General features: G+C 42.5%; 2 protein-coding genes across 8 annotated transcripts; both read left to right on the forward strand.

Annotated features, from left to right (window-relative positions):
- Nucleotides 1–6,727: 6,727 nt before the first annotated feature.
- On the forward strand, nucleotides 6,728–78,386 carry DHRS11 (dehydrogenase/reductase 11). Its single transcript, XM_038376320.2, has 7 exons — nucleotides 6,728–6,981; nucleotides 57,791–58,000; nucleotides 67,256–67,350; nucleotides 68,907–69,036; nucleotides 70,348–70,440; nucleotides 72,706–72,771; nucleotides 74,648–78,386. Exons 1-7 carry the CDS (start codon nucleotides 6,850–6,852, stop codon nucleotides 74,687–74,689), a joined length of 768 nt encoding a protein of 255 aa, XP_038232248.1. The 5' UTR covers nucleotides 6,728–6,849; the 3' UTR covers nucleotides 74,690–78,386.
- A 13,505-nt stretch (nucleotides 78,387–91,891) lies between these two features.
- On the forward strand, nucleotides 91,892–110,136 carry MRM1 (mitochondrial rRNA methyltransferase 1). Of its 7 annotated transcripts, none has more exons than XM_038375838.2 (6): nucleotides 91,892–92,022; nucleotides 94,345–95,228; nucleotides 98,691–98,784; nucleotides 103,185–103,305; nucleotides 109,107–109,226; nucleotides 109,332–110,136. In XM_038375838.2, exons 2-6 carry the CDS (start codon nucleotides 94,381–94,383, stop codon nucleotides 109,370–109,372), a joined length of 1,224 nt encoding a protein of 407 aa, XP_038231766.1. In that variant the 5' UTR covers nucleotides 91,892–92,022; nucleotides 94,345–94,380; the 3' UTR covers nucleotides 109,373–110,136. The 7 variants fall into 7 exon arrangements, 6 of the variants coding, with proteins under 6 accessions (XP_038231766.1, XP_038231770.1, XP_038231769.1 ...); XM_038375842.2 differs by having other exon boundaries at nucleotides 92,001–92,096; XM_038375841.2 differs by lacking the exon at nucleotides 91,892–92,022 and adding an exon at nucleotides 92,323–92,630.
- Nucleotides 110,137–144,179: the final 34,043 nt, after the last annotated feature.

Below are 144,179 nucleotides of genomic sequence, written 5' to 3' on the forward strand. Positions count from 1 at the left end.
CCATGTAATTATGTGGTTTAAAACAAAAAAATTGTGGAAAAATGTTTACTTCTCTGCTGTAGTGAAGTGTTTGCTTTTGTAACTTCAAAATCACTGAAATCCCCATAATTTTTTTTAAATCCTATCCTCCATGCCCCAGTGCACCAAAAAAGAATGGAAAGGTCATCTTGAAAACTCTGATTACATTTGGGCTATATTCATTCCTTTTGTAACTCATCTGCTTTCATTAGAATTACACCTCAAATTTAGCCCGGTGGTTGTTTTTGTTTGTCTACTGCAAAAACAGTCACATGATTTCTTTTTAATTGTGTACATTTTTTTTTCAAGCAGAGTTTGTATGTGAAGTTCCAGTCCAGTGTGACTGTTTAAATCCCATAAAGCTGAACTTAAAATGGAAACACGGGCACAGTTCTAATTACAGCACACAGGAGACTGCTGCTATAATTATCCCGCAACCCCAGGTGCACCATCAACTTGTATCTTATTTATCATACTCCAGGTCATTTCCTGGTACTAAGTAAAATATAGTTTCTGATTTTGCTGGTTGTCAACCAAATTAAGGTCCAGATCTTGATCCCAGTTAAGTGAATGATGAAATGTCCATTGATTTCAATGGAAGCATGATTGAGAAGTAAGACAGTGATATTAATCACTCTGCAGCTATTATTCCTGCAAATATCGGCATGTAAGTGAAATCATACTCGGTTTACTGTATTTTACAGAACTCCCTTATCTTCACAGCAAAAGCTTTCTGACTTTTGGGGGGAAGTTGCCCTTGAAGTCGCTGATGGTTCCTGTACTTTACTTTTGTTTTGTTTAGAACTATATTATCTGAATTCAAAAGCACCAGCCATAGTGGTTAGCTTGTAAATGAACTTCCTTAAAAACACTACCACTTTCACCATGCAACAAATCCATTCCTGGTGCCATTCCATGGGGATGAATTTGGCCCAGTCGAGGATCCACTGACAAACTTCCATTGATAGCAGGAGGATCAGGCCCATTATTGTCAATCTCCTGGGTATTGTTGGTTGCCTTGTGTCCTACTGGGTTTTTTCTTTGTTAAGGTATACACAGCCTGATAAATTTGTATTCTAGTCAGTGTCTGAAACTAAGTAAGGCTTAGCTAGTCCCAATGACAACGTGCTGTTTCTGTTTTGCATGAGTGTTACTGACAGAGGCCCCTTTTCCAGCCTAGTGAATTGTAAGCTGTTTTCTTTAAAGATTTCATATCCCTTGCAGATATTCCCTTCACACAGCTTGCATTGCTCAGATTATTTATTTAGGACCTCATCCTGGGAAGTGCTGGGCAACTCTTGCAAGCTGTTGAGTGCCCTCAACACTCAAATGAGCTCAAAGAGTACTAAGGATTGACCTACATCTTTTGGGATTGGGTCCTTAACTTTAAAGGTCCTTGGGGCATGACCTTTGTTTTCTTATGTGTTCAAAGGGGTGTAGAAATAGTAACAAGTAGTCACTGGAGGCTTGACAGCTCCGCTCAGAAGTTGAATTAACCATATCACTGCAAAATGACATCATCTGTGACATCAGTTGTCTGGTACAAATACATTCCTTCTAAAGAAAAGGAGTACTTGTGGCACCTTAGAGACTAACAAATTTATTAGAGCATAAGCTTTTGTGAGCTACAGCTCGAAAGCTTATGCTCAAATAAATTTGTTAGTCTCTAAGGTGCCACAAGCACTCCTTTGCTTTTTGCGAATACAGGATTCTCTCTCTCAGAAATACTTAATTAGAAGAAAATTTAAATGCCAACCTCACCTAGTTTTTCCTCAGGTTTTCTATACATTTCAAGCCTTATAGATACTGCACATTCAAAATTATAGGGATAAACCAAGCATGATCAAGTGGATAGGGCACTGGACCTGGAACTAAGAATACCTAGGTTTTATTCCTGACTCTCACTGAGTGGCTGTGTGACCTTGGGCTAGTCATTCCACCTTTCTGTACCTTTGTTTTTCCTCACATCTTTTATCTGTCTTGCCTGTTTAGATTGTAATCTCTTTGGGGCAGGGGTTGTCTCTCTCATTGTGTGTGTGTGTGTGTGTGTGTGTGTACACACTAACTAGCAGAATGGGGCCTTGATGTCCCTGGGACCACTATGTTCCTGCAGTACAAATAAGCAGCATGGTAATTGTTCAGCACCTCTGAGAATTCAGCCCTAACATTGAGAGTCTCAATTTCTAAGGACTAACTTATTTAAGAACCTCTCAACCTGCTCACCTTGGGAGGCTGCCAAGGCTCACTCGAAAGCCATAATTACACTGTTTTTCCTTTGACTCTCCAGATTTTTCTTATTCATAACGTGACTTTTGAGCACTTTGCAGGAATAAATCAAACTTGTTCCATTTAATAGACACTTGATTTGTTTCAGATTTTAGGACCTGCGCTCCAGAGACTTATCACCATTTGAGGTGGAGAAGCCAATAATTGCCTACCTAAGCCAGAAAAAAATGTGTACTTACTCTCAAGTTAAAACAAGAAGTCAAAGTGAAGGAAGGATGGCTTTGCGGTTAAGGCATTGGACTGGATCTGGATTCAGTTGGCACTGCGGGCAAGTCACAATCTCTCTGTATCTCAGTTCCCTGTGTGTAAACTAGTGATGATGATCCCTTTTTTATTCCCTCCCATCCTGTGTCTGTTTAGCCGTTAAGCTCCTTGGACAGGGACTTACTATGTGCACATACATAGACTACCACAATGATCTTGGTTGGGGGCTCAAGGCAGTACTATAAGGCAAATAAATAATGCAAGGAAACAAGGTAGCCATGTCTTCATCTATTTGCCCATCAAAGCTGTTGGGTGAATTTTCAGTTCAATTTGACTGGACTGAGTGATCTTTTTGCCAAACAAATAGAAGGTTTGATTTGAAAAGTTCCATGTAAGGCTGAGGTGGCAAACTCTGTAGAAGAGAAGCTAAAATGTTATGTAGTCTAACCTGTCTGTCCAACCCATGCTCATCACTGGTAGCAATAGACTTGGTCTTTTGAGAGAGATTGGGGCAGTTGGCTTCCTTAAGGCATTGATAGACATACAGTCCTCAGTCTAGTGGCAGCAGCACTGGGAGTCAAAACAGGGAAGAATTGGGTAGAAGAGGAGTGAAACAAATATAAAACTCTTTCTTTAAAAAAAAAACAAAACAAAACAAACAAAACCTACTTGACATCACCTTTAACTGTCCCCAGATACATAGTACACAGTCATTCTGGATGAAATACTCTGTCCTACACACAGACTTGATTTATTCCCATTTATTGTTGCTATAATTGGCCTTTACCAAACCCTCCAGTTTAAAGTAGTAGTTTTTTTCTAAACTGTAAATATACTGGCTCTTGCTGGTTCCTCTCAATGGCCTACAGTTGTGTTAAAAAGATAATGGTATTCCCATTGTTTTTTCTATCTGAAATTAGTCTGGTTGGTAATCTATATAAATATCACATTTTATAGCCCCTTTGAGCTCAAAGATCACAAAGCACTTCGCAAATTTATATAAATATGCAACATGGAAATGCAATCATGAGTGGCATTGAAGGTGGCAACCAACTAATCCAGCAATGATGGAGAGGGGGAAATGTCGATTAAGAACCGAAGTGAATCTCTGCACCTACAAGAGATGCCAAGGGATCTTTGCTATCCATGCAAAGAAGATCAAATCTTCCCTCTACACTGCCTGGTACATGGTTAATCTATCTTCTAAGTAATGATGGGCTGAGTCCACCCTGATGGAATTTAAACTTTCAGTCCCTGAGAAAATTAGGTATTTCAATCCTGATGTTTAGTCCTAAGGGGGTAAGTTCCTATCTCCCCATCCCTGCCAGACCCAATTCACTTCTCCAAGTCTTTATGAAACTCCCCCATGCCATCATGAGGGTCTCATTGCCCCTACTACCCGCTTCTCATGAAAGCATCTTATTCTATTGCAAGAGAATGTTACTACATTGTTACAAATGTTGCCTTCCTCTGCCTCCTGTCAATGGTCTGAGCTTTTTCCTTCCCTTTGTGCTTTTTCCTGAGCAGTGTCAGCCTGATGGAGAAGGGGATACTATGGATAGAATAGACCCATGGTTGACTGCATGTTCCTGATGACCCTTGGCCTGGCTCTGACTAAGCCATCCTCACTTCCTTCCATTTCTTTCAACAAAGGCAAGGTTTATCTATTTGCTCAAGCATTAGCTTAAAAGTTGTTTTAAAAGTAGGAAAGGGCTGTTTTCCAAAGGACAAAAGGTGGGTAGCAAGTTGACTGGTTATTATTGCCACCTGGATGATCTGTTGTTTTTCTTCTGTGTAAAGGGCCCCAGACTCTGAAGACTTGTATCTATTTGTTACATAATATCTTGTTAAATATGCACCTCTCCTAATCTTTAGCTGCATGTACAAAGCACTGCAAGTGACAAAAAAGACCTCTCAGAAATTCCCTTCAGCTCACAAACAAAACTCCAACCAGTCTAGCCTCCTGAGAAACCTCAGTGCATAAGTAAACCCACGGGGCCTGCTGCAGGAAGAACACAGTCAGGCGTTGTCAGACTCTTGGAGGAAGTAGGTTACAGAACCTGGGTACAAAGATCATCTCCTTATCCAGGTCTTTGGGTGAAATGTTGCACTACTGAAGCCAACAGTAGTTAAGAATCAGGCTCTTTCTTTGAACTAGGTAATCTCAGAGCCCAATGTTGCTTCCATTGATATAAAAGCTCCTCGGGTGTAGAGTCAGGCCCTCCGTTCTGTAGGTCGCAGGTTTTGAGCAGTGACAGTGAGACACTAGTATATTCTGTTTTTTAAATAGATTTTTTTTTCATGGATGTAGATTTTTGTAATAGGAGCATTGTACAAATTAAAATAAATAGCAGCATATATACAGGTGTCTATCCCTTTTTATTTAGAGTCATTTCTAAGATGCCTGTAATGTCGAGCTCTTCACAAATATTAGTGAATTTATCCTGATAACCCCCTTTCCCCTGTGAGGCAGGGAAGTGTTATCCCTATTTTACAGGTGTGGATTCTGAGGCACAGAGAGGTTAAAGGAGTTGCACAGGGTCACACAGCCAGTCTGAGGCAGAGCTGAGACTTGCAGCCCAGCTGTCCTGACTCTGTCCTGTCTTAACCATAAAACCATCCTTATTCTATTAGGGTAGCCCTGGAAGCCCCCTCCAAGATTGGGGACTTATTGTAATTTTTGCTGTACATGTATATGAGAGCATCCCTGCTCTGAAGAGGTTACAGTCTAGAATAGGCAAGGTGAGAGAAAAGAAGTATTTTATTACCCCAGGTTGACAGATGGAGAGCTGAGGCAGATTTTTCACCTTCCTCTGTAGCATGGGGCATGGTTGACTTGAGGGAGGCTTCTCTGCTCCTTGAAGTCTTTAAACCACGATTTGAGGACTTCAGTAGCTCAGACATAGGTGAGGTTTTTCGTAGGAGTGGGTGGGTGAGATTCTGTGGCCTGCGCTGTGCAGGAGGTCAGACTAGATGATCAGAATGGTCCCTTCTGAACTTAGTATCTATGCATCTATGAAATGAAGGCTGGGATTATCAAATGAGCCGGCAGTCTAACTCCCTTTGGCTCTTTAAGTGACGAGCTCAGGGTCACACAGGCAGTCCTTAGCAAAGCTAGGACCAGAACCATGAATTCTAGACTCTCAGTGGGGTGCCGAAACCACCCCTCCCCCTTTTCCGTTTAACCTACCGCTAGTAGAACCTCAGAGTTACGAACGCCTCGGGAATGGAGTTTGTTCGTCAGTCTGAACAAAACATGGTTCTTTCAAAAGTTTACAACTGAACGTTCACTTTGTACAGTTTTGAAACTTTACTAGGTAGAAGCAAAATGCTGCTTTCCCTTTATTTAATTTTTTTAGTAGTTTGTTAAACAGAGTAGTGTACTGTATTTGCTTTTATTTTTTGTCTTTGCTGCTACCTGATTGCCTCCTTCCAGTTCCAAATGAGGCCTGTGGTTGATGGGTCAGTTCATAACTCTGAGGTTCTACTGTATCTTATTACTGATTATACTTTATTATCTGCACCCTGGTAGCATGGAAGTGCATGGACCAGGACCCCACGGTTTGCGTTAGGCATTGTACAAATGCCACAAAAAGAAAAAAAGTCTCTGCCCCCAAAGAGTTTAATGGCTTTGTCTCATCTGCTTTGCATTCCCTCATTTTTATCTGATTAGTGTGCTGACTGGGGGAGTGCCTTACCCCTTAATAAATAAATACAATCCTAAAATAGAAAGCAGTGCAAAGGAGACATGTAGGCTATGCTCCCGTGGCCATGGAGCCCCTCAATTTCCACCAGATGAAGTGAGCTGTAGCGCAGGAAAGCTTACGCTCAAATAAATGTGTTAGTCTCCAAGGTGCCACAAGTCCTCCTTTTCTTTTTGCGGATGCAGACTAACAGGGCTGCTCCTCTGAAACCTGCCCATTTCTTCTGGGTGGGTACAGCACCTTGGGCTCCCGCTTTGTGACTGGGGCTCCTCAAAGCTCCTGCACGACAAATAATCCAGTTCCCCGGCGGGTCCTGGGATCGCCGCCGCCTCCCCGTCCCTGCAGGCTGTGCACCGAGCCTGGAAGTGCTCAGCCGGCTCTGGGCGGCCTCCTCTCTCCCCCGCGGGAAGCGGCAGGGCGGAGGGCGAAGAAACCCAGGGCAGGGCAGGGGCGCGGCCAGCGCCGGGCTGCTGAACGTTGACCAGGACGGGGAGAGGCTGGGCTTGGAGAAGGGGCGGGCGGAGAGAGGCAGGAGGGGCGGGGAAGGATTCACCCTCCGCGGGCCGGAGCTTGGCTGGTCTCCCGCGCCGGCCGGGGGAAGGCGGCTCGGCCGGGTGCGGGGAGCGAGCCCGGGGCCATGGAGCGCTGGAAGGGCAGAGTGGCGCTGGTGACCGGCGCCTCGGTGGGCATCGGGGCGGCGGTGGCCCGGGCTCTGGTGCAGCAGGGCATGAAGGTGGTGGGCTGCGCCCGGAGCGTGGACAAGATAGAGGTAGGGGGGGCGGGAGGGGATGGGAATGGGGGGGGGAAGAAGGGAAGGAGCAATGGGAAGGCGTCTCTGGGGGATCCCCCCACCCCTCAATTTTGGGACCCGGGAGGGGGGAATCCCATGACACTTGTGGGGGGGGGGACACACACACACAGACTCATCCCCTTCCCCACTGGGGCGCAGCCTCTCCTCCCGCCCCTTTATTGTTAGCGCTCCCGGTGCGGGCTGCGGACAATGCCGGATTCCCCCCCCCCCTTCCCCGCACGTGGGGGAGCCGCGGTGCCTGGGGAGGGGGCAGCTCGGAGCCGGGGGTCTAGGGCCAGGTTGACGGGTCCCTCTCAGCAGCTGTGAAGGGGGGGAAAAAAACCTTCCAAGGGGGGGCGGCCCAGAGACACCCCCCCGCCCCGAGCGGGGATGGGGGGGGAGGTGAAAGAGATCTGGGGACTCAGTGCAAGCAGCCCCTGTCCCCATTATTCTTCCAGTGCATTTTGGGGGCAGGGAAGGTGTTGGGAAGTTGGGGGGAGGCCCTCAGTTAAACTCTTATTTCCCCATCTGAAATTGACAAGAGCTCTTCCCTTCCCACCTCTCAGGTCACCGGTTAAAGTTGCAGATCCCCTGATTTATAGTCGGCCCCCCCTCCCCCCCCCAGCCTTACACTCTCTATTGAGCTGTCAGGTTAAAATTCAAGGCCAAGATTTTTCCAAAGTGACTGGTAATTATGGTTGGCTCCATTATGGGGGGAGAGGGGGTCTCATTTGTGGTGCCTTGAAAGGGACCTGGTTTCCAGAAGGTGGGTTCTTAGCACTTTTTCAGCTTCAGATCCTTTGAAGGGATCTCAGGCTGGGCACCCAAAACCACTAGCTGTTTTTGAAAATCATGGCCCATATTTTTTTGAAAGTATCTCCTGTGTGTATTAGAAATAATGTATCTAGCTTAAATTTTAAAACTCAACTGAGTTCTCCTAATTTTTGCTGTTTGTTTACTTTCCACACTTTTCACCTTGGAAAATAGTCCTGTCAATTTCACTTCTGTTTATGAGCCCAGTTTATAGTCAGTTTTACTCTCTGGTTCTAGCACAATGCTGCAGTGTATGGGTTGCAGACATTTCAGGGAAATGAGCTGTAGCTCACAAAAGCTTATGCTCAAATAAATTTGTTAGTCTCTAAGGTGCCACAAGTACTCCTGTTCTTTTTGCGAATACAGACTAACAGGGCTGCTACTCTGAAACCTGTCATTACAAATACTGTTGCCATTGGAATTAAATTGTAAAAATTCCTGGAAATATTTCTATTGGTGTTAGGATTTCTAAAGACGAGTTTTTACAAAACCTAAATTCAGGGAAAAAATTGACCTGAGTGTCCCTCTAGTTAAATAATACTAATAAAACACTTTGTCTTCAGTAGATGAAAAGATGTATAGAAGTGCAAAGTATTACATTATGTAGCTGACTGTATATTAAAATAGAGCAGAAAAGAGGTTTGGATAGTAAAGGGTGTGTTGGTTAAGGAGGACCACAGGGAAAAAAGATCAGATAGTGTTATGAGGGTAGGGTGACCGGACAGCAAATGTGAAAAATCAGGACAGCGGATGGTGGGGTAATAGGAGCCTATATAAGAAAAAGACCCCAAAATTGGGACTGTCCCTATAAAATCGGGACATCTGGTCACCCTACATGAGGGAGATTGTGCAGGGTAGTTGGGTAAGGAGGCATTTTGCTTTACAAGGGCTTACCTCCATTGCAGAATTGTATAGTGTTTGAAAATGATTGTGAACAAATAAGTTAGCTGACATGATTCTGACCACATCTAAGTGGACAAATTGTATTCAGAATCATCATCAGGTCAGCTAAGTGTGATTCATGATCAGTCAACTGATATGAAGCTAAACACCATTTGTCCTGGTCTAGACAGACGACTCAGATGTGGTCAGCAGCATCATGTCAGCTAATTCAACTGTTAAAAATTATGTTCCAGCACAATACAGTTTTGCAGTGTAGAAAATCCGTAAGGGATAATAGAGGGATGGTGGTGAGATTACAGAGGGAGTTTAGTGCATAATGGTGAACATAACTTGTAACAAGATGTCCTTAACAACTAAGTGACCTCATGACTATATTTCTGTAAAAACCTCATGTGCTCATCCTCCTCTTTCTCTCATCTGTTATGGCTTTCACTTGTTGCGTCACGGCTACCAATATAACCTAAACTCTTTGGGGCAGAAACTGCAACGTGCTCTGTTAGAAAGGTTTCTGGTACACTTTGACTGTTACCCACATTAAAATAATAAATACCATAGTATAAATACTTACGAGTGTGTAAATTTCATAAAATGTAGCTGGAGAGGTGAAGAATGGTTTAGTATTCTACATAACTGTTCATGCCAGTTTGAAACCTAGTATTTATGAATGTGTATTATTTCCGGAAAGGGTCGTGAGTGAAGTTCACTAAAGATACCCAAGTCACCTGTGATTGTAAGGGTGAAATACATTCATGTATACACTTTTTTGGGGTAAGACTACACTTTGCTCATATCTGGTGGTTGCTGTTATAATGGTCAAAGGCACATTTAATTGACTCACCTAGCAATAAATGTAAAATATATTCTCTCCTTTGTCAGCTTGATTACACTTTGTACAGTAATTCAGTTTTATTACAAATCTTTTAGGCCCCCAACTCATCAAAACAGTTAAACACATGTTTAACTTTAAGTTCAATCTTGAATTCACTGGGTCCTACGTACATGCTTAAATGCTCAGATGAACTGGGGCTTCAGTGCGTAAGTTGGAAAATCCAGTTTTGGAGTCGAGGTATACCACTAGCCAACTATAATTATATTCCTCTCAGAAATCACTGGCTAGCAATTACTTATTATATTTTTATTAGGTTACATCTAAAACGTGTGTGTGTGTGTGTTCTATTTTGATTGTTAAATTTGTTGCCTAGCAATTTAGGTTTAAATCCTTTGAGGGGAAGTAGCTTGTTAATCTAGTTGGGAAAATTTAGGTTTTGCTAGAGAGTAAGGCATGCTTTTTTTTTCCTTTTTATATGGAAAGATTCCCAAAAGCTTGATTTATCCTTTGTCCAGACAGATCTTTCTGTGCAATATTGGCTCTACAGAGCTAGTTAAAAGCTAAGCAGTAGCATGGTTTATGTAAATATTGACAGCTTCTAATGATCTCCAGCAATGTATTTGGAAATTTGAGGTACTAAAAATGCTGGCTTTATTGTTATGCCCCTACAGAGAGAGGGAAAAATACTTCCCAACAAGCCTGAATTTGGAAATTTGGAGGCTAGAGCTTGGGGGATGGGGTGGCAAGATTCTGAAGACAGAAAATACATGTAAATAAAATATGGTGGAGCTTTGGGAGAGTGGCTGTGGTAATAGAGAAGAATACCTGAGACATCTAGGGAACATGGGAAGGAGGATGTAAATATCATGGCCAATAAGGCTTTGGGAAGACTTCTTTCTCAGAAGGATTTGATACCCCAGCTGCTTGTTTATTTTATTCAGGTCAGTTTCTTGGCTCTATTACCAATAGGGCTGCTGCAGATACATGTTTAATAGTCTCTGTTTGCCTTGTATAGTCTAGCCATGCAAACGAATTTCAACTTTTTCTTTCATCAGCTCTTCCCCTGAGATTTCTGCCCTGTTTCTAATCAGATTTTTCACAAAGCTCTTTGTTCAAAGAGAAGAATTGGAGGTTGTACTGTTAAGTTTTAAACATAACTCAATCAAAATCCACCTTTATTTACCACCTACTGCCTGTATTTAAGATATCATTTTATTGTTTTTTAGCTTCTGTGTTGTAGGAAAGTATTACTTTAAAATTGTCTGAAAAACAGAATTGGTTTATGTTCTGAACTGACCGGGGGCTACACAGCATTTTAAGGCACTTATATTTTACGTGTGGTTTAATACATTTTATCTAGGCCTTGTAAATCCATCTGAACATTGGAGAAATGCTGGTCTTCCCATAATTGAGGTTAAAATAGCTTTTCATTTTAAACACAGTTTTGTTCCTACAGCAAACTTCCCCAGAACTAAACAAAATTAGCTGAAATGTTATAGATGTGATTTTTTTTGTAATGCCAGTGTAGGAAATTTTTTGGGCAAGCCTAAGGTGTATGAAACAAGTTATTTGGGACCATATTCATATATATATTTTGGGGACACTAAAACTCCAAAATGGTTTGGCCTAAAACCTCCAAATGGGTTTTAATCTGTTGGTGTTGGCAAGAACTGGTACCTTGGAGTAGTTTTGTGGATGGAATTGTGCAGTTATTTGAAGCAGTTTTTGCACAGCTTGACAACTCTGTGGAGTTTATATAGGGGAGAGAGAAGTGGGCTGGTATTCAGGGGAGCAGAACAGAGAGATGAGAGTTACACCTAACCAGTCAGGAAGCAAAAACAATGTCATGTGAGCCATCTTGCCAATCAAAATTAACTAATATATTTTGAGTTTAAAATATTAGATAACCACAATTACCTTCTTCTAAGCAAGTTATGATAGTAGTATTTGCCAAATAAGACAAGGTAAGAAGTATTTGCCAGATAACTCTGAACAATGAATGAATCTGAAAAATGTATAAGCTGGGTGTGGACGATTTGCAAATAGAGAATGGTCATGAGGGCAGATTCTCAGCTGAACAGATCAACGTCACTCCAGTGAAAGCAAGAAGCTAAGCTGATTTACCAACTAGAATCAGGCCTTCAATTCATTAAGTATATTGTTCCCTATGAGTTATTCATTTTGCTTTAGTTTAAAACCAAAGCCAAGTACTCCAGTCTTGACTCCATAGGTAAACCCTGCAAAGAAGGGGAATTTAAAATGTCTGTAGTCATAGGCTACAAACTTTTTAAAATCTTCATCAGGTCCTACTTCATTTAAAAGTCCTCCATCAGATATCTCCATCTTAGATGCTAAAGGTAAAATCCTGACTCCACTTAAGTCAATGGAAGTTTTGCCACTGACTTCCCTGGGCAAAGATTTTACCCAGAGTCCAAGCCAAAGCCTATTGAAGTCAGTGGAAAGATTCTTATTTACTTCAGAAAGCTTGGGATCGGTTCCTGTGAGCACAGGGCAGAATTAAGGAAATTGGAATGGCCTCAAAATCAGTATTGTCAGCCCCAAGCATTCAAAACTCACAAGTCAACATTTTTTGGGGACTGATCTTTGTCTTCTGTTTTTTCAGCTATTGGTGTGTTTGTGGGTAATATTTTCAAACTTTTCTCCACAACCATGAGAGCTAGTAGCTTTCTTTAAAAAAAAAAAAAAAAAAAAAAAAAAAAAAAAGCTGTGTCTCATGTAATCACGTGACTCTAGGGGCTAGGGCTTTAAGAAGAACATCTCATATCTTGAGAGTCTCAATAAATGTGTGACAGTAGCAACACTGCATTTCCATACATTCTAATATTTTGAGGGTCAGGAGGTGCTGTGTTTTATTTTTAAAGATATAACTTAAAGGTCACCTATACAGGACAAAACAAACAAAACATCTTTATGAAATGTAACAAAGGCGTGAAAGGTGTTTTTTCTTTTCCTTTTTTTGTGTGTACACTAGAAATTCAGGTTTTGTCTAATTGGATACTTCATGAAAACTACGAGGATGATGAGATCATAACGGACAAAGAGCTGAGCAATTTGTCATGAGGGAAACAGGTTTATTGTCAGATTATTTAAAACTCTATTGTCTTTTGGCTATTTAACATTTCCTTTTTCTTTGTAATATCTTGTAAATGATGCCATTGTATGAGTTTTCCTTTAAAAAAGAAGCCATTTCCAGTATCGCCTTGGTCACAAGTCCTTCTAAACTAGCTTTATAATAGCTTTCATATGGGGTGATTGGTTAGCATCAGATCCTCCTAAAACTTGCTGTTTGCTATGGAGGCATAGCGGAACTTGTCAATAAGATTGTGATCTGTGGAGGGTCAGGTTAGTCCATTATGATAATGAAGCGCTCTAATCTGAAGTTGGATAACATTATACATATGCCAGAGTAATGTTTTGTCATAATCTGTCAACGATTGTTTACCCCAAATTTTTTATAAGGTCAGAACTCCTGGGTTCTGTTCCCATCTTTGTTTGATTCTCTGTGCCTCAATTTATTGATCTGTAAAAGGGAGATGCTCTTGCTTACTTAACTCACCAAGTGTATTAGGAGGTGTAATTATTTAGGGGTTGATCCAAAAGCCCATAGAAATCAGTGGGAGTTTTACCAATTATTTTATAAGGCTTTGGATCAGGCCCTTAATGTTTGTAAAGCAGTTTGTGGTTCTTAGGTGAAAGGAGTTATACAGATGAAAATTATTATTGACATTCCATGGCAGGCTTTGGTAAAGTGGCCTTTTATCTTGCTATTTCCTTTTCATTTAATCTTCATTATCATATCTTTAGACAGGCATTAAATCTGCACAGTTCCTAATCCGCCTTTTGCTCTTTTAGGTATCCATAAGCACTGGCATATGGTAATGCTTACATCTGAACCTTTTTGAAAAATTGCAGATAATATCCTGCAAGTGGGTTGCGTAGTTTACTTGGAGCTAGAGTTTTTGTATATTTAGTTAATCTAGTTGGACTGGTCTTTGTGAAACTGTACTCCTCACTCCACCCAGTTACATTATCCATCCATTCACAAAGGAGTTCTGCCCTGCTTGTATGAAACACAAACATGAATGAATGTTCACTCTGAAACTTGAAACACAGATGATCATCTTTCACAACATTTACTATCCGGTGAAGCAACATAAGCACCATTGTAACATGTATACAGACTTGCATTTAAAGTGGTGTTTTACTGAATATTGGACTTCTGCTGTGCATCTGTGGTACAGAAGTACTGGTTAGTTTACTGAGCTGTGGAAATGCATCCGATGAAGTGAGCTGTAGCTCACGAAAGCTTATGCTCTAATAAATTTGTTAGTCTCTAAGGTGCCACAAGTACTCCTTTTCTTTTTGCGAATACAGACTAACACGGCTGCTACTCTGAAACCTTTACTGAGCTGTGTAACTGATGTTGGTAATTGCACAAAACTTTTAAGGAGAGACTTTCCAAAGCATCTGAAAGATTTAGGACAGGAAAGTCAATGAGGCTTGTGCTCTCTAAATCTCATAAGTGCTTTTGAAAATATCAGCTTAATGGTCTTTGTTACTCAAACTTTTCTGGCAAAAGTACATTATGTATAATGTGGACCTCAGAAATGCTATCTTTTAAAATCTTTGCTTTTTATTAAAACCAGCACAAAATGCACATTTTTATACTGGTAATTTATTTGTATATAGATTGGGTTGCAGAGTACCCAAGTGTCCCAGATAAGACCAAGTTCCATATTCTAATTCTGTTTAGTTTCTTATATCACTGTAGAATCTGAGCATCTTCCAGTTGTGCATGAAGTAATGCACTAACATCTGTTTTGTGTGGGCCATTCTTTCTCTCAACCTGTCCCCAGGGCGGAATTGGATGTGCAGTGTAGTGATTTGTTTTGCTAGGGTTTTGGTTGATTGGTTGGTGGTCATAGTTAAGTGTCCACATTGCTCTGTTTTTGTGTTAGAGGAGACAAGGTTAAAGAAATGCAGCTTGCACTTGGAACAGAGGGTGGGAGGTTTCTGGTGGTCCTTAGCTCCCAGGGAAGGTCATTCTGCCGTCTCAGACTGGCCCCCAAGAAAGCTGTTTCCTGCACTGACAAGCTTTAACCCTATGTTATAGAAAGTTCCATTTTGGAATGGAGTTGTCAACCATAGTCCTCATCTTGGAGATGTAGGTGATCTTTTAGATATCCTGGGTGCAGGCCCTTCAGCATCTTGAGGGTAAAGGCCTTGAACTTGACTATGAGAAACCAGTGTAAAGAGTGGAGGTCAGATTTGTTTGCTAGGCATTATACAAACTCATAGGAAGACATGAACTCTGCCCCAAAGAACTTAGAATCTAATTTGAAAGTTGCGAAAAGGCACAACACAATTCCCATTGAAGTCAATGGAAAGTCTCCTGTTGACTTCAGTGGGAACTGGATTGGGTCCCAAGTGAGTGAAACCTGTGGTACTGGAACATTATTTATAGTGGGGGTGCTGAGAGCCATTGAACTAAACTGTAAATCCTCTATATGATGGGAACCACTTGAAGCCAGAGGGTGCAGCAGCACCCCCAGCACCTGTAGTTCCAGCACCTATGAGTGTAACAAATATTAGCTAGGAAGTAGGGAGAGGACAAAGGGAAGATTAAAAAGAACATGTGGTTACATAGATTAATTTATAACTTGGTGATTTCAAATAAGTCAGACTGCTATTCCTGACTGCTGCTCCTCTGCGCCATCACTCTAAGGCTGGTTTCTTGTAAGCATCACAGGGGCAGTGGGTCTTGAGTAGGGATATGAAAGATGAGTGGACCTATGGATTAGTTCAGGGAGAGCATTTCATGTGTAAAGGGCAGTGTGGAAGGAAGTCTGGGGATGTTTGGGAGAGAAGCAGGCAAATGGAGTGTTTACGGCTGGCATCAGTGGGAGCGATGGGAGCAATGCAGTGAGAGACAGGAGCAGATGAGCCCGGAAGGGAATTAAAGGGGAAGAGAAGCAACCTGCATCTGATGCAGTGGAAATGGAAAGGCAGTGGAGGGGTCAAAAAGAGCCATGATGACATGGACTATTTGAATGGATTGGAGAGAGGTAGTGTGGGTACTGAAGAAGCAAGAATGAGGGAGGAGGCAAGAGTAGGCAAGATGGGTTGGTACAGTACGTATCTCACTGATGAATTAAAATCGAATACATTGATATATAAACCATCGTAACTCTTGTATATAGAAAATAAATCCAAGCCATCTTTAACTGGGGGAGCATAAATGGTACGGTTTAAAAACAAAACCAGATAATCATATTCATAATCTCTAATCCTTCTAAGGTAAACTGGCTGGAACCCCTGTGTGTAGATGTTTTATAACCTACTGCAAATTGGTGACTGAGAGAATATGTAATCTTGTGGGGAATTTATCTAGGGCAATAAATACTATGTCAAGATTTCTTAATCTCTCGGAAAATCAGATAAGAGCAAGAGGCAAGATTATAAAGGAGTTGCCAAATTGTGGTTTGGGGTTTTAAGCAGTGGTGGGAGTGGTACGCTCTTTACTTGACTTTGAATAAAAGTAAAATGTTAGAGCTGGTCAAAAATGTTGTGAAAAATGAAAAATTTTGGATCAGCTCTATGAAATAGAGCATGGGCCATTATTATTTAGTTAGAGCATCATTTGATTTCAGTGAGTACAGTACTTACCGTGTGGTTTGATTTGGATCGATAGTTATTTTATCTGTGTGGCACAATAAAGAGCTAATTTAGTCATTTGGATTTATCCTATATAATAATGTCCCGTAGTGATGGTCTAAAATAAAATACTGTACAGGCCCAATCCAGTAACTGTGACTCACATAAAAGTTCATTACTCAATTAAGTCAGTTTCTCACCAGCGAAAGTCTTTAAATCTTAATCATGGCACTACGCTTGTGAGTAAGGGTTACTTGTGTCAGTTGTACAATTGTGGTGGTCTTCTATAATTAAAGTTTGGAGGAATAAGATAACTCTGCAGGAATAAGATAACCCTGTTTTTTCTGTGCAAGTCTGCTAAATTAATTTGGCTAAAGACTTGTTTTTAAGTGGGAATCCTTGAGGCATTTAAGCAGTAATACAGTTCTTGGTGGGTACGGAAACCCAATATTTCCAGGTTTTCCAAGGTTTAAGTACAGATGTATTCAATGGTTTCAGAGTAGCAGCCGTGTTAGTCTGTATTCACAAAAAGAAAAGGAGTACTTGTGGCACCTTAGAGACTAACAAATTTATTTGAGCATAAGCTTTCATGAGCTGCATCCGATGAAGTGAGCTGTAGCTCACGAAAGCTTATACTCAAATAAATTTGTTAGTCGCTAAGGTGCCACAAGTACTCCTTTTCTTTTTGAGATGTATTCAATGTTCTTGAAGGGTATGCACTGCTGGTCAACCTTGATTCCACATTACTAAAGTTTTTGGGCAATGCATGTATTAAAGTAAAGCATGTACTTAAGTGTTTTGCTGGATTGGCCCAGAGCATTTAGTACTTTGCATTAAGCGACTCACTTGTGTGGTTTCTCTTATCTTCTGTGTGGGAGAAGAATTGTGTGTACAAGCAATGTTTTGTTCTGGGTGTTGGACTCTGTGATCTGCAAGGCTTTTTCCATCTTGAATTTCTGACTTCCGTTTCATAAAACCATTTTGTAGTCTGAAACCTGCGTGTGTGAATATAGCATTTTTCTTTGGGTGTTGAGAAGGGCACCCTGACAAATTTGTGAGTGTTGTAACTGAGAAGACTTGGTAACACAGCTGAAAGTTTAAAAACTCGTATGTTTCTAAAGTAGCAAGAAAATTCAAGCAATATTTGAGATCTGTTCATGTCACTGAGAATAAAATATCCCATCTCCTGGCTGATGCAACATTCTCTGCTCCTCTTACTTAAAAATGTAATGCATCAGTTACATTTTGCAACACTTCTACACCTGAGATAAAATTTGAGTATTTATTGGTAAGCGTAGGGTCTATATGGCTTGGAGGCATAATAAAGGCAGCTGAACATCCTGTCACTTGTAACACATGTGCTTTTTTTTTTTATTAGAATGCAGGAACATATTAAATGTTTTCCTCTCTAAGAAGAGGTTTAGAGTAGAGAGAAAGAGAACAAAGCTGCTCCTATGGGATATGAAAATGAATTCCATGTGTAAGAATGAAACCAGATAGCAAGTCACTCTGCTACTCCTTCTTTCTATCAGCCAGCAGAACGTTACTCTGTGTAATTTTCAGGGAACATATTTATGCTAATTTAACCCGTACAATTATAAGAAGGCTTTCAACGTTAAATCATGTATTATTAACACAGTACAGTAGGTGGTAGAATGCTGCACAATAAGACAAGTGGGCTAAGCATAGAGTCCCTCTGCCTAGAGAATTTACAGTCAAAATTCTATAGCATCCTGTTCTCTTTCAGGTCCATTCAGACTGTATTGTATCCCCGTAGCTGGTGATTTTCTCTTTTCCCTACTTACCTTAGTCGTCAATGTATGGGTTGTATATTTATGTGATAAAAGTGCTCAGCTGGGCTGGAAGAAATCTGCTCTCCTCAACCCCTTGGCTGTGGAACTATACCTAAAACTACTATTTAAAACTCTGGGGCTAGATTAACCCCCCTCTCTTGTCCTTATGCACATCCCAACCAATCCAAATAGACAAGGAAAACAAAGGGTAAGAGAGAATACAGGCACAGAGAGGCGAGGTGACTTATCCATGAACAGTGTCAGGAGTAGAATCCAGGCCCCCTCTGTCCTGGTCCAGTGCCCTATCCACTGGACCACGCTGCCTCTTGCACAGCTCTCTAGTTTTCTATTTAACCAGATGGGTTTGGAGTACAGAGGTCGATTTTTTTTTTGTTTCTTTTTGTCTAAATGTAATAGACTTCAGAAGCGTATTCACCTCACCCATGTTAATTCTGTCCATGTTTTATTTATGTGTATTCTTCCTTTTAACGGTGAGATGCTAGTCGCTAAAGAGGACGTTGTGGTTCATGTCGCAGCATTAAGCGTGGGACACAACATTACAAGAATGAGACAGGGTTAAAGTATTTCCTTGGCTCCCTGCCACTCCACCACAAGAGGGGAACATCAGAGACGCGTGTTGTCTCATAGTCTGTGTGCTGCACACACAACACAATCCAGACACAACAGGGGGAGGTGGACGCGTTACGCTGACGCCCAGGGGACACAGCTGCAGCAAAAAAATAGCAGATGGAGCACAGTTCTGACTGTAGCAAAAGGATGAGTTCAGTGGGATCCTTGCTTAGACTTGATGCAGCTGTGTTAACCACTGCTCAGGGGGCTACCTAGTATTTCATTACATTTAGCGGCTGCTTAGGGGGATTGAAAACTGTTTCTAAACTAGCTGCTGGTATGCACAGGGCTAAACTGCATTCACATGTGCTTTGCCAGGGTCAGGATGAGTTGTGAAATGCTTTTTAAACACCTTTCTTTCTAGTTTATATAGGGATCATCCTCCCATCCTAGCTGTATTCATTTGGGGCCAGATCCTCAGCTGGTGTAAATTGGTTTAGCCCATGGAACTGTCAGTTTAGACAGGCTGAGGATCTGTTCGCATTTCAGAAAAGTTGATAGTTCATTAGGCTGTTTGTTTCCCTATAGGAAAAAAGTTTCAAGGGTAGTGAAATTTTTGGTGGTTTTATTCTTCTCATTGCTCCTTACTTCCTCTGCCACTCTTTCTTTTTCTCTAAGATTTGCAAATACATGTTCTTTATTTGCCAGCACTGATCGTGGTTGCAATGTACCTTGGAGATAGGTGGCAAGGTGGAGTGAGTCTTAACTATGTTCTAATTCCAGTATGCATTATGAAATTGTGCTCATGGCTGCCAAGAAATCTAACTGTAGATAATTTGACAGGTATCCAAAGGTACTTGTGCTCTTTTCGTCTGTAGATCTCAAAATGCTGTAGAAAGATGGGTATCGTTCTCCCCATTTTACAGATGAGAAAACCAAGGCACAGATTGATAACGTAACTGGCTTAAAGTCACATATCAGGTCAATGGCAGGGCAGGGGGTAGCACTATCTCCCAGCCCATGACTCTTTCCACTGGACCATACTACCTCTTTCTATGATTTGTATTTCTCTTGGGGAATAATTTTTCCATCTTAAATTCCCCTTTAAGTCCTGCATTGAGGCAACTTTCTAGCTGAGGAGGCCTAGATGTGGTTTCCTCTGGAAACAGATAGTGTAACCCCCGGGAACATTTGAGCAGTGTGAGGTGCTTCCTTTCTTCTCCTCTTGGTTTTAACACACATCCTTGAACAGTCAGAGATCATACACCTCTTCCCTTTGACAATTTGCATTAAGATCACCCATGGCAGCTGTCACTTATTTCATTAACCTATAGACTTTTTAAAAATGTTGTGAATTCAATGCTTGTGAATGTTCCTGGATTGACAGCCCAGGAAACTGAGGTCTTCTATGTACAAAACATGCACAGCTTACCCACACAGCCCCACCTGTGTTCTTTACCCTGACTCAGGTGGCTCAGCCTAAGGATGAGAGGGAGCTCAACTGTCTCTTTCAATCTTAGCCTCTCTGCTAAAAAAAAAAATAACAAAATGGGAACTTTTTTCCATTTCTCTCTCCACACATCTTGATATTAGGAATTGGACTACTTATATTGGAAGCTCTTTGAGGCAGGGACCATCTTTTTGTTTTGTGTTTGTACAGCGCCCAGCACCATGGGGTCCCAGTCCACAACTGGGGCTCCTACGTGCTACTACAATAAAAAATGGATGAATGAGTTAGTATCTTATTATTATTTATTATCACACAGGCCACCTAACGTCCACCAAATGCAACAACTTTCAGCCACTACTAATTTAGGTTGGATTAGAATCAGGGACTGAAAAGTAAGAGGTTCAGGATCCCATTACCTAGTTCCCTTAGCCAGCCATTTCCCCCATGTTCTTAATAAACAGGACAAAACAGGAGGACCAGAGAGACCCAAACTAGCAAAGGGGATTGTTAGAAGATCAGACGGGATATAACTGGTTTCACAAGCGTGTTTTGATTTTTCCTTGGATTGCTTTTATAATTGATATTGTGTCCTACAAAACACTTTTTTTGGTAGGGTGTACACAGCGTGATACAATGCGGCTCCAATTACAAGCTTTAACAGGTTAATTTTAATGCATTTGTGACAGTTATTGATCAAAGGTAACATTTATAACCAAGGCCTACTTTGTCAAGGTTAGATGTTGCTCAAGAAACAGTCTTTGATAACATGAACTATTGACTGTAAATTCTAGACGCCCAGCTTCTTAACAGATTAGTGCTTTCCTTTTCAAGCAAGCTGCAAGTAGGAGGTGGGGGAAGAGAAATGCCGAGCCTCAGTCTCCCTGCTATATGCACATATATAAACATTCATTCTTTAAAACCCCCCGATATATCCCACTTGTATATTTATTATTTTTAATAATTGGTAGTACAGCAAGGCCAAGAGAGAGCCCAATGGAGATCAGGGCCCCAGTGTGCCTGCAGTGAAGTCCTTCCTGAAGAGTTTACATTCTAAACAGACAGACAGAAAAGGGGAAACACAGGCCAGAGAAGAAATGATTTGTCCATGATTATTGCCAGAGCCAAGAATTCAAATCAGTACCAGTCAAACGCCCTATTCATATACAGCTCATAGAGTAAATGCAAGCAACCTGCATAAGAGCTGTAGCCATATCCGGTGCTATTGTATTCCCCTCTTGCAAGGAAAGCCCCATTGGGTTGGGCTAGTACTTGGATCAGAAACCGCCAAGGAAAAGCTAGGTTGTTTGCGATTCAGTAGCCAGCACTCTTTCCTCCTAGTCAGTATTGAACCAAGGTACTAGGATGTGTTGCACTGTTTTTGACATGTGACCTTCAGTCAGGATCTTGCAGACATTAACAATCCAATGGCATTTTCCACAAGAACAGGAATGCTGGCCCAATTCCAGCTCATTACATTCTGTCTCCTTAATAAATTCCCCCTCCAGCTTCAGGTAAACATGGCAAATTTACTTTGTCCTAAACAGTTGTGTAGATTTTAGGGTTGCCAGACATCCAGTTTTGGACCAGAACACCTAGTTGAAAAGGGATCCCGGTGGCTCTGGTCAGCAGTGTCAACTGGGCTATTAAAAGTCCGGTCGGTGGCACAGCGGGGGTCTGGGGCTAAGGCAGGCTCCCTTAGCAGCTACCAGAAGCGACTGCCAGGTCCCTACAGCCCCTAGGCGCTAGGGCGGCCAGGGACCAGGAGACTCCACGCGCTTCCCTGCCCCCAGCACCGGCTCCGCAGTTCCTGTTGGCCAGGAACCGCGACCAATGGGAGCTACGGGGGGGCAGTGCTTCCATGCGTGAAGGCAGCACACACCACGCAGAGCCACCTGCCCGTCCATGCACCTAGAGGCTGCAGGGACCTGGCAGCTGCTTCCTTGGCACCGCAGTAAGTGCCGTCGGGACCCTGCCCCAGCCCGGAGTCCCCTTCCCCATCCCAAACCCCTCATCCCTGGCCCCACCCCAGATGGAGCCCTCACCTCCCCCAAACCCCTGCCCCCCCCCGGAGTCCCCTCCCAAACCCCATCCCTGGGTGGGATTTATTTTATGGCAGTGTAAACTGCTTCAGTAATTGTGGGTCTTTAAGCTTAATTGGTTCATATTTTTATCAAATTATCCTTTCAGTTCTTTTGAGTCCAACCCGAACTGCAAATCTGCTTCCCAGCATTTGGTACCTCTGGTTCAGTTTGGTATATGGGTTGTGTTCAAAATCTTTCTCAGTCCTGAGTTTAAAGTTCCCAGAACACTAGACCACTAAGACTTGGGTAGCCTTAATTTTCTGAATACCACTAAATGCTAATCACTTTAAACCACAGTAATTGGTGCCAGAATTATAAAATATAAAGCAAGAGGAAAGCTTTAGATCCTATATGTACTTTGTACAGTATTTTGGTCAGTTAACTAAATGCTAAATTCTCTCTCAGTGTATGCACATGGGAGTAAATTAGGTTCTATGAAAATGGCAAAGACGACTCTCAAAGCTACCCTTCTACTCCAGACTTATTTCTTTCTGTCCAGTCTAAAATCTTGATCCATCTCTCTGATATCTAGCCATCATCTGAAGTTCAGCATGGCTAAAACAGAGCTCTTCGTCGTTCCTCCCCCAATCCCTCCTCACTACTTCCTTTCTTGATCACTGGGGACAACATTAGTTTCTCACCAGTGAAAGTCTTTAAATCTTAATCAGGGCACTACGCTTGTGAGTAAGGGTTACTTGTGTCAGTTGTACAATTGTGGTGGTCTTCTATAATTAAAGTTTGGAGGTAAATTAGATTTACCTAGTCACTCAGGCCTGTAAACAGGGCGTCATCTTCGACTCGGAACTCTTTCTAGGTCCTCACATCCAGGCTCTGTCTAAGGGTTTGTCTATGCCAACAGTTAGACCCGGGTAAGCTGGGGTGTGACTCTACTCCACACTAGCCTGCTGTGGTCTAAGTGTCCTTGTGCACACTACTGCTGCATGTTCACAGTTTGTGAGAATGTTTTGATCTAGTCCTCCTTCAAACAGGACAAGATCAAAGTGCTCAAAAGAACTGTTAACTTACATCAGCAGCATGCATCCAGGTAGTGAGGCAGGTCAGTGCTGAGTAGATTTACAGCCCAGTTTACTGAAGTCTTCTTCATGTAGATAAGCCCTAAATCTTGCTGATTTTTTCTGCATAACATCTCTCACATATGACCTTTCCTTTCCAGCCACACAGCTAAAGGCTTTCATCAGCTTGCCTCCTGATAACTGCAGCATTCTTCTCTCTCACTTTGTGAAGTGCAGTCTTGTCTTGCTCATGTCCATTCAGAATGCTGCTTCAAAGGTCATTTTCCAAACCCATTGCTTTTATCATGCTGCCTTGCTCTCTGACTCACTTCACCAATGGTCCCTTCTCTATCTCAAGAAACATCAGCTGCTTGTATCAGAGGGGGTAGCCGTGTTAGTCAGTATCCACAAAAACAACGAGGAGTCCGCTGTCACCTTAAAGACTAACAGGTTTATTTGGGCATAAGCTTTTGTGGGTAAAAACCCCACTTCTTCAGATGCATGGAGATTTGTTTTCACCTTTAAGGCTCTACATGTCTTATTCCCACCATATCTGCCATCTATAGTTCACTATTGAAATGTCAATGCCCACCTCCAACTGGCCATGACGTTAGCCCCAAGGACCTGCTTGTTAAATTTTCAAACAAGCTCCATCGTGCTTTCTCCTTACGCTGCCTCTCACACTTGGGAGAAGCTCCCCATAAACATCTGCAAAGCTACCTCATTCTCCTCTTCAGTCCCTCCTAAAATCTCTCCTTTACTACGATTCCTAAAAAAAAATTGACAGCAGCTACGCTGGTGTACCGAGATCACGGTCTGTCATGCTGGCCAATATTGTCTCATTGGTTCTTTGTACTTCCCCATCAGTCTGTCTCTCTGCCCCCTGTTGATCTCTTGTGTTATACTTAGATTGTAAACTCTTTGGGGCAGGGAGAGACCGTCTTTTTGTTCTGTATTTGTACAGTGCCTAGAACCATGGGGTCCTTGTCTATGAATGGGGGTCCTAGGTGCAATGGTAAAAATAAATTTTCTTTCTTGTTGAGGGTAAGTGGTACGTTTTTTGCTACTGATGTTTTAGCCTGCCCTTAGGTTAATTAGCCTTGGGACAGAACTGGACAGAACAGCACGCAGCTTGAGAACAGTTAACAAGAAATGTACTGGATTCCAAAATGATTAGCCTGCTGCATCAACCTCAGAAATTGCCTTGGAATTTTCTAGGCTAAATAATAATTAGGCATTTTAATAGCTTATTCGTAATATATTAGTTTATAGTGTCTCTCTAAAATAACTCCGTTTTACAGGTGACAAGATGGGTGAGGTAATATCTTTTATTGGATCAACTTCTGTTGTCTCTGCATGTCTCAAAAGCTTCTCTCTCTCGCCAACTAAAGTTGGTCCAATAAAAGATATTACCTCACCCATCTAGTCTCTCTCATATCCTGGGAATGCCACAGCTTCAACTACGCTGCAAATGTCAGTTTTAAGGAAGACAGTCCCGGAAAGTAATATGAGAACTTTATCCACTGTGATTTTTAATCCTGTGTCTTTAAGAAATAAACTGAAACCAGGACTATTTCTCTTGCAGGTAGAAGACACAACACGAGTAGGTAGTGGCTCGCTCCTTCATTAACAGCCCTTTGATTTATTTGACGTCAACCAGACTATTCATGTGTGCTAAGTGACTCGTGTTTGCAGGATCAGGCTCATGTGCAGTAACTTGAAAGGATAAAGAAAAGGAGTACTTGTTGCACCTTAGAGACGAACAAATTTATTTGAGCATAAGCTTTTGTGAGCTACAGCTCACTTCGTCAGATGCCGTAGCTCACAAAAGCTTATGCTCTAATAAACTTGTTCGTCTCTAAGGTGCCACAGGTCCTCCTTTTCTTTTTGCAAATACAGACTATCATGGCTGCTACTCTGAAACTTGAAAGGATAAGGCCAGGTCAGCGTGCAGGGCTATCTCCATTGTCTCCTCTGCTTAGTAATGGTGGTGTAGTAGGGAGCTGTTGTGGTCTGAGGATAAAGTCACTGCCGGTAGGCAGTTTAACAGGGTGTTGATTCAGGAAGTGGCAGAATGTCGATAGGGAGCGCAGGAAGGCGTGTGTGTGTGTGTGTGTGTGTGTGCATGCGTGTGCCCAGCTGGCTGAGGAGAATATAAATGCTGGGTGGTCTAATAAAGACAAGGTGAACCTTGCTGGCCTGTGTTGCAGTCTTTGTTGTTACCTGTCTCATGTTCAGAAAACTGTAACAACCCCTCAAGCCGCTGTCTCCTGAGTGAACAAGGCGCTGAGCATCCACCGTGTTTAGTGACTTCAGTGGGAGAAATCAGGCTCTGAGTGCTTCCTTGTTGTGTTGCCATTGTGGTCTTGGAAAATGCTGCTACTTGCTCTTCTTGTCTTCCCGGGGGGGTTAGAACCTGCCCACTGCTTCCCCCAAATGCTGACCACTGTTATCGAGGAGTAAAAATTGGTCTCATAAAAGGCAGGGATTTTGTTTGGGTTGGATTTTCCCTTATTTACAGGAAAGGATTGCAGAGGCTGTGTTAGAGAAAGCACCCATCAGGAGCATGCAGCTCAGAAAGCTTCTGTGCCATGGGTGAGCCCCATTAATTTGACACTAAAGTGGGATCCAGACACAGCTTGCCAGAGGCTTTTTTATTACCTTTAAAAAATTTTAATGACCTTCAAAATTTCCTGGCCTCCTTCAAAGGCTTGTTTTTATTTAGTGGAAGCAAGGGCTGAGAGACATTGAATACTAACTGCCTCTAAGAAACCGCCCTTTATTGCCCCTTGACCAGATTCCTTTCCTGATCAATGTGAAAGAGATCCTGTCATTGTGTTTTGTGAGCAGCTGGAACAAATACTTCACTGCACTAAACAGTTTCTCAAGCCTTGAATCGAGTGAATTGAACACATTTTAAAAAACAAATTAAAAAAATAACCCTTGGGTATTTATATTTTTCAAACGTGCTTTGAAAATCTCCCATCTCTTCCCCAGTTCTTTTTTATTATTATTTCTTAATGAGGTTAAAAAAGAACAGCCTCCGATTCAGTACAATCCAATATATTTTGCCATCCAAGCGCGTTATTGTGCCTCAGTGGCTGAAATAGAATAAACATTTATGGAGGAAGAATTAGATAAATCAGGTTTCAGAGTAGTAGCCGAATCAGACCATCTGCCTAGTCCCACACCTTCCGAATTCATCTTCTGACCACAGTGCTCTGGATCTGTAGCACTGAAGAGGTGGACACTTTTGAGGGTTGGCTATGATTTATATACAGTGCTCTCTGCTTTCTAACCAAAAATAATCTTGCTTTTTACAGCACAGTTAGAGGTGGACAGAACTGTAGCCAGCAGTAAGAAGGGTGATTAGATTGAATGGAAGGATGGGACAGTGGTTAGGGGATGTACCCATGGGCGAATTAAGAAATATTGGAGCCCCGGACACAAAGAACATTTGGGACCCCCTGACCTGGCCTGAAGCCGGGTCATGGTAAAAGCTGCCCAGGGGCCACTGTGAGAAGCTTTGGACCCTTCACTTGCCCTGGGGGACAGGGATATGGGCTGGGGGCTGCTCAGATGCAGGGTCCTGGGCTTCCCACAGCAGCCTGGGCTCACTGGACAGCTCTTACCACAGCCTAGGGCAGTGGTCCCCAAACTGTGGGGCCCACCCCCCTGGGGGGCACAGAGGAGTGTTTGGGGGGGTGCAGTGAGGCCCTGCCCTGTCCCCAGTCCCAGCTGTGGCTCTGCTCCCCCACTCACAGCCCCCAGCCCTGCTCCCGGCCCTGGCTCCCGGGAGAGGCGCAGACTGGGTAAGAGGAGGGTGCATGACCGAAAAAGCGTGGGGACTCCTTGCCTAGGGTGACCATACTTCCCATTTTGGCTCCAGACGTCCCAACTTTTTGTGTGTGGCAAAACTGGGCACTAATCATGGTGATTAGCTGGCAAGAGCAAATGGGACAAATGCTCAGTTTTGCCAAAAAGGAGCTGGGGGCAGTGTGACCGGGGGAAGAGGTGAACTTCGGTGCACTCGGGCCAGCCCTGCCCAGGGGAGGGGAGAGGGACGCAGATGAGCTCCACGACACTGGGGGGGGGGGAGTGGGCTGAGACCATCTCCATGCTGGGGAGGGAAGGGAGAGGGGCTTGTGAGTGAGCACCATGCCATGGGGGGGGAATGAGGGGGAAGAGGGGCTTGGTTCAGTCCCTCACAGGATGGGATGGGGGTGCCTCATTCTAGCGCAGTGTATAGGGGGTGCACCTCTGTCCAGCCCTGTGCTGTGTGGAGTGGGAGGGACCCCTAGGTCCAGTGCTGTAAGGGGGGCACCCCTCGGTCCAGCCCTGCACCACACAGGATGTGTGGGAGGGTACCTCGTTCCAGTGTTGTGTGTGGGAGGATGCACCTCGTTCCAGCCCTGCGCCACACAGGATAGGGGGGTGCCTCATTCCAGCCTTGTGTGTGTGGGGGGGTGCATCTTGTTCCAGCCCTGCGCCACACAGGGCAGAGTGGGGGCCCTTGCTCTTGCGCCATGCAGGGTGGGGGTGGGGGGGCCTTGGTCCAGCTGCACGCTGCGTGGGGATAGGGGGGCCTCTCTGTCGGGGGGGGGGTTTGGGCCAATTCAGTGTGGCACTGGGGCGAGTCGGCACCTCAGCCAGCTCTGCCTGGAGGCGGGGGGGGAATATTACTCACCTGGCACTTCCACAGGCTTCCAGCTTGGCTGGAGGTGAGCCTCGGGGGGAAGAGGAGGAGCAGGGGGTGTGGCCAGAGTTCTGGCTGCTCCTGTGCGGGCCCCCAAATTGGTGGAGGCCCCCTAGGCATGGGCCCCATTGGCCCATGCGCTAATCTGCTATTGGATGTACCTAGGACTCAGGAGACCTAAGTTCAAGCTTGAGGGCTAACACTAACTTCCACACATGACCTAGGGTAAGTAATTTAACCTTTCTGTGCCTTAGATCCCCGTTTACAAAATGCAGAGAGATACAGTGGTAACCCAGGGCCATATAAGTACAAAGACATATAGTAAAACTTTCTTTAAAAAAAAAAATGGGGTGGACTCTTACTGGCAGTACTTACCGTTTCAAGGGAATTACATCAGTAACAAAGTATTGAGTCAAGATCAAAGACTCGTATCATACAATTATATATTTATTCATTTATTTGTTTATTATTATTATTATTATTTATTTCATTTATATATATAAAGCAGCTCCAGTATAGAGAAGAAAACAGCAGGTGCACATTCTTTATCCATTGTTTATTTGCATTTCCACAATGCCTAGGAGTTCAACTCATAGTCCAGGACCCTTATTAATACCTTGTCAGAGCAACAAAGAAAAAGAGTCCAAATTACTTTAGGGATGAATAGAAAAGGAAAGTAAACTGATGAATTTTTTAAAATTTTTTTTTAAAGCTGAACTTATTGAAAATTGAAATGTAACCTATGTATCTGTTAGGAACATAAACGAAACAAACACCGATGTAAATTCGGTCTGAACTTGGCCCATTGTGGCTGGTTGCCTAAAGTAGTGTTTGTATTTGTGCAGATATTTAATTACAATATGTCAAATCTGCAGCTGTGTGTTTCCGCTCAGAAGTTGGAATGTCTATCTCTATTGTATGTGTCTTTGACTCTGAGTATTACTATACCACTCTATGCTGAATCCTTCACTTCACCTGGCTGTAGGTCATAAATCCAAAACGTATTAAAATTCAGTAACCATCATCTATATTTTGCTAGTGGGGAATATCAGAGCCCTGTGAGAGAAGCCTGCTCCTTTCCAAACATATGTTCATCTTCCTTTTCAGAAGAGAATTCATTCAGGATTATAGTGGTATGTAGTAGTAGCCAATGAAATGGAGATAAATGCATGAGGAATATAATTTCCTCTCCCGTACACCCCTGGCATAAATATTTGTCTGAATGACATTGGGGGCTGTGTGGGAAAATATCCAGCGCTGTATTTGGATGTTTAAAAAAACCAAACACTGGGGAGTGTTGAAAAGGAAAAAAGACTGATCTTATAGCAGGGACCTGCTGTTCTTGTACTGTTCTTTCCATGATAGTGTTTGAGTGATTTCCAACCAATCAGCAGGCTGCTTTACTGACAAGCACGTTTCTTATAGTGTGGCACAGATTGCAGCTGAGTTGTTGGAAGTTTTTCTGTCTCCTTCCAACTTCGTTGCAACTGAGCAATTCACCCTGGAATTTACCAGGCTCCGTCCTTTGCTGTTACTAACACTTTGCCCTCCTACCCAAGGTTCTCAAAGCCCATGAATGGCTCATCTCGCAATGCCCTATTTTACAGGTGGGGAAATTGAAGCAGAGTATGGTTAAAATGAGTTGCCCAAGGTCAATCAGTGAACCTGTGGCAGAACTGGGAATATGGCTATACTCTCCTTGTTCCCACTTCTGAACCTTAACCCCAAGACTGTCTTTCCTAGATCCCCCGTGTCAAGTTGTTGTTTATTATTTGTATATTGGTAGCACCCAGGTGGCCTGTTCATGGACCAGGACTCCATGTGCTAGGTGCTGTACAAACACAAAACAAAAAGAAAGTGCCTGTCCCTCAGATTTACAATTGACATAAGTGTGCGAGGTCACCCTGGCCATCTTGAAAAACTCTTGTGCCAGTGTTGGGTGGCACTTTATCATTTTGCCCCGGGTGACATTCAAATCCATGAACCCTGTTTTACAAAGAAACGTTGTCCCCATGTGCCTGCCAGCACCTTGGCCCAAGGTTGCAGAAGGTATCAGTATGAAGAGAAGGGGGCAGAGGTGAAGCAAGACACTCAGGGCCTCTGGCAGATATGTGCAAACTATCTAGCAAATCTGAAACTAGCTGGTTTGGAAGCTGGGAGAGTCAGTGATCCTTATTAGGGGATGTGGGAGAGTTCTAGAAGTGGGGGTGGGAGGGGAGCGGGTGGGAAGTAATATGCTGGGTTAGGAAGTATTTCATCAGCTAGATGGGGATAGGGATAGTCTGGGTAAATTAGAGCCCTACAGTTCATCTTTCCTGAATGGATGTTGAAGGGAGGAGGAGCTTAAAAATTAGGGCTGTCTCCAGAACTAGGGAATGCCTTGTGGCTACATGCTCGGAACAGAGGCCAAGTCCTGCTTGGCAGATCCCATAGCATAAAGTATTTTCCCTGCTCTGCTGTCAGTCGCTGTGTGTGTGCATGGGATGTAAGAGGACTCAAAGGGCCTACTGTTCAGCTGTATTTTTTTTTTTCATATGCAGGCATAAGCATTGTGGAGCCCATTGGTGCAGCTTGTTTTGGTGAACACTGGGCTGATTAGATGTAGACACTGCTGTTTAGGGTAACTGTGGGGGAGGAGGCGAGGAAGGTAAGTATGTGTGTGTATGTCCATCTATAAAGCAGCTCCAGTATAGAGAAGAAAACAGCAGGTGCACATTCCTTACCCTTTGTTTATTTCCATTTCCACAATTTTGGCTTTGATTTATAGCTGTTGTCCATACAAAGGCTCACACAGCAAGGTTTTAGGGGGGAAAAAATGAGAGCAGAGGCCAGTGTTCCGAGTATTCTGGTGGGAGGCTGGCTGAAGCGCTGTGCTGTTACAGAGGACTGTGGTGTATGATGCTGACACTGCAGGGGAGGGAAGCACTGACTACAGATACTGCCTCAATATTGTTACTCTGAAAAATCCTTCAATCGTGACATCTTTCCCCGCTCTCTGCCAGCCCCCAAGTGTATTTTACTTAGGGGGAGCCCTAGAAAATCAAGATGGAGGCGGCCTGTTAGATCATCTACCCCATCTCCTGGGAACCCCTGCAAGATTATTTCCTGTGAAATATTTTTCTAATGCTTAGTCCTGGTTAGTTTGAAAGATTCACCACTTCCCTTGGGAGACTGATCCATAGCCCAAGAGATGTAATTGACAAAAACAGATTTCTATAACATTCAGCCTAATTTTTGCCTTTAATTAATTTAATCCCATTGCCCGTAGTTGCATCATCATGACTTGTTCATTAATAAAATAATTTTATGCAAGGGTATGTGTGTTTGGGTGTCTATTTACTTCGATGAGCTTTGAATCAAGCCCTAAATTCATACAGTGTATCCATAGGTGTTTCCCACCTTTCTGGAGCAGACTTTCATGGATACTCCCACAACTGTTGTAAGAACAGATCAAATGTAGTTGAATTAAAACAAATTAGCAACATCTAACTGGATACAAATATCGTCAGTTGTGGTAGAATAAAATACAAGTGTGTGTGTGTGTGTGTGTGTTTGTGTTTGTGTTTGTGTTTGTGTGTGTGTAAAATTATCTCTCTAGCTGATACTGAAATTCAGATCCTCCCCTCATATATTGCGCACACACACACTGCTTTGTATCTGCAGGTTGCCTTGGAAATTTACTCCGATAGGCAGTGATCCATACTGTACTGCATAACAAGTCAGGGTGGGTGGAAGAACTTGCATGTATTTTGGACAACACAGTCTTTCACTAAACCCTCCCCACTGTGGGTAACTAAGACTGCAGAAAGAAAAGGAGTACTTGTAGCACCTTAGAGACGAACACATTTTTTTTCGGTATGATGTCCATCTGTTTGCATTTGGAGAGGAAGATGATGTCTGTCTGTATCTGTACGAGTTTTTTCATGAAGTTGACAGATTTCCACTCTATACGGCTAAATTCAGTGCCTTGCATAATGACAGGTTTCAGACTAGCAGCCGTGTTAGTCTGTATTCGCAAAAAGAAAAGGAGTACTTGTGGCACCTTAGAGACGAACAAATTTTTTTTCAGTATGATGTCCATCTGTTTGCATTTGGAGAGGAAGATGATGTCTGTCTGTATCTGTACGAGTTTATTTGTTCATCTCTAAGGTGCCACAAGTACTTCTTTTCTTTTTGCGAATACAGACTAACACGGCTGCTACTCTAAGACTGCAGAGTGTCTGGCAAATGGACACGTATGACTGCAGAACATTTACTTCCTTCTTAATGGTAACAATAATGTTCTGATAGAAAACAAGGGCGGGGGAGGGGTGAATTTGAATTTGTGTTGTGGCACTGCCTTGTGGAATTAAGGAAAATGCAGAAATCTAAGATGTTCAGTACAGGATATTCACACTTCAAGGTAAACATTATTTAAATGAGCTGTCACAATAGAAATGGCATATTCCCCTCCGTCCATACTCCCAGCCCAGAAGAACACTATTAGCAATCACAGCAAAGCAGTGTCTTTAATCTTGATGTGGAGAATGATTATTTATGTGCTTTAAGGTAGCAGGAACACTCATTAAATTATAAATGGAATTATTTGACTTGTTCGTATCAGACTGGACATTTCATGATTAGTTGAACTGGAAAATTTGTCTGACAGATTTAACTGTTGAGAAGTACTGGGAGTGGGGTATGACTTGTGAAAGCAACATGCCCTACCTCCTCACTAGGCAATTCATACCATTAAAAACATAGGAACTGCCATAGGAAATAGAAACTAATTTGACCCACAGTGGGTCAAACTAATGTTCCGTTCCACCTGGTCAGTATCCTACCACTAACAGTGGCCTGTACTCAATGCTTCAGAGGAAGGTGCAAGAAACCCTGAAGTTATGGGATAATCTATTCCCAGGGAAAGTTTCTTCCTGACTCCCATTAATTAGAGGTAGGCATAAGCCCTGAATCAGGATGATTTGTATCCTTTGCAAAAATCTTGTTCATTTTCAATATTTTGTATTGTATCTAGGAAGTGATATCCTGGCTCCATTGAAGTCAATGGGAGTTTTGCCACTGATTTCAATGGAGCCAGGGTTTCACTTTGGATATTCTTGTTGTAGATATAAATATCTAATCCCTTTCTGAATGTTGCTAAGATCTAGGCCTCAAAGATCTTTTGTGACAATGAGTCCCACAGTCAAATGGTGCATAGTGTGGAAAAAGTATTCCCTTTTAGCCAGTTTTGAGTTTGCCACCTTTCAGCGTAATTGAATGTCTTCTGGTTTGGTGGAAGAGCTGGTCTGTTGCTTTGCACTCCTGGGAGATGGGTGTGTGTGTCTCCAGGTTGATTCAGATCCTGATCTCACTTTCTATTGGCTGGGGGCTCTGGGACTCCTCTCACTCAATAGTGATTTTGGTGTAAGGTACAATATTGTCCAGCTCTAAAAGGAGCCCCTTTGAATTCTCTTTTGCCACTTAGAGCAAGAAAGGAAGGATGGTAAAGTGGTTAGGAAGCTAGTCTAGGACTTGGGAGACCAGGGTCCAAATTCCCTGCTTTGCCACAGACTTTCTGTATGACTATGGGCAAGTCACGAAGGGTATATGGACACAGCCTGTGGCAGTGAGTCTCTGAGCCTGGGCCAACGGACTTGGGCTCATGCTACCCTGCTGAAAGTAGCTGTGTAGATATTGTCACTCAAACTGTGAAGCTTAGTCCAACCTCCTCTCTAGGCTTCAGAGCCCAAGTACACGTACAGCTGCTTTTAGCGCGAGCCCAAGTCTATCAGTCTGGGCTTGGCGGCTTGCTGCGTCAGGCTACCGCTGGCTGTGTAGATGTACCCTTAGTGCCTCAGTTCCCCATCATCTGTAAAATTGGATAATAGCGCTTCCCTACCTCACAGGGCTAAATCCATTAAAGAGTGTGGGATGCTCATATACTATGGTAATGGGGGAATATAATTACTATATCTAGACAGAAAGATGTTAGCTGTGACATGAGTACTGGGTGGTCCTAGCATCTATTATTTCCATCTTTGAATGATATTGGCTCAGGTATATCCATAGCACAGTGCATCATCTATAACCAGGCTTTCTCAGGCAGGTCGATAGGGACTGTCCTGGTAAATTGGCATAGGTGGCATATGTAAGATGGTGCAGGGTACTTCTATTGTATGTGAGATTAGCCTGGGCAAACTCAGAATTGAACCCACTTCTACCACTGCTGAATTTGGCTCAAAGCAGTTAGTAAATTGGAGAGGCTCTGTCCTGAGATAGATTGCAATCGTATACATTTTAACATTTGAAACCTGCTCTTCTGAAAGGGCTGGGAAATATATGTGGGCTTAGCACATTTCTCAGAAGGTTTTGGCATAGCTTTACTGTGGTTAGATATAATTTTTCTTGAATTATAAACAGATTCCTGAGCAAAACTGCCTGCTGGAAGCTAAGGATTGGACACCTGAGACAGGAGCAAAAATAAATGAGTCAAAATGAGGTTAGGCAGTGGTGGTTTTGCCCAAGATAATCTGGAGAAAGTGATGTATAGCTGAAAATAATGAGATCTCCGCTTCTCTAGGCAGTTTTTAATATTTCACTGAAAAAATGGTATTTCTGCATTTCTTATGAATATTTGTTAGAGCCTTAATTTTACGCAGCTGAAATATTTCTTTTAGGTTATCTCTTTGGACAGACAGCATTTGCAAATATATCTTTAAATTCCGTTTGGGTCACTAGTATTCTTGTTGCATTTTCATTCACTGTTTTTACAAATATTTGTGCAAATAGTTTTGTTGGCCTGAATGTTTGCAGCTGACCCTAATATGAATCCCTGTATTCAGATGTGAATAAGGGTATTCCTGTGCAAACAAAGCCATTCCTACTTCTTCCTCCAATATTCCTTGTTCCTTCTTCAGTACATAAGAATGGCCATACTGTGTCAGACTAAAGGTCCATCAAGCCCAATATCCTGTCTACCGACAGTGGCCAATGCCAGGTGCCCCAGAGAGAGTGAACCTAATAGGCAATGATCAAGTGATCTCTCTCCTGCCATTCATCTCCACCCTCTGACAAACACAGGCTAGGGATACCATTCCTCACAGTATTCTCCTGTTAAAAAAAGTTTCAGTCCACTCAGAGCACAGATATAAAACCATGTGACCAATCAGGTCCATGAATAAAGAAGAAGAAGAAGCTATTCACAAACAATCCATAGGCTGAAAGTATAAAGTATTTGTCAAAGATTTATAAATAACCAATATACGTGCAGCAACTGGGATTGCATCATGAATAGAAAAATGAAAAAAAAACAACCAATTCTCAGTTTTTTTGATAATGTTATTCACCACCAGCTCTAGCACGCAGAGGCTTGGTTTAAAGTCCTTAATGGATAAAATTAGTTAGACTGTCTCTTCTAAAAGGAATACTTGGTCAGTTTTTGGCCAGCAGAGGCCCATGGACCTAGCATGAAGTCTTGGGGCTATTTGAAGTCACTAGCAAAATTCCCACTGATTTCTGTGGGGCAGGATTTCACCCAACTGTTAATGGCAGATCTCCCAAGTCAAAAAGCAATAGTATGCTTCAGCTGCAGAATATCACTGAGATCTAATACTGACACAGTTTGAGCCGGAGGCAGTCTAGACATCTGTGGCCAGGGAATGTCTCATACAAGTACATAACTGTGCATTACCTCCAGCATGGATTGGAGTAGCTGACGTAGATTGTTAGTCAGACTGAAGAGTTGCTGAATGCTGGGTCTATACAACTAGGTTCCTCAGTGCTTTGTTACTGAACTACAGAGTGAGCTCTAAGAGTCTGAAGGTAGGTCTAAACTGCAGTAGAAAAGAAAAGCACTTACTATACTTGGTTAGCTACTCTGATTAAAATAGCAGTGAAGACATGGCAACTCAGCTTCTAACTTGGATTAGCAGCTCAAATTAAAGCCCATAGGGGAGCCTGGGACTGAACTCAAGGTAAAAGTCAAGTTGCCCAGTCTTCACTAACACTGATTTCCTGACTGCAGAATTCCTCTAGAATTTTTTCCTCCTTTTTTTTTAAATTGACTTAATTGGGCTTTGGATCAGGCCCTTTGAAACCCAGTTTTGGCTTTTATCCTTGAACAACCTCCACAGGCAAAAGTCAGCATGAAACTGCGACTTCGTGAGCCAGGGCTATCCAGATAAAACCTGCCCCGCTTCCCTCACATTGTGTCCTTCAAAGTTTGATTAATTTTCTATTGATTATTTTTTACAATAATCTATAACCGGGTTCAAAAAAGAACTTGATAAATTTGTGGAGGATAGGTCCATCAATGGCTATTAGCCAGGATGGTTTCCCTAGCCTCTATTTGCCAGAAGCTGGGAATGGGCGACAGGGGATGGATCACTTGATGATTCCCTGTTCTGTTCATTCTCTCTGGGGCACCTGGCATTGGCCACTGTCGGTAGACAGGATACAGGGCTAGATGGACCTTTGGTCTGACCCAGTATGGCCGTTCTTATGTTCCTTTTGTCACTAAAGACTTCTAGAGCCAAGTATGAGCACCTGAGAATGGCACTAATTATTGTTTTTTTCTCTGTTATTTTAATATATACAAGTTTTTGATATATACACCCTTTTGGTCTCATCTGTTTGTTTGTTTACATCTGTAAACAAATGTGTGGTGCCCAGAGGCTATGGAAGTGAATAAGAAAAGGGTATGTCTACACCTGAAGTTTTTAATCATGTTAACTAACTTGACTGAAAATTCTAGTGTAGACTCGACATGAATGTTTGCTCTTAGAAGTGTAGGACCCTAGCACAAGACAGTAATCTAGGGTTAAACGTGACCAACAAAAAATGTTGTACCCTAGAACAAAAGTTTGTGTCACTAGGATTTATAATTAGTTTAAGTGGTAATTATTACTGTTCAAAAGTGGCTAAAATTTCAAGCACAGCCTTGCCCCAAGTAATAAAAATGCTTTACAATTGCTCCTTATACAGATTTTGATAAACAAGTCACACAATGTGGGTCATGCTTTATGTTTATAAAAATATCCAATGCATCTTTCAGTTGAGGTTCTCACGGAGCCTGTGGGCCTGATCCCAAGCCCATTGTCTTCAGTGAAAAGCTTCCTAATAACTTCAGTGGACTTTGGATCAGGTCATGGTTTCTTAGTAAGCCAGCAGGTTTGAGTGAGTGATGGAAAGCAATTTAAGGATGAATCTAAGTACAAAATTCCCTGAATGAGGAATAGTGGTGGTGGACCATCTGCTCCGGCACACTGATGAAAGGTGAAATCCACTCCAGTGCAAAAGGCCTGAACAATGCCTGGTGAAGCCCTCTGCAAAGGGGTGAATTTTGCTGAATGATGAAACAGAATCATGCTTGTGTAGTAGGTGTAATTAATGATCACTTCAAAACGGTGCTCCTGAATCCAGTTGTTACAGGGAATCATTAACAATGAGCAGATGCTCCAGCTGAGTGTTCCACCTTCTTCTGATAGCTTCTGCAGCCTCATAAATCATCTTGCCAGGCTGTGCCAGGCAGCATGAGGAACCCTCAATTAACTCAGGCAGCCTTCTACACACAGAACAAGGTATTAAGGGCCAAAGTCAGATCGCGGTGACACTGAAGTTAACCTGTAGTAACTTCCACCGACTTCAATGGAGCTAGACTGGCACTTGTGGCCCCAAAAGTCAAGGAGGAAAATCCCAGAACACTAAAGTAATTTTCAAATACATTTATAAGGCCTTTTAAAGTATCCATTGGTTATAAATCTCAGCTTATCTTCAGGAAGTGGCTGAACTTTTCAGCTTCACTTTGAGCTTCTCTCACACAAACAATGTCCCCTTCGAACCAGGAGCCCATTCCTAGCAGTTGCACTAAATTAAGGAGCGTGTTGTTCCTTCCAGATCCAAACTTACCCATGTCCCAAGCCCATCTGATATTGTCTCGCCTTGCATAATTGTGAATCCTTGACATACAGGCTGGATCGTAACACTGCAGTGTCAGAAAAAACTTGTTAAAGAAACTCGCCTTGTGTTATTTCATGCTGCCCACTTCTGCTGGGTATTTTTAAAAATCATAAGACACAAAAATGGGCTGAACTGTCACATGGTTTAGGTGCCAGTGTCATATATCATTTATTATTTGTGTTGTGCAGGGAGCCTCCGTTGTGGACCAGCACCTGTAGTGCTAGGCACTGGATAAACACAGAGCAAAAAGAGGTTTCCCTGGCCCAAAGAGCTTACAATCCAAGTAACACATGCAGAGCTCGGTGGGTTGGGGCCAGTGCAGAAACCCTTTCAAGTGCCCTTATAAGCATGAAGCCAAATACACCCACTTTTGCTAATGATGAATCTCCACTGACCTCAATGGAGTTGTGATTTCTCACACCAGCCAGAGTTCCTGTGTTGTTACCACCCTGAAATCACCTTTGCATTGCATTGCTTCTGCCATAGCAAATTCATCTGAGCTACTTTAGTGGCAGTTCAGCAGATGCTGATAAGACAGCATTTCTAGCACTGCAGGCATCTAATCTCCCTTCTTCACTTGCAGAGTAGCTGCAACAATGACTAGTGGCAGCAACCTGACGGAGGCAGCTGTTCCCTAGCTGCTTCCCATGGGTGCTGCTTGTCACCGTGCACTGTTAATAGACGGTGAGTAAGGCCAAGAAAAGCCTTGTGTAGTTTTCCCTCCTCCACAAACATCAGCTCTAATAATTGATCTGCGTTCCATATTATTTAAAATAGTTTATTTTGCATGCCAGTAGCAGGTCTTGACTAAGAATATCCTGTTGTAATATTACAATGATGGAGAGTGAAAATTGTGCATTGGGAGCTGAATTCCCTATAGATTCCACCAGCTTTTGATCACATCTTCCTTTGTCGAAGCCTAGAGGTGAGCCTGACAGTTTCTGGGGCAATGTTAAATTGATATAACTCAGACACTGTTTGAATGTCTCCCAAGAGGGCTTTCCACTTGCTTAATGAAATCATTTAAAAAGCCAATTTTAGTTCAACAAAGATTAAACTTTTGTTTATAGGCAACCCCAATTGCTTTTGGTGATTTAAAGATAAACAAAAAAAAATCTAGTTCCTATTTAATGTTTTCATCTGTAGATCACAAAGCGCTTTACAAAGGAGATAAGTATCATTATTCTCATTTTACAAATTGGGAAACTGAGGCACATAGAGGTGAAATGACTTGACCAAGGTCAATCAGCAGGGCAGTGATAGAGAAGTGGCAAGCAAATCCAGGTCTCCTGTGTCACAGTCCAGTCCATAGGTGCTGGAACTAGCATCTGCTGCACCCCTGGCTTGAAGTAGTTTCCATCATATACAGGATTTGCAGTTTGATGCAATGGCTCTCAGCATCCCCATTATAAAAATTGTTCCAGAACTCCTGGTGCTGTCCGTTGGGCTGCACTGCCTTTCTTGTGTTACCATCCTGGCTTTACATCTTATTTAAAACAAGCATCAAACTTGTCAATTAGTAAAAATGGAAATAACTTACAAAACCCAATTTCCTTTCACTATTGATGCAGTTTGTTTGTTTTTTTTGTACTTCACTCACCTTGGAAAATGAAAATAGGGGAGACAGTTTCACTTTCCTTTCTGGTCAATTTCTTGTTATGGAACATTTGAGTTACAACATTGCAAGGTGAAATATTTAAGACTTTGATATAGCAAAGCGCGTAAGCATTTACACCAGTCTGTCCCTTTCAGGAAAGTACTTAAGCACATGCTTAACTTTAAGCTAAATGGATTTAAACACCTGTGATATACAGGCGCATGGAGTAGATGATCTTATGGCTCGTTCTGGCCTTCAAGTATATGAATTAAGCATAGAGTTAATGGGTTAGTTTGCCAAATCAGGGCCTAAACCTTTTTTAAGAGTCATTTAAATTTATATTAAATTTTTGTAAAATCTTTAAGAATTATTTACTGGATCCTAAATTTTGGGTCTAAAGTATGTAACTGTGTCCTTTACAATTGTCTAGTGCACAAAAGTCTTGGGAGGACTGCTGCTGTCTATTTTTAATATGCATGGCACATGTTATATGATACAGCAAGATGCAGTTTAAAAAAAAAAAGGTAACCAAACATATCCTAAACAGCTGGACCAGATTCCTCCTTTGGCTCTTTATTGGAGATCTAGTTCTTCTTTCCTTTGTTTGTTTAGGTCAAGGTTAACACAAACACAATCAATGGTAATACTGGTGTAAGTGAGAGGACATTCCTGCCCTATAGATCGAGTATCTGATGCAGTAGAACCTCACTGAAGGGATGTTCTTTGCAAAACATTGTGCTTAATGAACAATTATAAGTCTAACAGGATGTTGGGAATGACATGCTCAAATCCTGCTTTTGTATTGGCTACTTTTCAGGCTTAGCAGCTAGGAAATGCTGTATCCATGGCAATAGGCAGTTCCATTTTTAACTTTGGAACATGTGAAGTAATTATTTTTTCTTTGTTATATTTTCCTAATATATAATGGCACTAATGGTCACCTGGCTGGCACTTAATGACAAACTGGGTTAAAGGGTTAGGGCTTCATCTGAAATCTTTAACTCTACCAGCTGGTGGTTAACTGCCAGGAAATAATCTTCCCCCATAGGCATCCTAGTTTAAATGAGATCATGACAATGAGATTGATTGTATAGGAACAAAAGGAGTTGGGATTGGGCAAGGGCAGTGATTAAATCTCCGGTTAGACAGTTAGACGCTAGGAAAACATTCCCAGCCTGATTCCAAATCGTGTTTAACTGCTGACACATTTCAGACCCATTTTCCACTGGTGTAAATAACCCCACAAATCACAGAGCAATGAAGAATCAGATCCTTCGGCCTGGTCTACACACAGATTTTGCATTAGTATAACTTTTTTGGCTAAGGGTGAAAATTTTTCCAGAAATTATTATACTAGTACAACCCCTAGTATGGAAGCAGTTATACCTGTATAAAAGTCCCTTATTCTGTGAGGCTCATTCCACCTCCTGTGGGAATAAGCTGTACCGGTATAAGCACTTTTAACTGTGTCTATGCTGTGAGGGTTTTGGTGCTGTAACAATAGTCATGTAGTTAAAGTAATGCAACATCTGCATGTAGAAAAGGCCTTAGTTAAAACTGTAGCAAGGGTATTCAGTTGATAAATCTGTCCTTTGAAGTTCACCTTCACGTACCAAATGCTTACCCTATGCTTTTAAAATTTCCTGCCTTTCCCATTTCTGTATCGAAGCTGTCACTTCATAGACATCAAGGTGATTAGCTTAGCATAAATATCTAGAGAGACTCACTGTACTGCCTTTTTGTATTATTCACACCCTGTAGGCGTGATCAGAAGCTGACTAGTCTCTGCGTAAATGAAAATCTGGCCTATGGAAATGGTCCAGCCCTATTTGAGTTCTTGATCATCTTACCAGCAGGGAATTTACTGTTCTGATCAATGTCTATTTCCAATGGAGAATGTTAGTAGGGATTAGCCTAACAAACTAGACAAATTCAGATGGGAACTCAGGTGTACATTTTTAACAGCAAGGATAATTAACCACTGGAGCAATTTAGCAAGGGCTGTGATGGATTCTCCATCACTGGCAATTTTGAAATCAAGATTGGACGTTTTTCTAAAAGATCTGCTCTAGGAATTGTTTTGGGGAAGTTCTATGGCCTGTGTTATACAGGAGGTCAGACTAGATGATCACCGTGGTCCCTTCTGGCCTTGTCGAGTATAGTGGCAACTAAACTACAGGGTAAGGACTCAGATCTGGGTTTTGGTCCTTGTTCTGTTAGTCACCTGCTGTGTTACTTAACTCCTAAATATTTTCAAAGCCTCTATCAATTTTCAGTGCCTCACTTTTTGGGAACCCGATTTGAGACTTCTCTTATCTCAAGTTGAGACAGAAGGCTATATAAAGGCAAAAGGATACAGTACCAGACTGGAAGTCAGGCGACCTCAGTTCTCTCTGTCACTTTATTGTAGAGTGACCTTGGCCAAGTCACTTCACCTTTCTGTGCCTCATTTCCACCATCTGTAAAATGGGGATAATGATGCGCACCCACCTTTTGTAAAGTGCTTTGATATTTATGATTAAAACAGGCAATATTGGTGCTAAGTTTTATTATTATCATTATTACTATTTAAGAGCTGTGAGCAAAGAGAGTAAAATGTATTATTTATATAAGAACGGCCAGACCAGTGAGCTGACCATCTAGTTCAGTCTCCTGTCTTCCAACAGTTGCCAGAGTCAGGTGCTTCAGAGGGAATGAACAGAACAGGGCAATTTATCAAGTGATCCATTCTGTTTTGTCCAGTCTTAGCTTCTGGCAGTCAGAGGTTCAGACTTGTGTGTCCCTGACCATCTTGACTACTAGCCATTGATGGACCTTTCCTTCATGAACTTATCTAATTCTTTTTTGAACCCCATTATAGTTTTGGCCCTCACAATATCCCCTGGCAACGAATGCCACAGGTTGGCTGTGTGTTGTGTGAAGAAATACTTCCTTATGTTAGTTTTAAATTTGCTGCCTATTGATTTCTTGAGTGACCTCTGGTTCTTGTGTTTTGTGAAAGGGTGAATAACACTTCTTTATTCACTTTCTCCACACCATTCATGATTTTATAGATCTCTGCTTTATCTCTGCTTAGTTGTGTCTTTTCTAAGATGAACAGGCCCATATGGAAGCTGTTCTATATCCCTAATTATTTTTGTTGCCTTGCTCTGTACTTTTCCCAATGCTAATATATCTTTTTTGAGATGGGGTGACCAGAACTGCACGCAGTATTCCAGCTGTGGGCGTACCATGGATTTATGTTGTGGCATTATGATATTTTCTGTCATATTATCGATCCCTTGCATAATGTTCAGTTAGCTTTTTGACTGCCACTGCACAATGAGCAGATGTTTTCAGAGAATTATCCACAATGACGCCAAGATCCCTTTCTTGAGTGTTAACAGCTAATTTATACCCACAAAATGATGGGATCTAGCTGAGATTGTTTTCCAATGTGCTTTACTTTGCATTTATCAACATTGAATTTCATCTGCCATTTTGTTGCCCAGTCACCTAGTTTTGTGAGATCCCTTTGTAACTCTTCACAGTCAGCCTTGGACTTAACTATCTTGAATAATTTTGTATCATCTGCAGACTTCGCCACCTCACGGTTAACCCCCTTTTTTTCCAGATCATGTATGAATATGTTGAATAGCACTGGTCCCAGTACAGATCTTTGGGGAACCCTGCTATTTACCTCTCTCCACTGTGAACACTGTCTGTTTATTCCTACCCTTGTTTCCTATTTGAGCTCTCTGTTGGCTCAGCAGCTGCTATCCTTCTGAAACCCAGAGAAAATGTCCCTAGTGTTTTGTTTAGGATTGGGTAAGAGTTAAATGATGCCCTGGAAGAATATCACAATCTCCTTCAGTTTGTAGAGTTGCCATCCATATTTTCCATAGCACCGTTTCTTTGCAAACTTCCACGAGGCTGGTCTTTCTTTGAAGAGATCCTGTGACTTTCCTTTATTTACAGGATCCCATTAAGCGATTTTTTGACTCAGACTGAATGCCAGCGATGTACACCAGGCGCTTTGTTCTCAAAGAGAATTTGCTAGAGCAGACGTAACCTGGGAGATGAAAAGAGCCATCTTGATTCATGTTTCTGCAGGTGACAAACTGCACAGAACAACAACAACCGGAAAAAAAACCCTCAGGAGATTTTCTGGGATGATTGCTGTGGTCAGTCTTGACAGCGGAGCCCTTCATTAAGTGAGAAAGAACTACATGCTGTTGTATGTGGTTTCTAACCCCAAAATGATGAGATTAACTAGAGGCAAGGTGTGTCCTTTGCAATCCTCAGGAAAACAGCATTAGCAGCTCTGGATCATCATCAGCTGGTCTACCCTTCTGTTTTGTTTGAATCTCCATCAAAGTCCATATGCTTGGGTTTATGGCATCTAGGCCTGATCTTTTTTCATGCCAGTGTTGTACTGAATGTTTAAAAGCACTAGTCAGCTGAATGTGGAAACAGTTTCTCTCTTGCTCACAGTGCACTGAAAACTTATGCTGAAAGCCAAACCAAAGAAAAGGCAATGGATCGCCCGAGAAACTTGAAATTGCAAAACTAGTTTTTTTCGATGCAGAATTAAAAATTTTCCCCATGGAGGGGAATAAGGGGGGCAGAATCCTGGAGTAGACTTTATATGGCATGATGGATCTCTCTCTCTGGATATATCTGAGTGTATGTACTCATTCCGCAAGGGAATATGCAAAATGCTTCCCTGTGGTCTTGTCCACACAGTCAGTCCTGTGAGTGATGCCAGCTTCAGCACACCCAGGGAGCAAAGAACTGAAGTTGAATCTTTAAACATAAATCCCTGTCTGCTAGCGTTTGTTCTTTTCACATCACCAAGCGGATGCTACAAGCATTGGCAGATCCATTCTCTCCCCTCAGTCTTCCCCTATGCGCTGGCCTACGGCAAGTGGGCCTGATTCTGGTCTCTCTTTCTCTAGTGTAACTACATTGACTTCAGTCATATTATTTCTAATTTACCACTGATGCAAGTGAAATAAGAATCAGGTCAAGTAGTAACCTTTTGCTGGCCAGGGCTAGCTCTGTGAGGGCCAGATCCTGAGCTCATTGAAGTCGATGGAAAGCATAGATCAGAGCATGAGGGCTTGTCTACACTACTGGCCAGATCGACGGGCAGCGATCACTCCAGCGGGGGTCGATTTATCATGTCTAGTATAGACGTGATAAATCGACCGCTGATTGCTCTAGTGTCGACTCTGGTACTCCACCTCAACGAAAAGCGCAAGGGGGAATCAACAGGAGAGCGTCTTCTGTCGACACGCCACAGTGAAGCCAGTAGGTAGATCTGAGTACATCAACTTCAGCTACGTTATTCAGGTAGCTGAAGTTGCGTAACTTAGATCGACACCCCCCCCCCCCCATCGTAGTGTAGACCAGCCCTTAGTCACTTTCTGCCACCATCCCACTTTCACGTATCTGGTTCTGTGTTACTGCTTCCCTAATCTAGCAAAGATGAAGGGGGTGAAGCATGTCCTAAAGTTCTTAGGTGTTCCCTATTCTTCTGGACTGTCCCATGGCTCTTAGACCAGCCCTCAAAACTGGAGAAGCAACAACTGTTTAAATCTCCCTTGAGTAGGCATGTGCCTCAGAGTAACCGCAATGATTTGTCCTATGTGCAGAAGTGTGCTGGGAAACTTGCATATACAACTGGAGACAATATAGACCTGGTTGGAGGAGAAATTTGATGAGGATTTTATTGGTTTCCCCCCCCCATTTATTTTAAAAACATTGAAATTACATTGAATTTCAGCCAGCTCTACAGGTCTTTGGGGTCATGTGGGGAGAAATGTGTGTGCATGTGTAATTTCCCACACACTTTTTAAAATTCCCCCTCTCCTACCATTATTTTGAATCTTGGAATTCAAAATTAACTCAAATTTGAAACATTTTGGATCGCTCCAATAAACCTGCATGAATAAGAATGAAATAAGAAAGACTGTGTGTGTGTGTGTGTGTGTGTGTGTGTGTGTGTGTGTGTGTTTTTCTCTAAACTTTTACAGCCTGTAAATGTGTGGTGGTTTATTTTATTTATTTTTTTTTACTCTTTCTCTTTGTTATCCAAGATGCACAATGATTCTTGGTAACCTTGAGATATAGTGGATGTCCTGTTTTTGTTTTCTGTACCTTGGTACATTAACATCCAATGACTGCATCCTGCTTTACCATGATGGAAAGTGACAGTGACGGTCAAAATTCCAGGCACTGCTGGAACAGTAATTGAACAAAATTCTCACATCATCCTTGAGTGTACTGCAGTGCACTTTGTACGTTTTTTTAAAAAGAAGAGCAATTCAGGAAAATTAAAAATGGCCAACACTTGTGAAACTAAGACCAGCTCAGTCTTGAGCCTACCTAATGTTTTATTTCATTCTTGTTACATCTCTGCCCAGTTGTCCTGCTGTTCCCAGTAATAAGAGACAGGTGAAGTCAGTTTTGAATTAGTTGCTTTAATTTTCTCCACTCTCTTCCCAGCCACCTACAGTTAGAACTTTTTAATGTTCTGCAGATGCCAGAATTTGGGGGTATTGCCCCACTTGCCTCAATTAAACATTTAATTACAAGATAGAGGGAGCCTTATTCCCATTTACACAAGGCCCTTTTACACTGCTCTGGATGTAAATGTAATTCATGCCCATTTTAAGACCCCTCTGCACTGTAAATGAGAATCTGATCCAAACAGTTTTGACACTGTTTCACAGGATCAGGTCTCCAGTGCGTTTACTCATTTGCCCTGTGTTCTGTTTTCTTCTGTATCTTGGGGGAGCAGGGACCTGATTTTGTGTGTGTGTGTGTGTGTGTGTGTGTGTGTGTGTGTGTTTAAAATATCTATCTATCTATCTCAAGTGAAGTTTCTTAGGGAGACTCAGCAGGTGAGAGAATTATCTTATCAAGAAGAGGACAGAAGGAAATATTCTTCTTCCAACTGACCAAGTTCTTTGTGCTGCGTGTTAACTGCAGCATTTGGATTAGTGGTTCTTAAATTCCTGACAAGTTTATTTTACACGGCAGTGGGCATGATGGCTTAACATGTGCCGTCTGCTGCTCAGAAATCCTAAAATCGAGAGTGACCTTTGGTGTCTGAGTGCCTGGCGTAGGTTGTTTACTAGGACTTCCTGTTCCCTTGGCACGACGTACCAAGATACAGTGATTGCATTTGGGAGCAAATTAAGATCTTATCCCAAGTACAGAAAGTACATGGCCACGGACAGGCTTATGGGGGCAGAGAATGTGACCACCAACGCTATGGAGACTCTTCTGCTGTGATACTTTGTAATGGGCAAATATGGCATGATAAGCTCTCCCTTTTGAGGTATTGGCATCCAGGCTGCACAATTGTTTTCTGGCTGGGAAGATCTCTGAACTTGGGGCATTATGTCTCTCTCAATCACTGGAATAATCATGAAAGCTGACGTCTTGATGTAAAGCTGCGATCAAAATGGATGAATGGCCCCTTCTATCATATCAGCTGTGTCTGCCTAGAGTCTCATACGGTCATTGCTGTGTTTGCTTTCTAAAACCAACTCTCTGTATAACTTGGATGCTATGTTGTTAAAATTTAATCTAAATTTGGGTTATTGCAGATTCTTCTGTATGTAATTTATGACTTTTAAAACCAACTTTGTAATTTTGGATGATCTAAGCCCTATACCTAGATGTACAGACACTCCTTCCTTAACCTGTGTATTATATAATTTTAACATTAGCTTTGATTAAATTTTAAAATCTGAACACCTCCCAGCAGCTCTGGATGCTTCTTTTAATTTGCCTAACTGTTGCTGGCCTTTTAAAAATGTTTCTTTAAGTGTATGCTACAGTCTTTTCCCCTCTTTTTAACACACATCTTCCTTCCAACCTTATCAGCACACAGTGGGCTTATCAGCAAAATCACATAAATGGCCAAATGAAACCACGCACAATAAGGGGGTTGGGGGCTATCATTCAATCAGAGGGGCAATTTTATGCTGTGTCCTACAGAAATATTGGCTAGCTCAGAACAAGCAGAGTCCGACAGACAGAATGAGGCTATTCAAATGTATCAATTTCCCTGTCATTTAGGGTGAACTCAGCAAGTCCCCCCCACCTTTTGTTTTTTAGTGCTAGTAATAATAGTAATCACAGTTTGCATTAGTATAGTGCCTTCATTTAAGTAATTTGAAGTGTTATAGGACCTGATCTAGTGCCCGTTGAAGACAACGGGTTTTGGATTAGACCCTTAGACATTAAGGCTGAGATTTGCAAAGTCACCTAAGAGATTTGATTGTCCAACTCCAATTAAAATAAATGAGAATTAGGCACTCAAACCCAATCTGTGAGTCTCCTCATCCCAGTGGAGACTCATTGGAGGTTGTGAGTTGCCTAAGGCCACACAGCAAGTGATCAGGAGATCTGGAGTCAGAACCCTGATCCCCAGTTGTGCCTTCCAGGTCACACTTTTAGGATCCAGAATTCATTAAGTTCTGCTAGGGAAAAATTTTCTTGTTAGGATTTTCTGGCCTCTTCTTTGACCATGTTGCTGTCTCTCCTCATTTCCACGAAAGCCAGAGGAGTGAATGAGTTGCACAGTTCTGAGTTATGTTGCTGTCCTAATTTCTGCTGGCAGATGAACAGAATGTTGATTCTTGCAAAGCTGTAGGGGGGCATGTATTTCAAAGTTCTCCCTCTCTTGTTCGTATGTTGCATTGAGGAATCTGTCGCATCAGAGGCAAGCTGGAGAGGAGCCAATGCCCACGCTTTGGTTTTGCGGTTAACAGGTCCTGTATTATTTGTAAATACACTGCAATCATACATTTAGTTCACACTGCATTCCCTCCCATTTCTCTCTGCAAATCCTGTGACATGTAGGGAAGATTTCACAGTGTACTTCCCTTCCCCCCCCCCCCCGCATTTTCCTTGTGCGCCATAACATTTGTTTTTTCTCTGTCTCTAATGTTTATTTACAAGATGATCATTTTTCTTGTGCCCCCTTGGTGACTCTGACAGATGCTCTCTACCTCCCTGAGTAATTGTACAAGTGGAACAAAGCATTCTGAAAGCATAATTCCCACTTCCCTCACAACAGCAGATTCAGGATGCATTGTAGCTGCTTAAGTCCTTGGAACCTGCATAGTTTAGCTTTCCCATGTGCAACAGGGTTAAGAGAATCTGTTTCCTTCATTCTTAGTCATGGACTGATGAAAAGGAAAACCCTTTGAGAAGTGCCTGAGCTGCAAAATTTGGCTCTGGAGTCAGATCTCAAACACTCTGAAAGTTCAGGGAGTGAAATTGCCAGTGAAGTCAATGGCAAAGCTTCCATTGACTTCATTAGGGCCAGTATTTTAACCAGGGTGTTTAGATCTGTGGGCTTTGGCTTATTATATTGATAAGGACCAGCTGCAAAATTCAGATCTAGATCTTGGTTTGAATTCTGACCAACCCTGAATTTCACAGCATTTGGAGCTGGAGGTTTTGTTTGAAGTTCACCTGTCTGATAGCTGACAAAAGAATAACTGTTAATAAGCAGTGAAAGTTGCCTGCCAGGCTTGTTAGCGTCCCCCAGACAGGAGATACCTTTAATGCATTGGTTTATCACTCTTGTTATACTGAAACCTCTGCCCTAAGTGCGGATGCAGAGGAGCTCGGGGGGGCAAAGCTGCTGTCCATTTACTGGGACGCTTTCGGGGAAAACACGGAGGATATCCTTGCAGGGTTTTCAGCTTCCAAGCATCATCTCACTGGTATTTCTGTAGGACAATGCAATCTGGGCCACTGTATCCCGTAGAAATGTAGTTGGAATTTAGATAGGCAGCCTTGTTGGCCACCCAGGTTTTGGATTAGCACCTTACCAGATGGGGCCTAATTCAACAGCCATGGAAGTCAACGGAAGGACTCCACTGATTTCAGTCGGTCTGGAGATGGCCCATGAGGAAAACGCTGCAAGCAGCTAACGCCTTAGTTTTACAGCTCATCCAAAAATCAGCACGTGCAGCCATCTGAAATCCTAGTGCCACACTACCACAGTTATTCACCCTGGACATGGAGGGAACGGTGCCATCTCTGAAATCCTTGACCACACCCTCTCAAGATGCTCCTTGAAGGCCTCTCAAGCACTGACCCTGCACAAGGCTGCGTAGATCACGAGAGCTGGTCAGATCACAGCACAAGTTGGTGAGGCGGTGGGCCATTTATTGATTGATTTTTGCAGAGGCAACATGTTATCTGTTTGCATTGTCAGGATGCAACACAAATCAGTCTCCTGTGGAGGAAGCTACTTATGATACGTGGTATGTCACGTAGTCATGCACTGCACTGCATCAGGAGGGGTTGTGTCCCCACTGTCCTGCAAATGCATAGGCCAGTCACTTTGGATACAGAGAGAAGGGCTATAAAGGAAAAGAAAGCTCCCTTTAATGCCAGGTACATTTTATTTCACCCGCTGAAATGTCACATTGGTGCAACGGCTGCAGGCTACAGAATTTGCAAATGATTTGGTGGATGTTTGTAGCCAGAGTCCATCTCTCCCCAGCAGCCAGACATCATGTGACTATCGCCTCATACTGGAAGCTGTCACTGTATCTAATGTGACACATCAGCGATGAGATGCTGTTTCTCATTAGCATCAGGGCCCTTTGGAAGGGGTGAGAGGGGATCCTCTGGAGAATTTTGGGCTGTGGCTATTGAATGATTAACACACATGGTGCCGCAGAGCCTCTCATTTCATTAGCTTTGTATCATTTAGTTTGATAAGAGAGCTGGATGCTTATAATAATCGCTGATAATGATTAATTAGCAATGGTAATGCATGCAATTGCTGTGTCCTTTATCCACACTTGTGTGTGTTAAGCCTACAGCTTGTCACCCTCCATGCTGTGACATTATTTATTCTTTTTATTAGTGGCCCCGATCTTATAACGAGACCTCTGTTGTGCGGGGTGCTGTACAAGCGTAGAACATGTGTATGCAGTTAAATAATGTTAAAAAGACTTTCACATCCAGATTCAGAATCTTGTCAGTGTAAATATTTTTTTAATATGATCATTTACATTTTTTCCCTCTCAAATGACCTGATTTTTGCCTTTAAAAATTCTCATGGAGACGCGTAAGGGTTTGCTCAGACTAGGTCACAACCTCCCAAGCAAATGGATACAAAAACATAGGACAGATAAGCCACATGGAGCTAGATCATTGTATTGTTCTTGATGCAAAACCTGATACAGGGAGGCAAAAGTCTATTGCTTTCATGCCCCCTTCTGATCCCAGGGGCTGTTTGGACGTGGCTTTTGCCCTGTCTGCAAGTTTGAGGAGCCTCAAGGTTGCTCTAAACTAGGGCAATTTTAAAGCAGTTGAAGCAGAGACCAGGATGTGGCTTCCAGGGTACAAATGCATAGAACAAATGCATCACAGTGTGTAGGTGATGCGCTGGAAAGCTATTCAAGCTCCTGCAATAAAAGACAAAAACTAAGGAAACAAAATACAGTACAAATGTTAGTATCCCCTGTGAATGTGTGTGAAGATTCTATTCCTCTCTGCATGCAGGCAGGATTAAAAAAAAAACACCTAATAAACTCGGGGCCTGATTCACCTCTGACTTACACCAGTGTAATACCGTTGACTTCAAATGACTTACACTGCTGTGAGAGGAGAATCAGGCCCTTAAAGCTGCACAAATGAATAATAAATTGAGCCATATTTATGTTGGAAGCATACACATTAAAAAGCATGTACATACAAATTCCCTTTGGTTCCCGTAATGTAATGCTGCTTTATGAGTTTTGCCTCTTAAATTCAGGGGGAAAACAGGACAAACAAACCCAAGTACAATAGAACTGTGGAAAAAAATGTATCCAATAATCTTCATCTTTCTGTTCAGATACAATGAGCCCTAAGCCTCCCCTGCACAAAGACCTTTTCTTAGGTTTCTTGTGAAGGAGAAGAATTTCACCCTGTTCTCACTTGCCAGATTTTTGATACCGGATTATTATGCTTTTCACAATGTAGAGGTTTGTTGTTTACTATATGTAATGAATCCCAGTGCTCTCTGAGCATGGTATGCATGTCCCTTTTTTGTTTTTTAAGGGCAAATATTCAACAAAATTGAATTAAAATTACATTGTGCAAACTGACAGTGACTTGTAACAAGGCGCTTTTGCTGGGATTTAGTTGCTAATTAAAGGTATGACTGTGTGATTGCAGTTACGCTGGTGTAAACCAGGAGTAGCTCCAGACAAGTCAGTGAGGGTAATGCTAAGGCCAGTATTAGGGAAGTTGGTTTGTAGTTTAGGGAACAATTTCCCTGCATCTTTAGTTATTTACATTAATGCAAAATGGGGATAAAAGGCTACCAGATGATAATGGTAGCACTTTAAATCAGTTTTGCATGGTGTATATGATACAGGAAATCGTGAACTGGGCCCACAGGTCTGATTATTAGTAGTAAATAAATCATTATTTTTATGACTGTAGTGCCAAGAAGCCCCAGTCATGGACCAGGCTGTCAATATATAGGGGCTGTCATCTCTTGTTTACATTTTTTTAAATCTGGTAATGCCATTGATTTAGTGGCATTATTCCTGGTTTGCACTGGTGTAGGTGAGATCATAATCAGGCCTTGTCTTCATTGCTGAAAAGGTGTGTGTGTTTTTTACCTTAGGGTAACTAATATGGTAAAAACATGGTGAAAGCCTGGCATTTTTGCTTCACCTCAAGGTAAATTAGGAGAGGTCAGCACTATAACCCCACTTGAAGTTGACTTTACCCAGTTTATCTCATATAAAACTGAAGTGCCTGGTCTTTCCCTGTATTTTTAACTCAGGATGGTTCATGAATGTTAGTTACCCTGAGATAAAAAATGCATCTTTTTTTTAACAGTGACGTCAAGCCCTAGGCCCAAAGCCTGAAACCCTTATTGCATTCAGTTCAGCGCCGTTATTCCTGTGGGATTCGATAGAAGAGGTGTGTCTGGGGAGAAACAAAACACAAAGACATCTTTCTTTTGCTAATGTCACTTGGAGATGTAGGGACTAATTCTCATTTACACTATGTAGACACGTAAAATGCCACAGCAGCACACATTCAGTGCTGCAGCTGTGTTGCTGTAGCTCTTCAGGGTAGACACACACAGCAGTGCTGGGAAGGGTTCTCCTGTTGGTGTAGTTAATCCACTTTCCAGAGAGGCGGTAGCTAGGTTGATAGAAGAATTCTTCCATCGACCTGGTGCTGTCTACAGCAAGGGTTAGAGACAGCGACATCTCTCAGGGCTATGGATTTTTCACACCCCCGAGAAATGTAGCTATGCTGATTGACATTTTCAGTGTAGACCAGCCCTAACACTGCTTTGCACCACTCTAGCTGTGTAAAAGGGGTGTTAAAGTGGGTGTAAATTACCTCTTGTTTGGAAGCTCTGAGAACTATTTTAACCCTGAATTACACTTGCATCCACTTAGTCCCATCACTCTTTTATGCTGCCAGTGTGCCACTCTTTTATGCTGCCATAAAAGGGCCTTTGCATAACTGAGAATCAGGCCCAAGGTGATCAGCTAAATTTCAAGGAAATAAAGGACAAGGATATGGAAAAAATATCAGAGAAAGGTTAATTTGAAAGGACATCATCTTACAGACTCTTGCTCGTGGTACAGACTTTTGTATCACTGTGTACTATTCTTTGCATGTTTAAAGCTTGATTTTTTTCCCTCTCTTTTATCTGGGGCAGGGTTTGAGTCTCGGTTGACTTACACCTTGTCTCGTCATTTGCATTTGCATCACTGTGTACTATTCTTTGCATATTTAAAGCTTGATTTTTTTTTTCCTCTTTTATCTGGGGCAGGGTTTGAGTCTTGGTTGGCTTACGCCTTGTCTTGTCATTTGCACCAGTGCTGAGTGAATGATTCCCGAAGGATCACGTTCCTTGCTTTGGCACAAACAGTGCTGATCTGCTTGTGACTTAACTCCCTCCCCCAACCTATCTGAGGTCTCACCACCTCCCCGCTGGTCGGCAGGTGATCTTTTGCTTCACTGAAGGAGCCTGCAGGATGTGAGATTGTCTTTCCTTCTCAAGTGCTTTGTCTTTTAAATGACTCTTGTTTTATGTATCGAATCCCCCCACCCTTCCATCTGGCTTTTATATTCTTACTTTTTAGAGGTTTTAACCATTGTTGTTTCTTATGTATATTGTTTATAGTGACACAAGCCCCTATTTGGAGGTGCCGTGCGTGTACATAGAAAGCTTTATGAATATTATTTTACATGGTCTCCAGCTCAGATACCATGATAATGAGTGCATTGTCCAAACCTGGAATACAGTAGCTCTTTCCCACCCCAGATCTCAAAGTACTTCACAAACATTAATGAATGAAGCCTCACAATATGAGGCAAGTCAGAATTAGGCTTGTCTACACTGGCAATTTACAGCGCTGCAACTTTCTCACTCAGGGGTGTGAAAAAACACCCCCGAGTGCAGCAAGTTTCAGCGCTGTAAAGTGTCGGTGTAAACAGTGCACCAGTGCTGGGAGCCTCACCCCTCGTGGAAGTGGGTTTTTTTAGAGCGCTGGGAGAGCTCTCTGCCACGACCAGACAAGCCACATTAAAGTGCTTTAGTGTTGCCAGTGGGATACATTAAGGTCAAAATGTTCAAAAGTAGCCGCTGATTTTAGATACCCACCTCTGAGATTCTTTGAGCTGGATTCTCAGCTGGTGTAGATCAGGATAGCTCTGTTGACTTTGATGGAGTCCCAAACCTCCAATTGAAGTTAGTAGGAGCTGAGTGCCTTTGAAAATTAGGTTCACAGAATAAGATCAGTCTCTAAAGGTGGAAGTACATGAAACAGTAACTTTTGAAAATGTGGCTGTGACACACAAACGAATGCAGTAACTGGGAACAGAGGTTTTCTGACTCCCCCTCCCCGACTGAGCCCCCCCCCCCCAAAAAAAAAAACCCACCCCTGAAGCAGTTGCTAATATTTTAAAATTCTGACTGGAGCTAATCAGAAAATGAGCAGGGGGGAGAGAATCACATTTTGTTGTGATTTCTCCCTCCCCCTTAACCCTCTTGGTCAAAAATAGATATTTCAATGGAAAATGTAATCAAAAATGTGAATTTTGAAAAATGTGAACCAACTGTAACCCTCATATTTTATGGAAAAGGAAGGGGAACAGTTACGAGAATCCAATTTCATATACTGATTTGGTTTTTAATTTTTTCCCCCAAAGAAAGGAACTCTTTATTTGGTATATGTTGTTATTTAACATTCCAACTAAGTATTTATATTCCAAGAAGGCAATGTGTGAACTCTGGTACGCTTTCATTCTGTTTTATGTATTAATTTTAAAAGACAATGTCAAGGTAACTAGTTCCCAAAATGTACATACGGTGGGGGAAATCCTGGTTTCATTGAAATCAATGGGAGCTTTGCCATTGCTTTCGGTGGGGCAGAATTTATTTCACCCTGTGTCTTTTTTAAAAATGAGCTAGTTCTTTTAATGTTGATGTTCCACTGATGTTTCTTTGACAAACTGATTGTTGTGGAGAGCTCAATTTAAATCACTCATCCCCTCCTGCTGCTTGCATTAACAAAGCTCCGCATGTGTATTTTTGAGAGCAAATTTCACTCAGACCCTGTCCTCTGCAGGACTCACCAGAAGCCAGGCATGGTTTTTGCTTGCCTTTTGGTTGTTGTTTAAATTACTTGTTACTGCAAAGACTGGTTTATAAAACAAACATCTCAGTTCAGCTGGGAAGAGCGAGGTTGGGCGTACAATAGTTTAGTCACCGAGGGCTGTAATACAGTACTTTGGTCTAACTGGTTGTTGGGCTGAGTATGGGTGATTTAGTGACTTCTTATATACAGGAGGTCAGAATGGCCTAAAAGCATTAATGATACATTTTAGTCCATTTTGTAGAGCTAACCCCTTTGAATATATCACTTGGTAAGGGAAGGGTAATATTTATTATTATTAATTATTTAATTATTTATCAATTTAATTATTTGTATTATTATTAATACTAATAATATATTACTATGTATGGTACCTTTTACGTCTGTCATATAAGACAACTTGGATGATCATGGCTGGATCACTAGCCTGGGAATCATTCTTGTACAGCAACGCTAATGCCTGATCCAGTGCCTGCTCATATCAATCTCCCCTCTGTTTTTTCCACCAAATACATCCGATGAAGTGAGCTGTAGCTCACGAAAGCTTATGCTCTAATAAATTTGTTAGTCTCTAAGGTGCCACAAGTACTCCTTTTCTTTTTGCGAATACAGACTAACACGGCTGCTACTCTGAAACCAGTCTTTCCATTGACGTCAGTGGCTGCTGGATCTGACCCTTAGACCTTTACCTCGATCACTTCCTTGTGGGCAGCAGACAGGCCAGTCCTCCCAAACCTAAGTGCCCTTTAGGAAGATTCCTTCAAGAGCTGGTGCTTTGTAATTTATTTTGGCTAGTTAAACCACATGAATGAAATTTAAATCAACAGCAAGTCACCTCCAAGCACGGGCTCTGTTACTGTACATTTTGGGGTGTGCCAAGACCTCAGATGCTCAGTGGATCTAAATCAGTGTTTCATGGTGCATACGCTGTAGTGCGGATGGCGCTGAAAAGTACTTGTATGGAAGCCAGTCAGCTTAAACCAAGTCCCTGATGTAGCTAAGACCTAAACATGTGCTTAACTTTAAGTACATACTTAAGTCCTATTGAAATCATGGAAAGCTCAAGCTAACAGTGCAAGATTGGTGTGGTTGGAGGACCTTTGACTTGAATTCATTCCTCCCTGGGCCTGATCCAATTCCCATTGAAGTAAATGGAAAGGCTCCCATGGTTTATAGTACTGGATCGGGCCCTAAATTTGCTGACCATCTTCAGGACAGAAGGCAAAGCTATCTGTTTTACAAGGCTTTCTCTCCTTTGGGTGTATTTGGGAGGATAATTTGATAAGAGCATATGTTTTGTTTGAGTTACTGCCTAGCGGCTCAGTGGACAAGTTTTGCTTTTTGTTGTTCTTTATTATAAATGTAGAGGTTGACAATTATGTGCACTATGCAAGGCGGCTGAATTAAGTGATCTGAATAATAAACACATTTAAGTATTAAAAAAATGACTTCAGTGAAGGATAGTTGTCTTGTCCAGTGAAGAGTCATAAGGGCCAAGATTGAACTTTGTATAAATCCTTTAATGGTTCTGAGAACACAGTCCATGCTGTGCCCTGGTTCAATTTATTCAAGCTACTTGGAAATGTCTGATATTTAAAAAATCTGCCAGGTGCAGAAGTGATCTTCTTACTGTAAAATACTACAATCCAGCACACACATTAGACAGCATGGGGCCAGATTGTCAGCTAGTGCAAATCAATGTAACTCCATTCACTTCAGTGGAATGATGCTCATTTACACCAGCTAAGGATCTGGCCTTACAAATGCAAACCAAGGGGAATTCAGTTTTGAGTAGTTATGTCTGTGACATTTATAGTATCCAACCCAAGAGGATAAGCTCTGTGGAGCTGGATGAGCAAATGTAATGTGCAAGTGACAGGCAATTAGCAAGGCAGCCTATGCTACACATAAGATCAGGCCTCCTCTTGCCAAGTCTGAGACCTGGTAATGCATCCGATGAAGTGAGCTGTAGCTCACGAAAGCTTATGCTCTAATAAATTTGTTAGTCTCTAAGGTGCCACAAGTACTCCTTTTCTTTTTGCGAATACAGACTAACACGGCTGCTACTCTGAAGACTGAGACCTGATTTACACGTAAAACTTAGGCTGATGTAGTTACATTGCTCAGGAGTGTGAAAAAAATCACATCTTGGAGAGATGTAGTTAAACTAAACTAAGCCCTGATTTAGACATAGCTTGGTCGACGGGAGAATACGTCCATCATCCTAACTACTACTTCTCGAGGGCGTGGATTTACTACAGTGACTGAAACCCCCCTTCCATCGCTAGAGCAAGTGTCTACACTACTGTGCTACAGTGGCATAGCTACAGTGCTGCTGCTGTAGTGCTTGTAGTGTAGACATGGCCTTAGTCCCTTTCTGCGAAGACATTTTAAAATCAAGGGTCATCAGAACAGGAGATTCTGGCAGCCTTATCTGCAGAGGCAGTGTGGTCCAGTGGATAGGGTACCACGCTGGAATTTGGGTTCTGTTCCTGGCTCTGTGACCTTGAGTGAGTCACTTCCTCGTCTGTGTCTCTGTTCCCCTTGTCTGTCTTTCCTATTTAGACTGCAAGTTCTTTGGGGCAGTGACTGTCCCGTACTATGCATTTATACAGGTCTAGCACAATGGGCCTTTGATCTTGGTTGGGGCTGTTAGGTGCTGCTGTAATACAAACTAATAACGAAAGTACTTGCTGGCAGAAATGAAGTGCACAGCTGATCAGTTGGGCCTTTCCCAGGGGAAGGGATTCTGATTGCGTTTCTCTTCCTTCCCTTTTTCTTTCTCTAGAAATTGGCAGCAGAATGCCAGAGTGCGGGATACCCTGGCATCCTAATTCCCTATAAGTGTGATCTGTCCAATGAAGAGGAGATCCTATCTATGTTCTCTGCAATCAAGACTCTACATCAAGGGGTTGATGTGTGCATCAACAATGCTGGCTTGGCTCGCCCCGAGCCCCTGCTGTCTGGGAAAACAGAGGGTTGGAGGATGATGATAGATGTGAGTAGTTCGTCCGCGAGACAATGGGAACTATGATGGTCTGGACAGAGAGAAGTGAGTCTTTGCCGTGACCAAGCGATTGGATGCAGAGATAAGTGTCGCCTGCTGGCTGGGTGCTAGGGGTGGGAAAATGTGTTTTGTCTGATTCTTGAACCATATGGAATGTAGGAGTGATTAGAGTAGGGGAGAGATTGGGGAAAAAGGGAACAGAAAGGGAGGGAAATCTCCACTGGAAAAAATAGGGCGAAAAATAGCAGAGGCCAGGTGGAGTGAAAACTAAATACAAAGAGATTGTGGGGAAATAAGGAACAGGGATGGTGAGAGGACATCCTAATTAAAAAAAAAAAATACACTGTGGTATGTCTACCTAGGTATTTATCTGTCCCTCATCACTCTAGTATCCTGGCACCTCAGTCATTCATGGATTTTATCTTCAGGCCACTCCTGTGAGGTAGAAAATTCTGTTCTCTCCACATGGGGAACAGAGGCATTAGGTAGATAGTGTCTTACCAATGGTCACCCAGGAAGGGTGTGGCTGAGCCGGAGATCAAACCCAGTTTGAGTCACAAAGCAGTGTCCTAGCCAATAGACCCTCCTCTCTATCTTGATATGTTGTAGGCATCCACTGGTCCTGGCCTAGTTTGGGGTGGGGATTATTTTGCCCCAAGATAGTACTCATCATAAGCTTCTCTTTACCAAGAAAAATAAATTTTGGTTTTAAATGAGATCATTTTGTGGCATGGGGTGAAACTTGGGTATAAATTTCATGGGAAAAAGATTGGCAAATGTGAAGGCACAGCCTAACAAATAGGCTTAGAAATGTTGCAAAATCTCTACCCACCACAGAGGTTCACCATCTCAATTAAGCACTGTTGCTGTGTGCTGTTAAACAACTGCTATGTTCCACCCTAGAAGTGTTGCCTGATCTTTAGATTATGTATTAATTATATTGATTCCTTAAGAATCCCCAGTTATCACTTTGGGGGCTGCCAGATTCTTGCCCCAAGATCATGCCCAGTATTATTTAAATTATTATATAGTGGGGAACCCTGATGTACACAGTTGCAATACACACACTATAGGAACTCTCTTATATTTACAAATATAGTTTATTAATACATTTAGCATGGTCACAAACACCCCAACTTAGGAAGGAAGATAGAAATACAACAGCATGTACATCTGCACACCCATATACTCAGACCATCCTGGTAGAACAGCCTGAAATGTTAGCCATCATCTTCCTCATCACCATCACCTTCCTCATCTTCACCAGTGGCCATCATTGTGGCACCTCCCAAGGACTACATCTCTCTCTCCTACCACCCCTAGGCTTTTATAATACGTTATGCTGATGCCGCTATGTTTGATGCATGTTCAGTAGGGGATTTTTCCCTTCTCCTTATTTGTATTTCCTCACCTTACTAATGTTGGAGTGTCTTTTTCCTACAGGTTAGTATATCAATGATCCTAAATTATTATATACATCTGTTTGTTACCATGGCCCTTTTGTGGTTAGTTATCACATTTGTTATTTCTGTCCTAACTGGTTATTTTGGCTCTTTCCAAGTTCCAAGTGGTGGTGTACCTGTTAAGTTTAAAAGGGTATGAACTTAGGAAAGCCCCTATGCCAACCTACTTCAATGCATCCTCTATGTTAAAAGTCACAGCCATATATGAACCATATGCTTTAGTTCATCACCATTTATCTAGTGAAAGGTCCCAAACATATGTATGCTAACTTTGCCTTAGCTCAACATACAGCATGTGGTTTGCAGGTACCTTATGTTACAGCCAAAATATACTCTAATATAAACCTATTATAATAAAACAAATAATCAAACCCATAAGAAACTTATAAGAAAAGATATATAGGCAAGCAATCAGGTCAGCCTTAAATGTATCTCATGTACCTGTTATGTACGTCAGTTCGTTGCCAGGACACTTCTGTGGTTAAATTATTTATCTGTGGTCAGAACTTCCCCTTAAACTCCCCAAATACTTGGGGTTTTCGGTTGGGCCGTTTATCTGTGCGAAGTTTATCTGTTCAAAGTTCACAGATCTCAAGCCTTATGCTAACTTGCTGAAGCTAATGTCTTACAGGATACAGGCCTATAGATTTCTTGCATTACTGCTAAATCTAATGCAAATCAGAATATAATGCAAAGCAGTAAATAAAGGCAAACTAGCCCACTGGGCTACAGAAGTGGCAGCATTCCAGGAGACTCTGCTACATACCTGCAGGATGACTTCATTACATGGATAGGTCTGCTATTGCTGTCCTCTTTTGTGAAGGCAAAGACCACAGTTTGCTTTCTTGTGGCTTTGCCACTTGCGGACTATTCTGTTTTTCTTGCCAAAACTATGCTTAGTCATTTTGCATTACATGGATTCCAAACTATGGGTTGTGATATTATTGGGGTCTACAATACTGCGTCACTGTTTAATTCTGAATTTTAACTGGATTATATTTTACCTTGGGACTGATTTTCAGAGATGCTGAGCTCCCATTATTTTTAACTTGGGAATGGCCTCGTTTTCATTTTAATTGAAAAAAGGACCTATTTTCAAGCAGCCCCCTCTCCAAATCCACCCTCCCGCCATACAAAAATATGACATCCAGTACATGAGCCTTTTTTTTTTTTAATTTGGTACCAAAATACAAAAGCTTTCAATTTCATGTAGATTTGCATTTTTGTCATGATCGTGTCACACTTCTTCAGCACGGAGGTCCCCTTTATAGTAGACAAATGCTCCAAAGGTCTCTTTGGAAGTGGATGATGTGTCTATAACCCACGACTGATTAATAGATTTGATGTGATAGAATGCTCTCTCCTGGTCTGTGTGTAATATTGGTGACCTGGAATCTGTGGCATGCTGATTCCAGGAGCCCTAGAGGACTGTCATAACCCTGCACACTCAGGGAGTCATTACTGTGTAGTTGTGTCAAACATCCACTCACAGACTAAGGGTATGTCTAGACTGCAGCCACTGGGTGTGATTGCAGCCTGAGCCAACATACCCCAAGTTAGCTTAAATCTTGCTCGCTCAGATCCGTAGTCAGCCGCCCCTCAGCCTAATAAGTTATAGCATTCCTTTTTTTCTGGTCTTTACTACTTTATTTTCTGTTCAAAATCTGGTTAGAGCTGGATACCATTGAGCCGATTTCTCGTGCCGTTCTAGGAAATTGTGAAATTCTATCACATTACTTACAAAAACAGTCTTCTACGATATGTACATACAGTACTTAGCATAATGGGACCAGAATCTTAGTTGGAGATGCTACTGTAATATTAACGATAAGTGCATGTATTTATGGTTCTGTTTTCTGTACCACACTGTGCCTTTAAACGTCGGAAGTCCGTCTGCAATGGAGGCAGGGTTGTGAGGTGATTTGGGATCTTACAGCATGAGAGATACTTTCTGTTCTCTCTCCCTCTTCTGGGAAACTTTATTTTTTCTAATTTTAAGTTATGGGAAATGACAGAGTCTCCTCCATACTGGAAGTGTATGTTCTGCTCATTGTGTGCAGACAACGTACCTGTGTGTGTCTGCTTTGACCTAGCTGTGGCATTAATTGTCAGGGTGATGTTACGCTGCCTGTGATAAACCGGGATGTCCAAATATTATCCAAACGAAGGCTTTATTGAAAGCTTGCCAGCAGCTGAGAGCTGAACCTAACTTGTGTCTAATGAACCCAATTTCAGTGGCACTTTTAATCTGGAGGGAAAGTCCATGGAAACCACAGGTCCCCGTGTGCTATGAGCCATCCTGATCTGAGCAGCTTTACTGAACCTGGCTCATGATTTTTAACCGCTAGTAAACATTGAAAATGCCATTAAAAATAACTCTGGGTTTTTCTTTCTCTCTGAATAGTCCACTTTTCACAGCTATGCTCTCACAGCTTGGAAATCTCACTCTCTGAACACACTGTAGCTGAGTATAACTTTTGGGCTGGTAGTGGGGCTTTTACTGTCTCTCTCTAACTACATATGCATCAGAGGGATATGCTTACTGAGTGCCACATGTGTGCCTCTAATCAACATCTGTCTGGTCTGGTTCTGATGCACTTTCCAAAACTTTTCAAGAGTTTTTTGAAACGGAGGCTGCCAGCTCCTTTCATGGGCCATTGGGTCTTTGCGATGCTCTGAATAGTACGTAGAAAATTTCTTCAAATGTTCTGCAGGAAGAAAAGCATTAGCGAACACTTTTATTTAGAAGGGTGTTACGGAAGCATTTCAAAGTCCAGCTGTGCTGAAGGATAGGGGAAAAAAAAATCCCCAAATAACCGTAGATCCCTTCATTAGGAGACATTTATGGTCTTAAATCTAATGGAAGGGTTTTTTAATGGTTCCTTCTTTCCTTACATCATTTATGAGCTTTTGAGACTGACTTTGACTTTTAACGATCCCTCTTCCCATGTTTCTTCCGTGAAACCTGTTCCTGTAGCTCCACCAGCCGAAGAAGTGCTATCATTTATTTATTACAGCTCCTATTGCTCTGCGGCAGGATTCCAGATCCTTGTCACCTGAACTGTTGTCTGTTGTTTATTCCCCCCGCGGCCCCTGGTGCAGGCTTCTTAGGGCATGGACCACATCCACTTTGTGACCTCTACAGCACTGAGTAAGCTGTTGGCACTTAACAAATGTACAGTGTATGAATGTGAATTTTATGCCACTCTGGCAGCATAAAGGGGCCTTAAAATGGGTGGAAATATCCCCTAGCCCGAAAATATCCACAAAATGCCCCTTGTACAGAGGAGCTCCTTTGAATGGTGTAGACAGAGCCCCTGGCTCCAGCCCCTGGTGTAGGGGGACGTCAGGGGCATCACTGATGCATACTGCGTTATGGCTATTCTTTGTGTCCTGGAGCTCATAGAGGACTACATTCGAGCAGTCTCAAGGCAGGGGCTAGCCAGGCTCCTGCAGGACCCCAGCATATGGGGAGTACAAAGGTGGTTTAAAGCCACCCTTGTGCCCTAGCAACTGGGAAACAAGCCCTGAGATTTTTATCAGTCCTTGGTTGGGTGCACTCCCATTGACGTTGGCCAGAATCTCGAGAAGGATCTCAGATTTGGCTGGTATTACACCATGGCTTTGTCTGAATTCCCCCCTGATTCTGTTTCCTATTATGGTACTTTGTTTTCAGCTGGATGGGCAGAAAAATGGCCTCTTGCCAATCCATTGCTGAGATCTGCTTACAAGGAGAGGTATATTGGTAGGATATTGCTCAGCTGATTCCATTTTGGGACTCCCAGCAAATTACCAACTTTTCCAATATCTCTTTATTGAGTTTCTTTTCTTTGAATCACTCCAGGTAGAGCTAGAAAGTAGCGGAGAAATTGAAAAGGTCAGAAATGACAACTGGCTGATCCCGGGCAAGGTAGATCAAAGGCAACAATCCCTCTAATCAAAAATAGGAAAGGTTTTACAAGTGTTGGAGCAGGTCCTCAGCTGGTGTTAATCAGCGTTGCTCTGTTCACTTTGATGGAGCTGTGCTGATTTTACACCAGCTAAAGATCTAGCTCATAAAATCACAGGCAGAATGAAAACAATATTTGCTTCCTCAGCATGGCTCGTCTCCACATGTACAATGCAGCTCCCGGCAAGGATGTGAACAGGGGTGGGGGGAAGGGAAGGGTTCAAAAGCACTTATTTGATTTAGGGATATAAAACCCAGTGGGATTTTGAAAATCTCACCCCAAATCTCAATGCCCAATGAGTCATGGGACGGCTCTGTATTATCACATTATCACTAGCAGGTTAAAAATCATGGCTTTGGAATAGGAGTGCACACGCACGCGCGCGTGAACACACACACACACACACACACACACACACACACACACACACCATACCTAGAAAACAATCCCTGCATCTCCTGGCACAGAGAGGCTTCCAGCAGCCAGGTTTATGCCCAGAAAACAGATAATCAAAGGTTAACGTTTAACACCAAATCAGAGATCCAGGCTTTCAAACTCAGCAAGAGCCACCACCTTGTGCAATGTCTGGTAGGCCTTGAAACTTTAATGGCATGATTTATGGCTGCCCCCTGCAAGGGTGCCCAAGTGGGGGAGGATGCAAAGATGGCATTTTCAATGTTTACTAGCAGGTTAAAAATCATGACTTTGGAATAGGAGCGCACATGCACACACACACACACACACACACACTTGGAAAACAATCCCTGCATCTCCTGGCACAGAGAGGCTTCCAGCAGCCAGGTTTATGCCCAGAAAACAGATAACCAAAGGTTAACGTATAACACCAAATCAGAGATCCAGGCTTTCAAACTCAGCAAGAGCCACCACCTTGTGCAATATCTGGTAGGCCTTGAAACTTTAATGGCATGATTTATGGCTGCCCCTGCAAGGGTGTCCAAGTGGGGGAGGATGCAAAGATGGCATTTTCAATGTTTACTAGCAGGTTAAAAATCATGACTTTGGAATAGGAGCGCACATGCACACACACACACACACACACCTGGAAAACAATCCCTGCATCTCCTGGCACAGAGAGGCTTCCAGCAGCCAGGTTTATGCCCAGAAAACAGATAACCAAAGGTTAACGTTTAACACCAAATCAGAGATCCAGGGTTTCAAACTCAGCAAGAGCCACCACCTTGTGCAATGTCTGGTAGGCCTTGAAACTTTAATGGCATGATTTATGGCTGTGCCGAAGTGGGGGAGGATGCAAAGAGCCTGCATCCTCAGTGCAGGGGCTGGTCATAGTTATAGCCTTGGCTGTACAGGGGACACTCAGGGCTAAGCTCCTCCAAAGGGAAAGGGTTAGGAGGCAGGGCTATAGTCCCACCTGTCATGCCCATCCACACCAGCCCAAAGACTCAGGTCCAATTTCTCAAAGGTATTTAGGTGCCTAACTCTCATTAAAATAGGAACCTAGATACCTTTGAGTGTCTGGGCCCCAGTATGGTGCTTTAACCACAGGACTATCCTTCCTATTGTAGGACTGGAAGGGACCTTGAGAGGTCATCTAGTCCAGTCCTCTGCACTCAAAGCAGGTCTAAGTGTTATCTAGACCATCCCTGATAAGTGTGTGTCTAACCTGCTCTTAAAAATCTTCCATCTACTTTCCTTCGGTTTATGAGATTTCCATTCTCCCCTCTATTCTCCCAGCTTGTTTATAATATTGTGCTCTAAATGAGACCAGACTAAAGTCTGCTTAGCCTTCTACATTCTGCTCAGGAGAATCCATGCTGTGTACACACCTTATTTTGCACAGTAATCTTTGAACAACTCCTTCACATTTTACCCACTGACCTTTACAGCCACGAATTCAAGCAGAACCTTCCATCCATTCCATGTGGGCTACGTTCCAGCCCAGAGGCAAAAGATTCCAGTACACATACTACCACATTCAGTAATTCTTGCATAGTGTGGGGTTGGGTGAAAAGTCCTGGCTCTCTGGGTCTTTTGACAGTTCTTCATTGACCGGAGGTGCTTTTTGCAGTTTGTTTACCTCTGCTGTGTGTGTACGCAAAGCGACAATACAGTACTGTGTGAGGCACATTTTTACAGAGGCAAGTGAAACTGGTAGCTCTGACAATGGCAGATTTTGCTAGTAGATCTAACATATTCTCCTGGAGAGGCTTCAACTACTTGAGATGATTGCGAGCCTCAGGACAAGCAAAACAAATCCTGGCAGCTGCTTCTTCACCTTTGTCCAGCTGAGGCGTGGAGGCTCTTTGATGCTACGGATCAATTTCCCTACATTTGTCTTTACTAAAGTAGCGCCGTTAATAAGATTCATAGTGTGGTGGGTTGGTTTTTTTTTTTTTCCTGATGGTAAAACGTTAACTTTTTGGCATCCTCCTCAAATGTAACTGCATGTTATAAAGCGCTCTGTGTTGCAAGATCATGATGATTTTAGCTCTCTACATTAAACATTGCAGAAATATCCCCCCGTCCCTCCGTCCTTGCTCCTTCAAATAGCCTAATAGAAAGGCAAGCTGCCAGATCCCCAGCTAGTGTAAGCTGGCACGGCTCCATTGACTTCAGTGGAATAATGCTGATTTACATCAGCTGAAAATCTGAGGCCGTTATACTCACGACTTTACAGCTTCACGGGGAGCAGCACTGGTGTTCATGGAGGCTTTTTGTGCTATAAAAGCCAAGATCTTTATCGCAAAGGTTTTTTTTTTTTTTGGTTGGTTGTTTAAGATTTGGATTGAAACAATCCATTCACACTTTCCTTGACCTTGCTAACTGTGAAATCAAATAGATTTGAAATACCCTGCCTATTCTGGGCTTTACTCCAGCTCTGGAATACAGGGCAACTTTGGTGAGACCTCTAGAGACCTCCCACATAACCAAGGTAAATTTTTAACCTGGTATGTGGGGATTTTAGCCTCAAGTTCCCAGTGTAATGGCATTGTGCTGGCTAAATGCCCAGGTAGTGTTTATATGCTCAGCCAATGTGTAGTAAAAAAAAAATAATTTTTTTTACTATTATTATTATTATTTTATTATTATAATGATTTAATTTATTTATTTTTATTGTGGTAGTCGTGAGAAGCTACAGTCATGAACCAGGATCCCACTGTGCTAGGTGTCCTACAAACACGGAATAAAAAGTCAGTCCCTGCCTCAAAGAACTTACAATGAGAAAACATAGTTTTCACTTTCCCGTAACTCAAAACCAACCAAACACGACTTTCCTCTCACTTTGTTTTAAAACAATTAAATCAAATTCATACTGGCTGAGACAAAGCCTAGAGAATTTAATCCCCTAAAATGAAAGATGTTGTTGTTATGGTATCAAACTTTACAAGTCCTATAGATACTGTAACAAACTGGCTAGGGTGTATATGTCACCACTGCACTCTACAGCGTGGAATCAGAACTGCCTGGCATTTATCTGAGGACCTATACTGGTGACAGCTAATGGAGGGTCTTTTTATCTTAAGTTGTAAGAACCTGTGCTTTGAAGCTGAAGGATCAGACTTCTATCCTGCTAAGTTCTGAATGGTAGTGGTTGAATTGTAGTGACAACTGTGAAGTCCCAGGTGGCTGTGGATTCTTTGCAAGTCACCAATGCTGGTTCCAGCCACATTTCCCTCCATGACTTGTTTTAAAGTGCATGCTAGTATATTTACGCAAAACCCATTTCTTTGGCTGCAGTGTGGTTACATGGAGTGTAAGTCAAGGCAGAGTTTATCCCAAGCATACAAGAATGAGCATGAAATCCCTGATCACTGCAATGGGCTTTAATCTTCATTTTTTTCCTGCTATTTCAGGTCAACGTTATGGCCGTAAGTATCTGCACCCGGGAGGTCTATCAGTCCATGAAGGAGAGAAACATTGATGATGGCCACATTATTAACATTAACAGGTAAGAGACTGGATTGTGGCTGTCACTGAAAATAACCCTAATTTGCTGTGGGTTGGCTTTCTTCGCTGTTTTCTTTTGTTGCTTTACAGTGTGAAGCTATCCATCCCTGTCTCCCCTGCTGCTTGTCTCTGGAAGTCTGTCTGTATCTCACTGGGAGTTTTTCTGTGCATGTATGTTTTTGGGCCTTTCTGTTTTCGATACCAAAGATTCACGCAGCAGGTTGCCAGTATGTGTTACTGACTAGTCCCATATTGTTTCATGCTCTGTGTAATGGGCCTGTACTGTAGCACTTCACAGCTTCTCCTTTTCCAGATAAGGCTGCTGCTTGTGCCATTGTGCACACAATATTTGGACACAGGCTATCAATGAGCCCTCTTCTCTCCCAGGCACCCACACTGGCAGTGCTTCATGGACAACATTCATTCATGTAAAGCCTGAATGATGGAGCTCTGTGTGGGTGAAGTGTTGGGTTTGGGAAGATGAAATTCACTCCTCCAGCCCGGGACCAAGGTATAGGCAGAGAGAACAGCTGAACCACTTAGGAATCTGCATAAACACATGGATCCTCTGGCGTCTTCCCTCAGACTTTTCGCTGCCCACTGAGCTGGCAAATGTAGGAGTAGCATGGAGAAGCCGCCTGGGAAGGGGGGTCTCCATTCACAGCCACAATGTAGGGTTTACACATTGCAAAGGGCTTTTTATTGGCCCTCTGCACTGGCATGATACAATCCCATGTTTGGTACTAATATTGATTTCAACTGATGCTGGGCCCTGTATGTTGTCCTACTCTGTTTGTACCTACAATTACAAACATTCCTCTCACCTTCTAATAAACTCGGGCTTTGTTTACTGGAGATTTTTCCTAGTTACAACTGTTGACGTCTATCCATCCATCCATATAGCACCAGTACAAATCACAGCTTTTAGCTTTTTTTTTCTTGTCGACTCTCTGGTGTGGCTACACCACTGAACAGCTACCTCTGGTTAACACTCCCAATGTAGACAGAGCCTTAGTGTTATCCCATATTGAAGCCCTAGGAGCTCGGTCTTTGCGATGGGTCTGAACTTTCTTTCTTTTTAATTTGTTTTGGGGAACTTCAGTAGAGCTGGTTAAAAACTTGGAACATTTTCATTGAAAATTTAAAATGTTTTCAACATTCTGACCACTCCTGTCAAAAGCAGGAAAGATTGTCATAAAAATGTTGCCCCCACCCCCTCAAAAAAAAATTCCAAACTTTTCAACTAGTTCTAGAAATCAATTATGTTAAAAGGAAAAAAAATCTGTGTACATGATTCCCCCCATTTCATTTTATAGTTTACTATGCTCCTCCACTATTCACAGCCCATTAGCTCATTTCCTAGCTCACAGCGGGAAAGGGGGAAATTCCGTATGTACTCAACCATGTGGGATAGGTATGTCCCCCCCCCCCCCTTTGGGTTCATAATGGCAGCAATACTTTACTTTCTTTAGTATGGTGCTAGTTCCTATTTGGGACGTCTCAGGTTGTTCCCTGCTCTCCCCCCCATTACCCCCTTTCTCTCTGTTCTCTTCTCAGCATGAACGGTCACAGTGTCGTACCACAGTCAGTTGTTCATTTTTACAGTGCCACCAAGTACGCTGTTACAGCATTGACGGAGGGGCTAAGACAAGAACTTAGGGAAGCCAAGACTCATATACGAGCTACAGTGAGTGTTTTTTTTCTCTCGGCTATTGTAATGAACAGTGGAATGCTCGCTCGTGATGTGTGTAGGAAGTTTTATCTTTTGAGTCATGTTTTTAAGGGCGAGGGTAGCACTCCTAAACCAGAGGGCTGAAGATCTGTTTCTGGCTCTGCCTCTGACTTGCTGTGTATCTGAGCTTCTGGGCACCCAAACTGATTTTCAAGGGATGTTGAGAACCTACTACTCAAACATACAGGCTCTCAGAACCACTTTGTTATGTTTCGTGGCACACACAGAGAGCAGTTAGATAAAAACATAAAAACTGTTACCTCAAGGTTGCCATGTAACTTTAACTGCTTTATTTCTTAGAATTCAGAATTACATGTAAGAGCTGCAAATAAACAGAGAGTGAGAAAGCAGACTGCTCCCTAAAACAGAGCGGCACAACTCACCCAACCTTACTCTAAGCTGTCTGCTGACTGACTGCTGTTAGACTCATATCCACATGATCCCCTACCAATCTCCCTAACCTGCAAGAAGGACCAGGAAAAATTCCTGAAATTAAAAGTGACAGTGTACAGATTTAATAGTTTTCAGAATACCACACACTGAAAATCAGCATCTAATTTGTCCAAGTTAAACACCCAAAAGTTGAGGCAACCAAAATTAAGGATGCTTGTAGAAATTTAACCTATCTATGCCATAGATCCCTCATCTGTAAAATAGGGTTAATAATTCTTATCTACCTCACCAGGGTCTGAGGAGGCTTAATTCATGTTAGTGAAGTGATAACGTGAGTATAGACGTAAGTATAGAAATGTGAATGGACAAGGCCTCGCACTGGGAGTCATGAGACCTGCGTTCTACTGCTGACTTTGTTCCTGACTCACTAAATGACCTCAGGCGAGTCACTTAGCCCTTCCGTGCCTCAGTTTCCCTTCTGAGAAAGGGATGGGGAACCAGACCAAGAGACAGGAGATATGGATTCTGTTGGGAGAATAGCCTTTTTTGAGCTGTGGTAACTTACTGAGGAGGCAGGGGAAATATATTAAAAATGGATTCCACCAATCAGATACTAGCTTTGCTCGAACTGTTTAGTAAGCTTGGCTCTCAGAGGTATTTTATTCAGCAGTTTTACTGTATTGCAAGTTATTTTGTTATTTGCTATGCTGAACCTTCTCTTTGTGGGGTAGGGGATATCTATCAGAGGTCCCCATGGTAATACCCTTCAGTGATCATTAAGTCAATATCTATTCTCTTAACATATGTCCCTTTTTTTTTTTTAATGAAAGGGGAGTTACAGATCCCATTAGGATGTGCTCTGTTCTTTTCCAGTGTATATCTCCAGGACTGGTGGAAACTGGATTTGCTTTTAAACTTCACGATAATGATCCAGAAAGAGCTGCTGCAACCTACGAGAGCATTAGGGTAGGGAACTGAGAAACGAATGCAGAGTACATTTACACTGATTGCATGGCTAATTATCTCTCTCTGACTAATAATCTTTTAGGACCCCAAGTCTGCATGTCACTGAGCGCTTCCTGAAAAATGCTCAGCACCCTCAACTCTCATCGAAATCAATGGGAGGTGAAGGGACTCAGGACCCATTAGGAGGTTCTCAGCAGGATTGGACCCTTCAGACTGAACCACTGACCTCCACATATACCTTGTAGATTTTAAAATGTTTGTCTTTTTTTTTAATTTTCTTATTTAAAAGAAGAACATCCAAGTATAAAGATCAACCAATTTTTAACATTTTGCGGGTTTAAGTGACTTGTGTCTTATTGGAGAGAATGTGTACCCCATTAGCTACTACACTTTCTGAAAGCTGGACCTTGCAGTTTTGGAAATTCAGACTCTAACCAGCTTCTTGTAGAGATGTTGGTTTAAAATATTTTTAAAAAACTAAGCATCTTGCCTTCAGAGCTCATCTTAAGTCTGATTTATTTAATGAAGTGCTCTAGGAGGAATATAAACCCTCATGCTTCAGAACACAAGCCAACCTCAAACTAGTGGAGGTCAGGAAGGAACCTTCCAAGGGAGCAGATTATCCCTTAATTGACAAATGCAGTGTTCTTGTACCTTCCTCTGAAACGGCTGGTACTCATCAGTATAGGGATGGGTCATTGGACTGGATAGGTCACTGGACTGATCCAGTCTGGAAATTTCAATGTTCCTAATTATTAACCAGTTTGTCCATGAAGTCTGGAGTGTCATCCCATTCCTCATAAAACCCCTAGCTTTCTGCTGAGAGGTTGCTTTTCCATATCTCTCCTAGTGCATTGCCCCCTCCTCCCCACTACAAAAGCAGAATGTAGGTTTCCATCCTGGGTAAGGGGCAGAAAGTTTAGCTCTGTGAGGAAGTACATTGGGGCTGAGGGATGGAATCTTCAACCCAACTGATTGGTCTGACCCTAAGTAAAGCCATGAGCTGGCCAGGGATAAGAGTATCAGATATGGTCTGATCCTTCTCCTCCCCACCCAATGCAGGATTTTGGCCCAGTGGATTTGTGTAATGCACATTGTCACAGGCTATATCCCTTGCTCATCCCAAAACCTCCTTTCTAAGGGGGGAAGTGAGGAGTCTTGTCAGGGTGATTTTCCCATGTGTGGTCTCTGCTACTGCTGCTCTCCTTTGCTTATTGGGCCAGATTTTTTTGGACACACCCTGGGGCTTGTCCCTTCATCTTTAACACAATCACTATACTGGGAGTTTTAATCTGATCAGCTTTAGGGTTGTAAATATATTAAGTAAGTGTTTAAATAAAACAGATCCCATTAAAACAAGCTTAAAACCCAACCTGAGCTTGCCAGAATCTATGGAGTGTGATCACAATTTGCCTAACCTAGGGAGCAGGTCTTCCTTGGTAGCTTGAAAACTCTCTCTGCACATCACAAATTCACTAGTTATGCTGGTTAGCTCATGGTACCTTTTTTGTTTATACACAGTATGGAACATAAAAGTATCCAGCACAAGTGAGCGATGTGCATAGAGTATGTTTAACTTTGATACTGAATAGTCTGCTGCTGACTAAGGCAGGGAGAGAAGAGTATATATTTTTCTGTAGCAAACAGCCCAGTCTGAAAATCTATTGCTCTGGTAAAATCATATTTGCAGGCATTAAATTATGACTATGCCACTGGCTGAAAATCTGCTAGAAGTATTTGCAATATGTCTCATAGGGATAGTGTCTGAGGTCCAGAAAATTGAAATATGCTTCCTAGGAGTGACAGAGTGGTCTAGTGGACAGCACACAGTACTAGAAGTCAGGAGAGCGAGGTTCTAGTTTCTGCTCTTCTGCTGCCCTGCTGTGTGCCCTGGGCAAGTCACTCTCTCTCTCTCTCTCTCTCTCTGCTTCTGTTTCCCTTCTGAGTCTTGCCTGCCTCATCTATTTAGATTATAAGCACTTTGGGACAGGGCCTATCTCACTATATTTTTGTACAGCACCTAGCACACTGGGGGCCTAATCTCAGCTGATGCATCAAAGCACTGTTGTAATGGTAATATTAATAATAGCCAATGCAAAAATAAAAACAATCCACTTCCTTGTTAAATTTTTTATGCAGTTTTCCCCATGTCTGTTTTTCTTTTTGAAATGCACTAAGTGTTGTTTGTTAAAAACTTAGTAATTTTACTGTTAAATTTTCTTAAGTAATCCTTTGTCTCGGTTAATATTGGATCTGTCTTTCCAGTGTCTAAAAGCTGAAGATATGGCCAATGCTGTCATATATGTACTAAGTGCTCCACCTCATGTACAGGTAAGTTGCTGCTTATGTAAAATAACATCTCTGTTGTGTGTAACTGAAAGAGTAAAGGGGAATTTTGCAGACCTGACATCTGTTAATCAGTGTTGCAGTCTCCATATCAGCTGTGTGCTCAGAAGAGCATGGCCTAGGGATTAACACTGATCATTTTTGTTTACATGTACCTTATGGCAATGTTGAAACTGCAAGGATCCAACCGTTAAAGCTGTACGTCTACAAGATAAAAAGTTCCTATCCCCAGAGAAAAGTTATCTGGGACTCTTTCTAGAACCTAGATAAAATGGAAGGAACATGGACATCTCTTGCCCCTTCCGAACTGAATCTCCTGATGTCCTGCTGACATTCTTGGGGCTAGATCAGATTCTACCAGTCACCAATTTAGGGCCCAATCTTGCTAAGTGCCCAGGGTCACAGAGGATGCGTGTGGCAGAGCAGAAATTGAATGCAGGTGTCCTACAGGGCTAGCACTCTACCCACTGAACCATCCTTCCTGTGCCTCAGCTCTTCCCAAGTGGTATTGAGTACTTCACCCAAGAATGCCATATGGGCTGTTAACAGGTCTGACACATATGCTAGGTGCACCCACTCCCCTCCAGTGGCTGGTCCACACAGAAGATAACAGGCTACTACTACTGCTGCTCCTTTAGTCCCAGAAGCCTGCTTTTAGAGCTAAAGAGCACAGGTTCTGTTACCAGTGAGGACACCTGCAAGCAGCGAATTCAGAATGAAGTATCAAATTTCCAGTACCTCACCACAACTAAATCCAATAGTTCCTATACACTGAAGAGCTGCTCCTCTGCTCCTGGCTGTCTTGGTTTTATGCTTCTATTAAATTTGCATTTGAGGTAGTTTTTACTTGGTAAATTCCCTTGGGTACTTTCAGTTGCTTTTAAAATCACAATGAATTTGTGGCTCAGACATGAAAATAACTTGAATGTCTCCCTCTGTGTTATGCACAAACTCCACTCATCCCTCAGATATATGACCAGATTTTGGGTGCTGAGCATTTTAGGAAATCTGCCTGATACCTATTTTGCACTCGCATTGTGCCTCTTGATCGAGGGTCCCAAAGGGGGTTTCAAATCTTTTGTGCTTCTAGATGTATTTTTCACCCACTACATAATAAATAAATAAACAGTTTGCTTCTCTGCTGCGTTTCAGCTCTTTGCTGATGTGAAGTGACAAACCCCTGACAATCCCGGTTTGTAGAGTCTCTGAAAAAAATATTAATGAGTGGAGACCCATGTAGATATCGGGTCCATACCACGAAAGCAAGAAAACATGTCAGATGACTTTGGACATGAAAAAATGTCTAGCAAGATCTTTACATGGGCTCCTTCAAAGCCAGGGCGTGAGACACATGGATATAAAAGCGGTCTTCCTGAATCATTACAGTGGCCTGTTTAGTCCAGTGTCCTGTCTCTGACAGTGGCCACTACTTGCTTCAGAGAAAGTTGCAAGAATCTGTGCAATAAGCGGTTATAGAATAACCTGGCCATGAGCAATGTTCCTTCCTGACTCTCATTTGGTAGAAGTTGCTTTATGCCCTGAAGCATGAGGATTTATAACCAATATCAGTTTACACTGTCTTCCTTCTCTTCTGTGTACTAAGATTAAAATCATTGTAATTATGTTAAAAGAAAAAAATCATGGTTAAAAGAAAAAAACTGTTATTAAAAACTAACAGAACCTAATGACTGGTGGCTGAATAACTCTGAAGGGATCTATATCTTGTCATATGCATTGTGTTCATTTGCAGTTTGTCATTATTATGTTTCACACATGTTTAGCGTGTTTATGTTTAGCACACTGTGAACCTTTTAAAATGGGCTTCAGTGCTACTGTAAAATCACCTCTTGGTCTTTTCCAGATCGGAGATATTCAGATGAGGCCTACAGAGCAGATTTCGTAGTAAATGAAGAGGAATGCAAGCAGCACCATGCATCAATCCCCCTTCACGCCCTCCAGTAGTTTAGGGTTTCATCTGCTGGTTGACAACATTTTAATTGGATGCCAAGGATCACATTTGAAGAATTAATTTTCATTTTCTCTCTCTCTGAGCTGGTGCTGAGCCAGTAAAAAAAAAATTACTATTGGTCTTGGGTATCTCTCCCCCTCACTATTACTGTAAATGTAATTTGAAAACACTGCAGGGAAGCAAATCAGTGGAATACTGTATATGATTGGTTTGGGTTTTTGGTTTAGTTTGTTTGGGTCTTGTTTGCTGATGCTCCAGACAGACACAGGTGAAGCATCATGAGATATTTGCCAACTTCAAAGCTTCACTTGGTTGCTGATTCCTTTCTGCTGTTGTGCATTCTTTGAATTGTTGCAATGAATTAAATGGCACATGACCTGTCACTTTCTTCTCTGTTTTTTAAGTATGATTGTCAGAGGTGTCCCAACTACTTCATTTGGCAGATGTGATTTCCACCTCTTCCCTGTTCAGCTGTGACAGACTAATGCATTGGAGGGAGATTTCCTTTGTACTTAGAACAAAGGATTTGTCTTAATATTAGTCCTCTCTTCTAAAGTCAAAACAATAGACAAGACATCTACTGTCCACCTTTTTCAACATACTTAATGCTTCAGATTTTTGGTGTATATTGTGTATCAGTCAATCTAATTTCTGTTCCTCTTGCATCTATTCAAAGCTAATTTTCCTTGTCAGTAATGGCGCCTGTGACTACCCTTCCCCATTGTATCCCACAGTGCCAGAAGAAGTGTAAAGAATACTCCTTTCCTGTTTACATGAATTGTGCCTGACAGATCTGAAGAAGTATCTCTGTGTGATTGCCGTTTCTTTCTCTTTCTAGGTAGGTAGATAGATGGAGGGATACGCACCTGAATTTCCACAGGCTAGGGAATGACGATCTAACGTATAAGTGGCATAGTTAAAGTATGAGTGAGTTGTTTGGTCTTTTTAATAAAAGTAAAATAAAATTGTGTACAGTCTTCTTGTGATCATATATATCCTTTGTACCATCTCATAGCATTCTTGATGTTTTTGTATGTTTGATATTTGCATGCAATTATACTTTTTGGAAATATTGACGCAGTCTTAGAAATGCTGTATGGTGCTGTTTAAATGCTGATTGCTGAAAGCTAGTGAATTGGAAATGTTGAAACTGTGAAATGGTATACGATCAGATTCTTTTGGAGTTGTGGGGGAAGAGAGAGAGGGGTGAACCATACTGAAGCTGTCCAGAATGCATGACTTCTGCATAAAGCCTCATTCTGCTCTCATAACCAGTTTTATGCTGGTGTAATTCCTCTGAGTTACACCTGATTTACACTGGTTTAGGTCTAAGGAGAGTAAGGCCCATAGCTGATTACACTTACAGTTGCAAAACTACTTTAGCTACCATGTTTAGGCTCCGTTAGAATGGTATAAAAGAGACATAGGTGTGCACTCCAACCTGATATGCAATTGTGGAGTTGTTAATATGTATTGCCTTAAGATTCTGATTTCACTTCTGCTGTGCTCTGAATTTCCTGTAGCATTTCCGGTGGTGAACCTGTTGTATTAGGTAGAGCAGGTTTGGTCAAGTGACCTGAGCAAGGACTGAGAGCCAGGGAACTTGATTTTGATATCTTCACATACACTAGTTTTACACCATCTATGGGTGTTACTCCTTGTTTATATCAGCGTAAGAGAGACCAGGATCAGGCCAAATACCTCGTGATTTCCAACTCCCTCTTTGTCCTTGGGCAAGTCACTTAACCTCTCTGCCTCAGTTTCCCCATCTGTAAAATGGGATAATAATACTTACCTACCTCACAGGGGTGTTGTGAGGACTCATTATCTGTTTTGTAAAGCACTTTGAATATGAAAAGCGCTATGTAAGTGTTAAGTATTGTTGTTAAGTATTATTAATTACATCTTGTGATACACAGAATTACTTGTGCCAAAGGTCGGCAACAGTAGACAGATATGGCAAGAATAGCTGGTAATGCATACGTTAGTAATGCTGGCATAAATGAAAAAACATATAACTTTTTTTTCTCTTTAAAAGTGTGTTCATTATTTTTTTCTTTCCATTCCTGGTTTCTCGTCCTCCTCCCTCCTCGGTAAGGCAAGTGCTGACTCGGCCGTTTCTGGATTTGGCTTTTTAATTCATTGTAGGTTAAATTCATCACTGTGCAGAGGACTTGAAACAAGAAAATGTACCACTCAAGTCCCACTTAACCAGGACTGGCTCTAGGCACCAGCAAAGCAAGCACGTGCTTGGGGCGGCACAATTCCAGGGGCGGCATTCCAACCATTCTTTTTTGTTGTTGTTGTTGCTTGGGCAGCATTCCCCTGGGTGCTGAATTAGGGGACACCAGTGCAGCCTTGATTAACGGACGCTGTCCCTAACAACAGTCCCACAGAGCTCAAGACAAATGGCACATGCTTTTCTAGATACTGGAGCCCTTGTTGTGCTCAGATTTGTGGCACTGGGGTAAGGAGGGTCACAGCATTAGTGCATTATTGCAGTGAGACATTTTCGAAAGCTGCCCTCCCAGATTTTGTACAGCACCATTGTGATATTCAGCTTGGTTTAACTTTAAAACTCTTCGTGTTCTTCCAAGGATTTATATGCATTGGGAACTGGAGCTCATCATTTTGACAGATGCACTTGTGCCACATTTGTGATAGTCTCTGTTTGCCGGAAGCTGGGAATGAGCGACGGGATGGATCACTTGATTACCTGTTCTGTTCATTCCCTCTGGGGTATCTGGCATTGGCCACTGTCGGAAGACAGGACACTGGGCTAGATGGACCCTTGGTCTGACCCAGTAGGGGCCATTCTTATGTGATATTATAAAAAGAAAATATTGGAAATGGTGACAATATTTGGAGTCTGAGCCAAATTAATGTTTAGAAATTGGAAACCTGCTGCCCCCGTTCAGCAAAGCACTTAACCACATGCTTAACATTGAAGTCAATGGGAATACTCACATGCTTAAAGTTAAGCACATGCTTAAGTGCGTTTCTTAATCAGGGCCTAAATTGATCATTCTACTTTGAATTCAGAAAGCATTACCTCAGGTATCTTCCTATGATTTAGTTGGGGTTGGCCCTGCTTTGAGCAGGGGGCTGGACTAGATGACTTCCTGAGGTCCCTTCCAACCCGGATATTCTATGATTCTATGAAAAGGGCCATTCCAGTTTGCTAGTGTTCCTTAAAATATGAACTGGCAGCCTCATGGTTTTAAAAGTCCCATTCAAATGTTTTTCTACATTTGTAACCTTCTCAGACTGATAAAATAATGTGTTGTCTTTCAAATTATTTTGCTTCCAACTGTCCAGTATGTTTTCCGTTCCAAATTTTTTAGGGATTTTTTTTCCTGCTGCCAGTTAAGTTTCTACCTTTGGCTGATTTCCTAAAACACATGCAAACCTTTAAGGGGCTTGAAAACAGATGGCTAGTTCTGCTGCTCTGCCTCTCATTTACACTTACCTAGATGGATTGCACTTCGAACCATCTTTCCAGAATGATGTGGGATTGGCAACACGACTAGGAAGAGGAGGGGTTGTTTTGAAACTCCCAAACAGAAGGGTGAACTGTTTAATTTATCGATAGGTTTCTAATTGTGAACTGTAAAATAAAAAGAGAAAAATACTATGGCTTTGTCCTACTTTTTAAAGATACAATATACAGTTAAATCCGTGTGTAAAAAAAACACTTGTCTTATGAAGAATTCAAGCAGAGTGATTTCAGGGTGTGGAACATAGCTTCCTTTGTTTTTGTACAGGGCCTAGGACATTGTTGGCACTACTGGAAATCGATAATAATTCTTGACATTAAATTGTAGCAGTGATGTGTTTTTATTAAAGATACAGATGTTCTTTCTGACAGTATCTGCCAACGCCTGTGTCCGAATATGGCAGAGGGAAGATTCTCAGGTTACATCTCTAAGAATGGGTGACTCAGAAACTGGTGTAAGAGCTGGTGGTGGTTTTGCTAGCCGTTAAGTGATGCAGCAGGCAGGTGGAGTTGCAGGAGAGAGACTTTTATTGAACGTGCATAGAGACCAGTGTTTACACGCGGAGAGGCCACTGTTTGTCAGGTAGCACTGGGCCACCAGCGTACAATCCGTAGCCTCTGGTATCACACCTAACTAGGTCCCTCCTGAAAGCTGTCCCTCTTCCTTCAGTCCCACTCTTCATAGTACAGGGGCAAAATGAACTATTTGTCTCAGCCTTTTAAGTAAACACTTTCCAACAGAGTGATTTTAAAACAACTGGGTCTGGGTCTGGGTCTGATCCTTTCCTCAGGTGGGCCCCAAGCCTGCAGTCAGGCCGCATGGGTTGGCCTTGCACCTGTACAGAGCCTTATTGACTTCAACAGGGATCCATCAGAGCACCCAAATGAATCCCACTGTCAGGTCTGTGCTAAGGGTTCTCTCACTAAAACCAAGGTCTCAGATGAGTAAAGGCTGATGGTTGGGCTCTTACTTTCATGGCAACCATTTGTGTAATTGCTTTAAAACATACAGGGGACGATCCAAAACCCACTGAATTCAATATATGGCGTTCCAATGACTCCAGTGGACTTTCGATTGGCCTCATGGATGCTTGTCTTTCAGAGGGAGATGTTTGCAGAAAGAGCATTCAGTTCTCATGAATAACCAGTTTAGGTTGGATTCTGCTACTCGTCCTCGCATTGAATAGTACCTTAATCTGCAAGTACTTCCACTGATTTTAGTGGGACTGTTTGTGAGGTAAAGTACTAAACATCGGGGTGACAGAATCTGACTCTGAATTGCATTTTTGAACTACTCAAGAAATGAGCTACGACCACCCTGAAACTAGCACTGTATCCTTGTAGGGAGTCTTTTGTTCATTACTGGGGGGCAAACGATACAGAAGACTCTTTTTTCCATCATGACTATTTGTTTATGAATCACCTTCTAATTTACCCAAGTGCAATTTACCCAAGTGCAAATAGAATTGTTTGCAACCACAAACAAGTGGCTGAAAAAAAATTGTTAACTGAGTATTAATGAATGGTTGGGCGTCTTGTGAGCAGCCAGAAAGATCTTGTGAAATAGAAGGGCAATGTTGCCAACTCTTGTGATTTTTATCACGTCTCCCATTATTTGCTATTTATCATGAAGCCCTAGCTCTGGGAGTCATGTGATTATGTGAGACTCTCAGCTTTCATTAAAAAATAGTAAGTTGCTAGCCGTCTGCAGAGAAAACATTAGAAAGGTAAGTGCACTCTAAAGGTTCAAAAACCAGAAGACAAATAAACAGAGCCCAGTGTTTCTTTACATTTTATGATTTTAAAGCCAATCTCATAATTTTGGGGGCCTGATTCATGATTTTTGAAAGTTTCAGGTTGACAATACTAGAAAGGACTAAAAGAAACTTGACTGGTTCTATTAAATCCTTTGTTGTTTAAAAGATTGTCCGAATGTTAGAATACACGCTTTAAGGCCTTGAACCTCCAGGTTTACAGAAGGGGCTCAGCACTTTGCAGGAGCTGGGCCTAAGAGGACTACTTGTGTGAGCAAGGTGCGCAGAAAAAAACCCTAAAGGTCCAAAAGCTCAAACTAATATTTATTATGGACATGATCCTGCACCCATTGAAGTCAGTGGGCACAGTTCACCTTTGTCCTGCACCCAGTTCAGTCATTTACACAAGTGTAAAGTGGACATAAAAATACTTCCAAATCAGAAAGGTGTAAAGGTGCAGGGTAATAGTGAATTGGAGCCAATGGGAGTAGATTTGGCTGATTCAATGCATCATTTATGAACCATTCCTATTTGTAATCCTAAATATGTTGCAAATACGATGTAGCTCAGTTGTAAACACTTAGGGTAAAATCCCAGCCTCAGTAAAGTCAATTTTAGTTTTGCTGTTGATTTCAATGGGTTGGGATTTCACCTTTACAGTTTATATTTCCACTGGTTAGACATTGTTTGGACAGATTCCGCTGTCCACTGAATTTTACAGCCTGCCTGAGTGCACAATGCCTTGCAGAAGGGAGTCACAGATAGCTCTGGAGTAACTGAAGTTCTCTCACTTGCTTTTTAATATCTAAGGCTCTCCTTGGGCCTCAGAATGTACATGTGCCAGGCTGAGAGGCCCCCGAGTTCTCAGCATTTGTTTTTTTGCCGTTGGGTTTCTTTGGGTGGTGTTGCTGGAAGCGAGGAGTTCAAGAACAGCACTGGAAACCAGCAATACACCAGAGGAACCTTTCTAAGGCCCCGGTCCCACAGAGGGACCCTTCTGTCCACACAGAGTCCCATTGACTTCACTGGGGTTCAGGGTGGACAGAAGTGACTGCCCCTGTGGGTCCCAGATGTGTGCGCGCAGACAGATATCTAAGGCCAAATTCTGCCAGCCTTAAACCAGTTTGTGGGCCAGGGTGTGGCGAGCCTCTGTCCATGCGTGAACGCAGCTTCCATCTCAAGCCCTCTCTACAGGGCCCAGCCATAATCACAGCCCTTAGGCTCTCGCAGTCAGGGGCTGCTCAGAGCTGGCACCCACAGGGGCTCAATTTTCGGCAATGGAGTGACTCCAGAATTACACCAGCGTACAGAAGAGGAGAATGTAGCCCAGTTTGCCTGCATGCAGTGCAATACGTCCTCCACCTGGAGCTTCCCTGCGCCTGATAGGGCTCCACAGAGCCCCCCCGGTCATGTCTGTGGCTTAGTGGCACAATCTGACCTCGAAACCGGAATAAATCCGTTAGTTTAAAGGGATATTACTGAGAGCTAAATTTAGCCTTTAGTCCCCGCCACAGTGCGCCTGTTTTCCTGGCTGTACTGCCACGGGCTGCTATGTACCCCACCCCGTAAAGCTGTGGAGGGAGGAAATACTGCTGGATAAGGCAGCATTGTGCAGTCTCTTCATGTTGCCTATCCTGGAGGCTCATCGGTGCTTTCTGGCAAATACAGCAGCCTGTCCTCTTCTTTTATGTTCTTTGTAACCTGGCCCGTGAAGATACAACATTGACCTTTACCAGGCCATATACGTTCTCCGTTGATAAAGGTCAATTATCCAGCTAGCTTTGTTCTGCCCAGCTGCTTAAGTTTTTTTGATTTTTTTTTTTTTTTTTTTCCTGTGCTGAGGCTAATTTTTCTGTCCCAGTTGTCAGCCTGTCGATGACATGGCTTTCTGTTTGATTCCACTCCGCATTTGGATGCAGTTGTTGTCTACCACCCTGGGGAGATCCTCCGTGAAGCAGTGTCTGCACAGGCTGGTTTCATGTTCTGCTGCCGGTGTCTACTTCACTTTACACAGGACAATGGGATCTGGGGGACAAAGTAATTTTCCCATTGGTATGTGCGGGATTTACAGAACTAATTTAGGCCTTGTCTATCCTGGGGAAGTCCGATTTCCAACTCTTGGTGTCACTGCCCTAGTGCAACTCCCGTTGTAGCAACGATCCAAATACTAGCTTTGCGTGTGGAGGTTGCAGCTCTGCTGATGGCTGAAATCAAGGCAGATCCCCAGTAATGTAGACAAGGCCTTGCTGCACATGGGGAGAAACAGGTTGTAGCCAGTTGTCAAGCCTGGTTTGTAGGTTTACAAGCCCTGAGAGAGGATCAGTTCTCTGCTCTCCAGCCATATAGAGACTAGGAAAAGAATCCATGTTTAAAATGTTAGCTAATATGTGTTTACATGCTAGTGTAGACAGGGGTCTAACATCTTTTTTTTAAAAGCAAGCATCAGCTGGTTTTGTTCAAGCTTTGGGATTTAACTCGTTTTCCAACATGACCTATATTCCTAGTCTGGCTTCTGACTGCAGCAGCCTCAGCACTACTGCTGAATGCACTGCTCCTACTCTTGCTTTCCCTCCTAGGCAGTGTGAGCTCTGCTCTGGCTCACTGGCGGAGTGGTGATCAGGGCATGGCAGCTGCTGGGAAGCAGGAGAACGGGACGGGCTCAGCACATACCTGCTCTGACCCCAGCCTGTAGCATATGATAATTAAGTGGTTAAAAAAATACTGGTGAGTTTCCTGTTTAATGTCTTGACAATGAAAACCTGATAATTGGATAGCAGGTGCTTGAGCTCTGCGTTAATGAGCTCAGAGGCACTGTGATGCACCATGTCCTTCCTTGTTGTTAAAAATAATCTTTTTAAGCTAGTAACCCCTAGAGATATGGAAACAAACCACTGGTTACAAAAATGCGGCTGGTATATGACCCTTTCCTTGCTAGCTCTCTGGTTGTCCTGCTACTATAACTTTAAGGCTCCAGTGAAATCAAGGAAGGGCCAGCCCTTACATATTGCTGCCTGTTATTACATCCTGTTTATTATCCACTCAGACCTATGGTGCTCAGCAATAGCCAGGGGATTAGCAGTGGGCACAGAAGATGCCCAGATAGTGCTATGGAACTAAGGGACATGGAAACATTGAGGCAGATGGGCAACGGTTGGAGCAGGAGATGTGGACTCAGCACCTCTGGGTTCTAGTCCAACCATTGCTACTGATGCACTGTGTGAGCTCAGTGAAAGCCCTTCTGTGATAAGTATCCCCCATCCGTAACACAGGAATAATATTAATACCCACTCCATGTTGCCCTGATTGTCTATAGGTTGGAACTGGGACCTTTTGGTGTTGCTATGTCCTAATTTTTCTTTCGTTTTCTAGTGTGAGTTAAACCGTGAAAACTGTTGTTGCTTTGCAGAGCGGTTCCCCTTGCAAAGCCTGTCTCTCTGCAAGATGGGTATGTAGCTCCATCAGCGGGGGAGACTGATGGATACATCACGATGACAAGGCCCAAATGTGGGATGCAGTGGGGAGAGAGATCCCCAAAACAAGCAGCTGCCCTGCCTTAAAAAAAGAAGGCTCTAAAGAAATGGTTTGTATTGTCTGTAATGGCAGCTACATGACCTGATGTCAAGAATGTCAATTCTGGATGATGATGAAAGCGAGAGGCCACAACATTGGATGGGGCTGAGACAAATTTGGGTCTAAACTGAGGGTCATCTTGACTAATGAGGGGCAGTTAAGAGGCAACAGGAAGGTACCATGTTCAGACTGTCAAACCTAATCAGGGAGAAGACAGAATGTTCCTTTAACTGTGGTCAGCAAAGCAGAAGCCTCGGTTTTGAAAAATGCTTTGAGTTTGGAAGGCAGACAAAAGGCACTAATGGAATACAGTATATGGAGCACACCCTGCTCAGGCTAAAAGGGAAGCTAAAAACAAAGCTGTCGCTAAAAGATCATGGTAAATTAGGAGCCCTAAAGAGCATTCTTAGATGAATTAGGTGGTGAGGGTGTTTATCAGGGTTAGTTACAAGCAAGGGCATATGGCAATACATGCAAAGGTAATAAGGATTGCTCTATACCTCTTCCTTTGGGTTAGGGCTTGTTGGCACTCCAGTTGTCTCCAGCTGAGCATGGACAAGTTGTTCAGATCCACAACCTCTGCCCAAATGCTACAGTGATAAGTATATTATAGGGTGACCAGATGTCCCGATTTCATAGGGACAGTCCCGATTTTTGGAGCTTTTTCTTACATAAGCATCTATTACCCCCCACCCCCGTCCCGATTTTTCAGACTTGCTATCTGGTCACCCTAGTATCTTATAAATCAATGTACAGGAGCTAGACAGGTATAGCGCATGTGTCTGCTCATTAAAATCAGTGGCAACACTATCATCAGTTTCAGCGGGCTCAGGATCAGCCCTGTAGACAGATGCATATAGACCGGGCACTGTCAGGTTAAAAATCAGGTTTCAATGGAAATTTTCTAGCTGTGTTACTAATGACAGAGGGAGAGCTCTGTACCCGCTTTGATGCTGAGGAATGACTTTGGTGACTTGTTCTCTCTGGGAAGCAAATTAGATGAATTTTTTCTCTTAAGTAAATGTCATTTCTATTGGGGGGTCGGGGGCTGACTCTTCTGGAGCAAGGCTTTGATGTGTTTATAAACTCATGCAATGTCAGATGGATACTACCCTGATGGGCACCTTATAAATGCAGCGGGTAATGTCTCATGAAACCTGTTGCCGTTGCAACATGCAGACTTGCTTCATTATCACACTGGAATGAATCAGGAGTAATCCACTAAAGCCAAGTGAGTTACACCAATATGAAACTGCTGTGAGACCTTGGACCTGATTCTCAGTCACGCAAAGGTCCCTTTTCACCTGACAGCATAAAGACACCTAAAAGTCTGCAGAAAACAGACCCTAGTTGGTGGAAAACTGCTGACCCTGCCCAGTGGCAGGAGCTGATCGGGGCATGGCCAAAGTGCATTGTACTACAATACAGTAACTTTTCTCTCTCGCTTCCCAGGGCTTATTTATAAGGTTAGAAGGCTCAGGAGCACAGAGGACCAAATACTGCTGGAAAATGGAAGAGCTCCCAAAGGATCCCAGTCTCGTTGAACTGCTCTTTCCCCGACCAATGTATTTTTGGACCTGATCTTCAAGTGCCCAGGCATGTGAGAGTAGAATCTGCCTCTGCACTTCTAAGTTTGATTTTATTTTTGCGGGTGCAAAGAGAGTGTGTGTGTGTGTGTGTGTGTGTGTGTGTGTGTGTGTGTTCTGCACAATAAATAAATAAAGCTGGAGAGGAACATATGGGCCTGCTTGAAAATGCCATCTGTCAGAAGCAGCCTGCAACTGCTCTAAATACCAGAGGATAGGAAAGGCAAGTTGCCATTTCATCTTTCTATTTCCTAAATGAACACAGTGTTAATGAATAGGGCCTTAGGCCTTCTGATTTACACCCACATACACACAACTGCTTTCCACTGCCTCTGGTCTCCAGTGCACAGCTGTAATTCAGTGATGGGTCTGAAATTAACTGTCTGCCTTAGCATCACAACAAGGTGCTGGAGCCAGGTTAATGCACGCTCTATAGAAATGAAAGATGAAGTAATCTATACGTTCCTGTCTCTGTAGATATCTTTTGTTTTTAAAGTGAGTTGCTAACGCTTTAATGTCTTTTAATCGATCCAGGATAATAATAGTTTGTACTGTTATCCTGTGTTTATCACATGGTGCAGGGCAGAAAGGACAACTGGATTCACCTTTCATATATAGCATCCTAGACTTTTATGGAGATGGCTAAAGGAGGCAGATGTAACAAATACAGCCCTCAAGGATTATGAGGCAGAAAACCCCTAGAAATAGTTTGATTTGAAATACGCACACAGTGGAGACAAGCTAAAAGGGACAATGTTGGTGTTTTTAGACTCAACATTTGACTAAGCTGAAAGTAGCGAATGTGTTCCCCAGCTGCCCACACTTCTGATCAGGAACTGCGAAACCTACAAAGGTTTGTGTTTGAAAAGGGCTAGCGTTTGGGGTCTAAATTAGCTTTTACCACTGTAGAAAGAGATCTTGGAGCCATTGTGGATAGTTCTCTGAAAACATCCACTCGATGTGCAGTGGCAGTCAAAAAAGCGAACAGAATGTTGGGAATCGTTAAGAAAGGGATAGAGAATAAAACAGAAAATATCATATTGCCTCTATATAAATCCATGGTACGCCCACATCTTGAATACTACGTGCAGATGTGGATGCCCCATCTCAAGAAAGATATACTGGAATTGGAAAAGGTTCAAAAAAGGGCACCAAAAATTATTAGGGGTACAGAACGGCTTCCATATGAGGAGAGATGAATAAGACTGAGACTTTTCAGCTTGGAAAAGAGATGACTAAAGCGGGATATGATAGAGGTCTATAAAATCATGACTGGTGTGGAGAAAGGAAATAAGGAAGTGTTCTTTACTCCTTCTCATAACACACGAGCTAGGGGCCACCAAATGAAATTAATAGGCAGCACGTTTAAAATAAACAAAAGGAATTATTTTTTCACACAATGCACAGTCAACCTGTGGAACTCCTTGGCTGAGGATGTTGTGAAGGCCAAGACTATAACAGGGTTCAAAAAGAACTAGATAAGTTCATGGAGGATAGGTCCATCAATGGCTATTAGTCAGGATGTGCAGGGATGGTGCCTCTAGCCTCTGTTTGCCAGAAGCTGGGAATGGGTGACAGCGGATGGATCACTTGATGATTACCTGGTCTGTTCATTCCCTCTGGGGCACCTGGCTTTGGCCACTGTCAGAAGACAGGAAAATGGGCTAAATGGACCTTTGGTCTGACCCACAATGGCCATTCTTATGAGCCCTAATGTGGTCATATAGGGCAGTGAGTTGGAAAGGAAAACCCATCCACTGCCCCAGAGCTTGTTGGGAGGTCCCTGGATCCAGAGTGCAGCCTCTCTACACAGCTGCACCTTAGCACAATGGGCTTCTGGTCCCTGACTGGTGCTCCTTGGTGCTATGGTAATACGAATCATAAGAATAACAGTATTGAACCGAAGTAGATGGAGATGCATTGCTGTGCGCCCAGTGGCTTTGAAGGCAGTCTCTTAAGAAAGGAGATTGCCTAAATAAAAGTGGCTTGTATGGGGTTCACTGTACATGTGTGGAGAGATAACCTTGGCTCTGTTTAGGGGAGTCATGTGCAGGTTCCCTGTGTAAATCTGCAGAGCTCCATTGAAATCAATGGAGATAATGCTGATTTACACCTGTTGGGGGCTGGCCTAGGCTGTGTAGGATGGTTCCTGAATGCCTCTGACTGTTCCTGAATGCCTCTGCATCTTGGAGCTCAGAGCCAAGCAGTCTGAAGACAGCTCCTGACAGTCCCCCCCCGACGCTTGACGGTAAAAGCCAAAAAATTAATTATGTAGAAAAAAGTTTCATTATCGCTGCAGCCACTTTGCTATTTAATTGAGCCAAGGGGGGAAAAATCTGATTTATTTCAAGGCACGTGGAAGGTCTGTGCTCCCAAACAGGCACTTCCCATCACAGCTGGAATTGCCCTAAGGAGACAGAGCATTTATCCTTCCCCAATAATATATTTTATGTGGAGTAAAGAGAAGAGCTAAGTGGCAGGGTTCCAATTCCACCAGCCCGATATTCCACCTAATATGTTATTACATTGCAGATTGTGATGGTGAGGCCAAGGAATTGTTTTCCTCTGTTCTGTTACCTTGCCATTGGTTCAATCACAACCCTGCTCCACCTGGGTGGTGCATGTGTTGTCTCTGGGTCACAGGCAAAGTGTAATAGAAGTAGCACCTTCTATGACTATGTTGTGCAGTCATTCACACCTGCTGTTCTAGGGGTACGTCTACACAGCACAGAAAACCCTACGGCTAGCCTATGCCAGCCGACTTGGGGTCATGGGGCCCAGGCTGCAGGGCTGTTTCACTGCCGCTGTAAACTTCTGGACTCAGGCTGGAGCCTGGGCTCTGGGACACTGCGGGGTGGGAGGGTTGGAAATAGGAGTTAGGTGCCTAAATGCCATTGATGATCAGGAGCTAAGTACTTGGTGCAGAAGAGTAGCTTGCGAGCTGAAGTGTGTACATACACCATCCAAGCTGCTGCTGTTCCTGAACACACATAATCAATGAAAGTACATTTCCCTTTATGCACACTGTGGATAGCGTATTATTACAAAAACTAATACTTGGCTCTTTCCATGTTCAAAGTACTGTACAAACATGAGTTAATGCTCCAAACATCCCAGAGAGACAAGTAGTATCATCCCCATAATACAGATGAAACAAATGAGACTCAGAGAGATTAAAAGAGATGGCCAAGTCAGTCAGTGGCAGGGCCAGAATTAGAACTGGGTTTTTTCTTCTAGACCAGGTTACGTCTCTTCACATCATCAAGTCCTTTACAGGCATTAATTAAGCTTCACGTCACTTAGATAAATGGTATTTTACTCATTTTACAGAGGAGTAAATGAAGTCCCATGTCATTGACTAACTACTGGACATGGGTGTCTATGGTATGTCTACACTAGCACTTTGATTGGTATAATTTGTCATTCGGGGGTGTAAAAAACCACACCCCTAAGTGACACAAGTTTCACCAAAAGGTGGGCTCTCACCAGCACACCAAAGAAATAGCAAATGTAATAAATATAACATAAGAAAACATGTCAGTTGCCCCTGACTAGGCGACATGAAGAAATGTGGAGTATTATATCCTCCTGAGATGCCTTCGAATGCAGCATACGCAATTGTGAAGAGTGCATAGGCAGAACCATCAAGAAAACAGATCCCAGGGGACAGAATGGATCCTTTCCAGCCCTCGGCCCAGCTAGGTTATTTGTAATCCTTATATGCTGCAGCCTCAGCCTTAACTGCACGGAACATCATAAGCAATCTGGGGTGGGGGGGGGGGGAAGGCAGCAGCAAAGATTGATTTGGTCTGTTCCTGTAGCAGAAATCCAGAGGGCGATGTCCCCAGGACACTGCAGTCAGTGTGCAAAGATTCCTTCTATTTCTAGAACCTCCTGACCTGGAGGAGAAAACAAAGCGAGTCTGCAGCTCTGAAACTAGGATGTCTCTTTCTATGGATCCTCCCAGTCTGTGTGTGGGCACTATAAGGGCTCAGCAGTGCTGCAAGGACAGCTGGCCACTGGCTGCGCAACAGAGGGGCGTGGATGACTAGCAAAAATATGCACTTTGCTTCTGATGAAGTGAGCTGTAGCTCATGAAAGCTTATGCTCAAATAAATTTGTTAGTTTCTAAGGTACCACAAGTACTCCTTTTTTTTTTTGCGAATACAGACTAACACGGCTGCTACTCTGAAACCTGTTTTCAATCAGGGGGACTGTGGCCAAGTGTTTGTAAGACAGCTCCTTTCATGTGCTCTCTGCCTATGTCGAATCTAATTCTACATACCAAGCTCCGCTGCAAGGCCTTATTCAAATATCTTTGATTATTAGAGATGGGAGGAGAGTCACTTTCCCACGCTCTCGTAATATTTAAACAACATGCCTTAGAGGGAAAGGCAGACAGGGCACTCGTTAGGAGGTGATTGTTACTGGGGGCACAAGTCCTTCAGGCAGACCATGGGCTCCTGTGGGAATGTTCTAATGAGACCATATTAATTATAAAGAGTTATTAACAACAGCAATCTAGAGCAAAACCCTTAACCTGTCTCAGGCTCCTGCAGCTCATTGAAAGAAACATTTAACTCCCTGCCCCCCCCATACACACCCATCCCACTCCTCAATGTTCCACCTGATCTTTGGATGGAAGGTCCACGTATTATCGTTGTAGAAGTATCCTGCGCACAGGGACTTGCTGGGTTGTGACTGTATGTAACCAGCTGTCACGCTGCTTTCTCAGTGTTGGAAAGCAGGATGTGCATTGCTTTCAAATACCAGAGAAAGCAAACTGGCAGGCGAGCAGGATGGCACATTGTGGGCACACATCTGCTGTGTATCACAGAATTTGTGGGACAGCCTAGATCTTGTCCAATCAATCCCACATCCTGGAAGCTCATCTTGTAGCACACTATCCAGTCCCTCTGATATTGTGACAGTTTTATGACTCAAACGATACTAAGGGTAGATCTGCACTTGAAAGTTGTACTAATATAACTATGTCTGCTAGGGGTGTGATTTATCCTGGTATAAGCTGTAGTTTAGGCAGAGTTATACCATTATAAAGTTGCATTATATGGTATAGTTATTCCCCTTGCTGTATGAAAATAGCTATACCAGTATAGTCCTTTATACTGAACCCACATGAGGAAGGTTCCACTGCTTTGCCTACACTGATTTATTAAAGGGTACAACTTTCTATTGTAGATGAGGTCTATGTCACTCAGTTGTATCAGTATGTGAGGCTACTGCCTTCTGACATCATGACACAGCCTCTCCAGATCATGTAGCACACTATCTTGTATCAAGTCATGGCAAATCTGGAGATCTGAAAAGTGGCAATCTTACTCCATCATCACTGTGCTTTTAGCAGCAGGTCACGCCCAATCTACGAGCTGGCATTTTAAAACTGTTGCAGTTTTTCCTTTGAGAGGAGCTGAGGCGTTTGGTCATTAGCAAAAGAAGCTGCATTTTTAAACGTGCATTTTTAAGCACAAGACTGAGCCAGATTTCACTGAAGCTAACAGAATTACACCTGGGATGAATTTGGCTCTGTAAGATTTGTTTATACTGTCAGCCTTGTCAAGCATCTCTACCCTAACTGGATTTTAACATTGTACAGCAGGAGGTTTTCTGTGCATTAGTAGTAGCCAAGCTCCCTCTGTTGGCAACCAAGGAATCAAACATCTTTAGCAACTTGGGCCATTCTCTCCTATGCCCAAGGTTCACTTGACAGTCGTGGAAATTAAATCAAGTTGTCAAACTAGGACAGATAAAGAGCTGGTCCCTGTCTTTGGGAATTTCTGCAGAAGTGCATCACTTTACAGAGAAGGGAAGTAATAATTGCCAAGAAGTTAGTTTTTCCAAGAAAATATCAGCAAAGCTGGAGACCTAAATACCACTCCCAGTTCTGCTGAGTGACCTTGGCAAGTCACTTCACCTCTCTGTGACTCTGTCCCCCCTTTACCTGTCTTATCTATTTAGAATGGAAGCTCTCTGGGGCAAAGACCGTCTATTACACTGTGTTTATAAAGCACCTAGCACAAGGGGACTCTGATCTCCGTTATGGTCTCTAAGTGTTACTGTAATACAAACTAATACATACACTAAAGGATAGAAAATCATCATCATCAGTGACGTCTTTACAAAATAAGCTTATATCTCAGGCCGTGGAACCGTTTAGTGTGCAACTAAAGCCACAGTTAGGTGGGTGGGAGCCAAACGCTTGTGCTCCGCATGAGATTGTGTGGTGGGATTTTCCTCAGTGGGGCAAGCAGGCAAATCTGCAGGTGCCAAGCCAGGTCTCGCCTCTCAGCTGCCAAGGGGCTGTTTTCACTTGGATATTCTGGCCATGGGTCCTGAGCATCTGCTGGCACCAGCATGATTATTCCCAGCCTTCGGGCACAGCAGCCGGTCCCACAGGCGCCTGGCCGGGTATGGGGCACTTCTCTGGGATACAACTATCTGCAGGGAATGGCGCTCTCTGGGGCACGGAGCACACGCCGGCCCACTCCAGGGCACACGCACGGTCACCCCACCCTAGGAGAACCTTGGGGGGCGCTCTGGGGCGGTGCCAGCCCATTGCAGGGCATGCAGGACGCATGGGTCCCCCGGGCAACCTGCAGGGCACAGCTGATCTCCAACCCCCGGTGCTGGTGTCCCCTGCCCAGCAGCTGCCCCCCCGAGACCGGCTGTAGCCTGAGTGACCCAGCTGCCCGCGCCACCAGGCCTTCCCCCCGGGCACGCGTCGCCAGGGACAACGCCTACCGGCAGGTGGCGCTGCAGGGCAGGGCACCCCGCGGTCCGCTCCTCTCTATGGTGGGCTAGGGGCGGGGTCTGGCGCGCGCGGAGCCGGAAGTGGAGTGTGAGGTAGCGGAGCGGTGTGGGGGCGCCCGGCGGAGGCGGGGAAGAGGTCGCTGAGTTCTCAGCCCTTCTGGCAAGGGGTCAGGGCGGTGTCCCCTCCCCCTCCCCCCCAGACTGGAGCCGCTTCCCGGGGGCGGTGTCCCCTCCCCTCCCCTCCCCTCCCCCAGCCCGCTGCGCTGCCTCCCGAGTTTCCCGCCCAGGGCTGCGGGCCCGGCTCGCGCCCCCCAGCCCGAGCCCGCGGGTAACGCGCCGGCGGCGGGGCGGGGCGGGGCGGGCGCAGCCTTGTGGGGTTTCCTAGCCCCGCAAAACTCCCCTTCCCCTCCTGGGGGTTTGGGCGGGTCCGGCTTCGCAGCGGGTAGAAAACAGCCCCTCCCCCCCGGAGCTGGGCCCCGTTCTCGTTTTGGCCCGTAACGAGCCCTGTTGCTACAGGACTTCCAGGGCCCCCGTCCCCCCGTGCTGCCTGGGCATCTCCTGCCCGGCCGGCCGTGCCTTGTCCCAAGGCCCTGGGGACACAGCGCAGCCGAGGCCGAGAGAAAAGGGCTTTTGCCCGGAGTCGCAGAAGAAGGCCAGGGCAGAGCTGGGAATTGAACGCGGAGCTCTAGAGGCCCGGCCCGGTCAGCCCTAAAACCCACTGTTCTTTCCCCCCGCAGGCTGTTGGTTTCCATCGTCCTGTAATCCAGGGGCTCTCAAACTGGAGGCCGGGACCCCTTCCAGGGGTTGTGAGGTTATTATACGGGGGTTGCGAGCTGTCAGCCTGCACCCAGACCCCGCTTTGCATCAGCATTTATAATGGTGTTAATATGCAAAAAAAGGGTTTTTAATTTATAAGGGGGGGGGGGTCCGCACTCAGTGGCTTGCTATGTGAAAGGGGTCACCGGTACAAAAGTTTGAGGGCCACTGCTGTAATGCTACTAGATAGCAGACGAATGCCTTGGTGCTCGGGTTTGCAACAGCAGCAAGCACTTGAAGATGACTGAAGTTTTGCAGCAAGAATTGATGCAGACTTGTGCAGCTGCTTATTGTTTTTATGTCTGTAGCAATATATTAGGCTAATAAAGCTATGCCCGAGAGGGGAATGGGGGGGGGGGTCCAGTGGTTAGGACACAAGCCTAGAACATTGGAAACCTTGCTTCATGTTCCTGCTCTATTACAAACTTCCTGTTTGACATTGACAGGTTTCAGAGTAGCCATAAGTACTCCTTTTCTGTTTGACATTGAGTCCATCACTTAGCTGCTCTGTGCCTCACTTCCCCATCTGGAAAACTGGGATGATAATAATAATAATAGCTAGTTCTTATCTAGCGCTTTTCATCAGTAGATCTCAAAGCAAAGGAAGTCATTATCATTAGCCCCCATTCTACAAATGGGGAAACAGGCATGGAAGGAGGAAGTGACTAGGCCAAGGTCATCCAGTAGGCCAACGGGAGAGCCCAGAATAGAAAGAAGGACTTTCCTATCTCAGGGGAGTATTGTGACAATAAATACGTTACAGTTTGTAAGGTGCTCAGTATGACAATGGGGGCCATATAAGAACCTAAAATAGACTATATTCAGTGTGAACAAGTTCTGCCAGTTGAGTTTATTACTGTAAATATATATATACTTACACAAAAATATGTATATTTATTTCCTTCATGGAGTTCATCAATAATATATCATGTAGACAGGTAATACTCAATATGGCAACTTTATTGCAAATCTATGAAATACTCTCTCATATGACATGGCACAACCTATGGCTTCTTAAATCTGTTGATACAATCAGAAATGCTTGCATTAAATAGATGAATATTTAAAGAAAATCGTGCAGGGAACATTCTTAACCATGACTATAGGTTATTGTTATTGGCCAGAGGTTGAGGAGGGCTGGAGTGATGAAATAGAGAACCAGATCATTAACTGATTTAAACTGGCATAGCATCTTCTATTTGAATGATGCTAAACCAGTTTCCACCAGCTCAGAATCTGGCCCAGAGTATTTTAACTAAATTTTGAGAGTCAAGCTGGACACTTTCTGTGGCTTACATAGGACCATCAGTGAAAGATTCTGCAGTTTGAATTTAGCTCATGCTGTTTGTGATGCATGAGCGAGAATGGAATCCAGCTCATTCTCCCATGAGCATATTAGGCTAATATTAAAAACTTATTTTAGTCAGCAAGAAGCAGCTATGACTTGGAACACAGGCAGGGAGTAGATGTTGAAGTTAAGTGTAAAGTTTCCATTTGTAAATAGTCCTTTTTTCTGATCATAAGCATGTTTTAAAATTGTAAATATTAGTGGGGTATTAATCCATATTGCATAACTGGCCCTTTATCTCCTTTTTCAAGGGGTAGCCATTCCGAGGGAGGAGACTGAGTGGTAGAATGGCCTTTGTGGTGGAGATGGTGCCGATCTTTAAGTTCAGCATCTGGAGAGCTGCAAGAGTTTCATTTGCTTTTAGTTGCAACAGTCATTTTCTGGCAGTCAAACATTTTTCGACTCAGGAGAAGGAGCCCTCGCAATCTCCATCACCCCCAGGATTTGGAAATGAAGAAAATTCACACCACCATGGCAGCCACCATCTTCCAATGTCGGGACTTGGGGATGCTGCACGAGTGATCCCCAAATCACATCCTCCTCACAAAAGTTATAAAGGTCTCGCCCCTCAGAAGAATTTGCGGTGGCAGTGGAAGTCTAACATGAGAAGCACTGAGCAGGCTGCATCTTCCAATGAGGAATTTAGGAACCTGAGAGAGGATGACTTTTCAAAAGAGCGGAAAAGACCAGTACCAAAGCCTACATCCATTGAAAGGACCAAAGGTTCGGAGATCCTGTTTGGCATTGCGCCCTGCTCCCTGGCTTTGTCTCAGTCAAAGAGGGTCTTTTTCAAGTTATTCCTCAAGTCGGGCAGCAGCTGCGCACGGCCTGTGATGGAAGAGTTTGCCCAACGAGCTAAGGCCTGCGGGGTCCCCGTGCACCATGTCAGAAGGCAGGTGCTGGATGCCCTTTGTAAAGGTCAAGTCCACCAGGGAGTTTGCTTAGAGGCTACTCCTCTCCATTTTAGGAGCTTGGAAGAAGCTGAAGCTTCCCATGTTGGGGTTGCCACTGGACTGGGCACACAGCTGATTTGGCTGGTGCTGGAGCAGATACAGGATCCTATGAATCTGGGTGCAGTGCTGCGTTCCGCGCACTTCTTAGGAGTTGACAGAGTGGTGACCAGCCAAAAGGACAGGTAAATTTTATGCTTTGCTTCTGTGGTGGGGTTTCCTGTTCACATTACTGCTGGCTTCCAAAGGATGTTACTATCTTGCATATTTGTATAGCTCCTTTTACCCAAATGACCCCCAAAGCATGCTCCAAGCAAATATAGAAACTACACTGGCTGCTGAAGCTCTGCATATGGGAGGCAGCATGGCCTAGTGGATAGACCACTGGCCTGGAGAGGCCTGGCTTCTAGTCTCAGTTCTACCCGGGCCAGTTGATTGACCTTAGGCAAGTCAGTTCACGCCTCTGTGCCTTTACAGTTTCCCCGCCTGTAAAATGGGATAATAATGCTGATCTTTGTAAAGCACTTTGAGAGCTACTGATGAAAAGCAGATCAAGTGTGGTGGTATTGTTATTTCACCCCATCTACAATCTCTGATTTTCACTTATGAGTCCTCCAATAATTGGAAAAGCTCCCACCTCTTGTCTACCAAGTGCCCTCCCTTTCCTTCAAATCCCTTCTTAAATTCCCCTTCTTTCCACAGGGCCTTCCTATGATGCTCCTCTCACCAGTGCAGTCCCATGTTTTGTTTTAGTTTCTTTTAGATTGTAAAGTCTTTGGGGCAGGGACCTAGATCTCTCATTTGCTTTGTCTAGTGCCTTGTGAATTGATAGTGCTGTGTAAATAATGGCAGCATTAGGATATTGGCTTTGCCTGCTGCTTTGGGACAGATGCTGATTTCGTTTCAGTAACCTGTGCTCCTTCAGGGATGGAAGGTGGGGAAAGTTTTGTTTGCTAACTCCTCTTGGATCTCTCCATTTTCAAATGGGTTCCCCCTGTTATTGCTGAAGTCCTCCTCCTATACCTGAGGCTGCTGAATTCAACTGCCTCAGGAGCCAATTAATGCAGTTTCCATTTGTCAGCTGGAAGGGGTAGGGGGTGCCCTTTTCCCCATTGGATTGGCCTCTCACTGCTTCTGCAGCAGGATGATGAGTCAAAATCAGAAAATTCCCCGCTTCCTATTGGACAGCGTGTTGTGTAACCACCAGCACACTGGGCAATCCCCGATTGTTGTTTTTTCCCCTTATTGCTGTAGGAGTTTCTGAGTTGCAAAGGGATTAAAAACATATCTTAACCTTTGGTGTTCTAACTGCCCCCTCTGCACTCATTCATTTCAGTCACCGAAAAGCCATTCCCTTCCAGCAGTGGAAAGATTAAAGTTTTTTTTTTTTTTCTGTAGTCCAAGTTTTCAAATCCTATGGGTCTTATTCTGCATGTGGAAGGACTCCAGGATATAATGAGGATTTGCTCACATGTTCAACTGTCCTGTCCCCCAGTGCTGTATTATTAACTCCACATAAAAGGAATTGGAGCCTTTCTCTGAGCTTATTCTATACACACTGCCAAGAGTAATTTCCTTTTTCCAGGTTTCAGAGTAGCAGCCGTGTTAGTCTGTATTCGCAAAAAGAAAAGGAGTACTTGTGGCACCTTAGAGACTAACAAATTTATTAGAGCATAAGTATTGCTTTGTTGTCTCTGCCTAAACAGTTCACCAGTCTTTCAAATAAGAGGTAAAACCAAGGTCCTTTTGTAGGCATTAAAGATTTTATCATCCTTTTTGTAAGGATAGAAGAGTCAGTCCTACCATTCTGGACACATTCCAGCTCAGGTTGTTGCCTCCTGCCTACCTTGTAGTTTCAGCTGGATGCGGCCTTCTTCACTTTCGGTCTTAAATTGTTGAGCTGCCATGTTCCACCTTGGAAGTGGATGGCCATATCCTTTTATAGGGTGTGTGTATATGTATGAGCTACTGAGGGTTTCAAAGGAATTAATAGATCATGCCCCAGCTACATCAATTTTGATTTGTTCACTACCACGACAGCTGCACTCCTGTGGGTCAATGCAGATCACAAAGCCCAGGAAAAAGTGTGTGAGAGGTGGGGACGAAGCATTCTCGGTCGAGGAGATCTGGCTATGGAACAGACTCCCAGAGGACATCGGGTGAATCCAGAGTTTGACCATCTTTAGGAAATCTTGCAAAGCCTTCCTCTTTGAGAAGGCCTTTCCATCATAAAAATGACCTTCACAGAACTGACATGCTTTCTACCCCAAGATGCTACCGAAAAAATTGAAAACCTATGCCTCCAAGTAGAGTTTTGTCCTGAAACAGAGCTGGAGCCCCCTTGCAGTCTGCTAGGGAGAAGACTATTGCTACTGATTTTAGAGGGAAGGCATTCAGATACTGTGGTGATGGGCAGCAGTTACAATCTCAAGATAGCTAGAGAGATGGGATCTCTTGGGATGCAAAGAGATTTGTAAGCATGCTCAGTTCTGTGTTGTGCACAAACACACACACACACGCAGATTGCCAGGTGTCCATAGCTCCTAAGGGCAGTGTATAATTTGTTTAAAAAGGCATAGGTGCTGCTAGTCAGAACAGCCCTGAATTCTTTTCTACTCTAGGTTTTTTTCTTTCTTTCCACGGTACGTTTATTCTTGTCACTCTGCCTCTAGATTCAAAAGTGTAAGACTGCTGCTTGCACGATTGCAAGACTTGGCCTGGTCCCTGCTGTTCTCACTCCAGGGATGAATGCATTCTTGCACCTCTGAGCTATGCTTTTTGGATCAATATCACTTGCTGAGCAAGTCTACCACTGTGTGTGTTTTTTGGGAGATATATTTTAATGCAGAGGGAATATGATTATTTTGTAGTAGAACTATTAAGGTCGCACCCAGAGGCCTCAGTCAGGGAGTAGGGTGCCACTGTGCTAGGCACTGGACATGCAAATACCATAAAGATAATCCCTACCTTAAAGAAAGTACAATCTAAGCATAAAATGAGAAACAACAGGTGGAAATGGACAGACATGGGGAGCACAAGGGAATAGCGAGAGGATTATGAGCGGGGTGATGAGCAATGGTCCCAGCAGGCTAGCTATTGCATTGTAGGCATCACGGCAGAGGTAGTTTTAAGGAGACATTTTAAGGAGGACAGTGTAGAAGCCTTGTGAGGCCAGTGATAGTGGGAGGGATGCTTACTTCTCTCTGCCCTCTCTCTTCTGAACAGCATCTGCTGAGGGAGCCAAATAGGGGATTAGCCCCGCTGATTCAGGTGTGTGGCAGGAGGGTCTCATGTATACAAGGCTAGGATTCACATAAATTTTTAACAACGGGGAGGAGTTACCAGTGCAGTAGGTACAAAAAGATAGCCAGAGGTATTTAAACTTGGTTTGATGAGAAGTTTTGTTTTATTACCATTTTTAGTTAATCTTGGTGTTCCTTGTGCTCAGAAGTGCTCCTCCAGCCTCATTCCTGTCAAAACCTCCCATTCCCTATAAGAAAGTTTATCTATACAGTGATTAGAATCATTTGTAAACCGATTTAAAGTGAGTCATGAAGGCAATAGGATGAGCTAGCAAAACCAGTTTTTCAGGGTTTTTGTTTTGCTTTGTTTTAATTTGGAACTTTTCTTGGCTTCTCTACTGACAGCTGCCCCCTTACTCCTACAGTGAGCAAAGCAAGCGCTGGAGCCGTGGAAGTTTTGGAAGTATACAGCACAGATAATCTCCAGAGATTTCTGAAGGTAGAAGAGCCCAGCTTTCCTTTTTTTTATTTTCTTTGCCCTTTTACCACTACAGGTCCCAAGAACTTTCAGGCTGTCTCACCAGCTAGATTGTGTGGCCTGTCAGTAGGGGAGATCACCGTTTTACAGCATTAGGTGCATAGTTATAAGCTGTTACACATATATCCCTGATCACAGAGATGGAGGTTTTCAAAGGTACAAATGACACCCAGCTTCACTTACTATCTATAGCTATAAGCTGTATCTTTATCTATCAAGTAAATAAAGGCACTTGCCTGGGTTGATGCTTTTGAACTAAGGTTCTTGTAACCTTTTAGCATGAATAGCCCTTAAACAGCTAAGGGAATTTAAAATAAATAAATATATATCAACTGCTTATTTTAGGCCACCATATCATGCATTAACTGAACAATAACAGCACTGCCACTTATTCTGATTCTCCTCAGTGGTGAGAACCTGGTTCAGCCACTTTATTGTTTATTTGTATTGTGTTGGTGCTTATGACCCCTATCCGGGATTAAGGCCCCAGTGTGCTAGGCTCTGTACAAATATGTAACATGAAGATGGTTCCTGCCCCGGTGAGTTTACAGTCTAACTAGATAAAAATCCCAAACTGTTTTTAGACTAGCAGTAACAGCCTCTGTCCAAGGCATCTGTGGGAGAACTCCCCTCTGGTTGCGGACAGTGGTTCAAGCCAAAGGAGACTGTGCAGTGTCTGCTTTCTAAGGGAGTTAAAATCAGTAAATAAGTTGCAATAAATGAATTGCAGGGCCAGGTGAGTAGCTCTCTCCGTGTATCCATGGGTGTAGATCTTACTGCTTCATATAGGAACATTTTTATAACTGAAATGAATAAAGGCACCTGCTTCCATGGTGTCAGGGTTGATGCTTTTGAACTAAGCACTCTGTAATCCTTTTGAATGAATGTCCCTTAAAGAGCTAAGGGAATTTTCAAAAGCACAACTGCTATTGAAAGTCAGTGGCACTTGCGTGCTTCTGAAAATCCCCCTAAATGTGCAAAGAGAGCAGATCTAATATTGATGTAATTTATGGGTACAGTTTTCAAAATCGACTGAATCCCATTTTCAGTGACTTAAGTTACTTTGAAAAATGGGATTTAGGCTCATGAGTCACTTAGATGCTTTTGAAATTTGTACCCTACACCTGTCTCAGTGTGACTGATCCTTTAAGGGGAGATGGGTCCCAGCCTCGCCTGTGACACTTAACAGGTGGAAAGAATGATAATATCACATGACAAGCAGGTCATGCAGCTAAATCAGGCTTTCTGAGGGGGAAGTTAAAAAGGGAGCAGGAGGATTGTGTGAGCAGGTCTACACAACTCTTCTGAGCTCCCAGGCACTGGGCCCGGGAAGTGCAGAGCCAGTACCAGCTAGAGAGGCTAAAGTGTAGGGACCAAGCTTTCTGAAGGAGAAGTTTCAGCAGGGGGTTTGTTTCCTTTAGAACTTGGTATTAATAAACCAGATCCCAAGAAGAGGTGTTGGCTGATACACAAAAGCCTTTGTGAAGTTATTAAGGAGCCTGAGAGAGAGAAACTGTGGCAGCAACGTCACTGGGCCCAGAACAAGTAGGCAGCTCTGCGATAGGCTTTAGGAATATGTCCGCACTGCAGCTGGGAGGAAGGCTCCCAGCCCAGGTGGACAGATTCACTGGGGAGGGCTCAAGGGAGAACAGTAAAAACAGCTGTGTGGACATTGCGGCACGGGCAGTGGTACGGGCTAGTCACCTGAGCGTGGATCCACTGGGTCAGACGAGCTTATACTTGTGTGGCTAGTGCGTGCTACCGCCCATGCTGCAACATCCACACTGCTATTTTTAGTGCGCTAGCTTGAGTGGAGCTAGCGCCTAGCTGTCTTCCCTGGGCTGGGAGGCTCGCTCTCAGCTGCAGTGTAGACATACCCTGTAAGGCCTCTGTTGAGTTTGTGCAATGTTTCTCTGTCTTATGCACCACCCGCTACAGGCTGCTGCTCAAAGGCTGGTCACACGAGGGCAGCATTGTGCAGCAGTTAAAATGTAGAGGAAAAAAGAAACTGTGGGTGGGTTGAAATGCTGTGGATGTGTTCACCTTGCTGGAGGGGCAGCTACAAAATGAATCTGGAGATTTGACCTCCATAATGAAGCCTCTGATGAATGACTACAGAGAGGGAAGAAGGCTTTGAAAAGAACTCTTTAAACAAAAAATATCCTTGCATTAGGGTTGCCAGGCTTCCAGTTTTCAACTGGAACTCCCAGTCAAAAAGGGACCCTGGTGGCTCCAGTCAGTCCTGCTGACCGGACTGCTAAAAGTCCGGTTGGCAGTGCAGCAGGCTCCCTGCCTGCCCCTGCTCCGCGTGGCTCCCGGAAACAGCCGGCATGTCCGGCTTCTAGGTGCAGGTGTGGCCACGGGGGCTCTGCACGCTCCCCTTGCCCCGGGTGCCAGCTCTGCAGCTCCCATTGGCCTGCACCTCAAATATTCTGCTGCACCCCAACACCCTGCCCCAGCCCTGAGACCCCCTCCTGCACCTAAACTCCCTCCTGGAGCCCGCACCCCCTCCTGCACCCTAACTCCCTTCCCCAACTTGGAACCCCCTCCCACACTCATAACTCCCTCACAGAGCCCACATCCCAACTCTCTGCCCCAGCCCTGAGCCCCCTCCCACACTCTGAACCCCTCATCTCCAGCCTGGAGCTCCCTCCAGCACACCAAACCCTGGCTCCACCACAGAGCCTGCACCCCCAGCCGGAGCCCTCATCCTCTCCCGCCAGAGCTCTGGATGATGGTGAGATAAAAAGCACATAAAAGATATTTATATTTAATTGAAACACCTGGAAGAATCACCGTGTTACTGTAAAGCTCAATTTATTAACATTTTGGGCTATTGCTGCAGTCCATTTAATTGGACCCAGATTGGTCAGTCTAACCTGTGGCATCACAGGAGTGTAAATTTAATGTAGTGTAATGTAAAAAGTGGAGATTTCACAGGAAATGAAGCTGGCAAGAAGCAGCAACTTGACTCTTGTTAAAGTGCATTTTCTAGTTAAAGGGACCCTGGCCAAATTAAGGCACTTGTACTGAGATTTTATCAAACGAAATGGGATTCCTAGTCTTCTAAACTGCCACTCAACAAGAGTAAGGGAAGCAAAATTGGCCCACTAGTTAGATAAAGGCATTGGGAGCTGAAAGTGCTCAGAGTGTTTGAAAATCAGGTACCATATTTAAGGGCATAATTTGAGGCACCCAAGTTTGAAAATTTTGGTTTGGGCTTCTTAAGCCAGGCCTACACTTAAAATTTTGCAGGCATAGCTGTATTGGTTACAGGGATGATATTTTTTTAAGGACTTAGCAAATCTGGCAGAAATCCTAGCAGAGATGCAGCTACTGCGGCAAAAAAATCCTTTTGCCAACATAGTTTATTTTGCTCACCAGACTGGAATAAGTTATGCCAGCAAAAGCACTTTTTTGCTGGTATAAGCTATGTGACAGATATTTGCAACCCCTTGCAGTATCTTTGGGGGCATTGTGTTAAATTTATATATGAATGTGTTCTACTCCAGAGGGGAGGGTTACCGCAGCTCCTCCAGGAACCAGAAACAGTGGAATTTGATTAAAGTGAATCACTTAAGTTGCAAACACCTCCAGAGAGGTACCACTCCCTTGGGAGGTTTGCATGTACTGGTTTTCCCAGAAACCAGCAGACAAAGAAAGGGATTTTGGTATTAAAAGGCTGGGTTTGAACTGATTCAGGGCCTTCTTTCTGATCCAGCAAACGGACAAGAGGGACCCCAACCCTTGCCGAAGGGTTGGAAAGAAGGGTTTGGCCTACTAGGGCCTCCTAAGACTGATGGGTAACTCCTGGTATGTTTAGTGTGTGTTTAAATCTGTTTACTATTTTCTGTATGTTTTCTCTGTAATTCTTTCTACTTTTAGAAAATGTATGTGTGCTTGGAAAGAGCTGCGTGGTAACTTGTGACAGCTGGGAATACACTGTTCATAGCCCTTGGAAAGAGCAGCAGGCTGGCCTGCTGGGGATATCACAGCAGGGAGCTGTGCAGCCTGGTCAGAAGGGAGTGGGAGAAGGGTCCCTTCTCAGAGACGGGGGATGGCTGGAGATCTGACTGGGAACTCCTGGAGTGGCCCATAGGGGTGGGGTTACAGGTGCAGTTACCTTGAAACTGTGACAAGCTATCTCTACAGTAGCAGGGTTTTGCCGGTATATCTATATTGGTATAATTTGTGTAAACAAGACCTAGATGTATTAAAAAATAAACAAACAAAAAGAAGCAAAGTAGATTAGCTACATGTTTGTGCTGAAAATCTAAAAGCTTGTGAGTGTATGTATTGTGCTTGTAAATTTAAAGAACCTGGAATCATATTTTTCTTTTTTGTCCCGTTTTCTTTCTAAGGCTAAAACTGAAGAAGGCTGGGAAGTCATAGGAACAGTCATCAAATCTGAGGTCGAGGATAAGGTCCCTGTCATCAGCTGCTTAGAATTTCACTGGAATAAACCCACTCTTTTAGTATTAGGTATGGTACGTTGCAAAACTTTAACTGGGGCGAAGGTCCGTGATATGGAGACCGTCACCTCTTAAGCTAGTGCTGATGTAGCGGTGTTTTCTTCGTCACATTAACTCTGAAAAGAAGCTAAGCACCAGGTGATGTAAAACAGCCACTCTGTGTGGGAAAGGCATACCTGAGGTGCCTATAAAGTGAATGTACTAAAGGGAAGCTTATTAGGTGGACATTTGCTCACCCTTTGCTGAGTGGGTTATACCTACTGGTGCAATAGATGGGAGAGCAGCAGTTGGCTTTTATTTTTCTTGTTTTTTGTTTTTTTCAGTTTAATGAGCCAGCCTGAAAACCTTTCCTTTTATTAAAAAGAACCCTGCAAATTTTGTGCTGATGATAAAGACACTAGCAACCCAGGTCCCTGTTTAGTCATAGAATGGGTACCGCAGGGCAAATGACAGTCTTGCTTCCTCACCGTGCCTTGATCTAGGCTGACCACTTACAGGAGTGGCCAGGGAGTTCAGTATTCATATGTACATGGGGGTACCCAGAGGTCTTCCAGGGTGAACATCCACTCATCTAGATATTTGCCTAGTTTTACAACAGGCTACACTAGCAAAGTTAGTACAAACTAAAATTTCATACAGACAATGACTAGTTTATACTGCTCTATACACTATATGCTGAAATCTCATCCACTCATGCCCCTTCTCGACCTACGCTTCATTGATGACGTCTTCATCATCTGGATCCATGGGAAGGACACCTGGAAGAATTCCACCACAATTTCAACAGCTTCTACCCCACCATCAACCTCAGGCTGGACCAATCTACATAGTAGGTCCACTTCCTAGACACCACGGTGCAAATAAGTGACGGTCACGTTAACCCCACCCTATACCGAAAACGCACCGACCGCTATGCCTACCTTCATGCCTCCAGCTTCCATCCCGGACACACCACATGATCCATTGTCTACAGCCAAGCGCTGTGGTACAACCGCATTTGCTCCAACCCCTCAGACAGAGACCAACATCTACAAGATCTTCACCAAGCATTCTCAAAACTACTATACTTGTACAAGGAAATAAGGAAACAGATCAACCGAGCCAAATGTGTACCCAGAAGCCTCCTGCTGCAAGACAAGTTCAAGAAAGAAATCAACAGAATTCCACTGGCTGTCACATACAGTCCTCAGCTAAAACCTCTCCAACGCATCATCAGTGATCTACAATCCATCCTGGACAATGATCCCTCACTTTCACAGGCCTTGGGAGGCAGGCCAGTCCTCGCCCACGGACAACCTGCCAACCTGAAGCATATATTCTCACCAGCAACTACACACTGCACCATAGTAACTCTAACTCAGGAACCAATCCATGCAACAGACCTTGATGTCAGCTCTGCCCACATATCTACACCAGTGACACCATCACAGGACCTAACCAGATCAGCCACTGCATCACTGGTTCATTCACCTGCATGTCCACCAATGTAATCTATGCCATAATGTGCCAGCAATGCCCCTCTGCTATGTACATCAGCCAAACTGGACAGTCACTATGTGAAAGGATAAATGGACACAAATCAGATATTAGGATTGGCAATATACAAAAACTTGTAGGAGAATACTTCAATCTCCCTGGATGCACAATAGTAAATTTAAAGGTAGCCATCCTGCAGCAAAAAAACTTCAGGACCAGGCTTCAAAGAGAAACTGCTGAGCTTCAGTTCATTTGCAAATTTGACACCATCAGCTCAGGAATAAACACAGACTGTGAATGGCTCGCCAACTCCAAAAGCAGTTTCCCCTCCCTTGGTGTTCACACCTCAACTGCTAGAAGAGGGCCTCATCCTCCCTGATTGAACTAACCTCGTTATCCCTAGCCTGATTCTTGCTTGCATATTTATACCTGCCTCTGGAAATTTCCATTACATGCATCCGATGAAGTGGGTATTCACCCACGAAATCTTATGTTCCAATACATCTGTTAATCTATAAGGTGCTACAGGACTCTTTGCTGCTTTTATATGCTGAAATGTAAGTAAAATATTTATATTCAAATTGATTTATTTTATAATCATATGGTAAAAATGAGAACGTAAGCAATTTGTGTAGTTTTATGTCTGAATTTGTAAGCAAGTAGTTTAAGTGAGGTGAAACTTGAGGGTATGCAAGACAAATCAGACTTCTCAAGGGGTACAGTAGTCAAGAAAGATGGGCGCCCCGGAGATACAATATGCATCCGATGAAGTGAGCTGTAGCTCACGAAAGCTTATGCTCTAATAAATTTTAGTCTCTAAGGTGCCACAAGTACTCCTTTTCTTTTTGCGAATACAGACTAACACGGCTGCTACTCTGAAACCTGTCAATATTAACTTTTGTTCACTTCCAACCCTTTTGTCATTTGGAGCGATTCTAGTTTACTAGACCCCTGAACAATGCACACTCCTCCCCCCACAAACTTATCTTAAGCAGATAACGGAGACGATTGCAACAAATTTACCAAGATGGTGTCTTTTATGGAGAAATGTTTGAGTTTATAGGGTATGAATGGTAGAGAAGCAAGTGGACGTTACAGCTGAAGTAAGAAACATTGCAGAATTCATCCAAGAATGCATATTTGGAAGCTCTTTTTGCTGCTCCATGTAAGCAGGCAACGAACGTGGTTTGAGCCATTGCACTGAAAGGTAATGTCATGCTGATGATCAGCCATTGAGGGCTGTAGTCCTGCCTGATGCTACCATTTACTTGGCTCTGAAGACATTTCTTTAATTAAAATGTTTTTTGAACTCCAGGAAATAGTGACAAGACAACACAGCAAATCTGGCATCTCTACAAGATGTGTGGCATTATATTACAAAGGGAATAGAAAGGCTGGCAACGCAGATGATGGACCACAAAGATATACGTACCAGAAACAATGACAACAGCAAGAGAAAGGAAGAGAGAGAAAGTGACAGCAGTGTCATTACCTTGAATTATGAGAGATTTCTCCAGGAAAAAGTCCAAATATTCTTTTGTCAGGGGAGACTGGAGGCTGATTGGTAGATGCATAAGAAGAGTTCCCAAACCTTACAACAGTAATGACTTCAACTCTCTACTGAGCACTAACTCTTCACTGAAAAGAAAATTGAACATTATGGAGTTGTGTGATACTGGGGTTGTTTGAAGAAATGTCCTGGATCTAAATATGTAGCATACCTGTAGCAGCAAACAGAGAAGAGCAGCAATAAATTAGTGTGGAAGCAAGCTTCCCACACACTGTCTTATGAGAAAAGTGTTACAGACTTGCATTTGCCTTCCCAGCATCCTAGTCAGCTACAGTCTTGCTCGCTTGCCAAAGAGAATGATCTGAACAATATCTCTTAATGTTGTCTGTGTGCAAAGTCAATGCCTAAGGCAACAGATTGACTTCCCTAGAGACTGAAGATCTCTGCATGGGCCAGGATAGGATTAGCTCCCTTTCCTGTCCTGCCAGCTATTCATATCCTTTCAGTTCTTGGCATGGGTGCTGAGTCTGGGAATAAGGATGCTTACTGTGGTTTTGTTTATTTGGACACCTGTCCACTTAGATCAGTCAAATTCATTTTTCACAGGCCACTGAACAACCATCATCTTTTGGTCACTGCTTATTTTGGCTGGATTTGAGCTGTCAACATCCAACGCCACAATAGTTAAAGATAACATAAATTCTGGATGTGATATTCAACATCATGCTTCATGGCGTAAGCCAAGTTCTAACTACGTGGTGTAGGAGGTTCCTTGCACTGTCCTCTGAAGCATCAGGTGCTGGTCACTATGGAGATGGGATACTGGACTAAATGGACCGTGATCTGATCCAGTCTGGCAAATCCTAACTTAATGGGATGCAGAGCCTTTCATCTCTGTCAACCCCCCCGAATCATCAGGCCACTCCCTGAACAATATTATAGTCAGAAATGGGGACAAAAAAAATAATTAAATGATTGCATTTCAGCTGCACTCTCAAGGAAAGACAAAACTATGAGATTAAATTCAAAGAGCCAAAGTGGTAAATGTTTTGTGCAGCAATATAAACTAGCATCTTGTATTATTTTATCTGATTCCATCAGCACTCCCTCCCACATCATTCTCTATCTACAAGTCTTTTTGCCCTAATTTATGGGTTCTAATTATCTTAAGCGACTAAGGCCATAAAAAGCTTTGTAAAAGCTGGAAGGAAAATTGCTGCTTTTATTGGGAATCATAAGACCCTTATCAGTGAGAGAAAGGGAGTGTTCCAGGAAACATGATACCTCTGACAATAGCTGCTGGCCCAAGCTGAAGGAACACACCAGAATATGAGCGCGAAATGCTGATGAGACAAATATATTTGAAGTTATAAAACTTTTCTCTTCTGTATCAAATCAAGAAAAAGTAGAAGGGAAGGTGAAATCCTTGCTTTTGCCACCAATATCTTGTGACTGAGAGGAATGGTGGCCCAGTGGTTGGGATGCTAGCCTGGGAGACCCAGGTTTGATTCCGTGCTCCACTTCAGACTGCCTGTGTGACCTTGGGCAAGTTACCTTAGCTGCTCTGTGTCTCAGTTTCCAATCTATAGTATGGGAATAATAGCACCGCCCTATCTCACCGGGGTGTTGAGTGGATAAATACATTAAAGACTGAGGTGCTTAGATAGTACAGCAATGGTGGCAATAGAAGTACCTTAGAAAGACTGGAGAGATGATTTGGTGACAGCATCAGAAGATGGAGGCTTGCAGACATTTTACAGAGACAATTCCAGCATGTAGGATAGCAGCTAGGTTCTAGAATAATAAGCCTAAAATCCAGTAGAAATAGCCAATGTCTCTATTATCAATCCCTTTTTGGCAAGGCTAAGAAAGGGGAATGAGTGGCTTCCTGTTCCATGGATCTATTCTGTTGGCTGCAGACCAGTGACCTTATTCTGTGTTTGTCTAAACTGTGCCAGGTGCACCTGTGGAACTCTATAAATAATAGAGCCAATCTGGAGTCAGAGGTGGGGGGGATGGTACTGGGGTTAGTCTGGGCTTTCTGTATTCATTTGTTTACAAGTGGAATTGTTTTAAGCAGCTCCCTTTCCATTTTCCTTTGTGACAATGGAAGCCAAACTACTACTAATGACCTGGCATAGATTTCTACTCTGCTTCACTAGTGTATCAGGTCAAACATATTAGGGTTGTTGGATGGTTTAGCAACTAATCAATTGAAGCCTCTAGTTAAACTCTCTGTGTTCACGAGTTGCACCCAGCTGGTAGTACCGTCTACTGGAAAAGTTGAACAAGTCAATATCAATAGAGACATAGGAGTTGCTGTACCAGATCACACCATTGGTCCATCAACCCCTATATCCAGCTGCCAGCAGTGGACACTATGAAGCTTCCTCCACTAATGTACCCAGTCAACTGTTCATTGCTGTACATTGGGAATAGGGAAGGATTTCCCCTGGCACTTGAAAGGGTGCTATGAGGCTTTGTAATGAAAGTGCTACAGAAGTGCAAGGTATTAGCACTGGCTCAGAAACTCCCTAGACCTCTAAAAACAAATCCAGACAGGTTGAAATGGGCCAGTAAGGAAAACTACATACATTGCTGTTGTTTGTTACCTCCAATTTCAATTTAATACCTGGATCCTGCAAAACTGCTCTTGTTCATGTATATTGTCCTATCAAAGTCAATGGGACAACTCCTGTGAGTCAGCGTTTGTCAGGAGGGTGTTCTGATGGTTTTATTCATAAATCAATAGCAGAGTTGTGAAAATGTGCGAAGTTGGTGACACAAATCCATGAACATACCCATACAATATCTTTTTTCTGCAGGGAATGAAGGGTATGGGCTATCTTCGGTGACGCAAAGTTTGTGCCACAGGATGCTAATCATCCCTCCTGGAAGAACATTGCAGCCTGGGATCGAATCATTAAATGTGTCTGTTGCTACTGGTAAAAATAATTTAATCGCTCAAACTGATTGCAATTCTTGTTTCTTTAAAGATAAAAATTTTCAGGATGAGTTTCTATTAATGACGCCTTTTTGTTTTTTCGCAGGGATTCTCTTGCATTCTATATGCAGCCAAAAAATAAAGTAACAGAATGTGATTTTACCATGAATTGCGTAGCTCTTTAGAAATCCAACCCTTTGAGCAGGGAAAACAGTTCAGTGTTGTGTGGTTTCACTGACAATCGGTAGAGGTAGACACCCTTTTGCACTTTCCAGAGTCTTTGTACAGCTGTGAGCTTCTGAGAAGCTAAAGAGAAAGTAAACACTGAACCTTCTGCTGTGAAATGTTCAACTGAAACTTTAGAAGATTCCAGATACCATTCCAGGTTATTTCCAATGACCTGCACTCCAGGTTGTCTCTGCACAATGTTCCACCTGAGCATTGGATGCTCTTGTTTCATCAAGCTGTGTTTACAGACTGCAAAAGCTCCAGGAACCTGATGAATACATAAACTCCCAAGAGACAAGATTAAAAGAAAATGTGACAGAGAGAAAGTTAGATTTTAAAAACAGGGAGCCAAATCTCTCTGCGTTTACTGATGCAAAACAGTCATTAAAGTAAATGAACCTTGGTTGTTTTTTTTTACACTACACCCCTTTACAGAACTCATTTCGAGTGAAATCTTTGCTGCAATAAGGACTACAGAATCGGGCCTATTCTGTATTTTTTTCAGAGTGTGATGGCGTTTCCCATTCCACATCACTGTTTGGACATCTGAAAACATTGCATTGAATCTGACTGTAAAATAGGTCCTTAAACTCAATCGTGTGACAGATGTGACCTATAATGAAACTCAGTTGAGGGGAAAAAAAGTAACCCATTGAAATAAAACTGTCTAAAGATTTGTCATAGATTTGTATTAAATTGTTCCTTTTGTTCTCTCTCATATGATTAGTGAACCAGGACACAGCGTATTTGTGTGAGCCGTGGGTGAGGAACAAGGATCATAGAATCATAGAATATCAGGGTTGGAAGGGACCTCAGGAGGTCATTTAGTCCAACCACCTGCTCAAAGCAGGACCAATCCCCAACTAAATCATCCCAGCCAGGGCTTTGTCAAGCCTGACCTTAGTGCATTCACTAGCATGTTCTCTCATTCATATTGTGAATGTTCCTCTTCCATTTTGGTTCTGGTCCTGTAGAAGGCTGAACACCCGAGCACCTTAAACTCCTGTTGAAGTCAATGGGAATTCATGACATTCAATATCTTGCCTTGCATTGGGTGTGTGTGTGACGGAGGTTTCATTTGCAAATATTTCTGGCTTAAAAACCACACTTGTTAAATTATTGAAAACAAAATGAATGTTATTGCTTAGCACCTTGACTATTTTATTTAGTTACTGTGGACCTTTGCATAGGATCACTCATTAACACTTGATTTACAGTGCCCTTTAGGGATAATTTCAAACAATTTAGCTTACTCCATCCCCCCCTTTCAAATGAGCAGCTAAATCACTCAGAGAGACTAATTAGACTTTCCTTTGAGCTAAATGAAGTCTGTAAACTCTGGTCTGTGAATCTGAAAGTTTTTCAGATGCTTCAGGCGGGGGTGGTTGATTTCATAGTCTTTGGAAAAGCTGTGGTGTCTGCCAGCCCAGTCTCCATTCTGTTGCCTGGATTTGCCTTGGCTTATTTAGTAGGAAGGAAGGTGATGTCCTAGCTCATTTTCATGTACATGAATTCCTTTCTGGGATGCTGTAGGTTCTAGATGCAGTGGGTGTGAATCTCGTTACATTTGTATTTTGGTAGCACTTAAAGGCCACAATCAGATTTGGGCCTCATGGTGCTAGACGCTGCACAAGCACATAATAAATGAAACCCTCCCCGCCACAAAGAACTTTCAGTCTAAACAATGCTATCTTCCCAATTTGTTGCTGTTAGGGAATTTTGGGTTTTGGTTTTTTTTTTTTTTAGAGTAATACTTTCTTTGGTTCCTTTGTTTTTGCAATCTCTCTTCATCACAGCCCCTCTTTGGAGCAGTTATGGGGTTGGTTCCTGCATTCCTGTGCAGACCCAAAAATTGCCACTGAAATTGATGGGAATTTCAGGTGTGCAAGGAATACAGGCTTGCCCCAACGCGAGATGCTCAACTGGTGTAAATCAGTGTAGCGCCATTGAAATCGGTGGAGCTATCTGATTTACATCAACTGAGGTTCTGGCCCATAGTCTTTGTCAATATGCTACGGGAGATTCCATTCTTCATTCTCAGCCATTTCTCCCTCTTGTTCTTGCCGTGGGCCTAGATTTCTGCAGAGAAGTTTTGCCGTGAAATATTTCCTTTAGGGTGGATGCCTGGGAGCTGAAATGTACAGTCATAATAATCTTGCTGCTCATTAAGGTGCCATTCCTTCAGGATTTCTTTTTGCATTATCTGAGGTGCATGCCTCCGGCTTGCTATTTTTACCAATATTTCCATTCAGTTATACTTGGCACTGTACAGTCTCCTTAAAACCTTCTTGATGAAGCAAGTGGTTTCTCAAAAAGGGAATGGACCTCGAAGCCTTGCACAGGCAAAGTTCATTGGCATTTGCCTTGTTTCGAAAACTAACCTGCCAAATGTTTTCAAGAACTGAATTGTCTTGTGGCTGCTTTGCACACATTATTTATTTTTTGATGCTGGCAACTAAATAGCCTTCCTTGTGCAGCTCATAGCAAGATCCCACTGACTGGCATTTGTTATAAATTGTTGCTCTTGGCATTTCTTAAAGCATGGTTTCAAATTGTTTTTCCAAAGACAGAATCTGTGTACCTTTTTGCATTAATAAAGTAGAGGATTTGTTTATATGGGAAAGATGCACTGGTATAACCTGAGGTGTGAATTTAAACCAGTAGACTTAAATTGAGTCAAACCTGTGTGCAGACACACTGATTTTGGTATGGGAGTGGTTTTTTTCAGTTTAGCTTAAATTGGTAGAGAAAAGATTTAAGTGTAAACCAAAGTAAGCCCCCCTTAAACTAAAATAAGACCATCCACATGGATTTACACTGGTTTAACTATATTGCTTTAAAAACTGATTACATTAAACCTTTGCAACTTTTCCATGTAGACATGGTCAGAGAAAAAAGTTGGCATAAAGGTTAAGGCATTGGTCTGAGACTTGAGAGATAATGCTAACATTCACTCTGCCACAGATTTTCTGTGTGACCTTGGGCAAGTCACTTAATCTTTCTGTGCCTCAGTTCCCCTTCTGTAAAATGTAACACTTCCATTCTCCCACCTGTTTGTTTACATTGTAAGCTCTTCAGGACCAAACTGTCTCTTTCCATCTGTTTGTATAGTGCCTAGCAAACATTTCATATTAAGGCCTTTTGGGGTAATTGTCATACAAATGAATAATAGATTATGATCATCTGTGTTTTGTGTTGAATTCTTGACATTTTACCTTTATTTGGCCTGATTTTCAAAGGTGCTGATCACTCACATTCTATTGCAAACCAGGGAAGATGTGGGTGCTCAGCATCCCTGCAACAGACTCTTTATACTTAATTATATTTTCCCCTCCAACTCTTAATTGAGAAAATAAAACACTAGCCAAGCAAACAATTATTATTTTGTGAAACACAGCTCTTTGGAACTCAGATTCTTTGTAATCATCAAATTTAAAGGTGAGAGCTGTCTATTAGGTGACATTGAAACAACTGGTTGCTGGAGAGTAGTAATGCTTTTCTGGTAGATATATAGCATTTTAGTTTCCTGTGCAGAATGAGTTAGTTTTAGTATAGTAATAAAAAAGGCTAGGGATAAAGAAAGGTTCATATGAATCTTTTCCCTGTATTTCAGGTTGTTGTTAAGGAGAACCCTTGTTCTGTCCATTAGGTGGTGCCCACTATGCATTTTTGCATTTGGGGAGGAAAGAAAGAGTCTAGAGACTTAGAAGCAAACAAAATCCATCCTTGTTAACATCAGGAGAGGAGAATAAAGCCATTTCTTTATTCTTGTCATATAGGTAGGTATATATTTTTTTCTATGTACTAACTGATTTTTTTTATGTAATTAGTTGGCAAGGGGAGGCACATCTTTAGGTTTGATTTGCTCCTGTATGTATGCTGAGAAATTACTTGTAATTTCAAGTGTAAGAATAGTAAAGCAAAGTTACACATTAACAAAGAGGCGGTTGTAAATAATGTGAACATGTTTGACAATTATTTTGCCCATTTCCTGAAGGTTCCAAAAGTACTTTGCAGACACTAGACCTATAGCAATTCTGATGCACAATTAGAGATGAGTGGAGACTGATGGGAACTTTTGGAACATTACATTGTTTTATTATCTTCCTGTTATGGTTTATTGCCACCCAGGTCCTGTCTATTGTGAAATCCCAATCCTGACTTCCTGATATCACAACATGCTGCTGTGCAAACAGTGGCTTCCCACTATCATAGAAGGAATAAATGCACTTGGAAGTGAAAGGATATGGAGGTCAGAATGTGAGAATTTAGAGCCAAATCTTGCTGCTCTTACCCTTAGAAATCAGTCATGCCTACTCACAAGTGGAAGCCGAACAGAAGTTGGCTTTAAGTTTGTGAAGAGCTTAGAGGTGGAGAAAGACCTATTAGATCTCCCTGGTCAGTGCATAATTGTTCCCTATTGTATGTACAGATGCAAGTGCTTTGTTCAATCTTGTTTTTAAATGTGCCAAGCAGTGAGGTTTCCACCACTTCTCTTGGTAGATTATTCCATAGATTTGTATAGACCTCACTATTAGTTTGCATATGCATATCAAAAATAAGAAACTGTAGTTGTTTGTCTTGTAGTTTAATTGCATTTACCAAAAGGGATGACAGACTCCTTGCCTTCTTCTCTGTTTTTTCTCATTCTTGTGGTCTTTTATGCTCTTTTTGGTAATCTGATTTGGCAACAGAGGATCAGAGAACAAGGGCTGGCTGTGGCGTATAGTGTACATTTCATTGTAGCAACATTGGTTTTTTTAAAATTTTTTTAATGAGTCTGTGTATTTAACACACGACTGGATCTCTGTGGAAATGCATCTGGTGTGCTAGTAACTACATTAGGTCTAATGAAGACGTAGGGTAAGGGTATGAATTGACACATGTGTACACGTGTACATGGGCATGATTCAAAACGCCAGCTCCACAAAGGCACTGAATACTTAGAATTGCATATCTGTTCCTGTATTTATATGTGCTGTATTAAAGGTATTGTAAGCGTATTAACACTCAGTCGGGACTGCATACTTTGTTCTCTAGGGTTCTTCCTATCCAAATCTCCAGGGAGGGAGGGTCACTTGATGCTGTCACTCTTGTTTCATTGTGCTGAGATGCATGTCCTTTCACTGCAGCAGTTGACCAGATGGCTGGGATAGTCACCATCATTTGCCATCAGAATTTCTCTCCATATTTTGACCCCTATCTTGCAGGATGCTGAAAGCTTTCTAAGAAGCACTGAGCACCCTTGAATCCCATTGAGATCAACAGGAGCCAAGGATCTTTGGCCCCCTGGCAGGATCATGCCCTTTGAGACAAAGCTCTGTGCTATCTCATTTGCCCCCTGATTTAATAAATGCGATTCATTAATTGGATCATTGCCTTCTTCTCCAGTTAATTTCCTGGGTATTTTTAAATGTTAAAATGTAGTTTTTATAGTCTTTCATTATTTTTAGCCTTGAGCTTGAATATAATTGTCCCTGTAATGTAACTGTAAAAAAACTCCCAGCTTCATATCATAAAGGAAGTTATTAATTGTCATTTTTGTGTACATTTGCAAGATCAAAACATGTTGGCTGATTACTTCAGTTTGTACATACCATCTCTTTGATACTTCGATATGAATAACGTGAGTGTGTAATTTGAAAGTCAATTCTTCCCTCCCTGCTGCTTGTCATGGATTATTTTCAGGAACATATTTACCAAATTGATTTTAAAATTTAGTAATTGCCCTTCTACAATGATTTTTCAGTAGTCAAAGTGTCTAAGCACATTGGCAAAATATTTTCCTTATTAGTTTAGTAGATACTTCATGCACATTGTGTCTTTGCCCAGACAAAGCTGAGTACATCTGTTTCATGCCCAATCTTCACTGTTCAAGCGAGGCATTATTTAAAAGGACTTTGTTAATTTAGTTTAAGTCCCAAATTTAGATTTTATGCTTTAAAACAGAAACCCAAAACCCCCACAACCCAAACCTTTTTCTGAAATCAAATACTTGTCTCAATGAGATTTGCACATATACTTGGATTGGAAGTTCCTTGGGAGCAGAAACTGCCTTCTTGTTCTGTGTTTGTACAGAGCCTAACACCAAGGGGTCCTGATGCATGACTGGGGCTTCCACAAGACAAATAATAATAATTAAATTCTAACACTTGGTGCACAAGTGATAGTACTGTGTGCAGCAGATGTTAGTGCAAATTTAGGTGCTTACATGTGCAAAATTGCACATACATAAATGGAGGCTATTTCTAAAAATACAAATATATTTTATTTTCAGTTGAAAGATTTAAAATTTTTAAAATTCATTTAATCATTTCCCCACCCCCGTCCTCCCATGTTAGGAATCTGGCCAATACCGTTTTAGTGCAGGAGAACTGCCTTGATTGTAAAGTGAAAGGAGTGCAGAAGGTAAACAGACTGTGCATCATGGTGAAATGTAAAGGAGATTTGAAGGCTGAGAATGTCAAAGCTGCCTAAGGGATTTGGACACACAAATTCCATTAATTGTAATGGAACCAATTCAGGAAAGCATTTAAGAATGTGCTTATACCTTAAAACTCTCCAAAAACTTGACAGTGATTAGGCAGCTGGTGTGCTAAGATCACTGCCCATCATGCTGACCAGTATTGTCTCCTTGTTCCCTGGTGCTCTCACATCGGTCCGTATCCACCTGTTCTTTCTTGCCGTATACTTAGAGTGTAAATACTTTGGGGCAGGAACCATCTTTTTGTTTTGTTTGAACAGCACCTTGAGGTCCTGATCCATGACAGTGGCCCCTGAGCACTACTGCAAGACAAGTAATAATACTTAAGTCCCTTCCTATTCAAGAAAGTACTAAAGCATGTGCTTCAGGTGCGTGGACTTCGATGGAACTTAGGTACATGCATAAAGCTAAACACATAGTCAAATGTGTTTTTTCCACCAAATGCATCCGATGAAGTGAGCTGTAGCTCACGAAAGCTTATGCTCTAATAAATTTGTTAGTCTCTAAGGTGCCACAAGTACTCCTTTTCTTTTTACATAGTCAAATGCTTTGCCTAACTGGGGTCACTGTGTCCAAGTCTCTGGATATGTCTACACGGCCATAAAACCACTTTAAGCTTGTGGGGCTTGGGCTGTGGGGCTGTCAAATTGCAGTGTAGACATACTCAGGGACTCGGGACCCTCCAGCCTGAGCCTGAACATCTACTCTGCAATTTTATAGCCTGGCAGTCAGAGCCCCTTGAGCCCGAGTCATCTGACATGGCCGGCTGTGGGAATTTTACTGCAGTGCAGCCGTACCCTCAGGCTTCTTTGAACATCTCTGCCTACACATTCTTTCAGGTTTAATCCGGTAAAGTTTTGTATCTGTAATTCATTGAGGGATTTAAAAATAGATACCCTTTTTTATATCTTGGCAGTGCCCATTCTTAACAAACATACAGTGCATATCAAATTCTTGTTTCTTGTTATGATATCTTAAAAGGGATATAGAGGTCATATTTGTTTGATATGTCATAGCTGTTTAGTGAACAAAGTTCCCTGAGTTTTCCATTTACCCAGTGCCTGCACTCTACCTGTCTATACTGTGAACAAAGCAGATGTATATTTTTTTGCCACAATTATAACATAATCTTGCAAAAAGAAAAGGAGTACTTGTGGCACCTTAGAGACTAACAAATTTATTAGAGCATAAGCTTTCGTGAGCTACAGCTCACTTCATCGGATGCATTTGGTGGAAAAAACACATTTGACTATGTGTTTAGCATCCGATGCATCCGATGAAGTGAGCTGTAGCTCACGAAAGCTTATGCTCTAATAAATTTGTTAGTCTCTAAGGTGCCACAAGTACTCCTTTTCTTTTTGCGAATACAGACTAACACGGCTGCTACTCTGAAACATAATCTTGATAGCCTCTAAGCTTACTAACCTGTGCTAGTGCTTGGCCTGTTTTCATTGGCTCTTACACAATTAAAATTTCTAAGACAGATGGAAAATCCCCCACCGAACTCCAGCGCTCTGCCTCATGCTGGGTTAAATTCAGCCTGGGTGTAACACAGCTCTCAGCTTTAGAAGGGTTAATACTCACTTCCACTTGGTTTGACTTTGGCCCCTTATGCAGTGTTTTGATAGCTGTACGGAGAAGTTTACACATATATACCCCATCTCTTGTGCATACGATTAACTCTGCATGTTAATTTCTTTGAGGCTCACACATGTCCCTTTTCAGAGGGGATGCCAATTAATCTTCTCCCCCTAAACCCTGAAGCATGCAAACATTAAATGTGAAAACAACATACACACAATGCCCCTAACCCCAAGTTGTGAACAAATCCCAGCTTGTTCTTTTTAGGAATTTAAAAATGATTTTGCAGTAACCTGTCTAGTTGTTTGTTTGTTCTGATTTGAAGTGTAAAGTCTGGAAATCAGTGTAAAGTGATTCTGTTTTGTCTTTGAGAGGATGACTGGTTAATGTTACCAAAATACTTAGGTCCCAATCCTGCATTGAGAGCTGGTAGTGCAGATCCCTATGCTCATATAGCTACCCACAGAGACTTCCCATGGATGCATGCTGTCGGATCTGATGCTGGACTGGCACTTAGTTCCTGATTCAGCAGTCTGTCACTATTCACATTGACTTCACTAAAAGAAAAGGAGTACTTGTGGCACCTTAGAGACTAACAAATTTATCTGAGCATAAGCTTTCGTGAGCTACAGCTCACTCCACCGAATGCGTCCGATGAAGTGAGCTGTAGCTCACGAAAGCTTATGCTCAAATAAATTTGTTAGTCTCTAAGGTACCACAAGTACTCCTTTTCTTTTTGCGAATACAGACTAACACGGCTGCTACTCTGAAAATTGACTTCACTGGCACTAAACGCAATGGGCCAGATTTTTAAAGGTATTTAAGTGTCTAAAGATGCAGATAGGTGCCTAGTGAGATTTTCAAAAGTGCCTAGATGTCTGTCTCCCATTGAAAATCCCATTAGGTGTCTATCTGCATCTTTAGTAGTCTAAATACCTTTAAAAACCTGGCCCCATGTCTCCTCCATTCCTATAGTTGAGAGTTGAGAAGATTTAGCATGTCCCAGAATTGGGCCCTTAAAGAGCTTTTTAAAAAGTTCCTCTTCCAACTTTTTCCTGAAGCTGTTTTCAAGAAAGTTACATAGTCATCATTTCGTTAACGTATGATGTTTGTTAAACCCAACGCCCCACCCATTCACTATCCCAGGTCCTCACCACTGTTAATTGTCCCAAGTTTGTTTGTATCAGCCTTATAAAGAGGCCGTGATGAAAATATTGCTTGTTGGTTCATTTTGCAGACTGTTCTTCCTGAATAAATGATACCTCTGGGTAGTGTGTTGAATCCTCCAGCCGCACCGTAGTGATAATCTGAGTTTGTAAATGTAATCAACCTTGAGGTCTTGTTACTTCCACAGGTGCAATTAACATTACCATCTGCTAATCCATGATTAACGATGTTTACAAATATGCTACAACATGTTAAAATGTGCCTGTACTCTTCCCCCCCTCACTTTGTGTGTGTGTGTGTTACCATTAGAAGTGGGAGCATGCAAGGAATTTCCCGGTGGAGGGTTCTCAATACTCCGCCATTAATTCACAGGACATTTTGTTTTCATTATTTAAAAGTGCTGTTAAACTCCAAACCAGCTGTAGGAATGACAAGTTCAAATCAAAAGGTCGCTGCCGCTAAATGGGATTTAATTGCATGGGGGTTGGGGCACTAACTGATGAATCTGAATAATAAAACTTTGTTGGAAGCGACATATGGCGTGGTTTAAAGTAAATTTTTATTGATCATCCCACAACTGATGTGTTAATGAAATGGCAGTGTTCGCTTTGAGTTTGATATTGATGTTGAGTTTTAATAATGTCACACAGGAATATGGTGGCACATGGCTTTTAATGGGAGTTTTTATAAAAAAAAGTTTTTTATTAGTTGCCTTTTTCTTTTTAACAAACAAAGGAATGTATTACAGCTCAAATACATTCCTCCAGATCTATATTGCATGTAATTTTTCTGTAATTGGTAGAAGCATAAAAAAGCCATCATATTTGCCAGTGAAACTTAAGTTACCATGATATTGACGTGTGATACTATTCTCTGTAAGACTAGTGTTACTCAAATATTGTGTACAATCAGTTTTTGTTTGCTACGGACATATTTGTTATACACTGTGTATATACATGGAATATTGCACCAATATTACCATTAAGGAACATTCATTTTTGACACACAAGGTCAAAACATTATTTGGTTACATTGGAAGGTTATTGAACATCACTATCCTTCAGTTTCACCATTGGTAAAATAAGGATATCATAAGGCTAAAATTCAAGAAGTTTGGGGTTTTCAAGAGAGTTTAGGGGAGTCAGACACCTAGCTGTCATTGAATTTTCAGTGCAATTTGGGCATCTAATTCTCCTAAGTTATTTGAAAAATCCCAGCCTAATATTTGTAAATTGTTTTGAGATCCTCAGATGGACGTTGCTATGGAAATACATATTGTTGTTATGCCCTCAATTACTAGGCTTACCAGGGTCTATTAAGAAAGCCAGTAATATAGAATCATAGAAATGTAGGGCTGGAAGAGACCTTGAGAAGTCATCAAGTCTAGCCCCCGGCACTGAGCAAGGATCAAATAAACCTAAACCATCCCTGGCAGGTGTCTGTTCTTAAAAACCTCCAATGATGGGGATTCTACAACCTCCCTTGGAAGGTCTGTTGTGCTTAAGTTTTTGGGAACATATGGTATGTAGCACACTTACTGTAGTTGAATATTGTTTGCATTGATTCGCATCATCTAGTGTACTATTTTTTTTAAAGTTGTTTTTGGTTAATGGATTTGGTAAAAATGTGTGACCAGCCATACTGAATGGTGGTTTGGTGACTCAAATTGGGGATATTCATTATTCACGTGTCTGAAATCAGATCTGGTACCATTCTTCTGCATAGAACAGATTACACCTTCAGACGAGTTTGATCTCTATGGATGTCAGTGCAAAAACATCATTGGCTATTGTTCTATTCAGATTGGGTCTGATCCTGTGTCCACCTAAATGAATGGGACTTAAATGGACAAAAAATGATTGTTGACTTAAATGGATGCAAGATCAGACCCATAGTCTTTTTTGGATCCAATCCAGGTTTAGTAAAAAATATGTGGAAGGTGTTTACAGTTCTCCCACACAGATCAAACTGGCCCCAAGGGTTGACCTAGTGTCCAGATTGTCCCCATATTGATGAAGATGAAGTGGAAACACAATGAGATTAAATGACGTCCAAATCTAATCTGATCTCAATCTGGAAGTTCATGAGAAAAATACTGCCATGCCTGTTCAGATCATGCTGATCCCAGGAATCAATCCACATTCCTCAAGGAAATTCACAATTAATCATAAACTATTATGAGATGAATTTTCCTTTGAGACTGGCTTGGTTCCAGAAAGTTAGTACGGTTCACACCCATGTAAAACTAGGTATCAGCGAGAGGTGAATCGTGTCTCAAGAGCCTGTGAAATGGTGTATTTTGAATGTGGCTAGTTTTTGTTCATGGGGCTGTTTTAGCAGCGAACAAATCCCAGTACCAGAGTAAAAATGGAAGAAAGGAAGGATGGTACAGTGGTGTAAGTTCTAGCCTGGGCCTTTGGAGACCTGGGTTAAATTTACTACTCTGTCATAGACTTCTGGTGTGACTGAGGGCAAGTCAATCATTCTTTCTGTGCCTCAATTTCCCATTGTAAAATGGAGATAATAGCACTGCCCTACCTCTCACCACTGATGAATCTGTTAAAAGGGTGCAGGGAGAAACCAGCAGAAATCAAACTGGGAATTTGGAATGGGATCCAGTCAGAATTACTACAGTACTTGGTATAAAGCAGAGAGAAGTGGGGGAGAAAAAAAATCACTTCCTGTTATGCCTCCCTGCAAGGTGTCGGAATACATGGGAAGGTTTTAACACAGGGCCTGATCTTGCAAGGTGCAAACGGCCCTTCCTTTTACAAAAGCAAATATTTACGCGAGATAAAGAACTCTGAGTACATTTTCCCCAGGTAATACTAGTAACTAAAATAAGCACATTAGAGTTCCTGGTTTAATTTTATATTTCCATTTCTACCTTATCTTTTTTCTGCAAGCATCATTAAACTGCACCATAACAAAAATACACGAACTGCTATTCTTTCAAGAGAAGCCATAAACCACCTCAAAGCTTTTCAAGTCTATTCTTATTTCATACATTTGCCTCTGGTGGTGGGTTGGTTTTTTTCCCCCCCTCCATGCATTTCAGAAAGGTAAGTTTTCCCTGGCATTGAAAATGAGGTGCTGCCTCTGAACACCCCTCTGGAGGATTAAATACGTAAAATATACTCAGAAAATAAACCAGAACCTCATTAAAATAATTTTGCAGGAAGAAACCCTACTTTACTGTAGGTTTTCAGTGTCACTTAGAAAATTCTTAAAGTCACATATACATGTTTTAATTCAGGACTGTCTATTACAAAAAGGCACTTGGAAAGGATCTGAAAGGCCATTTAGTACCATTGTTTACATCAAAATGTATACTAGGCACAGATGAAATCTAAAGTAAAAAATTTGTGTTATAGTTTGAACAAGCGCCGCTTTGCTGAGAGGTGCTAATGAAGCTAGGTAAAGCTGTGAACATGTTGACAGACACTGCTGCCTAATTTATTCTGCTGGGTAATACAAATCCTAGCACATCATACTTGCATCCCCAGTCACTTTTAAATATTATAATGCTGCCAATTCACCTATGATCCATTTGGAAAAATGCACGTGATTTTTTTTTGGGGGGATGGGGGTTCTTAGTCTATGTACGCCATTATTCATTGGGCTTTTAGAGACTCTTTGTGCGAGACTGCAAAACTACTCAATTCTTCAGAATTGATGCACAATTTGGTGGTGTTTATGTCTCAGTAACAATCCCACAGGGAAAGCCAAGGAAAGGGGCACGAGCAAATTTCCTTGCCGTTACTAAATGACCCTCAACGCCCCTGCAGTAGAATCCCCTTTTTAATTCTGCATAAATCTAAATAAGTAAATATCAGTGCCAAGTATTATTATTCATCTGCACACATACGCCCTCATCACAGCGATGCAACTTTTGTAGTGAGTTGATAACTTTGTGCAATTGGCATCCAAAGCAGCCACAGTATAAATAATCCTTGGCCTGAACGTTATTTTCCAACAGTTCAAGACATTTGGATTAAGAACAAAAATCTTTAGCCCGAGACATTTTTAAAAAATATTTAAGACGTATACATCTGTGCTGGACAAGTAGACCTTTTGCTCTGTGAAACTGGCACTCAAAGGAACAGCAGCTCCAGGATCTTAGTATCTACATGACGTAAGGGATCAAATTTTTAGATGTTCAAATAAAACAGCTGATCCATCACTTATTGAGCACATGAAAAACTCTGCTGATTTTGCAGCTTCTAAAACAGGCCAACAGAAAAAAAAATTGGCAGCATTAACTTTGCATCAAATTCATACTGCATTGTTACACTTTAAAATATATCAACTATTGATTATAAGCAAGCGTTACATGCAACTCAATTACCTTTCCTCATATTTTAAGTCACATGCTAGGCAAATAAGGAGTGATTGCTTAATAGACATAGACCAGTAATGCACACTCCATTTTACAACGGGGCGAAAAAAAAACAAGTCAGAAAAAAGACAAGAGAAAGGTAATTATACTGGAACCCCAGCGTGTTATGTCCAAGACTGCTGGTTTCAATAAGTGCCATATGCTGCACTTACTCTAAACATATACAGTTTGTAAGCAGAATAATTCCAGCGCTAAAGAAAAGCAGCATTGAAAACTTTCCACAATTCACAAGCTATCAACAACTATTTTTATTGAGCTCAAAGGACATAATTGTTGCATCTCTCCATACTTTGGCAGGTATTACTTTTCACGAAGGGCACCAGGGTGATAGATGGAGGAACAAACAGACATGCACTTTCTTTGGGACATTTGACATGATGAGGTACTTATAGGATTCCCATTACTGTAGTTTCTGAGCATCTTATACTCTTTTATTCTGAGAGTATAATCACCAGTAATTACAAATTGTACTTTTACTTTCTCTTAAAGTTCATGCAGTGTTTTGATCTTTGAGTGTGTGTAGAGGGGGGAGCCTGCCCATGCTCAGCCTGCATGCTCTTTTGTTTAGATTAGATGCTGCTTTTGCATCTCACCTTTTGTTTTTAGGGACCTGAGATACTCTAAGTGGCTTTGTCTCTGAATTCTTTTGGAGACAGCTCCTTTGGCTCTTCTTGGGTCTTACTGCCAGTTCTAATCATAGATGTTTAAATTGTATAATCCAAGGCTGCTCGATTGCAATTGCCCAGGGTCCAATAGCAGAGTTTCTAGGACGTGCTGTTGTCTGGGTTGTCATGCACACCAATCTCATGCACCCCTCCAGTGACCCACGTGCCTGGAGAGGGGAAAAGTCTGGAAAGCAGGAGATTTTCTGACACAGAGACAGAAAGGGGGCCTTTTGCCCATTTTAAAAAATCTCTTTTCCATCTGTTCTTTGTGGCTTTTTTCTCGCTTTTTCTCTTTTCTTCGATTATTTTGGGGGCATCTCTCCTCTCGACTCCCCACTCTCCATTTGTTGCTGCTTTATTTTGTGCCTTTCCCTGTGCCTCCTTTATTATTATTGTGAATTTTGGAGGGGGCAGGATTCCTTGTAATCTCTCTCCTTGCTTTTGTAAACTCTTAGCAGGAAGAGCTGCTCAGTGGAAGGGCTGAAAAGGGCTAGTCCTCCTATCCTGAGATTTCAGAGTAGCAGCCGTGTTAGTCTGTATTCGTAAAAAGAAAAGGAGTACTTGTGGCACCTTAGAGACTAACAAATTTATTTGAGCATAAGCTTTCGTGAGCTACAGCTCACCGATGAAGAGAGCTGTACCTCACGAAAGCTTATGCTCTAATAAATTTGTTAGTCTCTAAGGTGCCACAAGTACTCCTTTTCTTTTATCCTGAGATTGCAAGCTTTATGGGGCATGGCCTGTCTTTTAACTATGTGTATATACAGTACCTAGCACAAGGGGGGGCATGATCTCTGATTAGGGCTTCTAGGAGCTACCACAATACAAATATTAAACAATAATAATCAACATCACCAGCTGACTAGCCATCAAAATGGAAATTCCCAAAGGCACCAGTGTGAATGAGGCTCCCAGCTCCCATTGACTTTCCCACTGAAAATCTCCCATCTAGTCAATTTTCCCTCTTACATAATTATGTGCTTGGAGGGCTCATGCTACTACTGCCCATGGTGTGTGGATATGTAGAGACCATCAATCTCCAAGGCTGTCAGTCTGGCCCCGTTCACCTCCACAAAACTCAACTAAGAGCCGTATTTCAAAATGTATTTGTCTGCTCTATATTTGCTTCTGCTGAGGTTCTTATTTCCCAGCTGTTCACGGTGGTGTCTGAACATCTTTAAGATTTGCTTGACTTTAACATTTGATTCCAACTATGATGCTTTAGGCTATCATTATAATTAAGGATTTGTGAGGATTGCTCTCAGGGATTTATAACTCAGCAATTTCACATTACTAGGGCGACAGCCTGGCATCCCAGCATTGTCATGTCACATCCCCTCCACAAATGGCTGTTTCTGTGTAGATAATGTTCTTCCACCTGTGAGCCTGTAGAATGCTACTACCCTCCTTAACTGTAGTATGTTGCTGCCATAAAGACCATGTCTGATTCTGATAGATCAGCAGGCATATTCCACCCCCTGTGGCTAGAATCTGCTATTGCTAGTGATGGTGGTCAGCTAATCGGAAGATGGAGAAAAACAAACTGAACAGCGCAAACACATTTCAAATTCAGAAACTTCCCTCTTGCTTCCAGTTAGCATCTAATAAAGGTAGGTTTTTTGAGCCAGTCCCCGTTTGTGAGCATGTTACAGTGGTTCAATAATAAAGACAGCAACTGGTGTTGTTTTCTTGAATGAGAGAAAAGTGGCCTGATTTGCCATGGTTCCGAGCCACCTGCAGCCCCGGCTGATTTCAGTGGGACCTTGGGGCTGATCTGCGCCTCTAAAAATTAGTCTGTATATCTTTCAGTCCCCTCTCAGGTTGTGTAAACGAAGAGATCAAGTTAACTGATATGTACCTAGAGATTTCAGAGTAGCAGCCGTGTTAGTCTGTATTCGCAAAAAGAAAAGGAGTACTTGTGGCACCTTAGAGACTAACAAATTTATTAGAGCATAAGCTTTCGTGAGCTACAGCAGAGATGTTATCTTGACGTGTAGCAGTTCCTTCAGCCTCAGCATGTTTAAAAGTTGATATGATAAAACAAGTAAAATAATGTCATGACTTGTGATAACAGTAAAGGACCATAAAAGCCACACCCTTGTCTCCTGGCATTTGTATTATTATTTGTTATTTGTTTTACTGTAATGCCTAGGAGCCCTAAATATGGACAAGGACCCCGTGGTGGTAGGTGCTGTACAAACATAGGACAAAAAATAGTCTCTGTCCCAGAGAGGTTACGATCTAATTATAAGACAAGAGCCAACTGATGGGCACAGACAGACAGGCCAATTGGGGGAGCACAAAAAGGAGACAGTGTGTGTAGCTGAGTGTAGCCCTGGTCGAGCTGCACTGGATCGATGCTCTTGATGTTTCATATTGTAACCTAAAACGTTAGGCAATGACTTGATCAGGGCTAGATTCTGGCTAGAAGACATTGCCTATGGTAACAGCATTGTTCACGCACATCCGTTGGTGGTAGTGCCAACAGGCTTGTGCTTGAAGAAGGCACAACGGCTGTAAGAGTGCAGGTTGTCATCTGCTGCACTCTTTCATAGGCTGCAGTATACGATCCTTTCTGTGCTGGCCCAGCGCTGCTTGTCCCTGTGCGAGCCTCAACCCCTGCACCTCCTCTGCAGTTTCTAGCACCTGTAATTTCTACATCCTGAGAGCAAGATTGTGCCTGGACCCCTGCTCAGAAGTGCCACCTCCATCACCTTCCCCCTTGTGCACCTGTGTCCTAGTTACAAACCACGTGCCACTGTGGTAGAGCAGCAGCACTTCAGAATCATTTGCCAGCCAGAGGTGGTATTTATGGAAATGAAATTAGTTACCCAATGCTGTTGTGAGGGATGATGGAACATGGGCTACTCAAGAAATTTCTTCGCCGTGTAATGACTGTTTTCTGCAGAGCATATTTAGAAGATAAACATTCCTGAGTGAGGCCCTTTGAAGTCAGTTTGGAAATGTTTACAGCTGTAGAGAAATGACCCTTTAAAGAACCAGGGGGCTGGCTACACTAGACAGTCAGATGTCCCTCGTTTATAGGTTTCAGCCTAGACTGCATTGCATACATCCCTTTCACCAGATGCCTTTTATAGCATCGTGGTAACATTTCTATGGAAGGAAGTGTGCTCTGGAGGAATGGACACAAGGAAAAGATCTGACTGCTGAGCCTGGCTTTGCCACTGATTCACACTGTGACCTTGGGCAAGTCACTTACCCTTTCTGTCGCTTTCCCTGTCTGTAAAATGCTTACCCACCTACCTCATGGTGATGTAAGGATTATTAATTACTCAGTGTCTGTACAGTGCTTTAATATAAAAAGTTGATGTAAATACTAAGTATTAGTATAATGTTAGAACTGACATTTAATGGATTTCATTCTGTTTTTATCCTTTCTGGAAAAAGCCCTCCAAAAGTTGCTTGCATGTTTTAAAAATCAGTAAATGCTTGTGTTCCTATAGTGATGCCCAGTGACAATAAGTAGTATTCATGCAGCATGGTTGTTGCTATTTATTATTCATTTCTTTTATTGTGGTAGTGTCCAGAGGCCCCAGTCCGGTATCAAACCTCATTGTGCTGGGCATGTGTGCACACACAATGAAAAGATGGTCCCTGCCCCAAATACCTTGCAGTCTAAGGGTGATGCCTAGTGTCTTAGGTCATGTGTACTCTGCCCTGCAGTTCAGACGATGAGGGTATGAATAGCAGTGTGCACCAAAGTGCTGCACAGTAACTCCCCCTTGCGGACGCGAACTAAGAGGTTCCTAGTTCACATTAGTCTAATCCCGTTTGAAGAGGACTAGGTTAACCTGAACTAACTGCCCAGAGCTCCCACTTGGGGGAGTTACAGTGCAGCACTTTGGTGCGCACTGCTGTTCACACCCCTGTAGTCAGAACTTGGGTCAATATAGACATAGCCTTAGAGTTCAAATCTGTATTCCCTTTTACATTTCTCCTTGCCTATTACCCATTCTGGGCTTTTTGTTTTCCTACAACCCGAGGCCATTCAGGGCTTTTTTCTAAAGTGAACATAAGTGCTTGGCACTACCCTTCATATAGTTGTCTATGTTAAGAAAAAGAAATAAGAATATTCTTGACACATAGGCATGTTTTTCATTGTATTTTTAGGTTGAAAAGCCACCTGCCTCTGAGAAAATCCATACTGCGCTGTTCCCACTCCCTGACTGTGTTTTACAAATCCTGTTGCTGTCCCCTGTTGTGTAATTTTAATACCCTGAAGAGCGTTCATATCTTTTGTATTTTGTAATAAGTAGGTTACTTTGCAATAATGCAGAGCCTTTCAGCCAGTGATCTCTCTGCACTTTCCACATTCTAATGAAGACAACACGCCTGAGGTGTTACCAGCATCCACATCACACATGACTGAAGTGTGTCACTGGGGGTTCCTAAACACAAAAGGCAAAGATGCCCTCATGCTTTCCACACCTGGGCAGAAGTCAGCGACAGAGCTGGGAGCTGAACCTGTGAGACTTGATGCTCCATTCCCGGCTATTCTAATGACTAAACAACATTCTCCCTCCTATTCTCCATCACTCTGTTAAGGTTTTATTTTTCCTTCTTCGAGAGCTATTTCATAATTAGCAGTTTGACTCTCCAAGAAAATTCGTGGCCAACATCCAACTCCAAAATAGGTCCTGATCCAACGACCCTTACTCCTGCGAGTAATTCCACCAACTCTGTTTGAAAATCATTGGGAATCATCATACGAGTAAAGCGTGTAGGAGTTTACTCTTTGTAGATATAGTGGTGATTTGCTAGGTTTAGTTAAGTTCTCAACCTAAAAGTACAGCAGGCAAAATTACATTTGAGTTCTGACATGCATCGAATCATAGGATTGGAAGGGACCTCGAGAGGTCATCTAGTCCAGTCCCCTGCACTCATAGCTCCATGCTGTCTCATTCCAGTCCCTCTCTAGTTGGTGAGCCTCGTGTAAGGGTCACAAGAGTTAAACTTGTAGATGAATTAAGTATGACACGAGGCCTTGAGCTTTACTGGGTAGATAATTTTTCCGTTTCTTTCATGGATCCGAAATAGAGAGCAGTTTGTTTATAATTAAAGTACTTGAGGATTTATATTTTAATTCAAATCGCTGAAAAGAAGCAGTTTCTGTGTAGCTTTCATCACTATCAGAATCTAAAAAAGATTATTATGTAAATTTTTTCTATCCTAAATTCATTATAATATTCAATTTCGGGAAATGCTCTTGACCATCTGCTGCTGCTCTAAGAAATGAGTCTTGGAGATTGTTTACTACCAGAAATATTGTAGGTCTTTAGGCTATATCACAGTGGAATGTGGGGGCAATGTATTTATTTCCAAATCCTGATGATATAAATCAGTAATACTAAAGCCACAAGCCTAGTAAGTTATTAAAGCATGTACCCTCTATTGGTGAAGGTACATGTATCATGATACAGCTCACTATTGTTCAAACATCCCAGTTAATACCTCAGCTTAAAAAAATACAAATTCCATAGTATGTTGCCAGCGGTAAATTAGAATTAGAGTGGAGTAAGCACTTGAATACTATGGTGATGGGTGCCAATAGAAGAACCTTGATGGATGGATGCATAGCTAGGTAGATAGGATGCATTTATTTTCTCTCTGAGGCACTTCAGCTATTATGGTCCATATTCTCTCTGAGGCACTTCAGCTATTATAGGCCAAATTCTGAAATCCTTACTCACAATGGATAGCTGTGAGTTTAGCTGTTTACTCTTGTGACCCACCGGTCAGGATGTGTTGTGTGTCCTGTTTTGTGTCTGATCCACAGAGAATGTCGGTCTGGTACAGTCTGCAAGTTACAGAGCCTGTCTCTTTAGTGCAAGCTGTAGAGACTCATGCTTTTAATTCTGGCTTCCACACAAGCCACCTGCATTTCCAGGGTCTGTGTGGGTGGGAAAGCAGCTGTTTCTGAATCATGGCTTTGGTCCCCCCAAAAGAGCAATCTCTTTTTTAATTATAGAAAGTACACTCTCCAATAATTGCTTTAAAGTAAATGCAGATTCCTGCTGCTCTGTCCTTGGTCAGGATCTATTTAAAGGGTCTCAGATGTCTTGAAAAGAATACCTTTAGTTTACAATAATATTAAAATAAACAGAGCCTTTCATAAAATACGTATTGAGCTCTAGATTTAGTTTATTAGTCTTCTAATAATAATAAAAAAGTCCTAGCTTCATTAGTCAATCATTTATGAAAACTGCAGTTTATGGAATGACCCTAGTTTAAAAAATAGTATTTTATTAGAAATTCATATTCATTATATGAAATCTAATTGAGAAGGACATTTTCATTATGGTCCTAGTACAGGACTATGATTCGTCTAGGTCCTCTTCTGCTAAGCCATTTAAAACAAAATCAGGGCCCTTTAGTGGGAGAGATGTACAGTTGACCACTCAGCTGATATTTTCAAGTGACTGCTCGGGGAAGATTCTCAGAGAGCCAGCACAACGGCTATTTTGAAGACTTGAATGGTACATAGGACTTGTGAAAGGGTGAATTCACTAGCCTGTAAACCACAGTATCCATCTTAGGGCTAGATCCTAAGCCATTGAAATCACAGAAATCAGGAGATCAGGGTGCTGTTCCCAGTTCTGTTGTGTGGCCTCAGGGAAGTCACTTAACTTCTGTCCCTCAGTTTCCCCATCTGTAAAAATGGGGTAGGAATACTTGCTGATCTCATAGAGGTGTGGCGAGGCTTAACATATAGTCTGAGCAAAAATGCTTTGAGATCCTCAGCTGACGAGCACTATAAAAAGTATCATTTACCAATTATTGTAACCTCTAAGCTTGCCAAGACAAGTCAAATCCTGATTTGCAGAGAGCTTTCCACCCAGATGATTTCTTAAGAGTAAAGCTACCCAAACCTCCAGACAAAGAGGAAATGCAAGGGGAAGACCTCTTTATCAGGAACTGTGCAGGACCAAGAGCCCATAGTTACTACTGTGCCACTATGAAGTTTAATCTATTTTTTACAGTAGCTTGTCAGTTGTTAGCTGTGTCAGAGGCAATGGCTGAAATACAATGGATGGTGATACAGATGTGTTAAGGGAAGCCCTTGCTTCTCAAGGCAAACCTCAAATCTTTTGTTTGGCATTTCTTTTTGCCAACATCATCGTTAGCATTGGAAAGTTTATTACAAGACTTTATGCTGCTCCCGCCCTCTGATTTTTTAAAAACGGGTACCCATTAAATATGATTTTTCTTTTCTTAGCTTCAGTCGATGAGTGTGGCGCTGTATACGCTGGCCCATCTCCCCGCACAAACCAAAATGAAATTCCCAACAGGGCCATCAATAGTGGCTGCTGCCTATTGATTAGGATGGGAGCCTGAGCAGTGATGCTTGGAGCAAGAATGTGCTCTCTCTTCATGGTGATTGGATCGAGTATTGACAGGTTGAATTGGCTATCAGGGTCCTATTATGGGAACAAACGTCTGCTGGCTGTACGTGGGCGGGGGGTTGAAGGCAGAGTGGTGTCTCTAAGGATTAGACTCTGTAAAATGACCAGCCCCAGCCCCAAACATATTAACTTCTTTTCACTGCAGCAGAGGGAACAAAATATAACAGTTTATAACTTGAGGTCACTTTGGACTTCAAGGGTAATGGTCTATAATATGTTACTCGCTGCACCTGAAAGTGGCAATATTTAGGAGAGCTAGTAATATTAATGTGTGTGCAGGATGGGGGACTATCATTAAGAGCTAGTACTCTTAATAGGAGCATGCAGCATAGGGCTAGTAAGATAGACATGGGAAAAATTTAGTAACCAGTGATATTAACAAGTATGCAATATATGTGAAGTATTAATAGATTAGTAGCATTAATGTGGTAGATTATGTAGCATGGAGAATATTCAGTACAGTTAATTTGCATTAATATGAGAGTATGTAGAGTATTTAATAAGATTAACTATTAATAGGGGAGTGTGAGGAGTATTCAGAAGGGCTAGTAGTATTGGCATGAAAGTGTGCATGACAGTGTACCTATTTATAAGAGCTGGTAATATTAAAAAGTCTGCAGTATAGGTCTACAGTATCGATGTCAGAGTATACAGTATTCAGAGGAGCCAGTAGTTTTGGTCAGTGGTGCAATATTGAAAGCATTCAGTAGGGTTACTTAGGGCTTGTTCAGTAACATTAGTTTTATTAAAATGAGTGAATGTGGCATGGGGAATATTCAGAAAGGCTAGCGGTATTTAATAGAAGAGGCTGTAATGTGGGGAATGTTCAGTAGGCCTAGTATAAATGTCTGAGCATAAAGTATAACAAAGAATTATTTTGTTCCTGTTGTTTGCGTTCATGTACAAACCAATGAAAACACCATTTTCTTATCAGGATCCCTTTCTAGGATTCGGTATTCAAATACTCATGAACGTTAATCGTCTTACTTTCCCTCCATTAGGGAAATTTTAAACTCTTGTCCTCAGTTCTGAGTAGATATTTAAGCTGGTAATAATGTGAGACAGAGGGGAATTAGCTGGCTCTGTCTGCCCATTCTGTTTACGAAGACCTCCAAAGATCATAGCTGTAGAATTAAAGGGGTATAAATTTGCATTCAAATTTATTTTTCTGCTGTGGAGGGGTTCATTTTTAACATGATGTGAGGAATATTATGTACATTTCCCCGCCTTGCCATCTCTTTTATCTTTAGCTGCTTCCCTCCAAGCTTTTGGCACAGGTATAATTAGGTATGTATCACATACTATTCTCCCACAGTGCAATCTCAAGGTTAGTTATTCTGTAGTGACCAGTGTGTTGTGTTGTTGTTGTGGGTGAAAGATTACCTGTAAATTCTCCTCCCTAATTTATTTCCTCAGCCAAGGAACCTGCTTAAAAACTAGCATCTAGATATAGCCTGCCAGTTTCTCGGAAACTTCTGCCACTAGGCCAGATTCTATAATAATGGAATAGCTCCACTAAAGTTAGTCATAAATAAGATCAAAATCTGGCCCATGGTTTCTAACTTAGAGGGAATGGTAAGGATCTTACCGATGGTTGATATGAACAAAAGTCACTAACTGTCCCCCGGGACCCATTTCTCTTGAGGATGTTGGGCTGGGTGTAATGGGGGAGGACGGGAACTACCACCACTCCTCAGGATGGGGATTGCAGCTCTGTATTGCTGGGATTGGAAATGCATCCCTGTTTCCCTTAGCAGCTCTTACCTGCTGGGGCAGGAGGTGGGAGATGAGAGACAAAGGGTAGGACTTGAACCTTGCAGGGTGGGTGACCATGGCATGCCTGTGCAGAGTAGGGTGGAGATTACCTTCAGCCTAGCTAGATTCCTCCCTTTGAAACAGAGATGTCAAGACTCCTTAGCCAGGGAGATGACTTCAAGCCACTTTAAGTCTCTCTGTCATGCTGATTGTCAATCCGCTGTGGAAGATTCCGTTCTCTGCTGATTGAAGGGAGTTCCCATGTCTCTCCCAACCTACCTCCTCCTTAATATACAGCAGTAGGGCTTGGTGGAGAGAAACTCTGCTCCTGGGCAGTGAGAAAAGTTAACAAATTGGGGTGTTTCTCCCACCAAGTATATAGTAGCCTCTATAACCATGACTCAAGGAAACTCCTAAGCCCCACAGCCATGGAAATTATTCTGGCCAGATGTACGTCCCCTTAAGTGCCCAGAACATATGCTTGGAAATAGGATCTTTTTCGCTTACAGTAGTTTATTTGCATCAGCTACTCTTTCCTCTCCTCATAAATCATAATCCTCATTGGTCCTCCCACCTCACTGCTGTTGAGGTGACAAACAGGATTAGGAATGTGGATGAGGGAATAAAAAGCCAGGAGCAGCTGCCCTCACAAGCAAAAGACACCTCATGAATGAATAACAGAGAGAAGGGAAATTTGCTCAATATGATGGCAGTGGTGGGATTATGTCTACTATGTTCTTCACCCTTTCCCGGAAACCATTAGTAGTTTCACCCATTTATGCATATTTCCGCTTGGACTTCAGTTTGCTTCAAGGAAGTTTTTGCATTAACTTTTCCTGGTGATTCTGGCACCCCCGAGCAGATCATGAGAGAAGAGAAACTTAAAGTGCCTTGTTGATCAGGTTTTGGGGGCCTGTATGTGAGTTTGTGGAACGACTCAGCAGGAAAAGAAGAAAAGAGTCGTAGTCAGCCTGGTCCCTTCCTCAAAGGTTAGCGTTTGAAACAAGAGGGTAAAGTGAGTCAATGTAATCAGGATATAAAAAGGAGAACTTTTTAACATGGTGTGGACCATGCTGAGTAGGGTGACATGGACTTCTGGAAAATGGGCTGAGAATTACCATCATTTAACAGAGGACACTAAACATCAACCATACATGTGGATTTTGTTTTTTACTCTATTCTAATAGTTTCACTGTTGGTTTCTCTCCTGCTTCTACATTAATCCTGTTCTGTTTCTGAAGCAGCCTGCATATGGGCAACTGTGGTCACAGGGGTATATATGCCAAGTGGTTGTGGGGGGTACTCTTGGTTCTGTCAGCTTCACTCCAGGCGTTGTCTTGCTCTATATTCAATTTTCTATTAATAATAATAATAATAATAATAATAATTAATAATTAATATTTTATTTGTATTGTGGTAGCGTATTGTAATGCACCGGGCCCCGTTGTGCTAGGTGCTGTACAAACACTGAACAAAAAGATGATCCATGCCCCAAAGAGTTTACAATCTAAACAAAAAAATGTTGAGGTCCACTAAGATTTGAACTCGGATTGCTGGATTCAAAGTCCAGAAGCTAGCTGTTACACCAGGGAAGCAGCTAGGCTCTTGGGCTCTCTAATGAGGATGGGAATCTCTGCATTTCGGGGGACATCCTGAGTCAGGAATTCTAAGTAGCAGGATGAGCGTTTTGCTCAGTGCTTTAAGAGATGGAAGGAGGCGGTGGGTTTGTGTGATCTTACCTAGTCACCTGAGGTGGAGTACACTGCAAGAAGTGAATGTGAACTAGAAGAAAAGGAGTACTTATGGCACCTTAGAGACTAACAAATTTATTTGAGCATAAGCTTTCGTGAGCTAAAGCTCACTTCATCAGCATCCGATGAAGTGAGCTGTAGCTCACGAAAGCTTATGCTCAGATAAATTTGTTAGTCTCTAAGGTGCCACAAGTACTCCTTTTCTTTTTGTGGATACAGACTAACATGGCTGCTACTCTGAAACCTGAACTAGAAGGAAATTCATCATTACAGGAGCTTTGTGTCTCAGACTTGCCCCATTATACATTCACTCAGAGAGAGTATGGTCTCCTGCTGACATTTAGGAGGAGGAATGCATCATCACTTGCTTTTTGTGTGTTTTGATTTTAGTCACACCAAATTATTTCCCACATGTCTGCAATCTGACACTTGTGTCTTTCATGCATCGAACTCTGGGGTGTAGCTTCAGATGAGGGGTAAATTCTCCTCCCACGTGACTGTAAGTAAATGTGGAGATGCTCCATTGGCTTCAGGAGTTGCTCTGGATTTACAGTTGTATATCTGGGAGGATGCATAAGGACTGCAGAAAATGGGAGTAAAGAACTGGTTTAAAGTGGTGCAAAGAAGCAAACAAACCCCAAAGCGCACACAATCTCCCCCTATAACCCAGAAATAAAAGGTGACACCCCCACGGATTATCTAAGGTTCTGTCTTCACTGCAGAAAAGGTGTGTGTTTGCATCAAGATAGCTAACTCAATGTAAAATCCTAGTGGAGACAAGACGAAGCCTAGTTTTTATTTTGATGTGGCTAGTTGAGGTCAGCCCTTTACCCCACAGCTGAGATTCACCTTAACTAGCTACAGCAAGGTAGAAATGACAGTGCTTTTTCTCCACTAGAATTTTACATGGAATTAGTATCTGAATGTAAACACACACCTTTTTTGAAGTGATCATCATTGGGGTGTCACATTTTATTTCGGGATTGTAGAGGGGCATTGTGTGTGGTTTGAGGTTTGCTCGCTATCAAGCTATCTTGATGGAAAAAAACCTTGTGAAGACAAACTCTGAGCTTTATTTTCAGAGTTTACATTCTACAGATCAAATAAATATCAGTATGTGCATGTTGACTAAACTTTTTCTTCCTTATGGGCCAGGTTGTTATCTCCATTACACTAGTATAAACCCAGAATAACTCTATTGACTTCAGTGGTGTTATTCCAAATTTATGCTGGGGTAACTGAGAGCAGAATTAAGACCAAAGTCTTTCGTGGATACTGTAAAATCTGGCAATTGCCTCATTCACAGATCAAAGATTTTAATTCTATTTTAGGTAAAATAACATTGCCCAAATTCTGCAGTCTCTACTCAGGCAAAACTGCCATTGATTTTACTGGGATTATTTGCTGAGTCCTTGATTTTCCAAAAGGCCTCTCACCACCATTATAAGCTGTAGCTCAGCAGTTCTCAAACTGTGGGTCAGGACTCCATTTTAATGGGTTGCCAGGGCTGGCTTAGACTTGTTGCTCCTGGGTCCAGATCAGAAACTTGAGACCCACCACCCAGGGCCGAAGCTGAAGCCCGAGACCTACCGCCCAGGGCCAAAGCCTAAGGGATTCAGCCCTGGGCAGTGGGGCTCAAGTTACAGGCTCCCTGCGGGGGCTGAAGCCCTTGGGCTTTGGCTTTGGCCTTCGCCTCCCTGCCCGGGGCGGAGGGGATCAGACTTTGACCCTCCTGGGGTCGTGTAGTAATTTTTGTTGTCAGAAGGGGTTGCGGTGCAATGAAGTTTGAGAATGCCTGCTGTAGCTAAGGGTTGTTAGATGTCAAAGGATCATGATCATTCTGCCCTTTCTATATTGCTAAACAGGAGAGGGCCCTGGTTAGATTGAAGAGGTATTCTGGGGTGATCCCACTGAGGATAAGGTAGAGGATAACTGCTTTAATCAATATGGGGCCAGTACAGTGTAAGGAATATAGGATTTGGATCTATATTAATTAGGACATGTTTTAGTAGGACTAGGAACATAGGACCCAGTTCTCTACAAATGTAAATCAGTGCATCACCATTGATTCCAATGGAACTATGCTGATTTCCCCATGCTGAGGATCTTTTAAAATGAAGGGTTACTTATTTACCAAGTGCCATTGGTGCACGTGGTGTAGTGGAGAGATGCTTTTCCCTACACAAATCTTGTTGATTGCCCCATAGCAGCTGCAGCTTTCAGTCATCTGTCATTGCATAGGAGACATAACTAAGGGGTGATTGGCTGCCTAAATAGTCAAGCTGAGCTTATTGCACTTTCCAGCATAACTCATAGCAGATTTTGTACTTCGTAGTCAGAAGTGGAGGAAACTTGGATGCAATAACATCAATTGAGAATGCATCATCCTTTCAACAGCCCGGGAGGGTGTTATTTATGCGCTAGCTGTTGTTTTCAGTTTTAATCCTGGGGCAAAACTTCCTGAGTTTCTTGGGGGTAAATCCTCAGATGGTGTAATTTGGCATAAGTCATTAGAGCTATTCTGATTTACACCAGGTGTGGCTCTGACCCATAGTCAGATTTATCCAACAAATGCAATTGTTTCATTGACTTTTATTCTGATTTCACATACATCAGCTACACCAGTGGAACTCCATTGTCTTTAGTGGAGTTACTTTTGATTTACACAAACATAAACTAGAGGGGAAGTTTCCAGTTAAACTGAACACGACTTTTCTTGTGGCTGTGAAGGAAAAGAAACACTGTTTGTATCTTTAGTCTGCAGCCTCGCCTAAGTGTTATGATAAGGTGACAGGGTTACTAAAAGTGGGGTATCTTTTGTGTGTGTGTGTGTGTGTGTGTGAGAAACAGATGTGAATAAACCTAAGTTCGATTTCCAAGCACTGCCTGGGGAATATTGTTAACTAATTATAGAAAACAGAAGATGCGCTCCCCTCTTCTTGCATTTTTGATAAACATTGTCTCCTCTCAACAGCTGAGTATTTAATTAGGGTTGATTGTTGTTAACATGTTCAATAACTACTCATTAGAAGGGGGAGGTGTCCTCTGATCCAATGTGGCCTGAAGCACAGAAGAACTGAGGGTGTTCATAATTAAGGATGCAATTTATTTTAGTAAGTCATGTGTACAGCAGCTAACATTTTAGGTTAATTTTCAAGGTTAAAAGGTAGAATTTAAAAAACCTCCACTGCAACTTCTTAGGACAGTCTTGTTTGATAGCTATCCATCTATACCCATGGTGTGAGTGACTTCACCTGTCTGACCTTAGATCAGATAGGTCTAAGAGAGTCCAAAGATGCCAGGTATCAGAGGATATATAATATATGCTAGGGTTGCTCATACCTCTGTAAATTCATGCCATGGGGGACATTTGATACAGCAAGATGTGTATATGTTTGCTACTAAACCTCTGTCCAAAATGGCAAAGCAAAGCAGTGGAAAGGCTTTACTTTGGTCATCAGAAACGAACTATCAGGTAAAATGGAGTTAGCACTGAGCCTTAACTCAAGCTCCCAGATCTGGGCATCCCTTAATTATGGTGAAGTTGGGGTCTTGATGTGAACTTGGCTGCTCAGGTTTGTCTTTATTTCTTAAGAGAAATTAGTGACGGAGGAAGGTCTCTAACTGGATATTCATACAAAAAAGGTGCTCTAGGCTGTGGATCCTCCGTTTTGAAAAGGTAGCGTGGCCTTGTAACCTCATTAGGAGTCATGAGGAACAGAGTTGGCAGGACCAGCTCTATAAACAGCCCATAGAGTTTGGTTTTTTCAGGTCTACTGTTGTTTCTCAACCAGGTGTTTAAATCTGAGTTATGACATGGTCGCTAAACTTATGAAGATGAACGCTAGATCTAAACCAGTCCCGTTGAATATCCAGAGAAGATAGACATGATAGTATAGTGTGATGTAAAGGTATTGACATCTTGTGTTTGGAACAGCAGTGTCACTAGCTCAGCAAAGTCTCAAGTGAGTTCAACAGACTATCCTGAAGGAGTATTGGCGTGCGCATCTCCCATCACATTTTCTATAGTTGTCATACATTTTAGAAAAGTGTAGGTGAATTTAAAAACATGTATTGCGATGCTTGCTTTTGTATAGCTCTGGCTGTAAAGCCTGGCTTATCGGTGCCACAAGTCCAATTCTACAAATCTCTTCAGGAAAGAAAAAAAAATCACTAATACATTAAAAACAACTATCCAAAATACCTACAATAGGTCTTCTAAACATAAAAAATGTCCCAACTTTAAAGTCTTGGATTTCTACATCTCTGGCCCTTCAAGTCCAAAAACAAATACTACATGTTATTATGGGTAGAGCCCAGCAAATTCACGGTCCATTTTGGTCAATTTCACGGCCATAGGATTTAAAAAATCATACATTTAATGATTTCAACTACTTAAGTCTGAAATTTCACGGTTTATAATTGTAGGGGTCCTGATCTAAAAAGGAGTTGTGGGGGGTGGGGTGCAAGATTATTGTAGCGGGGGTTGTGGTACAGCTACCCTTACTTCTGTGCTGCTGCTGGCGGCGGCGCTGCCTTCAGATCTGGGCAGCTGGAGAGTGGTGGCTCCTGACTGGGAGCCCATCTCTGAAGGCAGCAATGCAGAAGTAAGGGTGGCATGGTATGGTATTGCCACCCTTACTTTTTTGCTGCTGCTGGCGGGGCGCTGCCTTCAGAGCTGGGTGCCCGGCCAACAGCTGCCGCTCTCCAGCCTCGCAGCTCTGAAGGCAGCAGAGAAGTAACCTTGCAACCCCCCTTCAACTCTCTTTTGGGTCAGGACCCCCAGTTTGAGAAACTCTGGTCTCCCCTGTGAAATCTATACCGTATAGGGTAACAGCACACAAAAGACCAGATTTCACAGGGGGAGACCAGATTTCATGGACCTTGATGCGTTTTTCATGGCCATGAATTTGGAGGGCCCTAGTTATGAGTTGAATTAAAACTTGCTGAAAATGGTGGGTACAGCATCCACCCTTCATTATAAATAAATGTAAGAAACAATTAAGCCCCTCTATGGAACCACATAGCTAAAATAATAGCAGGGTCTACCCAGAACAGGTAGTCAGACTAGACGATCCAACAGTCTCTTCTGGCCTTAAGCTCTGTTACCATGACAAACCAGAGGCACATGTCACCACTCAAACCAAAGGCACATGTGGGTTGCAGGGGTTTTGTTGGCTGTTGTTTGGTGGAGGGATGTGTGTCTGCCTCTATTGGAGAAGCATGAGAAGAAACAGCTGGCAAAGAAGCAGCAGAATGCAAAGGACATAGCCAGAACAAACACGGGGCATGTGGCCCTGAGAAAAGCCTAGAAGGAGAGAGAGCTTTTGCGTTAGGTGCTGGCTGGAAAGTGGTTTGGAACTGTGTGCAAGAAAACTGTCTTCTGCTGTTTGATTCCTGTTGTGTTTAAGGAAACAGGACTTGATACCTTTTTTATGAATAGACAGGATTGCATCAAAGAGACTTGACTTCAGCATCAATTTCTCTTCCTAACCTTAACAACCCCCGGACCCTGAATTTTGGCTAGCCTGTGATGTAAAATAGGGGAAGCAATGCCATGTTGGAAAGCTGAAAATGTTCACGTTTGGGACTGAAAGAAGGAAACATTTTTGTGGCAAATGTATTTAAAAAAAAAAAGGGTATCTCTTTGAGGCTGATTTGTGGTTTGGAATGTTAGGCTAAATCCTGGGTGGGATGGATTAGTGAGCAGAGTGCACGTGAGGTGGTCAAAGGTGCATGTTCAAATGCAATTTTTCATGTGGCTGTGTAATTTATCACACTTCTACCCTCTCATCTCAAGAAGAGCTCCGTGAAACTTGAAATTTGTCCCTTCCACCAACAGAAGTTGTTCCAATAAAAGATATTACTTCACCTCCCTGTCTCTGTCATATGGTATATGTTAAAAGCTCCATGCAAAGAATACACACAAGAAGCAATTTATAGTACACAATTTGTATTGGTCCTACAAAAATCAGGAACCTGTGGCATATGTTCTTGAACATCCTCTACTGGCACTTTATTAAACTCTTTGCATGTCTATGGACATCTCTCATTTATAGAGCACTACAAGGACTCCTTGTTGTTTTTACTGATACAGACTAACATGGCTACCCCTCTGAATCCTATATTAGAATATCCCTCTCTCTTTGTGTGAATTATAATTTAATTATAATTTAACCATAGGTTTTATTTTTTTTTAGCATTTATAGTTAAGGACATGATTTAAAATGAAAATTGAAGGAAATTCTGAGGTTACATCCCTTAAACCACTCTATGCCAAGGGATTACAGAAAGCAGAATAATGACACCTCCTTACAAATCAGACTTTGTTACCCTATAACATCTTCAGACAACTCTGTAAGACATTATTATTTAGAATTTTTATTTATTATGGACAAGGACCCCATTGTGCTAGGTGCTGTACAAACACTGAACAAAAAGATGGTCCTGGTCCCAAAGAGTTTATAATCTAAGTAACTCTCAACTGTTAACTCTTCTAATTTGCTGATGTTATGGATTTCAACGGGGAAGCCTTTACACTGCTAGAGTGGTAAAAGGAGCTTAAGTTAAACGAGAATCAAGCATATGCATGCATAATCACACAGGCCTCTACATCTTGATACATAACATATTTTAAAGAGGAAATGCCATTGATATCTTGCAGAACAGGAGAATACAATTATTGAAAAAGAAATTGATGCACAAATACTTCTTGTACTGTGGAGAGAAGGAACTAGATATCTCTCTGTTTTGACCTCAGGAAGTGTCGTCTTCTTCCTCTATCCCATATCCCTGCTATCTGAATGCAAAGTCTTACATAAAGCAATGAAAATATGCTGATTTGGAATTACATACTACAAGAACTTTACAGCTGCATCAAATTATCTTGGCATATATATTTTTGGGAGTATATATGAAAATAATGTCTTTTATCATTTAATGCAATCATATGTTTTCTGAGGGAATTGAATTAGATAAATATTTACACAAAGAATTACTATATCAAGATACAGAGGTGTGTCTAAATATATTTCACCAGAGAGCTTGCAGCAGAGGTCAGAAATATGGAGATTTTCAGACCCACCCACTCTTTTCCAATAGTCTGTGTCTGTTCCTTTAAGTTTTGTGTGCAGAATGTTGTCTCCAATGTCAAAATGTCTATCTGAAGAAAGGTCTTTAGTAAGCAGGTGAAAACATGCTAGGTTGTTTTTTTATAAAGCTGAAGTGTCAGTGTGTGAGGACTGCTGAGGTTTACAATCAATATGGGTTTTATCAAATAATACAATCGTGGGATGGGAGAACATTTTTCAGCATTTCACATTTGACTGTATTTACATAGGAAATAACTATGTGTGTGTGCCAAAAGATATCATCCTGAGGACTTAAAGAGCTTGCAGACTAGGTCAGAATCAAAGGCAGACATTCGGATTAATTGTCAAATTGTAACATAAAACTCCCTGATTCAGGTGTGTGTGAGGGAATTTGAAAAAGCCCATATATTTTTAAGGCATATTGAAATTTACCAGTGTCACTTTTCAAATAACAAGAACTCTTCCTTTTTTTCCATTAGACTGTAAAGGAAGTGGATTTTGACGATACTTAACTGACCCATGTCTCACTCAGGTAACTCAGGAGGTGCTGATGCAGATGGTAGGAGAATATTATACCAGCATCTCCTTCCAGAGAGATTTTTGAACTCGTACTAGTGTGTGTGTGTGTGTGTGTGTGTGTGTGTGTGTGTGTGTGTGTGTGTGTGTGTGTGTGTTACTGCCCTATAACAGATGAAATGTCAGATGTGCTTAAGAGTGTGTGAGAGAAAAAAGAGTGATACTAAATCGATAGGCTCTTGAAACATTCCTAATATGGATAATGTCGCCCCCTGTAGACTGCAGCCCACAAATGGTATGAACTCTAATCCTACTACAGATAATACAGATACACATTTTAACAATATTGCTGGTGATTAATGTTTGGAACATCTTACCAAGGGATGTGGTGGATTCTCCATTACTTGAATTCTTTCTAGATATGCGCTACTTCAATCACGTTATTGGGCTTGGTGCAGGAATCATTGGGTGAAATTCTATGGCCTGTAAAAGAGGTTAGACTAGATGATCACAATGGTCCTTTAAAATCTGTACAGTTTCTTTTCAGCTCAAAAGATGGGGGCCTGTTTTTTTGGAACCTGACAACCCTGACGTCTTGTACAGCCTTGTCATCTGCTACCCTGTCTATCAAAACAATCAGATTGCTGTTTCCATATGGAGCTCAAACATATGGTACGTTAATGTCATCCTGAACCACAAAGGTCAGAGTAGACACTACATGGTAGGTTCCCCCAGAAATCCCACTGTTATGCAACACACCAGGACAAAAATGCTGTTTCGTCTAGGAGAGGATGCATGAAGTTTGGCCCAGAGCCCATAAATTCCAAGCTTACTTCTTCAGACCAGTCTCAATGATCATGAAATGGTCCCTTCTGAGCTTAAAATTTGTGACTCTAGGAATAATGTAGTGATTGCAAGTGAAGGAGAAAGAGAAAGACTTATCAACGTCCAAACACCCTCCACCCTCTCAGAGCCTCAATAACGGAGTAATCCTCCTCTTTCTTGCAGTCCCAGATGACAGTATGTAAGGATGTTTTTTTTAAACTCCATCGCTCTGGAGTGCCTGGGTATTCTGGATCATTTTGTAGGTGTTCTGGATTGCCTTGGGAATATATGCATACATTCTGGGTCACCTTAGGAGAATGCATGCACGCAGGGGGATTCTGGATTGCTTTGGGGAGTGTGTTGTGTGTGTATACAGGGTGGGGGATTCTGGATCACCTTCGAAGCAACTGGAAGTTCTGGATTACCTTGGAGGTCTTTCGATCTCCTTGGAGCATCCAGTATGTTCAGGAGTAGGGGCATTACAGAGCACTTGCCTTTAGAGCCCTCATATACCTGAAGGTATTTCTCCCCCCATTCAGAGGGACTCAGGGCCCAGTTCAGAGCAGGTGTAATTTGCACATCAATAAACAGCCATAAATTGGTGCAAGAGGGTGTAAGCAGTTTCAGTTTATGTGATGAAGGGGCATACGGACAGGGCTGTAGCAGGAAAAGTGTCCAACTGGAGAGTAAAAGGAGGTGTAGGATAAGGCACATGGTGGGACCTGGGGATACTCTAGCTATGTCTTTTTCCTGCTTTGCGTGATTTCCAGCTGAGCTACCAGGGAGGGTTGTAGAACTGTAGTGATTATTTCTATAATATGCTCTATAAATATCCTAAGATATGGCCTGATTTTTAGAGATGCTGAATGCTTGCAGCTTTCGTTAGCTTCAGTCGGAGCTTTGGATGCAATGCACTCTGGAAAATCTGGCCGATAGTATAGTATTTCGACCTTTGTGAGATCACTCGTGGCAGGGCTAGGACAAGTACCAACAAATAAAACAAAGGTATATTTAGTCTTTTTCACCTTTGCTCAGGCTGAGTAGCCCCATAATTTGCAAGGGGCTGGG

This window comes from Dermochelys coriacea, chromosome 17, assembly GCF_009764565.3.
Source record: "Dermochelys coriacea isolate rDerCor1 chromosome 17, rDerCor1.pri.v4, whole genome shotgun sequence".
NCBI classification, from domain to species: domain Eukaryota; kingdom Metazoa; phylum Chordata; order Testudines; family Dermochelyidae; genus Dermochelys; species Dermochelys coriacea.

Coding starts and splice junctions, on each gene's coding strand:
- MRM1 (XM_038375838.2), top strand. CDS start 94,381: ATGGCCTTTGTGGTGGAGATGGTGCCGATCTTTAAGTTCAGCATCTGG. Junction 103,306..109,106: donor ACCCACTCTTTTAGTATTAG/GTATGGTACGTT, acceptor TTTTTTCTGCAG/GGAATGAAGGGTATGGGCTA. Junction 109,227..109,331: donor AAATGTGTCTGTTGCTACTG/GTAAAAATAATT, acceptor GTTTTTTCGCAG/GGATTCTCTTGCATTCTATA.
- DHRS11 (XM_038376320.2), top strand. CDS start 6,850: ATGGAGCGCTGGAAGGGCAGAGTGGCGCTGGTGACCGGCGCCTCGGTG. Junction 6,982..57,790: donor GGAGCGTGGACAAGATAGAG/GTAGGGGGGGCG, acceptor TTCTTTCTCTAG/AAATTGGCAGCAGAATGCCA. Junction 70,441..72,705: donor CAACCTACGAGAGCATTAGG/GTAGGGAACTGA, acceptor CTGTCTTTCCAG/TGTCTAAAAGCTGAAGATAT.